At 36.3% G+C, this 103,825-nt stretch overlaps 9 protein-coding genes across 19 annotated transcripts; 6 read left to right on the top strand and 3 right to left on the bottom strand.

Moving 5' to 3' along the window:
- The first annotated feature begins 1,308 nt into the window (after positions 1 to 1,308).
- zp3d.2 (zona pellucida glycoprotein 3d tandem duplicate 2) lies at positions 1,309 to 10,741 on the top strand. Its single transcript, XM_059568370.1, has 8 exons — positions 1,309 to 1,948; positions 6,913 to 7,028; positions 7,485 to 7,588; positions 7,665 to 7,839; positions 9,407 to 9,518; positions 9,620 to 9,708; positions 9,784 to 9,857; positions 10,088 to 10,741. Exons 1-8 carry the CDS (start codon positions 1,421 to 1,423, stop codon positions 10,327 to 10,329), a joined length of 1,440 nt encoding a protein of 479 aa, XP_059424353.1. The 5' UTR covers positions 1,309 to 1,420; the 3' UTR covers positions 10,330 to 10,741.
- LOC132158791 (retroviral integration site protein Fli-1 homolog) lies at positions 10,734 to 22,668 on the bottom strand. Of its 3 annotated transcripts, none has more exons than XM_059568367.1 (10): positions 22,476 to 22,668; positions 16,262 to 16,467; positions 15,840 to 16,009; positions 14,374 to 14,577; positions 14,075 to 14,146; positions 12,941 to 13,009; positions 12,795 to 12,857; positions 12,635 to 12,682; positions 11,764 to 11,847; positions 10,734 to 11,625 (listed from the first exon to the last, which is right to left on the bottom strand). In XM_059568367.1, the coding sequence occupies exons 1-10, from the start codon at positions 22,491 to 22,493 to the stop codon at positions 11,102 to 11,104; spliced, it is 1,458 nt and encodes a 485-aa protein (XP_059424350.1). In that variant the 5' UTR covers positions 22,494 to 22,668; the 3' UTR covers positions 10,734 to 11,101. The 3 variants fall into 3 exon arrangements, with proteins under 3 accessions (XP_059424350.1, XP_059424352.1, XP_059424351.1); XM_059568369.1 differs by lacking the exon at positions 22,476 to 22,668 and adding an exon at positions 22,227 to 22,361; XM_059568368.1 differs by lacking the exon at positions 11,764 to 11,847 and having other exon boundaries at positions 22,476 to 22,666.
- Positions 22,669 to 24,758: 2,090 nt separating this feature from the next.
- Positions 24,759 to 27,990, top strand: LOC132158803 (protein c-ets-2-A-like). Of its 4 annotated transcripts, none has more exons than XM_059568386.1 (8): positions 24,759 to 25,046; positions 25,296 to 25,379; positions 26,043 to 26,120; positions 26,235 to 26,309; positions 26,411 to 26,608; positions 26,768 to 27,007; positions 27,117 to 27,235; positions 27,386 to 27,990. In XM_059568386.1, the coding sequence occupies exons 2-8, from the start codon at positions 25,298 to 25,300 to the stop codon at positions 27,659 to 27,661; spliced, it is 1,068 nt and encodes a 355-aa protein (XP_059424369.1). In that variant the 5' UTR covers positions 24,759 to 25,046; positions 25,296 to 25,297; the 3' UTR covers positions 27,662 to 27,990. The 4 variants fall into 4 exon arrangements, with proteins under 4 accessions (XP_059424369.1, XP_059424368.1, XP_059424367.1 ...); XM_059568385.1 differs by having other exon boundaries at positions 24,762 to 25,046; positions 26,220 to 26,309; XM_059568384.1 differs by having other exon boundaries at positions 24,762 to 25,046; positions 26,010 to 26,120.
- A 9,147-nt stretch (positions 27,991 to 37,137) lies between these two features.
- On the top strand, positions 37,138 to 39,990 carry LOC132158800 (caspase a-like). Its single transcript, XM_059568379.1, has 7 exons — positions 37,138 to 37,473; positions 38,152 to 38,312; positions 38,445 to 38,621; positions 38,708 to 38,945; positions 39,071 to 39,187; positions 39,426 to 39,535; positions 39,650 to 39,990. The coding sequence occupies exons 1-7, from the start codon at positions 37,203 to 37,205 to the stop codon at positions 39,755 to 39,757; spliced, it is 1,182 nt and encodes a 393-aa protein (XP_059424362.1). The 5' UTR covers positions 37,138 to 37,202; the 3' UTR covers positions 39,758 to 39,990.
- A 927-nt stretch (positions 39,991 to 40,917) lies between these two features.
- On the top strand, positions 40,918 to 43,184 carry LOC132158815 (apoptosis-associated speck-like protein containing a CARD). 2 transcript variants are annotated; one of them, XM_059568402.1, is made up of 3 exons: positions 40,918 to 41,285; positions 42,471 to 42,539; positions 42,682 to 43,184. In XM_059568402.1, the coding sequence occupies exons 1-3, from the start codon at positions 41,015 to 41,017 to the stop codon at positions 42,939 to 42,941; spliced, it is 600 nt and encodes a 199-aa protein (XP_059424385.1). In that variant the 5' UTR covers positions 40,918 to 41,014; the 3' UTR covers positions 42,942 to 43,184. The 2 variants fall into 2 exon arrangements, with proteins under 2 accessions (XP_059424385.1, XP_059424384.1); XM_059568401.1 differs by having other exon boundaries at positions 42,468 to 42,539.
- A 1,871-nt stretch (positions 43,185 to 45,055) lies between these two features.
- Positions 45,056 to 67,703, bottom strand: LOC132158819 (sodium channel subunit beta-1-like). Of its 2 annotated transcripts, none has more exons than XM_059568406.1 (5): positions 67,584 to 67,703; positions 46,201 to 46,367; positions 45,860 to 46,056; positions 45,581 to 45,640; positions 45,056 to 45,461 (listed from the first exon to the last, which is right to left on the bottom strand). In XM_059568406.1, exons 1-5 carry the CDS (start codon positions 67,603 to 67,605, stop codon positions 45,416 to 45,418), a joined length of 492 nt encoding a protein of 163 aa, XP_059424389.1. In that variant the 5' UTR covers positions 67,606 to 67,703; the 3' UTR covers positions 45,056 to 45,415. The 2 variants fall into 2 exon arrangements, with proteins under 2 accessions (XP_059424389.1, XP_059424388.1); XM_059568405.1 differs by lacking the exon at positions 67,584 to 67,703 and adding an exon at positions 52,004 to 52,210.
- LOC132158778 (protein Aster-A-like) lies at positions 54,014 to 83,817 on the top strand. 4 transcript variants are annotated; one of them, XM_059568342.1, is made up of 21 exons: positions 54,014 to 54,139; positions 54,452 to 54,574; positions 58,365 to 59,390; positions 70,937 to 71,135; positions 71,977 to 71,997; positions 72,095 to 72,179; positions 72,301 to 72,404; positions 73,059 to 73,154; positions 73,287 to 73,367; positions 74,182 to 74,300; positions 75,005 to 75,266; positions 76,075 to 76,237; positions 76,395 to 76,538; positions 77,099 to 77,220; positions 78,545 to 78,687; positions 78,775 to 78,878; positions 78,954 to 79,184; positions 79,771 to 79,861; positions 80,490 to 80,597; positions 80,676 to 80,796; positions 82,118 to 83,817. In XM_059568342.1, the coding sequence occupies exons 3-21, from the start codon at positions 58,972 to 58,974 to the stop codon at positions 82,211 to 82,213; spliced, it is 2,709 nt and encodes a 902-aa protein (XP_059424325.1). In that variant the 5' UTR covers positions 54,014 to 54,139; positions 54,452 to 54,574; positions 58,365 to 58,971; the 3' UTR covers positions 82,214 to 83,817. The 4 variants fall into 4 exon arrangements, with proteins under 4 accessions (XP_059424325.1, XP_059424326.1, XP_059424327.1 ...); XM_059568343.1 differs by lacking the exons at positions 54,014 to 54,139; positions 54,452 to 54,574; positions 58,365 to 59,390 and adding an exon at positions 55,591 to 55,879; XM_059568344.1 differs by lacking the exons at positions 54,014 to 54,139; positions 54,452 to 54,574; positions 58,365 to 59,390 and adding an exon at positions 67,388 to 67,503.
- Positions 83,818 to 85,068: 1,251 nt separating this feature from the next.
- LOC132158816 (sodium channel subunit beta-1-like) lies at positions 85,069 to 91,789 on the bottom strand. The gene is made up of 5 exons (XM_059568403.1): positions 91,738 to 91,789; positions 89,624 to 89,790; positions 88,004 to 88,241; positions 85,884 to 86,022; positions 85,069 to 85,099 (listed from the first exon to the last, which is right to left on the bottom strand). The coding sequence occupies exons 1-5, from the start codon at positions 91,787 to 91,789 to the stop codon at positions 85,069 to 85,071; spliced, it is 627 nt and encodes a 208-aa protein (XP_059424386.1).
- Positions 91,790 to 97,248: 5,459 nt separating this feature from the next.
- Positions 97,249 to 102,315, top strand: LOC132158797 (26S proteasome regulatory subunit 6B-like). Its single transcript, XM_059568375.1, has 11 exons — positions 97,249 to 97,361; positions 98,011 to 98,103; positions 98,241 to 98,427; positions 99,035 to 99,181; positions 99,298 to 99,407; positions 99,483 to 99,576; positions 99,736 to 99,903; positions 100,284 to 100,360; positions 101,163 to 101,331; positions 101,791 to 101,846; positions 101,946 to 102,315. Exons 1-11 carry the CDS (start codon positions 97,326 to 97,328, stop codon positions 102,057 to 102,059), a joined length of 1,251 nt encoding a protein of 416 aa, XP_059424358.1. The 5' UTR covers positions 97,249 to 97,325; the 3' UTR covers positions 102,060 to 102,315.
- The last annotated feature ends 1,510 nt before the right edge of the window (positions 102,316 to 103,825 follow it).

Below are 103,825 nucleotides of genomic sequence, written 5' to 3'. Positions count from 1 at the left end.
CATCACCAGAGTAAATTTGAGGAGCATTAAATCCATTCTTTATTAAATAAAGTGTAACAGATTTTGGTAACCTCAAGGCTATGATGCCTTGTCGGATTCCGCAACTCTGCTGTATGTTTCCATGTGTTCGCAGCAGACCAAAGTGCTCTAGATTATGAGAAAACTAAGATTAGACATCACCAGAATGAATATGGCTACTGTTAATGCCAACAAATCTTAATAGCAACTACATTTAATTGGTGTATTTATATATTGGTGCATAAATATTCAGAAATGTAAAACACAAACAGAAAAAAATACTGATTTAAAATAATGATATACCCTGCCATAGAGCTTGGGAAGCTAAAAACATTCTGTCTCGCAAAAGGCGTCTTCTTGCACGAATTTACTGAAGCACTAAAAAGATATCTTAATCAATGTATTATATGTATGAAAAATTGAAAAATTGTTTCAAAATTTATTTATGTTTTAAAATGTTTGTTGTTAACCCAATAAATAAACAACTTTACGTCACCGATTTCCGTCACCGATCACGTCTTGGCTGTGTTCAAATTCAGGGTCTGCATCCTCCTTAGGATCCTTCCTACCCGGTTGAAGGAGGAGGGGTCCTCCGACGACCACGAAACCTGGAAGTCGGTGTTTGTGAATTTGGACAGCCTACCCTTCTTTCAGTTCCCTCCCTTACCCGTTGCTCATATCCTGTCGCCTAGCAACCGTGACAGCGCTAAGCAAGAAGCGGGAAAATGGACAAACAGTTATTCTCCTCATTTTAAATCTTTTTGAAGGAATAAAGCAATTAAATAAATCAAATACTTTCTTTGCTCGTTGTCGGAGAGTTTTTTTTATATCAGACTACAAGACAGTCATATCCAGGTAAGCCATTATAGCCTATTTTCATTTATGTTTTAAAACAAAATGCCTAACTAGACAACCACTGAAAAAAAATATTTTTTTGAAAAGCCAGTTTTTAAAAAACGTACTCCTCTCCCACTCCGCTACCGCTCGCTTCGTCCGCCATTACGCTCTGCCGAAAAGAATTATGGGATAGGTAGGACGGGAAAGGATCCACCACATCCATCCTTCCAATTCGGGGAAAAGGAGGACGTATTTGTGGGCCGCATTTGAAGGATCCTACGAATTTGGACAGCCTTCGTCGCGGCGCTGTGACGTAACATCCTTCAAATGAGTACTCCGAAGGATGCAGACCCTGCATTTGGACACAGCCTTTAAAGTAAAATGCGCTGAATCTGTTTTGAGGCCTGCTCGAAAGAACCGATTCGTGGAAATGAATCAGTCTGCCATCACTACTAGTGAAACAGGGGAGTGAGGCGACAGGTGCATTAATTAGCCATTCAGCTCTGAAATATGTCATGGTTACCAACACTGTTTGAGTAAAATAGCGACTAATACCATTTCTTTGATGCAGTTTAAAGATATGAAGCTCTATTTCCCAGTAATATTTACTTTACTGGTCTTGTCCTCCACATATGTGTACCCCGCACGATCTGCGTCAAAGCACGCGAGCAATTCGACCTCGGCACTGGACGAAATATTTGGAGTAGATTTCGACGGATCTGCTGTCGAGAGTCTCGACTCGCCATATTTACAACTTCCCGTTTTCCAGCATTCAAGAACCCCCCTTTTGGACAAAAAGCAGTTCTCTCCGATGCATGGAACAGGTCGTGAACAACTGCCCGAGGAGACGAAACAAGTCCTCGTCCCGCGCACCGCGGTAACGTTACCGGAGGCCTCCCGCCGCCGCGGGCGAACACAAGGAGTAAACGTCGTTTGTCAAATGAAGAAAATGATCGTTAAAGTTCACAAACACATTTTAGGCATCGGCGGCCTTCATTCAGAGTTAAAACTGGGAACATGCGACATCAGCAAGACTACAAAATACTATCATGTGTTTATTTACGACATGGACAAGTGTGGAAGTAAGAAAAAGGTGTGCTTGGCTTATATATATTTTTTTCTTTAGTTGTCTTTTTCCCCCCCTTCTCCATCTTAAATAACAAAGTACAGTAAACTGTAAGTAGCATAACGCACCACGTTAAATAATAAGAACTATAATTTGGATACGTACATTCAGAATGTAGCTAATGTCTGTTATCTATTACTTTTTAATTTGTATAATTTCAAACAGTACGTTCACAATAAGTTTTTGCAAACATTTTATAATTTACAGCAAAACAATAAAAATATGCATGCTGTGTATATATATATATATGTATGTATATATATGTGTGTATATATATATATATATATATATATATATATATATGTGTGTGTGTGTGTGTATGTGTGTGTATATATATATATATATATATATGTATGTATGTGTACAGTCGTGGCCAAAAGTTTTGAGAATTACATAAATATTAGTTTTCAAAAAGTTTGCTGCTAAACTGCTTTTAGATCTTTGTTTCAGTTGTTTCTGTGATGTACTGAAATATAATTACAAGCACTTCATACGTTTCAAAGGCTTTTATAGACAATTACATGACATTTATGCAAAGAGTAAGTATTTGCAGTGTTGGCCCTTCTTTTTCAGGACCTCTGCAATTCGACTGGGCATGCAAAATTTCAACATTCTGGTCCCCGAGCCACTTAGTTATCACTTTTGCCTTATGGCACGGTGCTCCATCGTGCTGGAAAATGCATTGTTCTTCACCAAACTGTTGTTGGATTGTTGGAAGAAGTTGCTGTTGGAGGGTGTTTTGGTACCATTCTTTATTCATGGCTGTGTTTTTGGGCAGAATTGTGAGTGAGCCCACTCCCTTGGATGAGAAGCAACCCCACACATGAATGGTGTCAGGATGCTTTACTGTTGGCATGACACAGGACTGATGGTAGCGCTCACCTTTTCTTCTCCGGACAAGCCTTTTTCCAGATGCCACAAACAATCGGAAAGGGGCTTCATCGGAGAATATGACTTTGCCCCAGTCCTCAGCAGTCCATTCACTATACTTTCTGCAGAAGATCAATCTGTCCCTGATGTTTTCTTTGGAGAGAAGTGGCTTCTTTGCTGCCCTTCTTGACACCAGGCCATCTTCCAAAAGTCTTGGCCTCACTGTGCGTGCAGATGCGCTCACACCTGCCTGCTGCCATTCCTGAGCAAGCTCTGCACTGGTGGCACTCCGATCCCGCAGCTGAATCCTCTTTAGGAGACGATCCTGGCGCTTGCTGGACTTTCTTGGACGCCCTGAAGCCTTCTTTACAAGAATTGAACCTCTTTCCTTGAAGTTCTTGATGATCCTATAAATTGTTGATTTAGGTGCAATCTTAGTAGCCACTATATCCTTGCCTGTGAAGCCATTTTTATGCAACGCAATGATGGCTGCACGCGTTTCTTTGCAGGTCACCATGGTTAACAATGGAAGAACAATGATTTTAAAGCATCACCCTCCTTTTAACATGTCAAGTCTGCCATTCTAACCAAATCAGCCTGACATAATGATCTCCAGCCTTGTGCTCGTCAACATTCTCACCTGAGTTAACAAGAAGATTACTGAAATGATCTCAGCAGGTCCTTTATTGACGGCAATGAAATGCAGTGCAAAGGTTTTTTTGGGATTAAGTTAATTTTCATGGCAAAGAAGGACTATGCAATTCATCTGATCACTCTTCATAACATTCTGGAGTATATGCAAATTGCTATTATAAAAACTTAAGCAGCAACTTTTCCAATTTCCAATATTTATGTAATTCTCAAAACTTTTGGCCACGACTGTATATGTGTATATATATATATATATATATATACGTGTGTATGTATATGTGTATATATATATATGTATATGTATATGTACAGTCATGGCCAAAAGTTTTGAGAATTACATAAATATTAGTTTTCAAAAGGTTTGCTGCTAAACTGCTTTTAGATCTTTGTTTCAGTTGTTTCTGTGATGTACTAAAAAATATATTTACAAGCACTTCATACGTTTCAAAGGCTTTTATCGACAATTACATGACATTTATGCCAAGAGTCAGTATTTGCAGTGTTGGCCCTTCTTTTTCAGGACCTCTGTAGGGATGGGATGGTATGAAAATTTAATATCATGATTATAGTGACTAAAATTATCACGATTATCAATATTATCACGGTTTTGTTGAAACGAGATGAAAGTGTTCAAAAATAGTTGATGCTCACACTGAAAACATTTCAGCAAGTTTTATATTTAATAATCAACAAACAACTAATAAAACAAGCAACTCTATGCACTTAATTTAAAGAAAGATTAAATTCTGTGGCATTTCCTTCCTTACAATGAAAAGTGTAGAAGCATAGAAAAGCATAGAAAAGTCACTGACTTTCGCCATTCCTTCTCGACAAAAAAACATTGTGCGCTGCGCTTGCGTCAGACTGTTGCTGGGTGGACATGATTTAATAGCGATTTATTAAAACCGCGATAATCAAACACGGTTTTAATGATAATTCATTTTTAAACGATATCACTAACCTTCAGCACATTTTATCACGGTTATCAATAAAACCGGTTATCGTCCCATTCCTAGACCTCTGCAATTCGACTGGGCATGCTCTCAATCAACTTCTGGGCCCAATCCTGACTGATAGCAACCCATTCTTTCATAATCACTTCTTGGAGTTTGTCAGAATTAGTGGGTTTTTGTTTGTCCACCCGCCTCTTGAGGATTGACCACAAGTTCTCAATGGGATTAAGATCTGGGGAGTTTCCAGGCCATGGACCCAAAATTTCAACATTCTGGTCCCCGAACCACTTAGTTATCACTTTTGCCTTATGGCACGGTGCTCCATCGTGCTGAAAAATGCATTGTTCTTCACCAAACTGTTGTTGGATTGTTGGAAGAAGTTGCTGTTGGAGGGTGTTTTGGTACCATTCTTTATTCATGGCTGTGTTTTTGGGCAGAATTGTGAGTGAGCCCACTCCCTTGGATGAGAAGCAACCCCACACATGAATGGTGTCAGGATGCTTTACTGTTGGCATGACACAGGACTGATGGTAGCGCTAACCTTTTCTTCTCCGGACAAGCCTTTTTCCAGATGCCCCAAACAATCATAAAGGGGCTTCATCGGAGAATATGACTTTGCCCCAGTCCTCAGCAGTCCATTCACTATACTTTCTGCAGAAGATCAATCTGTCCCTGATGTTTTTTTTGGAGAGAAGTGGCTTCTTTGCTGCCCTTCTTGACACCAGGCCATCTTCCAAAAGTCTTGGCCTCACTGTGTGTACAGATGCGCTCACACCTGCCTGCTGCCATTCCTGAGCAAGCTCTGCACTGGTGGCACTCCGATCCCGCAGCTGAATCCTCTTTAGGAGACGATCCTGGCGCTTGCTGGACTTTCTTGGACGCCCTGAAGCCTTCTTTACAAGAATTGAACCTCTTTCCTTGAAGTTCTTGATGATCCTATAAATTGTTGATTTAGGTGCAATCTTAGTAGCCACTATATCCTTGCCTGTGAAGCCATTTTTATGCAACGCAATGATGGCTGCACGCGTTTCTTTGCAGGTCACCATGGTTAACAATGGAAGAACAATGATTTCAAGCATCACCCTCCTTTTAACATGTCAAGTCTGCCATTCTAACCCAATCAGCCTGACATAATGATCTCCAGCCTTGTGCTCGCCAACATTCTCACCTGAGTTAACAAGAAGATTACTGAAATGATCTCAGCAGGTCCTTTATTGACGGCAATGAAATGCAGTGCAAAGGTTTTTTTGGGATTAAGTTCATTTTCATGGCAAAGAAGGACTATGCAATTCATCTGATCACTCTTCATAACATTCTGGAGTATATGCAAATTGCTATTATAAAAACTTAAGCAGCAACTTTTCCAATTTCCAATATTTATGTAATTCTCAAAAATTTTGGCCACGACTGTATATATGTATGTATGTATGTATGTGTATATATATGTATGTATATATATGTTTTTTATGTGTATGTATGTGTATATGTATGTATATATGTGTATATATATATGTATAAATGTGTATATATATGTATGTATATATATGTTTTTTATGTGTATGTATGTGTATATGTATGTATGTATATATATATGTATAAATGTGTATATATATGTATATGTATATGTATGTATATGTATATGTATGTATATGTATATGTATATATATGTATATGTATGTATATGTGTATATGTATGTATATGTGTATATGTATGTGTATGTATATGTGTATATGTATGTATATGTGTATATGTATGTATATGTGTATATGTATGTATATGTGTATATATATGTGTATATATATGTGTATATATATGTGTATATATATATATATATGTGTGTGTGTATATATGTATATGTGTATATATATGTGTGTATGTATATATATATATATGTATATGTATGTGTGTGTGTGTATATGAAGACTTCAGATGCAAAAGTGCCATCTGAAATTTTCATCTAAAATTAGGATTTTTATCAAGCTCTTATGCTTAGGTTGAGTCATTTTACTTTAATGGCAATGTGCAGGTCCTTTTCCAGGCTATTAAAGTGAAATAACTGAACTTAAATATAGGAGCCTGATAAAAATCCTAATTTTAGATGAAGATTTCAGATGGCACTTAGAGGCTTTTGCATCTGAACTCTTCATATATATATATATATATATATGTATATGTGTGTGTGTGTATGTATGTGTGTGTGTGCATGTGTGTGTATATATATCAAAGGTGTCCTAAAACTGGAACAATACCAGTTCTCGTCTTAGGACAACTTTAATTAACTTTTTTGATCCACTTTCATTGTTGACTAGTATAGATGGAATGTTATGATAAAAATGTAAAAGGAAGGAGACTCATGATAGCGCCAAGGCGCAGAAAATCATTTTGCTCCATTCAACTCAGGGCTTCACTTTATAAACTTTGCTGTGAAATTATCTTTTGTCTTTTTTTGAATGCAGTTAATAAACAATAGAGTAACATATTCCAACATACTGCGCTACTCTCCAGTGACGGACCTGGGGCCAATCCGCCGTGCCATGCCTTTCTCACTACCTGTTGAGTGTCACTTTAACAGGTAAATCTGTGTCTTTCGATGTGTATATCCATATGTGGTGATTGTACTGCAAAAAAGGGCTTATCTTACTTAGTGTTTTTGTTTCTAGTCAAAATGTCAAAAAATTCTTAAATTAATATGCGTTTACTAGCTTTTCGGAAAATTGTAAAAGTGCATTTTGCTTAAAACTATCTGCCAGTGGGGTAAGTAAAATATTCTAAAAACCCCACTGGCAGACTGGACTTAATTTAGTTTATTTCCCCCTGGAAACGACTAAATATATGCCATTTTGCTTATTTAGTAAATGCATCTTGATTTAAGAATTTATATTTTGACTAGAAACAAGACAAAAATACTAAGATAAACTCTGTATGTGAATGTGTTCCACTTGCGGGACCTTTCGGTTTCAACTTTGTGTGCCTGTTAATCGCTGATTTACTTTTTTTAACCATCTAACCCGTTTTTTTTTTTCTCCAGATATCATTACTCGTACAAAATTGGCTACATACCACAAATCAGATATCAGAACTACTTCAAACCCCTGAGAACTGTGGACAGTGTTGTACTCACACCCCGTGATGGTAAACAAGGTTTGACTAATAAGATGAGTACTCTTTGCCATATCAGTCAATGAATCATCATCATCTGGTCTTTTAGAGCTGTGGAGACGGTTATCGCCCACCGAAGAGTATACCATTGGTCACCCCATGTACTTCCAGGCAGACGGACCCCCTCTTGCAGAGGACGAGAGGCTGTTTGTGGATTCCTGTTATGTGACTATCAGCAGTTCTCATTTGTCCATGCCAAGATTTACAGTCATTGAAAACTACGGGTAACACTTTGTATATTAAGCCCTTATTGTGCCTACTTGTGTAAATGATAGTTTATAAATTTTTAGCAAGTAAAATGCCTTATGGTATAATTGTGAATGTTTAGTTTTAATTAATAATCATTTAATTTAATAATAATAATAATAATAATAAGTTTTACACCACTTAATCGCTATTGTATTGTATTGTATTGTGTGTTACTCCCACAATATAAGCTCCAAAGATTAATTATATGCCAAAGCATTGAAATATCATCTTAAGACCTGTTATTGGAGAGATGATCTCACATAGCCAGACCTTCAGAACCACCTCTGTGTGCGGGACGTCTGAGACTATTGGAGATATATAGCTTTTATGTTTTTTAGGGGGGCTGATTTTAATGTTGTTAATATTTTTCAAGTGAACGCTCAATACATTCTTTAGGTAGTATTTACAATAATAATAGACTGTAATACATTAACATTAACTAATCGAACCTTATTGTAAAGTGTTACAATTACTTGTTAATAAAATGTGTGTGTATATATATATTTGTATGTTCACAGAAACACAGAAAAGCGAGTAAGTGTGCATGATTTGGCGTGGCAGCCAATACAAATAATAACCGTTTCCTTACCTAAATCCTGTGTTTGGACCAGATCAGTTGCAGAGTCACATGCTTCTGAAATTATCTTTTTCTATATAGTATAGTAGTTGGCTTTCTCTGTGTCATACATGGCTGTCAAGCATGAAGTTTTATTTAAATTCTGAATATAACATTGTAGGCTATACAGCATGCAAAGACTGCTCCCTTTAAATTAATTAAAAACTCACTCATTCATCACGATCTAACAAAGTAAAAAAAAAAAAAAAATTATAAATAAAAATACAATGAACATGACTACATGATGAAACTTTTAAATGATTTTTAGAGCCCAGCACTGGACAAAAAATGGTGACTGGAGCAGTGATTGCGTGGATTCCAAAAGAAGAAGATACACTGGATTGTTTGCCAAATCTATTTCGTTACGCTATTATTAAGAAGAAAACCGAGGTTGTGAGCTGCTTTTCCATCTAAATGAAAGCAGATTCAACAGCAGGCAGTTGTATGAGTAAGACCCCTGAGTAAAAACGCAGGGCAGAACAATAAGATATAATATATGCTAAACTCAAGTCCGACCATTCACCTCGGTCTGAAGGGGCATGTCCGAGGGGGGGGCCAAGCCCCCCTGGAGCCGGGCCTGTATTTATTTGTATTATGTAGGTAGTCTGCTATACTGTTACAAAGATTTTTTTGACTTACATTACAAGCTATCAAAATGTTATTTTACTCTTTGGCCATATAAATAACAGCAGCTGCACTTACACTTTTTTTTCCTTCAAGTATGTGCTGTATATTTTCCTATATTGTACTATATGAGCCATATAAACCTAATTTAACATACAATGTTCATGCAAACTTTTTTGTATTTGGTTTTTATATTTTGTCTAAATATAAAATAAACTGTTACATTGTGGGGGTGGGGTACTTTTCTAATTATCATTTATTATTTCATGCCAGGCTTTACATGTGTGCTATTTTTATTTCAGGTGCATGACTGATAGCAAGAGCAGTAGGTGGTCCAAATTCATCCAAAGTGGACTAAGAAATGTTTTGCGGTTCTCCTTGGATGCTTTTCTGTTTCATGGGATGCTGGGAGAGGTGAAATAATGAGCTATAATGGCATGCTGATGATTTTTGATGAAAGATTGACTTATCAGTTGAGTCAATTTATTGGGGTTGCCTGTTCATTTTATTCTCAGCATCTTTACATGCATTGTGAAATATCCGTCGGAAGTTTCAAAACAACATCAAGTGCAAAGTCCTGCACTTACAACCAGTCAACAGAACGGTATATTGAATCTTGTGTGTGCTGTGAGTGCAATTTTCAGAACTGAACTAGTACTAATTTGGATCATTTCCTCAGATGGGAAGAGTTATACGGTTCAAATGATGCATGCTTCTGCTGTGACTCCACATGTCTGTCTTCTGACCTGTCTGGTAAGAAATGTCAAGTGATTTTAGGACAATTTAAGGCAGGGTATGTTGTTGTTGGAATATACTGTATATCTTTTCATAGCACTGCATTGAGAGTAAATGCAATATTGCTTGTTTAGCTGTCAGGAAAGTCTTGCCACATCATGGAGGTTTTATTAGATGTAAGTGAACCTGTTCTCTGACTTCTGAATCTCAGATTTACGTCAAGCCATATTTTATGAATTCATTTACAGTGTCCAGTAAGGTCATCACCAGTGAGCCCTGGATCATGGAGTCTGATTTGGAGATGGTCGAGAAAGAGCAAACATCTCCATTCATGACAGAAGAGGTGGGAACAGGCTTTGTTGATGTAATAACCACACAGACAGCTGAGATTGGACCTCGTCATTTTGTGCCGGACCCGGCTGTGGTGGAGGAAGTCGACAAATTTGTGGAGCCACGCAGAATATTTGAGGAGGTATTTGGATTGGACTAAACAAAAAGGATTTAAAAAAAGACATTTTATGATTTAGTGTTTTCAGTTAAATTGCAATTGATCTGTTAATAAATACATGATGCACACTTTTGAAGTTAGCTTTTTTCCCTTTACCTCTAGCTTTTTGCAGTGTCATTGTTTTGATAATGTATCACTAATATGATGTGAGACCATTGTCCATTGGGAATTGCTACTGTAAATAGATAAATAAATAACAAAGCATCCCAAAACTACACTACACTGCAAAACACAATGGTTTTTAGTAGTGAAAAGAGGTTATTTTATGTTCTCCAAACTAAAGAAAGAAAATGGTTGAGCACAAACATTTTGAAAAGGATATTCTTTGTAGTGAATGGATGGTTGGTATTGTCAATTCAAAGACAATAATAAAATTCACAGGTGCATTAAGTGAGCTACGTGTTTTATTGGTTTGAAATATAATGTTACATTTAGGGGAGTGAAGTTATTTGATAAAAAAAAGACTGTACAAAGCACATGCTTATAAAGGAATATTACATTTTAAAACAGAGATACGTATGCATGCTTTTGGGGAATGTCAGACCAGTCTTTTCAATACCTTGTATGAAACATGCAAGGCCTATTTACAATTTAGCCCAGAAGTCGTACAGCTTTGTTTTGATGTGCATGCATTGAGATAGAGAACTGTTTGGAATTGCTACAAATGATTTACATTGGATGAGGATTCCTGAAAAGTTGATGTTTTGTTATACTCTGTCTCATATGAAATCCAGGGCTTTATAATTAGACAGTTTTAGTAATAAGAGTTCAAATGCGAGTGAGTGCTGGGATGTCGTGGCATGGGTGAGCTGGGATACACCACTCCTGTTGCAGAGTTCCAGTAGGTGGTTGGAGGCCCAAAGAAATTCCCTGTTGAAACGGGCATAGGGGTTGAATGAGTGCCCATGAAGTTCATTTTTGGCTGGTGGCTGTGGTAGCTTTGCACATATGGCCCTTCAGGCTGGAATTTGAGCACGCCCCCTTCAGGAGGATGGTTTTGGTGAGCTTGGGAGATGCCCTGGAAATCGAATTTGTATGCATAGCGTTTTCCATGCACCTTGGTCATGATGTTCTTGTCATAGTAGTAGCGGAGGGCCCGGCTGAGCTTGTCATAGTTCATGTTAGGCTTGCTCTTTCGCTCGCCCCAGCGCTTGGCCACCTCGTCAGGGTCGGTCATCTTGAATTCTCCGTTAGTGCCCTCCCAGGTGATGATGGCGGCATTGTTGCTGTCAGACAGCAGCTCTAACAAGAACTGCCACAGCTGGATCTGACCAGAGCCTGTGTGAAAATAAAAAGTGTTAAGAGATTTTCAGCAGCGCCCGGAAGGGCTTTTTAGGGCATGTTGTTTTTTCCAAATGTGACCTTTTTAATGTATGTTGTACACAGAAACAGAATGTGGGTCGGTCAGACACCTACCCACAGTCCTGTCAGTGCTGGTGACGGGCAGGTTGTTAGAATTGTGTTTGGTCGGTCGGATCTTGGTGTGGATTGGTTTCGTTTCTGTGTAAAGAAGGTCGGGCAAACGTCATGCTAATGGTCATACTAATCATGTGTTTTTTTTCACAGGCCTTTAAATCTTAATATTAAAAAAAGTAAACTAAAGTTTGGGGTCAGTAAGATTTTCTTTATTTTTTTATGTTTTTAAAGTTTCTTATGCACACCAAGGCTGTATTTGTTTGTTTCAAAAATACAATAAAAACCGTAACATTTTTAAATATTACAACTTATAATATTGGTTTTCTACTGAAATGCATCTTACAGTGTAATTTTAGTTCTGTGACGGCAAAGCTGTATTTTCAGCAGCCATTACTCCAGATTTCAGTTACATGATCCTTCAGAAATTGATGATTTGGTGCATATTATTATTTGGTGCATATTATTTTACAGTATATATTGTGGAAACTGTAAAGCAATAGATTTCTTATTTTCCCAAATGTTAGTTTTACCGTCACGTTTGGTCTTTTAATGTCTTTGTTTAACTGACCCCAAACTTTTTAAAGATAAATGTATGCATGTTATTAAAAAAATTAATTGTAATAAAAATATAATTTTGTTCAGTTTTATGCACGTTTAATTTGTCCATATTATATTAACAACAGTTATTCAGTTATCATACAACTGATATAACTGAACACGTGTATATGGTCTATTCTCATTTATTAATCGGGTATAAAAGGGCAAAACTTTGTGCCCTGTCTGTGCATCCAAAGATTACATACCCTAAAAAGGCCACATTTGTTGTTAATTTGACAGTGATGCTTATACAGTTTTCTATTTAATCACTTACCTGGATTTGCAAGACGGCTGCTGATGGGACCTAATGCTTGGTAGGGGTCTGCAAAGATGGAAATTTAAAATACTGATTAGATATTTTGAGGTGTAGTTTAACAAAAAGATAACTAAAATCAGTTTCATAGAGTATTCAATTTAAAGGTGCACTTGTCGACCTTGTGGAAGTCTTGGTGGAGGCTCTGTAATTCTGGTGTTGTGCTGATGTTCGATTGGAGAACCTGTGATATTAAAAAAAAAAAATTTTTTTCATATTTATGCAATATAATTATGTAACATGATGTTTTTGTGAATGTAGAGCAACCTTTTGGGACAGCTGGTAAGGCGCTTGACGACCAACTGTTCCTTCTGCCGATCTCCTCAAAGCTGTTTTCTGTGCCGAGGCAAAGTCAGATAGGAGCAGTTTACAAAAGGGAGATTTTACAGGAAAGGATGGCTTTATAGAGTAAGGAGAAGTGCAGCCGCAGAAGGAAGGAAGCCCTGCATTAAAGATCCCTTAGGAGAAACGCAGGGCAGAACAAAGCCAGCAGCAAAATTGTAAGAAGGCCTGAAGATGGCACACAATTCCTCAGGGTGATTGTCCTTTTGTTCTAACTGATTCTCTTTACCACAGAATAGTCAATTGTATCCTAACCTGAGCTCTACACCCCTTACTTCCTGTCCTGATGCAGCTGTTTCCTGTCTGAAAGTGCAACGATTCAAAAACCTTGCAACACTTGGGGCAAAATTCATTGAAGAAACAAACTATATATATAATATTTTTTTTCAATGGCTATTTAATGGGAGATTTAAAAGGATAGTTTACCTAAAAAAAAATATATTCTGTCATTTACTCACCCTCAAGTTGTTTCAAACCTGTATGAGTTTCTTTTTCTGTTGAATACAAAATATATTTTTAAGAATGTTGGTTACCAAACAGTTGCCGGTATCCATTGACTTCCTTTGTATTTTTCCATGCTACAGAAGTTAAGGGCTTCTGGCAACTGTTTGGTTACCAGCATTCTTCCAAATATCTTTTGTATTTAACAGAAGAAAGAAACTCATACAGTTTTGAAACAACTTGAGGGTGAGTAAATGACAGAATAATTTTTTTTGTAAATTTTTTTTATTTTAATGACTTGAATATCATCTTTTAGGTTGAACTACCCCTTTAAGAAAATTTTAGTATAGCTAAAAATAACCTTATGACTTATCATAGGGCTGTAACCACATTATGATACAATAAGTGTTTAGTACATGTCATTTGCATTGGATAAAATAAGAAGATGATTGGGCACAAAATTGCTTTTAGTTCACTGGAATAACTTTAGGATCATTAGTTAGAAGAAACATCTCATTTTGGGGCACTAATATAAAATGTGGTGTACATTCGGACAGAGGTTTCAAATTCAGCTCATCCAATTTTTTTTTAAAAATAGAAGTAAAATGTTTGACTTACCAGCTTTAACCTGTAGTCTAGGCTGTGGTTGTGTATTGGTAGGGGTTGCAGGGTAGGAAAAAGTGGGGCTACCTGAGAAAACAATAGTAAAGAAAATAAGCCCTCTTAATTTACTGTATTTATATTTACTGTATACTTAATTTACATTTAAATATGCACAAACTTTTCCACAATGTACAAGCAATGCATTTAGAAGTTTAAATGATTGAAGTCGTTTTATAGATTTTCTTATGTTTTCTTGACCAAATTAACAATTATTAATGGATTATTTATATGGAATTATGGGCAAAGTTCCTTACTCTCCCGGAGGTAGTTTAGATGAGAGAGCAGGATGTCTGTGTTGTATGCGGTAGTGAGACGCATCATGTCCTCTTTGGTCATTTTGCAGAGTGCTTTTCCATCCAGAGTATGGAAGAGGGACACGTCCACATCGGAAAGGCCATATTCCTTTATTGCCCACTCTACCCACTGCCGCACATGATCTTGTGTCCATACTTCTGGGTCTAAAACAGGACAGAAGTAAGGATAAAATGAGGAACAAGTGCTTCAGCTGTGACAGTACTTATCAGAGTTCAAACATGAGGTAAAAAAGTCAGTGCACTCTCTGTTACTGCTCTTAATCTCTGTAAGTTAGGGCTGATACATCTTTTTGTTCTTCAGTAAGGGTTTTAGGCCAAGGGGTCATGGTTTGGCTGATGTGGATGCATGTTATTGTTTCTTCATTCATTGATATTTGAATAGATATGTAAGTGTGTGATATATCATATTCTTGAGCATTGCCTGGTTTATTTTGAGAGGATTTTTATCTGCCTTTTTGACGTCACAGTTCAGCTGCCTTTGAGATTAATCGGAATGCTATCGGAAATGCTTCTCTACATATTACAGTTCTCCTCCTATAAGCCATCATACTCTCGTATTTGTCCTTGAAATATGACGCCATATCCGAGAATTATGAGCATTATAATTGTTTGGGCCGGGTGACTCATGAGGAGGTATCCCATACACTCACTGTCGCACAATGCATGGTGCAACTCCACCGCTCTGCTCTTTTAATAATGTTATGACGACCTTCAAAACACCTCACTGAAGATAACTCAACTTCCTAATTGGTTTGGGAGAAAAAGTGATTATCTCTGTTGGAATCTGTGCAATCATCTGTAGTTTACTTGGGTTACTGGGATCTACCAGAAGGAATCACATTAGTGCTTTAGTTCTTTAACACTACTTGTATTTCAAACTAGCCTTTTTTTTTACCACAAAGCACAAGTTCCTAAATGATGCAAGAGCCTGTGGCCACTGCATAATTACCACATATCTTTGTTTAGACATCGATACATCCTCTAGTTTTAGAAATTGGTCAACTGCAGACTAAATCTGTCAGGTACTTAAATGCTTCCCTTTTTATGAATATATTACAGTCAACAGGTGTTAAGTATCATCTGTATACTGTTGTTTATTTATTCATATTTTGAATTGGCTTTTAATTTTATATTTTTAGTTTAGTACTTGTATTGCAAAGGCAACATTTTTAGTTGCAAAGGCAACATTTTTAGTTGCAAAGACTAATGGTTTTAATTTTAATCATTTTAATGTTTTAGGCTTAACAAAAACAGTCAACATGAAATCAAAATTCATGTATTTACTCTCAATTTAGATTTAATGCCTCTGTGCTGAATAAACTGAGTAATTATACAACTAGTAGACCAAGTAGTAATACAACTTCTCTGTATAAATGACAGTAAAACACTTTCACAATAGATCTCACCCGCTGGTACAATGACCCTCTTCTCCTCTGTGGTGCTGCTGGGTGGGCTGGCATTCTGCGGGCTGCTCCGTGGCTCTGGGTAAGAGGCCTGGTAGGCCAATGGTCCCCCATCACTGTTACTCATGTGTCGGGTCCTTTTAGTCACACTGCAGTCCACTGGGGACTCACGGCTGTAGCATTCATGAGAGAAAATAAGAAACGGAGAGCTAAAATGTTTTGGTTCTAAATGCTCACCGTTATGATATTGAAATAGTATAACTCAAAATTCAGATTCCTCCTGGAAGTGCATATGGATGGATTTGATCAGTGATTGATCATTGAAACGTTTCCTCATGGGACCATTAATACCAATAAAGAACCTTTACTTTAAGGGTTTATAAATGGAGACTTGGATCTTCTGACATCAAAGTTTGTTGGCCCACCTGTTTCCGTTGATGTGTTCTGCTCTCTTCGCGGGGTTCTGTGTGGCCGATCCGGTCCAGTCTGGCTCAGTGGGTTCTACGCTCTCTTCAGAACCCTGTCTGAACACTGCAGGTGATGTGATCTCTCCCTTCATGTGCATGGCCTGGTGACCACTGAAGGGCGACTCGAATATGGACTGGTTTTCACTCACCACCGATAGAGCTTCCTGTGAAGTATAGAACACACACTGGTTATGTAAACAAAACACTTAAAGTCCTTGATTTAGCTGAACAACAAGCCATAGCGTAAGAATAGAAATAACACTTGAGCATTTTGTCAGTAATTCCAGAACAGGGATGTTACGGGTTTCAGCTACTATCGCAATACCATGACTTTCTAATCAGCAACTGATGTCAAAAGAATTGATTTGGGGTACAAACTTAAGGTTTATCTGGACAATAAAAAAAAACTCTAGGGAGGAACTACGATCTACAAAATAAAGGTTCTTTATTGGTGTCTGTTGTTCCATAAAGAAACTTTAACACCATGGAACCTCTGCATTTTACAAAAGTTATTGATGGTGTAAAGAGGTTTTTTAGGTTTTTAGAATTTTCTTTTTATTATGAAAATATGGTTCTTTTAAGAAGATTCTGTGTAGAACCAAAAATGTTTCTTCTATGGCATCACTGCAAAAACCCCATTTTGGAACCTTTATTTTTAAGAGAGTTGACAGAAATTACCATTAATTCAGTCTTTTGACTCAAAAGCTATGTTGGCTAGAGTCCAAAACCTTATAAAATTAGTACTAAAATTACTTATATGCTCTCTTACTGTTCAGCTACAGGGGGTATTAATTTTGAAACTGAAAAATACGTTTATCGGAATAGTTTAGGTCGTTTAACTCCCAGGTAGATATGACTTGGCACAAGAGTCAAATTAGAAATTGAGACATCTGTGCATATTCTTCCTGTGTTTAGTGTTGGTAGTCTGCTCTTGAGCACTCTGCTCTTTATGTGTCCATTTGAAACTTCAAAAAGACGCTTTAAACATTCAAATGTATGTAAGTGTTTGTGCATGAATAAATGTTTGTGTTATAGCTGAATTCAGGGAGCTTGTTTAGAGGGTTTTAGTATTGTCTTTAGAGCTGAAATACGTCAGCACTGAGCTTTTTCGGTGGCTCACAGGAAATCTGGCCCCCATGTGCAGTGAAACCTTTTGGCATGGGGCATGAGATAGGAAACAGAGGAGTGGTAGAAATGTGGGTTTAAGCATTTAAAGCTGAAAAACAAATTTGTTCTGAATGATGTTGAGGGTCACCAAACAGGGAGGAGGCAGCATTGTAGGGTGCATTCACCTGATCTGAAGTCTTGCGCATTTGTAACAAGAATCTGTTTCGGTGTTTCATTTAAGTGACTGGCATTTACTGATAAAATTGCTTTTTGGCGATGAAGGTTTAAAGGATTTTATATCATGCATATTTCAGATCAAGACTACCAGGAAAGAATGTTCTCTTATGGCTCAAACAAACACCAGCTACTTTGGGTTTTGTTGTCCATTCAGAATTAAGAAACCCTGAATTTTAATTGAACTAGCAGAATAAAAATTTAAATTGTAAGGAAGTAGAATTACAGTGACGTCAAATTCAAAGAAATTCATATGACCAATTTTTAACCAGAAAAGCTAAGCTAAGATGAATGTTGGCATCTTTGTTTGAAAGTTTATAAAGCTTTGCAGTTATATAGGGCTTGCAAATGGATGAATTTGTTGTTGCAGTGTGAATTGCCAAACCCGAGTGACAAGTCAATATTACTGGTTTCTCTTAAAATATCTAATAATTCACTGCTGTGATTCCTATTGAACTAGCTGTGAATAGCACTAGCTATCTCTCACACACCATTAAAAAGGCCATGAAAACTTTTAGCTCTCGTAGAGAAGTGAAAGCAAGCAAAGCTAGGCCAAGCTGACAACGCAAACAGTTTTCACCGCCTAGTTTATGTGCATTTGAAAGCCCTAACTTGTGGCACAGATGAGGCTGAACTTGATGCTGCTCTGTGTAGGAGAGATGACATGCACTAAGATTGCATTGCATTGTCCAACACCATTTGAACACTCACTTACTTAAAACCATTCATTTTGATCAGTATACAAAAAGCAAATGTGTTAGTTGGATAAATGATGTATTCTGCATCTTCTCTTTTACAGCAAGCTAAACTGCAGCCAGTGAAACAGTTGGTATTTCATTCTGCAGTTAAAATTATTTTGCACCTATGCACCTTTTAAACCACAACCCAACACACATAGTACTGCTCTCTCTCCTCCAAAGTGATGAACATAAACATACTCTACCCTGGCCACAACTGACTTCCTGTTCGATGAGTTTCATATCGGTCTTTGTTGCTTGAGAAACCAAATGCAATATTTTAGCAAACATAAACTGCACGCTGTGTGCAAAATGTCGACTCGAGGTCAGTAAGATTAATGTGCATCTCACATCAAAAACAACACGCAGAGATGCACATAAACACAGTCATGCTATTGTTGTGCCGTCCTTGGCGCCGCTGGGTGCCTGTGACATGCGTGCAGTGTTTTCAAGTCAATTGCAACAGACCTCCATTTGGTCTTGTGAAAGAAATTCTCAGAACTTGTGGTAGAGCAACGCTGCACAGGAAAAAAACCTAGGTGCTTTTAGGTTTCAGAGGTTTTGCACAAAAACTAATCACACAGTTTATCACCCTCAAAAGGCGGAGTTCACTGCAAATTTATTCTGTGATAATCCAACAGATTTACTAGATTACCACTAGTAAATCTAGAAATAAGACTTTTTTTTTTTTTTAAAGGTGTACAGGTTTGAATCTGATGCATGCTAGTACAGGAAGCACTGAAAAGCAATGTGGTCAATCTTTGTTAATGAAATCAGGTTATGAAATGTCCCTTTGCGTATTATCATAATGGGACACTGGGTAATATGGGAGACACGGACTGATCTGTTTATTTCTTTCTCAGTCACAATTGGCTTTATCATATTCTAGTTGGTTTGCTGCTGTGAAGTCTAATTTGTTGGTCTGAAGTACTAGAGTGAAAATCACAGTAAAATGCGGAATTCAGACATGCAAAAAAATACTGTTACTGCATAAATACTATGCACACCATGTAGCCATGATTGACAATGATTTAATTTATTTTTCATCATTTTAAATATAACGAATAGGACCTAATTGTGCAATTCCTTAGCTACATTAACTTAGTATTATTATCCATAAATTATTTATAAAATGTTTGCTATTTGCCATATAAACCCATTAAATAACTATATAAAAATATCATCATTAAGGCACATTATTAGGGAAGACGGGGTTATTATAATTGTACATTTAGCACTAAATTATTATAAAATAACTTGCATAAATGTAAAATATCAGTTAATAGATATGGAAACTTCATATTTGTATTATTTTAAAGACTGATAAATGATGGCAATTTATGAAGAGTTTAAATGTAAAATAAGAAAATAATTCGTAAAGGTGGACAAATATATAGTACTCCTATTACATGATCGAAATGACTACTAAAAAATTGTACAAAAAAATTCCTTTTTAGTTTGGTTTTAAAACCACCATTTTTATATTTTCTGTTTTTTCCTCTAATGTTCTTTTTCTCATTTACCAGGATGCAAACCAACCCCTCAACCTGGGGATGGTGAACACAACTTCAGTTATGAACGAAAGTTAGAAAATATTTTTACGTTTATGTTTTGTAATGTCTGTTTTTAACCCAAGAGTTTTCCCTCTCTCTCCACACGGTTGAGTGATTCCGCTGCTTGTTTCGATAATCAAGAAAGAATTATAAATGTGCCAACCAGATAATGTGCAATTTTTCGTTTTGTTTTTTAGCTCATGGAGTCTGATAAAACTGCAGTCACTGCATTCTAAGAAACAAAAATAGGCCTACAGCTTTGATACTTAACCGCAGGAACCGTCACGACTGAGGAAATAAAGGTATATTTTTCGTTTGTTCGTTTAACTACTCATAGTCTATATTGCTAAATTATTCGTTAATACCCAATTTTACCAATATAATAAAAATAAATTAGAAATAATAGTGATTTACCACATTTTTATATTAATAAGCAGGCTATTTCTAATTTCATTTAATCATGTTGATTTTTAAAGAGAGCCTATATTAAAAGCTTTAACGCAGGAGAATTTGCTTAATGAATCATATTCGAGCTAGAATTTTCACAGTTATGATGTTAGTCATGTTCAGTTTGCGAGAGTGAAGGAAAGCAGAAGTTGACGTTAAGGCATGCTGATTTTGCAAAGAGACACGCAGCTGCGCTCTGAGCTGCAACAACACTTTGTGGTTTTCACAAGTTTTAATCAGCAACATCTTGCAAGTGTAGATGGGTGCTTCAGTGAGGAGAACCTGCATTAACAAGACGCCGCAGTGCGTTCCAATTCGCTTTAGTTTACTGTCCGGCTAATTTAATTGAAATGTAGAACAATGGATTGGCATCGCACATCTATCGAATCAATTTTGTTTTGTCAGTCTTTGTTGCCTTTTTTTCGAGGAGGGACTGCGGAAGTGTGTGCGGAAAGTCTGAGGTTTGAGACAGGAAGCCTGCTCAGCTCTGATAACGACACCTGACAAGCGCCCAGCACTTTGCTATAAATTATTCCTTAAAGAACTAAATCAGGCATGGAATAATTACAGACACGAAACACAGGAATGCAACAGGCTACCCGTCTGCTCTAGTTTACGGGGGGGGGGGGGGGGGGTGTATAGGGATCAGTGCGTGAAAGGACAAGATGAACCAACACAGTTTCTGCAGAATGAACAATAAGAAACAACACCAATGCGTCACCTTCAAAGCTCTTCACCAAATATAGTGAGCAATTAGAATAGGCCTATAGCCTATTTGATAAATATTATTTTTACATGTTTAAGACCATGTCTATTTAAAAAATATATAGTTATTTCAAAATATGGATACTTTATTTTAAGGTGTCCTTGTTACAGTGTAATTACTCATTTGGACAATACTAGCCTATTTTGTCCCTTTCTATATGGTTAGGATTAGGGTTTGGCTTAGAGTTACTTGCATGTAATTATACATAATTTATTGTTGTTGTTGTTGTTGTTGTTGTTATAGCTAATAGTGAGTAGCCTACATGTGCAACAAGGACACCTTAAAATAAAGTGTCAGCTCAAATATTTATGTAAATGATACAAACATAAAACAGCAACTAGCAAACAGTAAGCAGTTGACGAAAGTAGCCTATTTAATTATAATCGAAATTAATTTCAGCAGGCAGATAATGACTGGGATTTCAAAATCATTTTATGATTAGCCCCTGTGTTGGTTTGTTTGTTCGGTTTGTTTTGTTTTGAATTAATGTAGCTACAGTTTTAGCTCCCTAAATTAAACGAGGTTCTAGAATAATTAACTTAGCTAATCTTCATAATAATAATCAACATTATGTAGCTTTACTGGAAATTTTTCAGCACGAACAAAACACTTAGCCACAATCTATTAATAAATATATTAACTGTTGCTTGCCATGACGTTACCATCCAAATAAAACAAAAAAATTAGCATATGCTTTTTATCACAGTTGATATGCATTAATATAGCCTGTTAGTTCTTGCAAAGTGCCATGTCAGATTTAACCAATCGAAAGAATGCAAGAACAAAAAATACTAGACGTTTTCGTTTTGGGATTTTTAAAGTCTCCACAGTCTACCTTGTTGTTGGCGCCATAAAGCCACCTGCCTCGAGAGCGCCCCGCCATAATTGTGCCATATGTGAAATTCGGTACATTGTTTTCCAGTTTGCATTTGCGTGAGTTTTCCTCGTTCTTAAGATGGTAAGTAGAAAGTACGTTAGTTACATGTACTTGGCTTACGTGACTTGGATGATATGCCATTTTGCGTCCTAGAACTGTTAAAAAAAATTTAAAACAAAAGTAAAGACAAATTTGTGCATACCCTTTCTCGCGCGTTGTGGACACCATTTCGTTTTTATCTCAGTCTAAATGTTGTAGTGGTTTCTTGTTATTAAAGAGCCGACATTCAACCACGAACGGGAAGGAAGAGGAAATTTTGTACAAGAAGGAAAGAGTGGGGACCTGCATCACCGCCTTGCCTCTCTCACCAGTAGTCGCACTAACCGTGTGGGTGTTTGCGCACTCGCTACTCATTTTCAGAACAAGACAATAAACCAGATCAAACGCCTACCTTAATAGTACAGTCCATTGCAGATTTCTGTGGAGTTCATGAAGAAAATACTTTGGTAAACTTAAGCTATGTAAACCCAGGTGCTTTGATAACCCAGCTGAAACTCATCGACTTGTGCACAGGCGCATTCAGTCATCGGCGTAAACCATACTATTTTCGCTTAGACCATAACCGGATGGCAACGGTTTTTTTTCTTTTGAGCTCTCCTTTCTAAAATTGGGAAGTGAAGTCACACAAAATCATCTAGCTCTGTTCCTTATTGGTGAACTCTTATTGCACTAACTCCTCGGAATATTTGTGAAACCAAAACCTCCTGTTTAAAATTATCTGATTATAATGAGATTCTGCAGTCAGTTACAAAGTAATGTAATGAATCTATTCACATCTTACCTCTTTCCATTTAAGAACAATATAGAACGGTTTTATTTTTTGTCTTTATTAGCCGTGACAGTCTATCTGCAACCTTAATTTGTAATCTACGTGTGATCATTTTAACCTAAATCTTTGTTTTTAATCCCTTAGGTTATTGCACCTATGTTTTTTTATTTTTTTTTACCTTTTTCATTTCTTTTTGATAAGCATAAGAACATAACAGGCATTAATACATATTTGTTATTTACCTTGATTATAGATAGACATTTTACCTTATCTTCAAACATAAAAAAACATGCAGGAAATGGCGCCTTAAGTTAGATTTCTCCAACCACAAGCTAACACTGTATCAGCATCCTACATCATCAGCTGCATAAAAGCTCTTCAAAACTCTCGGAACTGAAGAGAATCCGTTGCGTTATGCACATAGCCTATAGTTTTGTGCTTCTTTAATTAAGAATAAAAGCAAATGATTCATATTTGTCCAGTCAGTAAACATTACTTAATAGTTTAATCGTTTAATTAATTATTCTGAAACCGTATTTTTGTAATACGAAGAGATGTTAGTGTTTAAATATTTTTATACTACAAAAAGTATTTTTAACATTTCTTTTGGAGACGGGGCGTGCGTCTGTAGAGGTGCCATGGGAATTTGACACTGATTGTATCCTCTTCATCAATCACGACTCAAGCCTTGCACGATTTGGCAACTTTTCCAGATGTATTTTTTCTGCGCGCCGGAGGAAAATGGCCTGAGGTGTTTGTTTATACAAGACTCTTGGGTTGGTCTTATCTATCCAAAGCACTCACGCCGTGATTTCAGGCCTCCTCGACTCGGAATTTAACAGGCCATTGTTCTCTTGAATGGCTTTTAAAGATACGAACTCCTCAATAAAGTCAAAGTTGCTGGTACAAATTGATCTCATTTCTAAATTCCAGTTAGAACATTTCTCCTCTCGTCACTTTTGTAGGCATGTTTAGATCGGTAAGTGATATATAGACCCCAACAAATTAGCATCAACTGTTTTACAGTCATTTATTAATGTAACATCAGATATGGACTTAATGCAGATGTAGCTTGTAATTTATATTCTTACGTAGCCAATTTCATTTCGTTCTATAAAAAATAAAATAAAAATAATAATAATAAAAAGTTAGGCTACACGCAAGCCAAAATGAAAATATTGTTGTAGGCTAGTCTACATTCCTATTTTATAAGCTTACAAAATATGTCCGGTAACATCATCATTATTATAATGTTAGTAATTGTTTTATTAGCCTTATTAGGACTAGCCAATTGGTTTGCTTTTAAAAGTTATTAAGAGATTGGAACACTTTAGAATTTTTTTAGTTATAGACCTCATTCAGGGTAGATTTTTAATTTATGAATCAAATTGTAATTTTTTTTTACTGATTGTCAAATGTCACATTTTGATCACGTTTCAAAGAGTTGCTTGTCTCTAAATGTTGTTTTGGATATGTTTCAATGTTATTTCCAGAGTTTCTTGTCACCAAGAAGCTAAATTATCGACACATTCAGAGCGCTAAAAGTAAAGGTTCCAAATAAGAATTTTCACATTGATGCCATAGAAGAGCCGCTTGGGTCAACCAAAAAATCGTTTAGTCAACCGTTATTAAAGAAAAAAATTTTTTTAGTGTGAAGATCATTTAAATTAGGCTATCTAAAGAACCGATTTTCAAATATGCTTTCGCGCATTAGAAACGTTCCATTGATATTAAAGGTTCCTAATTGAACATAGATTCGAATAACATTTATTTTTGAAAGTAACCAGTAGGCCCAATTGAACGGACTGAACGGAATTGAACATAGACCTATCGTTATGTTTAAGCCTTTTTAATCTTATATCTAATCAAAACATTTAGGTCAAACGCTCTCGTGCTCGAGAAAAAAAAAATCTGAAGGGACGTCTGTCAAACCTGTCTAGTGATGTTTTTCTACTCCCCATCGACACCTTTTCTATGAATGGAAGGGTAACAAATCTGTGGTCGTGACTCCTGTCTGACGTCACGAGGAGTTAAAGGAGGGAACCGCAGTCACGACGCATTCCTTCACGAGACGCGCGGACACACCCCATCGCGCACGGCCTCTTTATAACGGTCCTGAGTCCAGCAGAAACAGTCAACAGAGCTGGAAGGCAGAGATTGAAGCTGTAGCAAAAGGACTTTGAGAACTTTAAGGTAAGGTTTTCTATTCAATAAGATTTTAATCTGTCATTTTCGAGCTAAGATTTATAATCAGTGTTTGAATCACTGGCTGCCATTGAAAATAATAGACTGTTTACACACATGGAAATGTTTAATAAATTATACTACAAGGTGTGAGAATTAGTTTTTAATGGAATAATTAGGCCAATGCACAAAAACTAACTCAGTGAAATAATATTTTGTATTAGGGTAATTATCTAAATTATGCTGTTTTTCCTTCAGATATGGAAATGTATCAAGCTGGATTTTACACAGAAGACTTCAGAACTCAGGAGGTTCCTGGTGGATTTGACTTCAGCTCATATGGTAAAATCTTATTTCAGCATGTTTTTCTCCAAACAGAAATCTTCAGTTGTCTCTCACTCTCAGTATGTAAATGATAACATCAAAGTCCACATTTGCAATGATCACATTTAGTTTGCCCTCAAGGGTAAAACCTGTCAGATTTTGTGGGATTTAGTATTTCTCCGGCTTTGTTTCCTGAATGTCCGTGCAAAACATTTCCGTTGTCCTTGAGCTGCAAAGCCAGCATTGCAACACCCCTGTCAAAACCATAAAAATCAGACCTTGACATCTTGTTTGTGTGCACTAATTCAAAGCTCATCAGGAAAAGGGGATGTCAGGATATGCTTGCTCTGAGATTTAGGAATGTCCCAACCAGGGATGTTGAAAAAAAGGGGTGGTCTGGCTAAAGACTTGGTTTTTTTTATTCTGCTCCCTCCCTCTCTTCCTAATCCTTTCCTCCAGACTTCCTCCTCAAACAGATTTAGCACTCCCTCTCCTACCCACTTCTTCACCACTCTGTCACAGCCCCTTTTCCAGCACAGTTCAGACTAGGTGTAGAAAACTTTATGGCAGGTCCCATCCATTGTTCATTCTAGAATACAGTTTCTCTTGGCTCTCTTTCATTTGACATCTTTGATAATGTACCTTCAGACTGCAGTGGTGAAGACCTGTCCTTTTTATTAGACAGCAAAGGACCTGGCCAACAGCAGTATCCAGAAACATTTTCAGAGTCCCAGAAGGAGCATTTGCACAGTTCTAAAGGTAACCATCTCATGATGTACATATTCCTATTTATTATATTAAATCACAATGCAGACAAGTACTTTTAATGATTACAAAAAAATGGTGTGTTTTTAATAGATCATACTCTTGCAGTCAACTCCACTGACTCTGGACTCTTTAATCTGGATTCCTTTCCTGAGTTTAGCTGTTGGGCATCCTATACTAACAGTAAGTGTCAATAACAACACTCAATTTTTTTCCTTTCTTCTTAAAATGTTAGAAATCCTGTTTTATTTGACATTTCCTCATGCGATGCAATTTCTCCAAAGTTCCAGAAGGAATGGTAGCAGACAGGCAGCAGGTTGCCTTTCAGGAGACAAATCAAACCTACCAGAACCTTGTTCCTCTATGCACTCCAGCACAAAGCAGTCCATTCAGCCCAGGGATGGACACCAGCAGCCATTACCAACCTGGGAAAGGTCCAAATCACAGAGGAGCATCCGGTACCGTCAGTCTGGACCATCTGGGTAGGCATTTTAATAGAGACACATAGGCTTGTGAAAAATATGCATGCATGTAGTTTTTTTATTATTATTTGATTTATTCTTCTTAAATTGTAGCATATGTAATTTTTTAATTCTTTAATATTTTTAATATTGTCAATATTAACTCGTGTCTTTGTGTAGGTGATACTGAGAGAACATATGTCTTGTATGAGGCAGAGCAGCAGAACAGACCTTCATATTGGTCTGATTATCCCTCACCCAGTTACTGCACTTCCATGCTTGGACAGCCAGCATCATCTTCATCACCTCCACTTACGAAATCCTCTGAGCAGTTCTGTCCCCGTGTGGCCAAAAGGCGTAATGCACCATCTCAAAGATCAGACAGAGAGGGGGAAATGACACCCATGTCTGCCTATCCAGGTGAGGCATTGTTATAGGGGCTATTAAAGTATAATTACTTATCAGAACAGAGAGTGAGAATAATTTGTTCTTTTCGAGATGTATAATTTAAAATTGTTTTTGCATATAGGATCCGGACCCATCCAGCTTTGGCAGTTTCTTCTAGAACTTCTGCTAGATTCTGCTTGCCACACGTTTATTAGCTGGACTGGAGATGGCTGGGAGTTTAAAATGTCAGATCCTGCAGAGGTAAGATTCATAGTTCAACTAAAACCCAAAAAAACATTGTATGCAAAAGGCCATTTGTTATCTTCACATCTGGCATTTTCACATTTTCTCTGTTGTTCTGAGAATGTCTTGTTGGTTGAAGTTACTTACCGTTTCCCTTGTATCCTCCAGGTGGCAAAGCGGTGGGGCCAGTGTAAGAACAAGCCAAAGATGAACTATGAGAAGTTGAGTCGTGGCCTGCGCTACTACTACCACAAAAACATAATTCACAAAACGGCGGGAAAGCGTTACGTCTACCGCTTTGTTTGTGACGTCCAAGGAATGCTTGGAAAAACAGCACACGAGGTTTTTACAAGTCTAAACATCTCACCATCAAATGGCGCATCTCCACAATCTGTAGTAAACACAGCCAGATCAGAGGAAACCACAGACTCCTGGGCAAATTAGAGAAGAATGTTTTCAAATGCCCCTAATTATCTGAATGAACTGTAAAACATCAGAAGTCATTCCCTGGAAATATTAAGGACAGAGAAAAGACTGAAGTTCTATTCAAATATATGTACTTTAAACTGATTTTGACTTCTGAATAAGTTGAATTTCAACAATGGAGCTGAAATCGGCCATCAAATGCAGTTAAGGTGCCTTTAGAAAACATTGTTAGCTACCTCTTTTGATACTGATACTTTTTTTTAAATGTAAACTTATGTTTTGACATGTTTTGTGTATATGTTTTGTGCATTCTTGTAAATAAATTATGGATACACCTTTTTACAAAATTTTGTCAAATTTATTTATACAGTTATTTCAGATGGGTTAAATGTTTAAGCGTTTGCTACCCTGAGATCCACTGTTGGGCAGTAAAATTACTTAGTAACACGTTAGAGTAATATTATAACTTTTTTTTTAGTAACGGAATAATTTTTTTTTTTAATTACAAGCCGAGGCCTGTACGTTACTGCTGCGTTACATTGCTGACAGAATGCAGTGTTTTATAATCTAGAGCAGTGGTTCCCAACCTTTTTCAACTCGCGGCCCACACAACCAAACACAAATGTTTGCGCGGCCCAAAAATTAAACTGACCCCGCTATTGTTGGGTTAATAACCTAGTACTCAGAAGCTAGATTGTTAACTGTCTTTATTGAATGAACTGGCAATGAACATGAAATAATCGGGCTGGCATAACATCATTTCATATATATATATGTGTGTGTGTACATTTTTACATTTTATTCATTTAGCTGACGCTTTTATCCAAAGCGACTTACAATTGCTATATATGTCAGAGGTCGCACGCCTCTGGAGCAACTAGGGGTTAAGTGTCTTGCTCAGGGACACAATGGTGTCTCACAGTGGATTAGAACCCGGGTCTCTCACGCCAAAGGCATGTCTCTTATCCACTGCGCCAACACCACCCATTATATATATATATATATATATATATATATATATATATATATATATATATATATATATATATATATATATATATATATATATATATATATATATATATATATATATATATATATATATATATATATATATATATATATATATATATATATAATGAAATGATGTTATGTTATGACTTAGACATTTTTACATATATTAACAATATTATTATTTCTTTTAATAGTAATTGGCAGCCCACTTGCAATACCATCGCAGCCCTCAGGTTGAAAACCACTGATTTAGAGGTTGTAAAAAGGATGTAGCACATGCACTGTAGAGTCAAGAGCCAGTGGATAATGCACTGCAGGAACTTTACCCAGGAACTAGGGACTTTGGTCTGGTACTAGGTGTGTTTCCATCGCAGGAACCAGGAACTAAATAAAGTTCCGGGTAAAGGAATGCCCCTCAGAAAGTCCCTGCTGGTGAGGTAGTACTTTTTCAAAGTTCCGGAACTTTCGGGGGCGGGACTTGGGCACTAAACTTCCTGATTGGTTGAGTTCACGCAGCATTGGTTATATAAATGTAATGAATTATTATTATTATTATTATCTCTTACCAAAGTTGGTAGTTCCGGTTTTTAATTGGCACTGCCTGCCAAGTTTGCAGCACTTTATCAATAGTCCTCCTAGTCCATTTTTTTAATGGTGGAATTCGGCCAAATCAACAATTAAAAAATCGCCTCTCCCTATTGGTTGGCTGTGGTCATGTGAGACATCTACCAAGTCTGTTTCCTGCTGATGTCAGCATTTGGAAATCACCCAAAGTTCACAGGGTTCGATTAGTTCACAGGTGCAATACACAGGTTATTTTAGTACATCCTCTTCAATCCTCTTTAACTCTACCAGTACTGCCCACTGGGAGGGCCTTTATACATCCAACCCTCAATAAGACATCAAGTATTTAGGAATAACTCAGCATATTAATCAGTATATTGATTACTTTCATAGTCATGCATAATATTATAGAAAGATAATACCATATTCAGTAATATAACATAGAATAACACAATTGTATTGATTAATACCATAGAATAATACAATACGAGTGGGTAGACACACATACACAGTGCGCAATGCAGAGGAATAATGACCATGGGACTTCGCAAAATAGAATTAACTAAATATCTCAAATAAATTGTTATTCATCTATTGCACAAAAGCAATATGAACTAATATAAAATATAAACGATTAACAGGAGCAATCCTATGCAGAGTTTCTATAACACGTGTTTGCAGCGTTGAGCAATGCAGTGCTGAAATTTTGCATGCTCACAAATCCTCTCATCATAACACACGAATTGTAGACACTATGAAAGATTTGTTATGCATATATTTATTGTGTTATAACCAGCATCAAGAGGGGTCACTCGCAGTCCGTCCCGGTGAATTAATATTTTTTTGCTGTTTACGTTAATAACGTGTTTTAAGGCCTTCTCATCCAGCACCGCCTACTCCATCTGGTTGGCTCAAACTTGGAGATTAGGGCTAATGTGGCGGATTTTTCAAATCTAAACACGTCAACTTCATCTTTTTTAAAACATAAGTTATGCGTTTATTTAATTTACGTAATCTGAAATGTGAAATGTGGCTATTAAAACGTTAACAGCATATAATTGTCAATCTGTTTTGTTTGTGTTGCGACATGATTGTGGTAATACTGATTAGTTTGTGATTTTCTTCTTCACTTGGAAAATAAACTGACAGTTTGTACCAGTTGTAGCCTATGTGTGTGCGCTTGCACTGTATTTGTTGTGGTTGTTTTTATGCCTTGTTTTTGCAAGTTATTGTTGCTAATTGCGTGCCCCCGTTAGGTATGGTCTGGCACTGGTGTTGTGCCCAATTTCGACCCCCTGCCGAATTATTACCCCACTTGTTCAAGTCGCTACCTGATTGCCTAATCCTAACCCCTGCCCCACACCCACTCCTAAACCTACCAATACTAGGGGGGTAATAATTTGGCAGGGGATCGAAATTGGGCACAACACCGGCTTTGGTTATAACAGAGATTTGTGAGATTGCGATGAACTGTCTATGTCTTTTAGAGATTATCAATGCAACCATAGGCCGAGGGTTAACCAACTCCAGGGTAAGGCTAAAAGCAGCCAAATGTATTAAACCTCATAAACCCATCTGTTTAGGCAAGAACCAGACATGGGTGTCATGTAGGCTATAAAAAAAAAAAGTTTAATGGGACTGAATTTGTATTTAACGTGATTACAGTTGAATAAAAATGTTGATTAAAACCCCTTAACTGTCACTCACATTTTTGAACATAGACTTTGTAGTGCACGTTCCAAACAAAAATTTGTATAATTAATGAATGAAAACATTTTGTAACATGATATTGATGTACCATTTACATGGCAATGCAATGTCTGATTTTAATGGGTTTTAAAGGATGAATTTTGGGATTTTAAGTTTTCATTTGATAAATAATTTCTGATGATTTCTAAAATGTGATAGAGAAAAAGGCAACAAAGAAACTTTTTTTTAACAAAGGTTAGAACTCTTGTTATAATGTAGATTTTTGAGGGTGCACTCTTGTCATAAATTAATCTTACTTTTTCCTACCTAATTTTTAACAAAAAACATTGGTAAAATATATATTTGGGAGTCTTAGATCTTTCCAACGATATATAGTTGCAAAGTATAGGGAAGTCGTGGCCTAGTGGTTAGAGAGTTTGACTCCTAACCCTTGGGTTGTGTACTATATATATGGTATATCCCTTGAAAAGTTGTGTGAACACACATTAACTGAGCACTAACAGCACTAATATGCAGTGACAGAACACACTTTAATGTCGTATACAGCAAAACACAAGTGGCTTCTCCTTACATTGTAATCTGTTTTTTCATGAGAAGTACCTGATGCATGAACTGGAATGTGTTTTTCATAGATTTAGGGTAGTTGAGATGCTGTGTGTATGCAAGTCCATACAGAATGCTCATAGCTTTTGGCAAGTCATCAGTATTGTCCATCACAACTTCTCCTTCAGTGATGGTCTTCAATGAGGCTGGATTGAGATGGAGAGAAGATGAGAGCCTTCATGCTCAATTAGGAGAATTCCAATGCCATCAGTAATCGTCATCAGAGTCCTAACAACATTAGAGCACAATCATGAAATTTCTCATTACATAACCATCAATAATAATGTTAAGCAATTTGTTACGAACTATCAATTAATGGTGAAAAGATTGTTTTTATGTTCTTTTAGATATTCTGAGAGAAAACAGAGGTTACTTTCAAAGAATACTTTGTAGAAATCTGTAGGTTTGTGGCCAAGGACGATAGAAAGTCGTCTGAGCACCAGAGACATCAGTTGGCTCTTTAGTCTGTTAGGGAGTAAAATGAGTCACTGATGAAAAAAATGAAAGAAATGATCACAAGAAAGCAGAACCAATCAAGCACAATTTTGATTGCATTACACAAAAAAATTGTAAATGTTTTATGATTCATTTTCAGTACTCAAGCTGTTGAAAACTATGCAATGCAAGTGGATATGGACCAACCTTGATTTGTTGTGAAAGCTGTCAACAGCTGCCCATCTCTCTCTCTTCTAGACTGAAATATCTCAGACTATATCGGTCAATGATTTGATGCTTGAGATTCTTGCACACAATCCTGTAACATTAATTAGAACTCCATGAACACCTAAAACAAATAAAAAGTGTTAACGTTACATTTAAAGACTAACTGAAACTTTCAGCATAAACATTTAGCCTGTACGCAAAACCCTTTAAGCTCAATAACTCCGTTGCAGTTACTATAAATACTAGACACGATAATATATCAAAAAGACAAGCTAGCTTAGCTTTAAATACAAATTTAATAATAGTTATTAAAAGTTATTAAGATTGATGTGGTTTGGAATTGGTAAAATGTGCTTGGAAAAAAAAATCATCTGAAGGTATTATTTATTAACCTTAGTAAATGCATTAATTAACATGAACTAACTTTTCACAGAAAAACATTCTTGATTGTTTGGATTAACCCTTTCATTGTTAAATCCCTTAAAACCAGACTGCCAGAGGGTTACTGTAAAAGCATTTGCCCACTGGGCACAGTTTTCTTGATGCCACCAGGGTGGCATTTGATTGATGGCCTGGGCCCACCATTTTTTTTTTTGTTTATCCAGGGCTTTTTGGGGGCTCAAAAAAAGTGCTCAAAAACTCTTGAAAATTGGCACACATGTTTGATTCTGCTGCCATTAGGATGCCACAGAGGCTGGGATCTGGACATGGCACAGGGGCTCTATCAGTAAACTTAATTTACAGTCATGGCCAAAAATATCGATACCCTTAGTAAATATGATAAAAGAAGGCTGTGAAAATGTATCTGCATTGTTAAACCTTCTGATCTTTTATTTAAAAAATGCACAAAAATCTAACCTTTCATTGGATAATAAAAATTTTAAATGGGCGGAAATATCATTATGAAATAAATGTTTTTTTCTAATATACATTGGCCACAATTAACAGCACCGTTTAATTCAATGCTTTTTGAAACCTCCATTTGCCAGTTTAACAGCTCTGAGTTTTCTCCTATAATGTCTGATGAGGTTAGAGAACACCTGATAAGAGATCAGAGACCATTCCTTCATCCAGAATCTCTCCAGATCCTTCAGATTCCCAGCTTCTCCTCTTCAGTTCACCCAACTCACTTTCTGTATGGTTCAGGTCAGAGGACTGGAATGGCCATAGCAGAAGCTTGTTTTTGTGCCCAGTGACCCAGTGACCCGTGTTTGGATTATTGTACAGTTGGAAGATCCAAACATGGCCCATTATAAAATGTCCAACAGAGTCATTCCCTTTTTTATTTTAATTTTAATCTGTTGGTATTTAATAGAATCGAAGATGCCATGTATCTAAACAAGATGTCCAGGACCTCCAGCAGAAATATAGGCCCACAACATTAAAAATACAGCAGTATATTTCATTGAACACATGGGGTGCTTTTTATCCCTTTGTGCACCAAACCCATCTTGAGTGTTTGCTGCTAAAAATCTCATTTTTTGTTTCATCTGACCATAGAAGCCAGTCCTGTTGTTTCTGATAACTGAAAATGCTGGGGATTGTTTTTGGATGAGCTAACCATCCCAAACAACATGTGTTGATGTAGGTGCTGTTTGAAATTTTTATTTTTATAAGTTTTCTGACCCCCAGACTCAACTATTTTCTGCAATTCTCCAGCTGTGATCCTTTGGCCACTCAAACTCTCCTCCTCACCGTGCATTAGGACGATAAAGACAAATCCTCTTCCAGGCAGTTTCGTAACATTTTATGTTGATTGGAACCCCTTAATTATTGCCCTGACGGTGGAAATGGGAATATACATAACTGTATATTTTACACTTGCACATATTCATATGAAACTCGGTACACGTATAGATCTCAATCCCATAGCTAAATAACTATTGCCCTGCATGTCATAACCTTCCCCAGCCTTACAAATACTCCACTTATGAATGCAGCACTCTTTGCTGGCATTCTGCTATGCCATGCACGCTGCAGCCGCATGCTTAAGTTAAAAATAACAGTGTTCTGTGAATGTTGATGCTTTAATAACAAATATTTATCGGGAGTGTGTATACTGGAATTTCATACATTTCAAGGAGACAAAAGTAAAGTAACTAATGTAACTAAGTAATTACTTTTGAGATAAGGTAATCAGAACAGTAATGTGATTACTTTTAAAAGTAATCAGTAATTTGATAACATTTTCTGAGTAACCTGCCAAACACTGCTGAGATCCAGATCCCGGCTATATGGATCGTCTTTCACCAACAGGTGGAGTGTGCATGAGTATTTATGATTATCGACTTGTTTATAGCTCAGGAAAAACTAAACAAACATGCAGACACACTGTCCTGTATTTATCAAGCACTGAGTACACTGATAAAAATTATTTTGTGGTGAAGTAAATACAACATAAAAACAAATGTAATTTCTTAAATAATTAAGTTCAGGTAAGAATTAAAAAAAATCTATTTTACTAATCAGTTTAAGCTTGCAGAATTTAAAGTTTGAAATTATAAGCATATTATACTTTATGAATTGTTTGTTATGTTTACAAGGATTCTTTAAGTAAATATCAGTCCTGATCGAGTTTTTCCCCATCATGCAATGGGGCATGAATAATTAAAAAGGTTCAAATTTTCACTGTTTTTAGTTGTATTTACTCAAACACTATCCATTATTTGTTACCGTCATTATGTATGGTGTACCAAGTATTGAGGTCTTTGTGTTCATTTGGGTAATAATTAAATTGAATGGATAGCTTTCTCAATTTCAAAAACGCCAAAAACGGATGTTTACTCTTGGAGACCGGTCTTGCCAAGCTTCTTTGGAAGAATGAACACAGAACGCACCCTTATGAATATTGAGATGTGTTGCATTCTTGCCTAACCGACCGTATAATCACAGCAGAAGCAGCGGCCAAAAACGAGTTTATAGTTTAGATTCTTCAGTATACCAGCCGCATTGTCTTCTGGGATTTCTAACGTCTCGAATCTCTCAAGTCTGCACTTGATCAATCTCCGCTATCAAGAACACATCCGGGAACTTTCATTTCGTCCTCTGTACTTGCATTCTTGAGAACTGAACTTCAACGGTTATGACGTAAAGCGAGAACACAAAGACACAAGAACACATATTAAGTGAAATACCTAATAATTCTCCTCAAAAGATAACAAGCTGTCTACTTGCATACAAGTATGCAAATGAACCAAATACTTTAATAGCGTGGTTGGTTTCCAGTGCTATGTTGAGTAAATTATATAGGGTGAATTGCCCTAATGTGGGACATTTTTTGCATTTCAGATTTCTGTGATATATTGCGATGTGTAACCAAAACATTAAATCCACAACTAATACCATTTTGTAACCCAGAGTTTTACTGGCATTCATGTATTTATGGGGGAGCTATAAACATGAAACCTTAAGTGTCCCACATTAGGCAGTGTCCCACTTTAGGACAATTCACCCCAAACTGTAGGTTATGTACTTGAGGATTGCGCATTTAACAAAGTAGCTAGATAGATATTACTCATCAAACTCTTAACTGGCCATGTTAAATTTACTCAATTCCCTTGCTAAATTTAGGCTTAGTTAGAGTTTTTTACAATTGCTAAACGACAGTGAGCACAACTGGAGTCACATGTGCAACATGTGGACCAAACTCTAGTTCGTTTTTCATTGCTTGAACACAGTTTTCAAAACTCTACACACTTATCCCACGACTTTAACCACAACCTGCATAACACTGTGGATTTACAGCACTTTGTTCAAATGCTAACATACTGCTGTTAAAAATTTGAAGCACACATTCAAAACAGAAGAGATTTCAAACACTGCTGATTGCAATTTCAGAATTAGCCCCTCAATTATGTGTTTGAATTACAGTATGTACTTTTAGTATGTACCTTTTTTTCTCATTACTGTAATTCTGTAAATTACTACAGACTATTGAAGCAAACTGCTCATTTTCATTTACCTTAAAGAATTATGTTCTAAAAATGTAAATAAATCATGTGAAAGAATGTCACTCTTTTCTTTGAAGAAAATATTACTTCGTATGAAGTCACTGACATAGTTCAAACTGTAAAGATGAAAAGTGAGTATTTTCTGTATTGGTGTTTGATGCTAGTGTTTTTCCTCTCAGTGTGTTCTGAGTGACAGTGTGTGTTATCTCAATGAGGGTTGTGTGTAATGTTTGGCTGCTCTGAGCCTGTTTTGAGCCATGTGTTAAGAGTTGTGTTGCTTGGAATGAGTTTTGCAGGTGATGTGAACTGTTTAGCTCAGGTGACTGTTGGTAGTGCAGACTGTAGTTAGAGTTTTGCACATGTAGCTAGCTCCAGTTCAGTTGTGACCACTGTCGTTTAGCAGTCGAAAAAAAACTGTAAGTAGAATTTTTTAAATTTTACTTAAAATGTATATGTGTGCAAAAACTTGTAAAAAATAACAATATAAGTAAATCTACTCATTGTCTTTTTCAGTAGCCGTGATCAGCTCCGGTGTCTGTGTCGGATACGGATTATGATTATGATTTCAAGATACAGCATGGCTTAATTGGTTATAACGGGAGTATTTTTAAAGAGCATATAATAATCACTCTAGACTGAAGTCAGTCATGATATTCTTTGGTAATGTAAATATTCTATGCTCATAAGTAGGCTAACTCTTCCTCTCCTGAAAGGTTTGCGCACGTGTCTGTCTCCTAAACAACACCATCACAAGCTCCTACTGGCAGCACCTAAAACCATCTCGAGCTGTCTTAAAATAACTGGGAGAGTTAGAGTGATTCTTAGCTTTAAGAAATTTCATAACTTGCTTGTATAAGTTTGAAAATAGGAGCAAATTTAATAAATTCTCAGCACTTAAGACTAAAATGGCACTTTGAGAAGCTTGATAAATATGGGCTCAGGAAGAAGGAAGCAAACATGCGCGCGACACATCTGAGATCACGGGGCGTATGCATCTATAAGCCTCTGAAATCCTGAAAACAGCCACTGGATGCGAACGAAACGTCTGAGCAATCATGGCGAAGAGCACTAAGGATCATCTGGAGGATGCTTTTAATGATCTAGGGAAGGATGAGTTAAAGAGGTTTAAAAACAAACTGTGCGATCGAAAGAAAGGAGAGGGCATCCGAAAAGCTCAAGTTGAAAAAGTTTGCGACGCTATAGATCTTGCCGATTTAATGGTGCGCATTTTTACATCGACTCGTGCAGTTCCTGTAGCAATTGAAATTTTAGAGGCTGTTGGCTGTAATGAACAAGCAGTGGAGCTCAAAGAGAACGCAGGGCAAGGTGAGTAAACTACAGGAAAAGATGACAAATACGAAACTGAATGTAGAAGGAAGACTGTCTGTTGCTGATCGTTTATATGTTGGATATAGTAATGCAACATTTTTATTTTATTTAGGCTATTAGTAAAACGTCTGGGTTTACATCATTATACCGCCCACAAGACTTTCAGTCACTTTAATTGCTGTTCTTTGCACATCTGTGTCGTCGCTGATGTCATTTACAGTTAAAACACATTTCGCACTGCAAGGTTATAAACAGAAGTAGACATGTAGGGAATTATCTAGTTTAGATAGTAAATATGTCTGAAACGTAAATATGTGTAGTAGCCTATAATAGTAATAACCTGCTAAATCTTCTAAAATCACACCACGATATAGGGCCAAAATCGTGTCGTGTAGAAGAAGCATAGTTAGCTAACTTTCGAGTCGGATTTAACGCATTTGAACTGTGGTTCAGTCAGATTCATTCAAAAACAACTTCGTTTCATTTATTTAAACGCGGTTAAATTGCAATAGCACATTTTTAAAAAAAAAAAAGGTATTGTTGAGTTCCTACAAAAGTTTCACCAATAACTGATATGGAGACTTGTAGTCTCGGGTTTCAGGTTGGAGTGTCAAAACATATTATATATCAAAACGGGATCACTGGTATGCTCATGACCTGTGTTGTGTTTTCTAGATCCACCTGTGGCTCAGTCACGTCAGGATGTTGTAGACCATGGGGCAGGGCAGGGTCCGAAGGTTGAGCTCCCTCTGGCAGATGATTGGCATAAACAACTGCATGTTGTTTTATGCAGCCAAGAATTTAAAAACAAAATTATAAAAGAAAAAGGACAGGAGGCAAGTATTCGTCAAATTTCAAGCATTCACCATTTTTGTTCATATAAATTAACATTAATGGTCTTTCTAATGTATTAATGTTGCTCTGCTATTGAACTGGTTTCTGCATTGTCTCTTGGTTGTTTTTCTTAGATTTACCAAGTAAAAGAAAAGAAGATAAGAAAGCGCCTCGCCCTGCTAATCAACAACATAGACTTTGACGAGAAGGCTATGACAAGAAGAGGGTCAGACACGGATGAAAATAACATGGAATGGCTGTTAAAGGAACTGGATTATCAAATTGTCAAGCACAAAAACCTCTCCGCAAAGGTGGAGAAAAGTTTTCAGATGATGCATACAGCTTTTTATTGAAAACCTTGTCTTGATTGTTTTAATTGAGTTTATTTGATTGGCAGGACATGGAGAAAGCAGTCAAGGATTTTGCTCGACGTGAAGAGCATGCACATTCAGACAGCACCTTTGTGGTTATAATGTCCCACGGCAAAAGGGATGCCATATTGGGTGTCCATTATTCATCATCCAATCCCTCTGATACCTTCCCGGTTGATAATATCTACCGCTGTCTGAACAGTGAGAATTGTCCAGGTCTGCGAGATAAACCAAAGGTTATTCTTATCCAAGCCTGCAGGGGAGGTACAAAAAAAATTTAATAGTTTTTTTCTATTTGAGCTCTCAAGACATAAAATCTACACTCATATGTGATTGTAAAAAGTCCTGCTGAAGAAGTCTGACACATTCTTATCCAAATATGTACTCAGGGGAGAGTGGACGCTTGTGGGCCAGTGACGGCGAGCCTGATGAGCCAGTGAAAATAGAGGGCGATGACTTTGTGCACAAAGAGAAAGACTTCATTTCTTTGATGTCCTGCACCCCAGGTAAAAAATTCTATATTTGTCTGTGCATTCAGACTAGATTATTTTATATAAAATAATTTGTAAGCATCCAAACTTTATTAGTTGAAGATGAATTAAAAAAAAAAAATCTTGCACATTCCACTTATTTGTAAAAAAGTTTCACCAAAACATATTTTCCAAAGTAGCAATTTCAATTTCAGTTTCATTATTGTTTAAAAGATTAAAAGCACCTAATACCACTGTTGAAATTTCTCTGCAGACACCAAATCTTACAGGCATGTTGAGAATGGAACATTTTATGTCCAGAACCTAGTGGATGTGTTGATGAAACATGCCCATGAGGAGCACATTGAGGAATTGTTCAGAAAGGTAAATTAGACCCTGCTGCAAGAGCAATCTGTGTGACTTATGTTTCTTTCAAAATATCAGAAGTATTTTGCATAAACTTTAGGACTGGTTTCTTGTCACTTATGTTCTCTTTAGGTTCTTCAGCGCTTTGAAAGCACAGATATGATGGGGTCCTACAGGCAAATGGCATGTAAAGACAGAGCGTCGCTGCCAAAATTATTCTACCTGTTTCCCGGACTCTGATGTTCAAGCTGCACATGTTTTTGACTCCTCATCTATGAATTAAATAAATCCCCATTTCACTTTGAAGCTCTAATGTAGCCTGAACGGTTTGAAAAAAGTTATTTGAGGAGAAAAAAAAAGTTATTGTAATTTTTAGTGATTGTTTTCAAATTAATTGATGGTTTAGATGTCTTTCCTCTGCCAAAAAACCCCCCCTCTTCAGATACATAAAATTCCTGTCTTGTCCAAACATATTTCTTCTGTTGTGTGTTATATAAAACCCGATCATAAAATGCCACTGGCGTAAATTACAACACGCCCTATAAAAATTTGAATATAACGTGTTGATCGACATAAGGGGTAGTGGCTAATTTTTTTCTCTTTTTTTTTAAAGCTACAGCTGTAAAGAAGTATATATGCATTGGATAATAATATTAATGAGAGTACAGGTGCACTTTCGTAAGAAAACATTTTTCATTAGATATTACAGTACCTTGAAAACCTACAACCAGTTTTCTTACAGGGCACCATCTTGCAAAAAATAAAAATTGCGCTCTGTGAAGTGTTTGACTGACTCAGGATTAAGGAAGTAAAACTGCCTCATTTTTCCAACTAACAGTGTGTGAAACCAGCAACCATTTCAGGAGATCACGTGAGCACCATAGAACTGTACAAGAATAATCTATAAGGATGTCTATGTGCATTTAATTTTCATTGTTTCATTACATCATATCTCTGGGTTTGTTTGTTCATTTATTAGTTCTTTTTTTTTTTTGGATCATTAGAACTCTGGGAAAGATGCAGGTGCCTCCTGTGTTCTTGCAAAGTATTGTGACTTTCTCTGAGGTAGCCGACAAATACAAGATGAGTCAGGAGTGCTATTGATGACATAATTTAAATTAACATTGACTGCAAGCATAAAGATAATTTCTATACTAGTGAAGTCACACAATTAAATAAAACATAGAAGCTACACATTATAAAAAAAACAGCATGCAAAGTAATGCATGCACTGAATTAATAAACTAGTTAAAACATACCTCCAAAACAAAAAAACATGGGTTGTGTATCTAATTCTTTATACAGAAGCAAATAACTACAAATTAGCCTAGACTTTCTTGTACACTATTTACAAGGAAGTGGTCTATATAGGGCGGAAAATGTTTAGAGCAAGTCTAAAGACACGCCTAGGCCTAACTGCACTCATAGGAGCTGGGGTTGGCAAGAGTACATCCTCAGTACATCCTTGTCGAAGAGGCACGACACTTTTAAAGAACTATGGCGAAATCTATTAAGGATCACCTGCAAGATATTTTTGATGATCTTGGGGCGGGAGATCAAAGAAAGTTTAAAAGCAAATTGTGCGACCGGAAGACAGAGCCGCGCATTCGACGAGCTACAGTCGAAAAGGTTGAAGATTCTATAGATCTCGCCGGTTTGATGGTGACCACTTTTACGGAGTCTGGTGCTGTTCCTGTAACAATGGAGATTTTAAAGGCTATTGGTTGTAATGAACAAGCAGAGGAGCTCAGCACTATCACAGGAAAATGTAAGGAAACTATTTAAATTACTAAACTATTCTTAAATAATTCAAATACAAAATTAAATAGGTAAATGTTTTCTGTCGCTCTTGGGAATGGTTTTTAGCTGGTTTATTTTTTGCATTTAAAAAGATTGACGTTTTAATGATTACAAATAGTTTCACTTTCTGCAGAGTTGCCAACTTGTAGCTTTTTTTTTTTTTTTGGATGGGTATTTCAATCTCGATTCAATATCAATTCCTGTGTATGTACTAAATTTAAAGGAGATCGAAATTATTTTGGCTGAATCCAGTCGAATTATTCTTTTAACAACATTTAAAATTGGTTAAAATTAAGTAGGCTATTTGCTTGCATTCATTTTGTGTAATTATGCAAGTATCATTTACAAAGGATGTAGGCCTAAGTTATTAACTATTTTAATTTCTAGTGTTTAATTTTGTCTAAATATTTATTCAAATGAAGAATTTTAAAAAAAGCAAGTGTGACCTGCAATATTCTAGATACATTTAGTAAAGAGCCATACAGACCTAGTGGGAAAATCATGGCATTACAAATAATAATAAATAAAAATCTCTAGTTTGCCTCTTTGCACTGGAATTTAAAATTTTCTCTATTTTTTTCCTTTTCTATTTCAACCTTAAATACTATACTAATTGTAATAGTATATATATTTTCAAGTCATTAATGGATCATAATTATTGCACAAATAGTATTTATGAATATGAAATAAATATTATTAAACTAAAATATACAGCATTTATTTAATTGGGAAAAAAAGTTAAGCTGTATGGTCACATTATAAGTATACAATTCCTGACGGTTAAGAAAACTATATTAGCTAAATGTTACCTCTCCATCACTCTACAAAATAAAATAATACTATAAATGTCATCGAAGTAATAATCAATGCATAATATGCTGTAATGTTCATCAAAAATTGCTACAAATAATACCAGTATAATAAAGCTGTCGTCTATCCTAGTTAATGTATTGTTAACGCTGGTGTGTTTGGAGCTCTATGAATCACGTGACCTCGTGTCGACGCCGGCGACATCAAAGTTTGTCGCAACTCTGTTTTTCATGGCTCTGGCTTTAACGATAACTATATATATAGTTTTCTGTGTACGTGTTTGAATGTGCAACCTAAATATTTAATGTAAAGGAATCATCAACTTAATCTTGTTTTTCAGCAGCTCCATATGTTCCTCCAACAGCGCCAAACGTTCCTGGACCAGCCACAGGCCCAAGCGCTCCATCTACTGGTGAGTAAATGTAACAGCATAGTTTCAAATCACTTCACTGTTTGGTAGAGCTTTCATTTAAAACCCAATAAAAAGATCACAATACATTAGTACTTATTATCCTCACAATCAAACCACATGCTTGTTTCAATCTCTTTCATAGAGCACTTCATCGATAAGAATCGGACGAAGCTGATAAGCAGAGTGCATAACGTAGACTGCATCCTAGATGAACTTCTTCAGATCAAAATCATCACAGAAGAGGATAACGAAACCATCCAAGCTGAGAAAACCTCACAAATCAAGATGAGAAAATTATTAATGGGCCCGATTAAATCTGCTGGCACTAAAGGGAAAGATGCCTTATACAGTGCTCTCAAGGATATTGAGCCTCGCTTGATAGAAGACCTGGAGAGTCAGTGAAAAGCCATTTAAATGTTTCTAATTGCTTGTTTAATTGGTTTACAGGACACATGACAAAATCAAGAAACTTCCATTTTTTTTATAACAGGGAACAAATGTTGTTTAAACATTTTAACTTGCCATCATTTGAATGTTGTTTCCCCTACCTTTTTTCTTCCAAAAGGACAAACTGTGACAAAATCAGGTGCATCCAAAATCTTGCTTGCTAACTGAAGATAATAAACACTTCCAGTATCTTGAAAAGCTGGTCTTTGTCAACTTATCTTTTTAATCACCAGTCAATAAAAAAGCAAATCAAGAAACCAGAAGTTTTTTTTTCTTTTCTGTAAACCATTTTAGTTTCTCAAGACTGATGTAGTTCCCAGTTAAAGGGATAGTTCCCCCAAAAATAAAAATTCTGTAATTACTTACCCTCATGTTGTTCCAAACCTGTAACACCTCAGAACACAACTTAATTTGAGAGCTTTCTGACCCTGCATAGACAGCAATGTAACTGAAAGGTTCCCAGACTCAGAAACGTAGCAAGGACATTGTTAAAATAGTCCATGTGACATCAGTGGCTCAACCGTAATTTCAAAAATATCTTAATTTGTGTTCTGAAGATGAACGAAGGTTCTACAGGTTTGGAACGACATGAGGGTGAGTAATTAATTAATTAGTGAGTATAATTCACTAGAAATAGAGGTTTATACTGGCTATCCTTCTTACCCAAAAATGAAAATTGACTCCCCTCTAGTCATCAAGGATGTAGATGAATTTGTTTATTCATTAAATCAGATTTCGAGAAATTTAGCTCACCAATGGATCCTCTGGGGTGTATGGCTGCCTTTGAAATGAGAGCCCATACAGCTGAAAAAAATAAATAAATAAATCACAATAATCAACATACCTTGATGTTTAATACATCATTGGGAAATTTTCACATTTAAACCGGTGCTGCTGGCTAAAATACAAGTCTTCCATCCATAATATTCTTCCTCCAGTAAAAAAAGCTGTCTCATCTGAATCATCCATCCATCCATCTTCTGCCGCTTATCCGGGGCCGGGTCGCGGGGGCAGCAGTCTAAGCAGAGAACCCCAGACTTCCCTCTCCCTAGACACTTCCTCCAGCTCTTCTGGGGGGACACCGAGGCGTTCCCAGGCCAGCCGGGAGACATAGTCTCCCCAGCGTGTCCTAGGTCTTCCCCGGGGTCTCCGCCCAGTGGGACGCGCCCGGAACACCTTCCCGGGAAGGCGTCCAGGAGGCATCCGGAACAGATGCCCGAGCCACCTCAGCTGACCCCTCTCGATGTGGAGGAGCAGCGGCTCTACTCTGAGCTCCTCCCGGGTGACTGAGCTTCTCACCCTATCTCTAAGGGATCGCCCAGCCACCCTGTGGAGAAAGCTCATTTCGGCCGCCTGTATCCGGGATCTTGTCCTTTCGGTCATGACCCAAAGCTCATGACCATAGGTGAGAGTAGGAACGTAGATTGACTGGTAAATCGAGAGCTTCGCCTTGCGGCTCAGCTCTTTCTTGACCACGACAGACCGGTACATCGACCGCATTACTGCAGAAGCTGCACCGATCCGTCTGTCAATCTCCCGTTCCATCCTTCCCTCACTCGTGAACAAGACCCCAAGATACTTAAACTCCTCCACTTGAGGCAGGAACTCTCCACCAACCTGAAGTGGGCAAGCCACCCTTTTCCGACTGAGGACCATGGCCTCGGATTTGGATGTGCTGATTCTCATCCCAGCCGCTTCACAGTCGGCTGCAAACCGTCCCAGTGCATGCTGAAGGTCCTGGCTTGATGAAGCCAACACGACAACATCATCCGCAAAGAGCAGAGACGAAAGTGCATCTGAATCAGGAGAGAAATATGCAAAGATTGAGCACCGTTTACAAGTGAAACGGTCCAAAAGAGTTGGTGTATTTTGATGTGAGTGGGCAACAGGGAATGGACTTTTATTATAGTGTTATTATGGACTCGTATTTTGACCGGAAGCGACAGTTTAAACCATTGATCCTAAAATCTGTCTCGTGAGATGCACTTTCCTGCAGAGTTTAGCTCCAACCCTAATCAAGAAAGGAAAGTGCGTCAGGAAAGTGCATCTCACGAGAAGTCTTATTTAAAGTCTTAATGATGTACTTGTTTTTTTTTTTTTACATACTTACAGATTTCACTTAACAAGATGTTAATTGATGGACTGGAGTCTTGTGTACTATTAGGATGTTTTTATCTCAATCTGACGGCACCCAATAACTGCAGAGGATCCATTGGTAAACAAGTGATGCAATGCAAAATTTCGCCAAATCTTTTTTAATTAATAAAAAAATTAATCTATTTATCTTTGATAGCCTGAGAGTATGTTTTCAGCAAATTAATTTTTTTTAATGAATTATTCGTATAAGATGCATCCAATATATCAGCAATAATTAAATAATCCTAGGCCCTATTCACTGAAAATAATAAGCCTACTAACCAAAACTGTAGTTATTCCAAATAAATGCCATCACAAGGGTCTTTAAACTCAACGTGCCTGTAGAAACAAAAGATTAAAACAGGACGTTGAATCAAAAAGGTATAAAGTAACGTTTAGTATGTTGTGTGAATCAAACTACACAAAAGTGAGATTTGTCCAAAGAAAGTGAGCCTTACTTGCTTTGAGAGCGTGCAGCTTTTCTGGCTTCCCGAGCTTCGTTCTCAGCGTAGATCTTCCTATAGCAGTAAATCAGCACTCCAATCATCCACAGCTGCAGAACTGCGATCAACACGTACATCATGATCTCAGAAATCACAGCCGTCAGCTCAGGGTTTGCTTGGGGAGTAACAAATTCAGATATTCAGATTACATGATGGAATGCAAATGTATCACTTGTAAAAGGGTCTTAAAATGGATCTCACCTTTTTCCAGAACTGTGAGTTCCACTTCTTTACTTATGTTCCTCATTCAGAGGAAGGTACAGTGTACAGTGGAAGGTACAGAGGTAAGTCCCAGTGTCATTATATGTGACATTGTGAATAAAGATGGAACCAGTTTGCACATCCTTTGTACCCATAGTTCCTTTCCACTCTAATCTTCCCTCAAAGTCTTCATGAAGAATGGTGGGGTTATTGTATTCATACTGAAAAATCTGAGAGGGATAGAGATATTACTAGAATGAAATCAGTCTTTAAAAACTTTTTCAACAATTACAAGCGTGAAAAGTCATATATGCATCAAGCTGACCAAACAACTTGACAACATGCTTTCAGATCCAAAGAATCACTCTACTAACATGGATAAACTCCTCAGACCCAGCTGCTTTGTAGTGCCAATCAGCAACAGCACAACCAGGCACTTCCTCTCTTCTTTTGCAAGAAATGCAACCCAACAGAAAGCCTTTGCCGGCCACAGCTTCTGTCATGGAGTCTACTTCAGCACATCCAGTTTGGCCATGTGGCACTACAATTACACACATGGATGTACAAAATGTTTAACAAGAAAGAAAAAGATGAGAGATTATTATAATTCATTTGCATTAAGTAATGAACTGGTATGGCAGTGGGTCCCTTTTTGTAACTGTACAGTAGTTTGGGGACCAACAGTGTTCGGGTAGTTACTCAAAACATCTTCTCATTTACTTCTGTAAATTGTAATGAGATTACTTTACTAGTTACTGCATTTGAAAAGTAACTTCACTACTTATTACTTTACTTTAATTTTTTTAGGGCCCTGTAAAATCCGTTTTATTTTTTCCCAAATTCCTTTTTTTCCATTTTAATTTTTCTGGATTCCATTTTTTTCTGTTTATTTTTTTCTCTTTTAATGGTTAAATTTAATTGTATTAATCAAATACTTGTCTTTAAATTAAACCGGACTCTTATCTTGACGTGTTAACGTGACTACCTTTAAAGTTCCGTGTATGTGATGTGAAGCTAGTTTTACTCAAATCAAACGGTCAAATGCTCATTAAATGAACGCAGCATGACTCTCAGTGCAGTTCTGGAGGGGGGAAAATATTTCATAAGGGTATTTTAAGAAATAATTGAATAAATTAAGTTGTTTTTATGCATGTAAATATGTCAATGACTTGCTCAAGTGCATGAAAACCAGCTATGTATGTATTAGACCCGGAAATAAAGTCTCTCTCTCTCTCTCTCTCTACTGTATAAAAAGTACATTTTATATTATTATGTAAAGTATAATATTATACACTATAAAATAGTATTGTATTATAGTTATTATATTCAAGTTGTCTGTCTGGAACGCAGCATTAGGTTAACGTCAATAAACGACCGTGTACTACAATTACGAGCCATTCTATAAGGTGACATTTCAGCCAGGGATGTCACAGAATGTCAAGCATTATACACAGAATGTCAAGCATTATACCAGTTTTTTTTTTTTTTTTTTTTTTAGATCTTTGTAGACAGGTTATTGCTTAATTGGCTTAATATGCTATTCATGTGTAAAGCAATAAAACAGAAAGAAAAAAAGGAATACAGATGTTCTGTAATCTATATTGCACATGGTATTGTATATTTTACTATATTGTTTACATATTTTAAATAGTTTTTTGTGTATGTTGTTTTGTATGTGAATGGCACACAGTAATGGATACTTTCACATTCACACTCTACTTTATTCTAGTCCACATTTCAGGAAGGAAATAAAAAAAATCACTCAAACCACACATTTGCAGATACTGTATGTATTGAACTCAAATGACAAACATGTCACAGTAAGGAGACCTTAAATTAGTGGAACAATAAGATGCAATAAACAGTTAGTGTTCATTCACATTTATGCTTTTCCTTTTAGGCTTGTTTTTTTTCAAAAGCAGCAGATTATTCATACAGAGTTAACGTGTATATATATCTCAGCATTTTAAGCTACTTGAAACTGCCAAAAGTGTTTCTGCGACGTTGATTTCCATCTATGAATTGCTGAGCAATCATCTCCCTATTTATACTGTCCAGTTTGTCACTGTGGATGTGACACACAGCAACATTGTTAAGACGAGACTGTGTCATTGTGCTTCGGAGCCAGGTTTTTAATCTTCGCAGACAGCTGAAGCTTCTTTCAGCCTCTGCTGAAGAAACAGGGCAAACAAGGAGCAACCTCACAAGTGTTTCCACTTGGTCAAAGAGTTGGCGGACTTCTGGCAACATATTCCGAAGAGTGTTTGCAGCCTCAGTAGTTGACTGATAATCGTACTTGGACCTGAACATTGCTAATTGCACCCTTAGTGAAGCGCAGTGCAATTCTGGATATTGTTCCAACAGACCAGCATCAGACTCTCCTGTCAACAGTACCTTTTCAATTGAACTGATCGTGAGCAGCCCCTCTTGCTCAAATCTTTCTTGAAACTGCATATTGACAACATCCAAGACCTTGAAAAACTCTGTCCTGAAGTAGTCTGCTGAGGAACTAGGTACATGTGCTGAACCCTGACCAGACAGGCGTTTCGGAGGCTTTCGAGCGCGGGGCATTTCTATTGGAGACAGATTTAGGGAGTTACACATTTCTGTTGCTTTGTTGTATACTCTTTGGAATGAATCCTCTGTTCTTTTTTCTGCAATTGTGTCCTTCACACAGTTGACAGCAGCTAGCATTCCATCTACTGTCTGAGTGCGGCTCTGAAGAGAAGCATTGAGACACTCCAGCTCTTCTGTCACTTCTAAGGCAAGTAAAAGGCCAAGCAAAACATTGCATTTTTGAAATCTATCAAACAAACCATTTGCCCTGCACGCTGACTCTGAATGACCACACGCCATTTCCTCTAGAGCAAGTAACATCGGCTGATACTGGTTTAGAACAGCACGAATTGCACAGGTGCGCACTGTCCACCTTGTAGGACACAAAGGTCTGATGGCTTTGACAGATCCACTCTCTGACTTTGAAATATCCTGGAAAATTGACTTAATTTTCACAGATTGGCCAAACAAAACTCCCACTTCATGAACCCACTGCAAAGAGTCACGGTTAACAGAAGATGCTGTACACGCATGCTGTGTAATTAAATTTACACAGTGTGGACCACAGTGGACATATAGTGCAAGTGGCTGACTCTCTTTGATGATGGCCTGTGCCCCTGAATACTTTCCTGCCATGTCGCAGCACCATCATAAGCCTGTCCTCTCAGCCCAGAGATGGATAAGTTAAGACGAAGCAATACATCCTTCAGAACCTTTGCCAGGTTATCTCCTGTTGTCACAGACACTTCATACAGGCCAACAAATTCCTCATGGACTATTAGATCGTGATCAACATATCTAAGACAGACTGATTCCTGTTCCTTTCCTGATATGTCTTGGGTACCATCCATGATGACACAAAACTGCAAGTTAGGAAGTGAATTGATGTTTTGTGCAATTCCACGAATTATAGAATTACTGAATAGATTGAGGATTTCATTTTGAATTTGTGGACAAGTATAATCAGTTTTGAGAGACAACCATTTGCTTAGGCTGGGGTCATCTTCTGACTTGTATTTTAAAAGCTGATTAAAGTTTCCCTCATCATCATCATGGCCTCTAAAAGATAAACCTTGTCTTGCCAGAAACTGCACAGCACTGATTATCTTTAATAGGCATTTCCTTGCCTCCTCCTGCTGGGATGCCCTTACATTGGACAGCTGAACATCTACTGGTCTTGATTCATAGATGTGTGTTGTTATGGCTGTCTTGTGACATTCTGATCCAGCATGTAATGTAAATCTCTCTCTGGCCTTCTTCCAGGTTTTAAAGCCAGAGCTGATAAAGGTGGTTTCTGTATTTTTGACAAGTTGAGACGTTTTGTTTTTAAAGGCCTTGTGGCAGTAGAAGCACAAAGCTCCCTCAATACCAGGCTCAAAATGGAGCCATGCAAAATCGTGGTACCACTGAGCTTGAAATTTTAAAGTTTTGTCCCGAAGCACCTGACCCACAATAGTCTTGGGATCTGGTTGGTGAGGTTTTAATACAGGTACTGAAGACCCACCTCCTTCTACAACTGTCAACATGTCTGATGCCCTCTGCCCTGTCTATAAAAAAGTACAAATTAGTCTGATTTATGTCTCCAAATCTAAGCCAAATCCAAAGACTCAATTTTATAGTTATAACTTGTCACAAAATGTGTAGTTACTTTGTTTTGCCTATGCAAGACAGTGTAGACAACATAAAACACATAATGAATGTGTATTTGAAAAAAAGAAAAAAAAAATTCTGAACTTATTCCAGTCATTTGTTTTCCCTCACCTCTGAGGCCTTCTTGAAACTTTCTGCTTCATTCCCTCTCAACTCTAAAGTAACTTCTGGCTCTGTCTATTGACAATAAAGAAGTGTTTGAAATATGCAGAGACATGGAATTGTGACATACATAAGAAATTATGTACACTGCTGAACAATAACCAATAATTTGAATCCTAAATTATGTTTCCTATATTTCCTAATGGTAATTTTATGATTGGTCTATATATGGTACTTCAAACACCTGTTGTAGATTTTATACAATAAAAAAATGCAATAGCAGGTGTTTTTAAAAGCCAGTCTATCACTTTTCACCTGTGAAGTTTCTTTTTGTTGTGTGTCATCCTCTTTCTGACCTGACAACCCTAGGCTCCCTGTTTCTTGATCAATCTTGACAACAGAGAAGAAAAAGAAATAAAAATTAAATTAGCGCAATAATATTAATGAACCCTATAAATGAAGACCTAAATCAGAACATTAATGCATACAATTGCATACTGCATTTATATTGAATGGTAACACTTTACAATAAGGTTTCATTAGTTAATCTATCTGTCTGTCTGTCTGTCTGTCTGTCTGTCTGTCTGTCTGTCTGTCTATCTATCTATCTATCTATCTATCTATCTATCTATCTATCTATCTATCTATCTGTTTCACTTAACCAAAACTGTCTTTCATATTGAAAACATGCAAACTTAATGCTTTTAAAACTTCTTCAGACTTTCTGGTTAGGCTTTTTAAAGAAAACTTAAAGTTTGTCTACAAACTTTTTTAATCTAATTGTAAAGTGTTACCTTATTATATGGTAAACATCATGTACACATGTTACAACGCTGCATGATTCAAGCAAATAAATAAGATAATGGCTGTTAGCCTAATGCATGAAAATCCAAATTCAGCATTAACAATCACAATCTTTATTATAATTTGAAGGGCTTTGATAACATATCTGTGAAAATAAAAGACATTACGAATAAAAAAGATCAAAATAAGCTGCACGTTTGTGCAGTAACGTTAGTGAAAATCTTCAATTTATTTAAGGTTCTTCAATCTTCAATTATTCATAAAGAAAATTAGGCGAAGTTATTCATCAATGACAATGAGCAACCCAATTCGGATACCATATGACAACTTACGGTGCTTGACTTTTTCGCGAAAAAAGAGTGAATAGTTTTTTGCCGTTTTGAATTCATTTCGACCTTCGACGATGGATTCAGTGCGGGTGCGAGCATGGGCGTGTGGTGATGCACGAGCGCGAGTGACTGATTACCATGGCAACGTGAAAGTCACGTGTAGATAGATAGACGATCTTTTCTCTTTGAATTTTAAATCTGTATGTATAACTACACATTGTCTTGCGAAAACCTCACCATGTCGTGAACATTTCCCCTATGAAAAAGTGCGGGGGACAAATTTACATTTTCTAAAAAGTGGGGGGGACACGTCCCCCGCGTAATCTACGCCTATGATTTCAGCACTTGTCAAACGGACAGCGACCCCTCTAATCAGCACTTAAAGCACAGCTACGTGATTGTTGGGAAACGCACGTGAAACAATAACGAACGATCGTAAAATTACTCGTAGAAAACGCTCTTAAGCGCTAAGATCAATTATTATCGGGAAACCCGGCCCAGAACTTTACACACAGGCAAACACGGCTTGTGTAACGCAGGAAAGCGCGTTCCTATAGTCTAAAGTAGTGTAGTTACCAATATTATTAGGGTAATGCGTTACTTTACTTCGTTACCCAAAAAAGTAATAAAGTTACTGTAATCCGTTACTTTGTAACTCGTTACCCCCATTTACTATAATGTCCTCGAAATCATTTTATCTTCTTAAATAATTTCACATTGTCGTGTTATAACTTACCTTGGATATAAAAGATGCAGAGAGTCAAAAGTGAAATAATTCCCAGTGCCATCTACACAGTTCATACCGATGCATGAAAAACAAAAAACAAAAAAAAAACGCTTCCTCGAAATATCTTTTAGTTTCTCTTATCACAGTTTCATAAATATTACTGGGCCATATCAGTGTCAGTTCTTATTTTAAATCTAAAACACATTGCATTTGCGCTCTTCAATCCTCCAGCGTTCACTGATTTAAAGGAATGCGTTAAAAGTTTTAAAATAATATCACGTCACTTAAACATATCGTGTCTTGCCGCAGAGTTTGACGTTAAGGAGAGCTATAGACTTTGTGAATCCTTGTGCTTGCAACTCAACACGCAATTTGAGAAGTCAGATTCAGAGGAGCGGCATCCAGATGCTGTAATATCGCCTAATAATCACGTGGCATGCCTTTTAACATATTCCCTATTATATACATTTTAGTTCTTCTACTAGAAATAATCCAATAGTAGCCTTTATGTAATTCCTTCAATTCCAGTCTATTCAATTCCTTGCTAATCGATATTCCAACACTGACAGTAGGTTAACTTTATTAATGAATTACATGTATCCCTATTGAATTCTATGGAGAGCTGTGTTCAGGTATCAAAAAATAACTTTAGATTACAATAGTCCAATTAGACCTATTTAATTTTTACAACATTTAGTAGATACCTGTTAATGAAATGCAACTAAGGCCTAGTAACATCTCATTAACAGGTATCTACTAAATGTTCTATTTACTTATAATGACTACTCAGAAAGACTGCTTTATAGTCTGGTCAAGTTAAGAACGCTTTTTAACTACTGGAATAGTAAGCCCTAGAAAATAGTACTAAATATTCTGTAGTAGCCAACTATCTACTGAATAGTTACAGGTAAAAAATTATAATAATAAAATAAAAAATAGATACATAATTTAGTATTGATTTAAAAATAATAGGTCTACTATTGTAACCGTTATTTCATCGTTGAAATGGCTTGCCATATAAAATGAACACAGGCCTGCTTTTCTAATGTCAAATTACTCAGAAATAATCTTTATATTTTTAGTTTGATTTAAGGAATGAACACGATACATTACAAATTTACTAGTTGTAGTAGTATGTTGTAGTACATACTTACAACAGCTTGTGTTTAAAATAAGGAAAGGAGCTCTGCTCACATTTATTAAGAATAAGTGTCAATATTCTGTAAAAATGTGAATAGTTTTTTATAATTATGCAATATACAGAACACAAAAGAGAGTTGACATGCAAAATAGTTCTGCTTGAATTTCCACAGAATTTTACTGACAAATGAGCTTAGAGTAAGTTTCAATGGCAGGTGCCTTTTCGAAGGTGTTAAAGTCTGTTCTATAGAGGACACCTGCACAAATATACAAGCTGCAGTATTTGATTATGTTGATAATGATTTTGTTTTTACAGTATAATACATATTGTGCATATTTGCCAACACCTCACAATGTGTGACATCACTGAAGATGAAGTCTTATTAAATAAAAGTCAAAATGTCTAAACCAAAGTATTACTTTACAATTGTGGTAGTTTTGAAATGTGCACCACTTTGAAGTTTATTTGCTAAAATGTGTTTATGTGGTGAAACAGCTTTATTTTGCTATGGTTTATCACTGAGCTTCTCTGTTTTCTTTTCAAGGCACTGGCATTCAGTGTCAGTTTACTTATTCTTGAGCACAAGGACATTTCATTGAAGAGCAAGGTTAGCAAAAGATCTTAAATAATTACTAATAGATAAAAAAAACACACATCAAATGCTTAATATATAGGCAAAATCACATTTAGGATTTTTTTTTCCAAACAATTGTCCTTCAGATCATGTAGCCTACGTGTGTTAAGGTAAAGTGTTTACACTGACGTCATGTCAGATTGCGTCAGGGGTTTACTGAGTAGCTGATAAACTCGGAGTGAAGGTTGTTTTTCTGGTCCCCCAAACGTCAGACCACAAAGCTGGTGAACTTTTATATTTAGCACCGCTCAAGTTTACAGATGCCCATTCAGAGCCAGCAGACATACAGTAACACAACTCATGAAATCAGATGAGTCACTGGCACTAGAGAGAGAACACCTGCTGAACCCTGTCAGAATCGAATTAAGTGGTGAGTCAAGGTTGCTTCATATTTTGTAATAAACTAAATGGTCTGTTTACGGTCTGTTACATAGCATAGTCTATAGTAAATAATCTATAGTCTAATGCTAATGATAACATATACATAACGGTTAATATTTAACTTTCAGCTTGGTGGTTTGCTGTAAATCTTAGAAAAAGTTCAAGTATGCATTTTAGAAGAATCTTTTGCTTTTATACAATTTAGAATTAAATATAATCAGGAAAGACTAAGAGAGGAATGGTCAAGAAGTCGCCTCAGTAAGCCTTATATTCATATAAAGTGTCTGTGTTTTTTCTTTAGGCCTCTGAAAGCAAGGTGACCCTATTCTTGGAGAGAAACGGGCAAGAAATTATCAATTCCTAACACATCTCACATTGCTTGATAGAATAATGGTTATTAAAAGCGTTGAAACACGCATTCAAGGTAAGCAGGTATCCAATACCTACGCACACTTCACACTTTTAGGATTTCTATCATTAACCAATCTAAATGTTTTAAACCGTCATTGTTGGACTCCCATATTATTAAAGTATTCCTCCTCTATTTTGGGTTTAGGTTAAACGCGCTACTCTTAATGTCCTGAAGAGGACGCAGTAATCAAATACATCTAGACTTGGGAAATTTAGTGATGTAGAAATAAATTTGAGGATTAAATGAATTTATAGGATAGTAATGTCTAACAGTCTAGGGTATAATAATTTAAGCCTATACATATTTATTGGATTTTTGATGACTTGTCATGCTTTATTATTGCTTGGTAATGTGAACTCATTAGATATTCTATATATGCACTATTTATTTATTTCTGTAACTTTAAGCACTTTGTTGGAACTTTAAGATTAATTATTTGTGTACAGACGACAAAAACACCCGTCATTTGTTGTATGCTAACGCTGAAGTGGCTTTTGATGGATTCTCGCTCGACTGTACCATACAGTAAACCTGGCGGGGGTGTAAATAATTCATTATAATTTCCATTATTATTTTTTTCTGCGCTTTGAGGTGCATTTTAATATAAGCGGCGTATTTGTTTTTTTTCCTCATGTGTGTTCAGTCTTCAATTACTTATTCATCAAAGTGTCACTGTATTTGTCTTGGAGTTTGAATCTACCCTGTCAACTTTTTGCCCGTCGCATTGGAAACGGAGCTCTATCTTACTATCTCTTCGCGTAGCATTTAAACGTAGGAAACGCACACTTATAATATAATAGCTACATAATTTAATGAAGTATATTTATAAAGAACAAACTATGACTAGTGCTAGTCCAGTGACTAGGATCTCTGAACGGTGGAAAGGCAATATCACGGATGGGAAAAAGTAAACAGATGACCGTTTTCTCTCCCACCGGTATCATTAGCATGCTAGCCAACTAGCTTCTAGTATTCACCTCAACTGTCTAAATCCTACTGTCTATGGTCTGAATACAGTAACTCACAGCTGACGTCTGACATGGTTTATTTACTAAAGTGTGATTTGACATTTACGCATTTTCTCGCGTATGTAGACTCGAAATAGTTATACATTAATAAATAATTGGAAAACAGTGGCTACATTTAAAAACTGGCGACGAAAGCTACTTTTTTTTTGGTTAGCTTGCCGGCTAAATTTGGGGTGCTGATGTGTTCCTGCGAGAAAGTGGATTTTAGCATCACTCCTCGTACTGTCGCCCGTCTGGTGTATGAGGCCGAACAGGAAAAAAACAATGGGGTTAATTCGTCCAACGCCAGGTAGGAATTACTATTATTATTATCATTTTATTTTTTCTTAATATTAAATTAGACTTTTGTTAAGTTAATAAAGTATCCGTCATTGATGTCCTTCATTCAACTGAAGTATGATTTGATCATAAAAAGTTTTTTTTAATACTTCTTGTAAGTGAAAGCGTTAATAGCCCTAGTTTGATTTGCTCAAACAAAACCAAGACATGATTTAGCTTGTTCAAACAAGAAAGTAAATAAAGTGGAAGATCCTGTGCCTGCCTTTGATAAATGGCTACCAGTCTTGTTCTGAAGCCTAGTGAGCAAATAGTTCAGGAGGTTTTCATAGAAATTTATGCCAAACAAATCAGGAAGTTCTGCACAATTTCTCAACAGTTTAAAAGGTCAGGATTGAAGACTGCTGATTTAGCTCTGTTTGTCTATGCCTTGGTGTGATAAAGAGTGTGTTAGTACCGTTTTGGGTCATGCTCTTTCATTTGTATTTTTGAAAGTGGTTCTTTCTTTTGCTTGATTCTTATGGTAATGTATTTGAGTTCAGGAAGGCATCTTAGAAGGTGGAGCTTGAGTGTTGTGGTGGTTGATTTCTCTCAGCATGGCTCACCAACTTGTGGTAACACTGACAGGAAAAAACTGTGCTTAGTTGTGGGACCCTTATCTTCTTTAGTAAACACTACACAATGTGCACAAATGTTACAAGGTAAAACATGCAAAGCTGATAGTCAGGTGAGAAAAGAAAATAGGTTTTCTATTTACATGTGCCTTTCCATTGTTTTTAAAATCCAGTAATACATAAAAAAAAATAAAGCAGCTTGTCAAAATTCATTGGGTATTTCATTATGTTTTCTCTTAGATTGAGCTGTTAATGTTTTACTCACGTTAAATAAAATGCAGTAATTTTAAGTTAACCAGTTAGCAATTTAATTAAGTAGTTAGCTTCTATTCTCATCACAATATCTAGAGGTGTTTCTTTCAAGTGATGGCTGCATTTTACTGTAATCATGCAACGGTTACTCAACCCATACATTGATAAGAGCTTTAAACATTACTTAAGTGCAGGTTGTTGTTGTATGATTTTATTTGTGTTGCTCTGAATCTGCTTTGTCAGTCATGATCTCATTTAGAGGAGTAATACCATAAGAATATGGGAGGATATCATCCAACAAGACTTTTCATTTAGTAGCAAACTTTGTTTTCTTTTACATTGTTTCTTATAAATGTTTTTATAATTATGTGGAAATGTATTAGGGGTGCAACCCTATGACCACTGAAAGTTTGGGGTAAGAAAGAATAAAATAATAACAATAATAATATTTTTTTAAAGAGTTAGTTCACCCAAAAGTGAAAATTGTCATTACTTGCTCACCCTCATGTCGTTCCAAACCTGTTAGACCTTCTATCATCTACAGAACACAAATTAAGATATTTTTGATTCATCCTGTGAGTTCTCTTACTCTGACCCTCCCATAGACAGCACGTGTCCTTACACGATCAAGGTCCAGAAATGTTGCAAGGACATCAGTAAAATAATATGACATCAGGGGTTCAAACGTAATTTTACGAAGCTATGAGAAAAAAATACTTTATTCAAAAATTCATCTCCACCGTGTGGCACAGCTGACACAGCATATGATGTTTACGTTCAGTAGATACTCTCCAAAATGGTGCTTGCGTGATGCCATGGAGACGAATTGTTGAATAAAGTTGTTTAGTTTTTTTCTTTTGCGCACAAAAAGTATTCTCGTAGCTTCAATATTGTCATTGTGATTGACATTTATATTTTGAATAAATTATGTTCTTTTGAACTTTGTTCATCAAAGAATCAGAGTTTTTTTCAAACATAAGAAGCAGCTCAACAGCTTCAACTGTAATGTTTTTGGGTTAATAACGATAAATGTAAATTATATAGTATTTTTGATAAAGCAATATTGCAGCCTTGGTGAGCATAAGAATCTTCTTTCAAAAGCATCCAAAAATCTTGCTGACCTCAAACTTTTGAATGTTAGTGTTCATATACAGCAGGGGTGGTGAACATCGTTCCTGGAGAGCTGCAGCCCTGCAGAGTTTTGCTTCAACCCTAATCAAACACACCTGAACAAGCTAATCAAGATCTGAAGGGTAACTAGAAAGCTACAGGCAGGTGAGTTTTAAATAGGATTAAAGCAAAACCCTGCAGGGATGCGGCGCTCCAGGACCGACCCCTGATTTACAGTATGAGTTGTAATTTACGTTTCCTAAATGTATATGCATGCATGAATTTAGTTTTAAATCATTTAATCTCTTCCACATCTGGCCCTTTTTGTTCAAATAAAACTGTTACTGACTGTTAAAATAAGTGTTAAATGATGGCAATACTGTATGCTCATCCCTGAAAAACCATAATATTACAACTGATCTGTAAAAATATGTTTTGGTTAGAATATAAAGGAGCTCAAGTAAAAAATTTTTTCTGTGGCTTGAATAAGTTAAAAACAAATAGAGTTTTTCCCCTCCTCAGCAACATGATTTTATCATACCTTGATGTGCGAATCGCGATGACGAGGTGGATTGCAAAACTGCATTTTTTGTGAACTGTGCTTCTACAAGAAAAGGGGGCAGAGGCATTTTTTTGAAGGACGCCTTTAGTAGCAACAGAAAACAGGAAGAAGATGGATTTGACATTTGCAAGCAAATTCAACTGCTCAAATGCAGGGTTTTTCTTTCCTCTAAAAATTACCTGAAAAAGAGACGGCTGCACACTTTTATGTAAATTGTATTTCAGTGATGGCTCCACCCCATTTTTGAGTTCCTGCTGCAGGAGTTTATGCCGTATATATACTGTACAGCTGTGAAGGAACCTGAACTGCTGACGTCTTTCTTCAGAACAGTGAGTTGTAATGAATGCAGACTTTTCCAAATGTCATCAGATTGTATTGCCATAATGGAACATTTATTCTGGGCTCTAGTGGAATTTCCAGACTACATGTAGAAGACTAGAGAGTAGGAAATATCTGGCATTTCTCAATGAATGATTGTGCATGATGAAACTTGTCCTCGGTGAAACTGTCAGCCATAGACAATCCTGATGCAGAAAGTTTAGATAATATGTGAAAGTCTGTAGAATAATGGCTGTGACACCACCTCCTGAAATCACCATAGCTGAGCCCATTTCCATTCCAATCCTGAATGTTCTCCCACCGTCATCCGACACGGAGTCGTGGTCCTGTTCCCCAAGCCCACGGCCCCACCGGTACCACTCTCGCAGCCGAAACCAGGAGAAGAGAAGGGCCAAAGGGCCTGAAGAGGACAAATCAAAGAAGCGTTGGGATAAAGGGCAAGGGAAACAAGAAAGGAGCAAAAGCCCATCACATGCATCTCCATCACCTCCAATGGTTTCTAATGTTGAAGAGGAAGAGCAGAGCACCCCCCCTGTGCTTCTCCTACCCCCATCCCGCTCATGGTCACGGAGCTCCTCGCTAAACAGGCTCTCTCGCTGGTCTATCCGTAGCCTTCTCAGCAAGGACTCGGATTGTGACAGCAGCAGGTCAGTGTGTTCCCCCTCTTGCTTGTGCAGTCTGCAGCACTTCCTTGTGCTGCGTTATTTTTATTTAATTTTTTTTAAAGAGCATCCATGCTAGAGGCTCAGAGGTATATTCCTGCAGGTGCAGATGCAATGAGAAGAGGTGGAGAAACTCTGGTTAGGCATGAGATGTTTTTGGTTTTAAGACCTATGCTTGTTAGCATCATCTTACCCATAGATAAAGTTATTGTCTTATTTTTCTTCATTGGCATGTCGTGTGTTTTTATTTTTATTTTTTAATTAAAAATAGAATTTTGTTTCTTGTTTTATTTTTCACTTCCCTTCAGAGTTAAATTGAGAATGTGTTCAGAGTGCAGTGCAGTTAAGCTCTATCAACAGTATTTGTCATTTACCACAGGAAATAGGTTTGACTTGTTCCTTAGTTGAATTTATATAGATGGCAAGAAACATGGTAACAGTAAAACACACACAGTGCGAGTAAAGCTGTTATTCTTTAAGTATGAATTATTATACCGTAATATAATTAAGTGTTTAAAAATATATACTTGTATATATATTCTGAGACTTGTAAATGTATACTTGAACACACACACACACACACACACATACATATGTGTGACCTTGGACCACAAAACTGTAAGTCATAAGTAGCCCGGACATGTGTAGCAATAGCCAACAATACATTGTATGGGACAAAATTATAGATTTTTCTTTTGTCAAAAATCATTAGGATATTAAAGGGTGAGTTCAACGAAAAATTTTAATTAGCCTGTGATTTACTCACCCTTGAGGCATCCTAGGTGTATATTACTTTTTTCCTTCAGATGAATCCAATCAGAGTTATATTAAAAATTGTCCTGGCTCTTCTAAGCTCTATCATTGCAGTGGGTGGTGTTCAAAAGATGTCTAATATTTGGCACACTCTCTCTCGTTTACTGTCATTGTTAACAGTTCTGTGTAATACCGACATAAGTCTGTCTAATAATCAGCTAGAACTGTTAAACAAAGGAATTAATGTATACAAAAAAGTATTATAATGATTGCTATTATTATTAGGAATATAAAGGCAAACATTATAATACGTTCTCGTTTGCCTTCAGCATTAAGCAAATATGCATTTATATAATTTAAACAAATATTTGAATGACTGATGAACATTTATTTTCACAAACCTTGCAAACTTAGTCTAACCAGCTGTGAGATTTTGTGAAGTGTGCAGTTGTATCCAGCATGTTTGCATGTTCTCGGTGTGACAGTCGGTCTGGTTGAATTAAATGCTTTAAACTTTAAAGCTGTGAGTTCAAATTATGCTGCGCTTTATGAATTTCCCAACTGTCGTATTCATGTCATTTTCTCTGTGTGCTGTATGTAAACCTGGCTTTATTTGAAAAATATGATTCCTGATGCACACAAACTTCCCAGAATAAGGAAAGCCCTTTTGGTTACAATGTTTACTTGCTTTTTAGTTATATTTTTATTAAATATTTATTTATTTGTGGAAAATAATTTGTCATCTAAAGGATACGTATGTTTATTTTACACACTTATTTTTTAACCCATTGTCAAATTATTTCTTATTTCTTATTCCTGCTTTATATCGGCTATTGGACACCCCAAAACCAATATCGGTCGACCACTAGTTACGAATTAGATGTACAAACTGAGGATTTGGAAGAAAATAGGATTTCGATACAGGGCTTCCGCATATGAAAGATAGTGAAAAGTGTTTATTAAGTTTGAAATATGGATATTTTTCTTACAAAAATACAAGGAATCGCTAAAGAAGGCCTTTATTCACGCCCCAGAGCTGTGTGAGGGACGTTTTATGGATGCACATTCGTGTTTTGGACTGTAACAGAAGCACCCACCCACTGCAATGATAACGCTTGGAATAGCCAGGACAATTTTTAATAACTCCAATTGGATTCGTCTGAAAGAAGAAAGTCATATACACCTAGGATGCCTCAAGGGTGAGTAAATCACAGGCTAATTTTAATTTTTGGGTAAACTAACCCATTTAGTAAAGATCATGTTCCATGAAGATATTTAGAAAATTTTCTTTTAAAAAAAATTATTTTTGACTTGCAATATGCATTGCTAAGAGCTTAATTTGGACATGTGTAATAGGATTTATTTTATATTACATAAAGATAAAACCACCAGTGATGCCACAGATTCAATCATTAGATCCAGAACATTATTAAAGGGTTAATTCGCCCAAATGGCAAAATTATGTCATTAACCCCTTTGCGTTCAAGCATCGCAGACGGCCCCAGTTTATTAATGTTTCACTTTCATAGCACGTTAAACATCACTCTCTTACTTGATCTGAACAAACTGTGCATCAATTGAAAGTTTAAAGACTCTAGCTTCGATATTTGACCAATGTTTTGATAAAACATTGTTGCAGTGACAGTTATTTAGTAATTTATGTCAGGAGTGCAAAATAATAAATCCGTATTATGCCACATTTTGAATAGAAATTCACCACTCATTCATATTCAGTCACGTCAGCAGCGGTTTATTTGTGTTCACATAGACTCACTGAACAGCGTCAATAAGGATTTATAGACCAAAGATGCATATCCGCTGAGATATATTGATATATTTACTGATGTTTACTTCATATTTCTTCAGACAGAATCATAATTTCTATTCATTTTCCACTGATTTATGCGAAATGATGATAAATAGCCTCTCCCAGCGCTGTGTCTGCGTATTTGCTTCCATGTAGAGCTTAGATCGGGCCCAACAAATCAATCAACCGACCCTACCCGAGCCCGAGCGCCAGATTTTATTTTTATTTTTACCGCAGATGCTGCTGTGCTGTAGATCATTTAGGCTACGGGGGAGCTGCGCAGTTTTATATTATATATATATATATATATATGCGTGCCGCATTTAATGCACGAGACAAAGCCAACACATATGTTGTCACTCCCCACGACTAGTTTAAAATGTTTCCATACCTCCGATTTTCCTCCAAACTTGCTCAAAGTTAATTCTCCTGTTTTAATTTTTTTCTTTGATTCTTCAAGCTCCATGTTGCACTTATTCTACTGAATAGTACAGCACGCACAGCAGGTGTGATGCGTCACGCATGCGAGACTGCGAGTGGACGAGACGCTGCGCATGACACGTGACGTGCTTTATCAAGGCCCCGACCTGACCCGGCCCGAGGACGGTGGCAGGAAATATCGGCCCGGCGCGGGCCGGGTCCAGCCCGAGCTCGGGCTTGGGCAGAGAATCTAAGCTCTACTTCCATTTACTCGAGCTGTGACCCAGACAGACTCTGATTGGACCTTCGGCTTGTCAATCTAACAGTCCCAAAACCGGACAGCGTCAGATCGTGTCACATGGTTCGTGAACACTTCCTGCTTCATATCTGCTCACAACAACACTGATATACCTCTGTACACACGAAATATCCAAATAATAAAGCCGCGATTACGATAGAAAAGCTTGGTATGAGATTTTCTTGAGATCTGGGGCATTTTTATAAAAAATATAAAAAATGTACATCGGAAATGCTAACTTGTGCAGCGATTAAAAATACTACAAATAGCATATTTTTACAATAGTAAACGACCAAATTCCACCCGTGATCACAAAAGGATGTTATTACAAACACTCGATCGGGGTTCAAAGTGTTTTTTGAGTAAAAGTGTACTAATAATTTAATAAATTGTCTGATGTAGCTTGATGCTAACGTTAGCTCTAATGCTACTAATAGCAGGTGCATTTATTCTTCATAATGCATTTCTGTCACAATAATTCACGTAAGGTCGTAAGAAAATGTTTTGTTGTATTTTTATAGTAAGACTTTTGATAAATAAGGGGTAAATGCATACTGAGACTGAAGTGAGATTGCTGCTTTGTTGCTTTGCAAACATTGAAATACCACAAAAAAAGGCTGATAAAGGTGGAATAAAAACAAAAGAATAATGATAAAAGAATAATGCTGATAATGTGTCATACCTGGCGGAGGTGTGAAAGACTCGTTTGGTGAGAACAACAGAACCATGAATCTGTGAGTTTTCAAAGCCAAACACACATTCAGAGCACACCGGAGTGTTTCGATGTGAGATCTTACAGAGATGACAAGTGCCATAAATCAATCAGATTAGCCTTCTCTAAAAAAAACACATGACATGGCCTTAGAAAATATTTCATAAAATGCAGTTTTACAGATTCGATTATGAAATTTCTAATGAAGTTATAAAGACTTGTTGCTTTAGCTACACTGTATTTCTAAACTCATATCTTACATCAACAATTTTTTAAATACATTTAAAAAATTTGTTTTTAATATTTTTATTTTTGTTTTTATGTTTGAGCTTATATATCTCTCTTATCATAACAGTCTGAGTAATTCTGATTCCTGAACAGTAAACTTTGAAGTGTAAGCTTTGTGAACAAATGTTGATTATGTATCTAGTATCTATAAACCTTTTTATTTTGGGTATGTCATTTCTGTCTCCATGCCAAAAAATGGGGGGTGACTGGTATGGGGTTAATAACTTACCCTCATGTTGTTCCAAACCCGTAAGACCTCCGTTCATCTTCGGAACACAGTTTAAGATATTTTAGATTTAGTCCGAGAGCTCTCAGTCCCTCCATTGAAGCTGTGTGTACGGTATACTGTCCATGTCCAGAAAGGTAAGAAAACCTTCATCAAAGTAGTCCATGTGACATCAGAGGGTCAGTTAGAAACATCGCCAATAATGCCATTACGTCGAGTGCAAAAGAACCGATGAACCGTTTTCTTCAACCGGTTTATTGAATCGAAATGTCCGAAAGAAGTACTGGTGATCCGAAAACCGATGCAACCGGTTCTTGTCTCGTGAACGAGTCAGTCTATTGTTCGTTATCTGGCTTGGTGTTCATCTTCAGTTCTTTCTTCACAGCAGTTCCGTCAGTGTACTGTTATATTGGTTTATTTTAACTCAGAAGGAGTGTCAGCCACATTAAAAAAGTTAACAGCTTAAGTCGTTTGTGGATTAATGCGTATTGGAGACACGAACCGTTTAAAAAGATTCAGTTCGATTTGGTGAACTGGTTCAAAAAGATCCGGTTACATCGAATGATTCGTTCGCGAACTGGATATCACAAACTGCTTTGTTTTGAACTCTCTCACAACAGACACGGAAGAGAAGACAATGCTGAATAAAGGCGTAGTTTTTGCTATTTTTGGACCAAAATGTATTTTCGATGCTTCAAAAAATTCTAACTGACCCTCTGATGTCACATGGACTACTTTGATGATGTTTTTCTTACCTTTCTGGACATGGACAGTATACCGTACACACAGCTTCAATGGAGGGACTGAGAGCTCTTGGACTAAATCTAAAATATCTTAAACTGCGTTCCAAAGATAAACGGAGGTCTTACGGGTTTAGAACAACATGAGGGTAAGTTATTTATGACATAATTTTGCTATTTGGGTGAACTATCCCTTTAACATGATCAAGAGCATTCTTTCAATGCAAATGAAAATGCAAGTGTTCCCTAGTAAACTGAAATCATCCAGTCTACATTAGAAATATGGCCTGTAATAGTTCCATACATGCATATAAATGCTGTGCTTTATAGCTTGTTATAATTACAGTGAATATGTCTAGAAATATTTACAGGGACCAAATTAAACGGAGTCTTGAAAACACTGTAATTAGGTGAGGTTTACAGAGTCCTTTTCATTGGGTAACAGGAAAGATGATAAAGTGACAAAAGAGAGACCACAGAGGATGAGCGCTCTTGGCAGTGGAGAGATGGAGGCGGGTCTGTATCTGAGCTGGCTGACTCTCGCACACATGACATCACTATTACCCATTGGGAGTGTTCTGCCTTTTCTGGTGATGTCACTGCTGCCCAATCAGAAGCCGCTGGTTTGATGCTGCAGTGAAGACTGTCAGCCAGTGAAAAGACTAGCTTAGGGAGCGAAAGGTGTTTTATGCACGCCACATGAACAGCTGTGCCCTTGTCCTTCTCATCAACCAACTGGTTTCATTGACCTAGTTCTTTCTGTTTTGTTGCTCAGCCATTTCGAAAACTAGCACTGAATTGGAGCTTATTCTGACGTTTTACAAGGTTCTGGAAATTGTTTAGCAAATGCTTCATTATTTATAAGCTTACTACCTCAAACCATGCAATTAGGTAGCAGCTCTGAACACAATCTCTGTTAGTCTGAAAATAAACAAAATGCATTTTTATGGCTATGACTTATCACCCTTGAAATGGTTCAGACATGCATGAATGAGTATTACAGTATGAATCTGATGAATCCATCCTTCCTTTATTTGTAGACAGATCTGTGTAATCTAAAGTTCAAGCCGTAAAGCCTGTTTATTGCTGACTTGCATTAATTGTTTTTGCTGACTGTAGAATGGGACTTGTTTGTTTAGCAGCATCTGTAGGTTGTTTATCTTTCCAAAATCAATGCAACAGATGCTGTGCAAACTTGCATGTCAGGAATTTGCATTGTGATTTGTATTGTGAATAACATTAACTATATTAAAATTATTTAATTTTTTCTAACACCTAATGTAGCATGAAAAGAGAAGATTATAATTGATTTAAGCCTTTGCCTGTAGTTCACCCTGTTTACATCAGTTGCTTCTTAAGTCTGAAGATTTCATTTGTCTAAGCCTCTTTGGGGTGCTTTGGCCTTTTTGACCATGATGTACATGTGGTCCTATGTGCCATATGTCCATATATAAACTTGAGATCCTTTTAGGTGACTTGATTAGTGCTGGATTTCTCAGATCACACACATTGTAAGCTCTGCTCCCTACAGATACATGTTATTGCAGAAATAGATTGACTTGCTTTGAGCTTCAAAACCTCTATCCTAGTGGATTATTGCACAGGAAGAGCATTTTCTGTGTTTAATCAATGCCACTTAAAACTCAGAAGTGAAAGGTAGAGTGACATTGATCGCCCCATTTCCTGAGGTTTACTAAACACTTGTCGTACATAATTGACTTGTGTCTGTAATGTACCATATTAAAGTGCCCGTATTATGCCATTTCCAGTATTGCTTTCATGCAGTGTGTAATGTAGGTGTATGAGAATGTAAACGATCTGCAAAGTTGTAAAAATGAAAGTGCACAATAAAGTTATTGTCATTTTGCATAATGCGCACCTATGTTCTACGCAACCTGTACGTTTGATAAATAATAGATGTTTATATTTTCTATAGAGCATTCAAAATACAGAACTATTGAAGGTGTAAAATTTCCGACACTGCTGTACCCCGTAGACCAATCACAACAGACTAAGCCATCTGACCAATCAGAGCAGAGCAGGCTCACGGAAAGGAGGGGTTTAGAGAGACTGAATCTTTGAGCTGCTTCAAACGAATCATTTGAGAATCGCTGGAAAATTAGGTGAAAATTAAATTAGTGGTCGACCGATATTCAAATTTCTTAAATATGAATAAAAAATAATAATAATTATATCGACTTCATATCAGCTGTCGGCCCCCCTGCTTTCCAAGGCATCAGCTGTCAAAAAAACAGTATTGGTCGACAACTATATTAAATGCATATTTAGAGAAAATGAAAGCGTTTTTTGACCTTGCATGCATGTTATCCTATTGTAGGAGATTCCCAAAACAATATTAGGAACCGAAAAATTGCATAAAAGGGGTACTTTAAGTTGCATCTAAATATATATTGTACCAGGTCAAAATTGCTTTATTACATTCAGAAATTCAGAAATCATATAAAATTTTAGTTCCCCTCACTCCTCAACAAATCCTTTTAAATTAATTGAAACTACAATACACCGCTTAAGTCGTAGCACATTTCAGATGATTGAAAGAGACGATTTATTTTTCATAAAATATGGTATTGTGTTTTCAATCTGACTGCCTAATCTCATTGCCTAAACCCCCCTTTTAATTATTAATAAAGATACTACCTAAAATTGCTACCTTTACGTGTATTTATTTATTTATTTTTAATTATTGCCAAAATGGCTGTGTATGATTTTGAAATCTATATTTGTGTATCTATATGTCTTGGCCTCCGGTCATCCTTCTTACTGAGATTATGGCAGCCTCTGAAAGGAAAACAGATTATGGAGATGGCCGGACCTTTGAGGATTATTATGCACTGTAAGGTCTATGCAAACTGGGACTGGGAAGCCAGGTTTCCAGTTTTTGATTGATTCCCTTAATTTGAACAACTTTCTTACCAGCTCCAGGCGTCCAGTTCATCAGCAAAGCATTTCAGTCAAGTTTTACTGACTCAAGTGCTTTCACATCAACTCCAAGCATAATCCCCTTTGGTCTGGCTCTGGTGTGTGGTGGTAAAGAGAGGGCCACTGCCTCAAACGTTGTTGATTGCCTTCTCCACACAGTACATCCTCTTTTCTCCTCCCCCTCCCTCTCTTACCCAGTGTTTAGGTTGCTTCAGGATAGCCGGAGCTCGCATGGTGGATACCGCTGTGGTCGTTGCGTTTTACAGGGGGTCCGGTACCTCTTTTGGGATGGGGATGTTGAACGATCGCGTTCTTTTTGACTAGAACGGGCTGCGGATAAACAGAGGACGCAGTGTCTCTGATGCATTCGGCTAGTTAATCTGAATGTAACGTCTGTTGTGTCGGCGCAGTGCCATATTGAGAGGCTACTGTAAAATAAACGTGGGAATCACGCATTGAACTGAGAAAACACCCAATGACATGTTCGAGTAAGTAGCAAATGAGTCAGTTGTTTTATGCAATGCATGTATAATGTTGTTTCTGCAAAAGCGTATGGTAATGTTGTTCAACCGTTCACTTTTATCATATGTCGTTGCATCACAGTGCAGTAATAGGTTGTTAAGGTGTTAACACGCATGCAACTGCGATTGCATCCCTAAACCGCACTGATGACATCGACATTCTGTGAGTGTGGTCTATCCCGGTGTGCACAAATGCACGTTCAGCATTGAGGATTAGATTGGCGCTTGCTGTAGTTTTACATTGTGCTAGTTCTGCATGCAAATCAAATCTTCGTTATGCCTTTATTTGATTTAAATAACAAAAATGCATGCACTTTTTCCACATTTGCATTGGTTTACGCAGTGAAGATATCAGCGGCATTAGTATTTTTTGGTTTCAGCATTAGACCGTGCGTTCATTCTGTTGACATTTGCTGTAGCGATCTCCGATTCGAATCTTTTGAATGAATCGATCGAACCGGTTCATCAAGTCGGACCGAACGATTCGTCTACCTGTTTAATTTAATAGTCTTTAGCGGTTCTCGAGTAAACAACTCAGTTTTATTGAGTTGAGAACACATGTCCGATTCGTGATGTGTCTAGAATCGCTGAGTGAGTTGATGGAGTAAAGCGAGGATTAAAATAATGTAGCCTACCAACATTGATTTATTAACAAATGTAATGTTCTGATGAAATTGAATCAATCTGATTTATTATTTGATTGAATGACAGTTTTATCAACATGCGAAAGAAACAAAGTGGCTGTCAATAAATAACGTTTGCGATGTTCGTCATGACGCAAAAGAATCACTGAATCGTTTTTTGAATCGGTTCATCTGAACGTAAGAACAAGTTCACTGAAATTGGGTTTTCCATCAGTAATAATTTGCTTTAAAATGAGTCTTGCTGTTAAAAAATGTTCTTAAACCTTAGTATAGAATGCCAAATGGCATGTATTCTGGTTGTTGTTAGGATATTTTTGGGATGGCATGCTGTTTTACTGCTCTTTTGCTTTTGTTAGGATCTGTGTGACTGGTTTTGCTGACATATAAAATAATTTTACACCTGCTCATTCCTTTTGGTTGCTTAGATTTCATATTTGAAGCCACTAGACCAAAAAGTGAGAAATGTGTTTTCATGATCCTGCTGTGTTACCTTGGAGACTCTGAAACCACCCCCCCTCCATTCCCTCCATTACCAAAACAACGTGAGACTGGGATCCAAGCAGTTATGAACAGGCAGAGGCCAAAGTTGTTAAAGATAAAGTACAGTAATCAATAAGACCTTATAGAAGATTTGATAAAGAGTAGTGGAAGAGAAGTTCAATTAAATTGATAGATTATTTATCTATCAAGAGGTATCTTTTGCTATACATTTCTGTGACACAATATTTATCTTGATCAAATTTTTCAATTTGTCATTTCAAAATTTTACATTCGGTCCCTCCCTAGTTTGGATATTTGGTTACCTCCTTGCAAACTGCTGCAGTATTTTTTTTAGTAAGGGTCTGTTGTTACACCATTGTCTTCTGTGACTCTTCATCTTCTCATCTTGCAGCAGGTGTGTCTAATCGATGTCCTGAAGTGTGACTGTCTGTAACGTATTTGTATGGTGTTTTGCAGGATAGTTTCAGACCTTTCTTGCACTGAACATTCAGTTCAAACTGACTGATCTCATCCACCCAAATGCATTACATACAGGAAAACTTGTGGTAAATAAAATAAGAATATTTTTTTAAGGTATTTCAAATGTAATCCTGACATTAGTTGATTTCCATTAACGTTGTAGCCTTTGATGGTTTCCAGTCTCTGTTGTGTAGTAGCAAATGGTACTGGGTGATTTATTAAAGATGTGCAATATTTACAATTGAATGCTTATTTGACCACGATCATATTCCCTAAATGTTAAATCATTTGTTTTGTAATCATTTCTTGTTTTGAGGCTCTCTTTTAAAGACGGAAAACAGTTTTCATATAGGCCTATTTTTGTAAAATATTTGTAGGTAAGCATTGCTGTTTATTAGTGTATATTGTTATATTGATGCATGTGAATGGAAATGATTTGATTAATCATTATTTTTCCTGGTATTTATTGGCCATTTCCTGTAAAATATAACTTGATTATTTTTAAATACTGCATTTGATCTTAAACATTGTGAATCCACATGACGACATGGAAAAATCACCAGAGTCATTTCATACAAAATATTTAGATATATATTTATCTGTTTTTGCTGTATCATCCAACCATAGTAAGAACAACTGGTATTAAGGATTGATTTCACATGCCTTAAAGCCACTATTAGCACTTCCTTTGACTAAACAGGTCTCATATGTCTGGCATTTAAACGTCTCATCAGACTGATCAAATGTGGGTGAACAGATAAGGCTTTGTGTTTGTGTACAGAAGCCTCTATCTGTGTTGTCACCTTTTTGACTGGAACAGGAATGGAATGCTACTATGGGAACTATTGTTTTTCATATAAATATGTTCTTTATCCTTGGGCTTCGACCTGAACATAAACTATAGGACCCATCCAGGACGTTATTTCGGTTTGTTTTTAGGTGTGCTAGCTGAAATTCTTCAGTATATCAGCTTGATTGTGTTTTCAAATATCTTGGAGTCTAGAGGCGGTCCTTAACTTGCATACTGTGTGTTGTAAACCAGAATCAGTTATTTGTTATCAATACATGCTGTTTGGTAAATAGTGGATAAACCTGGTCCTTTTTGTCGTTTCCTTGTGCATGATCCAGTTGCCCTTTAAGAGCGGTTGGAACACAGTCCTGAAATACCAGATGACTGTCTGTCTGTTTCTCTTCCCTGACCTTACTTCTCCTCCGCCTGCAGTACAGCCAGTAATTCTCCACGCAGTACTCCCGGCAGCTCGCCCTACCTGCGCCGCCGTGTACTGGGAGGCAGAGCCAGTGAAGGGGAGACAGGCGGGGACAGAAGCGCTGGGGGTTCAGAGAGCCCCCTGCTTCCTACTCCCTCCTCATCCACCTCCTCCTACCCGCTCTCGGCCCGACACTTCAGCCGCAATGCCAAGGTAAGCCATGTTCTCAGGCCGGTGAGATTGGTTGATGGTCGTCACACATCCAGATGTCTGAATATCATCTCAATGTCTGATATGACGAGCGCTTGCTCTTCCACCCACATACTGAGCATTGTATTGCTGTATTCTAAAGGAATAAGACAGGAGGAATGCTAGTGTTGCAAACATTTATTAAGAAATTGTTCTGAAAGATAATATGGTGCAATATTGGGAAATAGTATTAGAATTAAAGAAACATTTCTATTTAAATATATATTTAAATTGATTATTTATTCCTGAATATTAAGAAATATTAAGCAGCACAGCTGTTTCCAGCATTGGTTATAATGGAAATGTTTCTTTAAAAGCAATATTAGAATGATTTTTGAAGGATCATGTGACATTGAAGACAGGAGTTTTTGTTTTCAGCTTTATAATATGTTTCAATAGAAATGTTATTTTATAAATTATTTATTAGTTTTTTTTTTTCATGAATTGTAATAATATTTAACAATATTATAATTATGTTCTGTATTTTAAACCATTAAATGCAGCCTTGGTGAGCATAAGATACTTTTCTCAGAAACACAAAAAAACACAACATCTGAATTTTGACCAGTAGTGTACGTCAGGCATTGATTGGCCATGAAATCTGCATTACATATACTGCAAGTTTGTAGTCAAAGTCCTGAAATCAGGCAGCATTTGCTGGTTAAAACATCTATTAATTATTTAATTAATGGAATAAAATGCAGTGATGAATTATGCTTAATAAGGCCAAGAATGTGTGTTAAGAAAGTAAGTAGTTGACATGTTTATGTAGTACATTCATTTTGTGTTCTCTTCTTCGTTTCAGAAAATGCAGAGCTGGTATAATGTAAGTATTCCGGGGTCTTGGGAAGTTCACACCTCAGTGTTTTAGCTTTTGACTACAGTGCAGTTTTATTCCACTCACACCTATCTCTGATGTACAGGTTCTCAGCCCTACATACAAACAGAGGAATGAAGACTTTCGTAAACTCTTTAAAAAGCTTCCTGATACAGAGCGTCTCATAGTGGGTGAGCGTCACTACTTCATGAGTAAAGCCAATGAATAATGAGTGGTCTTATTTTAAGTTTAGCACCATGTGATGATCACATGGCTTCTGGTTGTGTTCATTATATGTTGTTTTTTATCTAGACTACTCATGTGCACTGCAGAGAGACATTCTGCTCCAGGGCCGCCTCTACCTGTCGGAGAACTGGCTCTGCTTCTATAGTAATATCTTTCGATGGGAGACTACGGTAATTACTGAAAAAATTTGGGTTTTGCTGCAACAACTCATCAATAATGATCAATAAGGACAATAATCAACAATGAATTTCCTAATTAGTTAGTAGGTGTATTAGTATACTGCAGGTGCATGTAATTGAATAATTTTTTGCACAAAGTGTAGCATACATTACATGCTATTTTTCAAAAGGTTTTGTTTTTTGAAAGTCTCCTAAGCTCACTAAGGCATTTATTTGTTCTAAAAATACAGTAAAAACAGTAATATAGTGAAATATTATTACAGTTTGATGTTATTACTTCTATTTTAAAATATAATTTATTTCTGTGAATTTTCAGCAGCCATTACTCAAAAATCATTCTAATATGCCGATTGGCTGTATAAGAAATGTTTTTATTATCATCAATGTTGAAAACATTACTTTTATTTAAATCTTTTTCAGGATTCTTTGATTAAAAGATTAAAAAAACAAAATGTTTTTGAAATAGAAATTGGAACAAATGATTTAAAAGATGTCTCTTTTGATCAGTTTAATACACCCATTGCTGAATTAAAGTATTAATTTATTACTGACCGAAAACATTATTATGGTAGTCTTAATGTTAATTTGTTTATTTGTGCAATATTTTGTTTAGTCCATTATTTATAAATCTCTATATATCACCAGATAACCATACTGCTGAAAGATGTGACCAGTCTGACCAAGGAGAAGACGGCCAAGCTCATCCCCAACGCCATCCAAATTAGCACTGAACACGAGAAGGTACCGCACTGCAGATATCGGATATGCTTGCTAAAATTACCATTAATGGATTTCTTTTGTTAGCTGCATTATGAACCTCCTAAGACAATAAATACTCTGCCTTGGATTAAAATCCGGTCTTGCATTCGTCAGCACTTCTTTACATCATTTGGGGCGAGGGATCGCAGCTTCATGATGATCTTCAGACTATGGCAGAATGCACTGATGGATAAGGTGAGAATCGCACTATTGACAGTGCACTTTATATCTTTATAAAAGACACAACCATCTGAAGTCTCCTGTCAGAATCAGTGTTGTGTATTTGTTGGTGTGTAGACAAATTAATCTGGCAGACAAACAAGATCACTTGGCGATTGTCCATGATAATTAGCACTTGGCAAGATGCAGGTGGTGACTACAGATGCATTGCAATGCACAGATACAGCATCTTCTGTAAGCCTGTCTGTTAGAACTGAACTCTAATATAAAGCTGCTACGTTTGCTACTTTTTTTTTCTTGTGGTTTTAATAAAAAATATTATTTCAGTTTGCACTGCAGGGCCTTGGTTAAAACGCTAAACAGAGTCAGTGGGAATTTTGTCCATCTGCAATTAAAATAACTAATAAAAAAATCTTGTCGTTTTTATAGAAGAATAATTATCTAAAAATACAGCAAAAATCTAAATATATTTTACAGTTAAACATTGTAATTTTTTATTTATTTATTGTTTTTTTTCACCGTATATACATTAGAATAAGGGACTTACTGTTAGCCATTTTTTACTGTAGAATTTTTAGTGTTTTACAGTTAAAATTAAAATATGTATTTTTTTTTTTACAGTGTACTATTTCAATCAATTTTGTGTTATGCATTTTCTTACCCTATTATGCTAATAACTAACAGCCTTAACAAACTGATTGATGTCATAAAATGCTACTTTCAAGTTTTTAATGCTGTGTCATTACCTCACAGAAGTGGAGTTAAAGCAGTCTTTAGTCTGGAAGTGCCCCACACTGAGGTTTCTGTTTTTTCTGTTTCTCCTTCACAGACTCTGTCTCCTAAAGAGCTTTGGCACATCGTTCACCAGTGTTACGGCACTGAGCTGGGGCTCACTAGTGAAGATGATGACTACGTCTCCCCTACTGCTGAACATATGAACGGCCTGCTGTGAGTCCACACTGAGAGGAATCTGTTTATGAGATTTATAAAATGTACCTTAGAACACAAGGACAGACAGAAAGTTACTGTGCACCTGAATCTATTTTCTGTTTCATTTTTAGGTTCTAGCTTAAATAGGCCATATTATATAGACTACTAGAATATAATTTTTTTTAAAGATATATTTTGTTAAATACTTACCTAAGAACACAAGGAGAGACAGAAGGTGTATATACATTGTACCCTGTACTTATCCATCTATCTATATTCATTTTATTTTTAGTTCAAGAAGGCCATATTATAAGCATTACATTTCAAATATTTCAACTTGCTTATATGTTTTATTTAAATTTGCCTTAGAACACAAGGACATACAGAAGGTGTTGTTTTTTTATTTTTAGCTTTTGGTTAAAAATGTCCACATTATTTACATTACTAGAATTTACATATTTATAACATTTACCAAAAGGACAGACAGATCTATATTTTATTCAGTTTGTGTTAGTACACAAGGGAACAACAAATGTTGCGAAAGCTGAATGTGTACCTCTATCTATCTATTTTATTTTAATTTTTAGATCAAAAAGGCCATAATATATAACGTTCATTTTAATACATTTTTTTTATATGTAAAGGCTTATATAAGTTTCTTTGCTTACTGCATTAGACTATGACAACCCTGACACTTACATCTATCTGTTTGTGTCTTGTAGGCCAGGCCATGAGCCGGTCTCTGTCACTGACCTGTTGGATCTGGGTTCATTGCCGGTGGCTCCGGTGGCCTCCTCTCCACCCTCATCTGCCTCGGTTCTTCCCTGCGCTTTAGGATCTTCACCTCCGTCCTTCTCTTCCACTTCCTGCCAGCCTGTGGAGGTGCCATCTACCCGGGCCAGCATCGAACCTGAGCCCAGTCCACCCAGCTCCCAAAGCTCATTGCCACCCTCTACAAACACTGGAGCTGCCCCGTCCTCAACCGTAAGCAGCAACTAACTGTGAAATAAGTCGTTATGCTCAATGAACATTACAATGGAAGATTTCAAAAAGGTTGCAAAACCCATGATAAACTGGGATTCATTGGGTTATTGTCTGATATAAAATATTTTAGAAATATGCTGCATGTGTACTCTGCATGAGTAATACTTGCTTGCAAGTCATATAGATGATTGCACTGAAAATTATTATTTTAAGTCACTTCATCAATCTGATTACTAATGATTAATGTCTTAATGATTTATTAGTGAATGTTTTTAAATAATAATCATGATTTAGTAAATAATCATAATCAAACTAAAGCATTATCAGAGCAAATATTTCCACTACTGGTCATGTATTTTAGGCTTTTACAAGTTTTAAATGGCATTATGTACTTTTTATTGTGATGTATCATCGTTTTTTATTTATTTATGTACTACTATAGTATTTATTGATATTTTATAATAGCATTTTATTTTTTTTAAATATGTGAATAGCTTTTATTTTACTTTATATTTTAATTGTCATGCTAGTTTAAGTTTTAGTAATAATTTTATGTGATTTAGTTTTTTATTTGTGTATTAGTTAATAGTTTTCAAATATTTCTATTTAGCTTGAATTTTTCAGCTTTAGTAATTTTAGTAATTCAACTTGAAACATTTTGTTTCAGTCATGCTATAGCAACATGTCAAAGTTATTTTTTTTTTTTTCATTTAATTTATATAAATTTTTCAGCTATATTTCAATTAATGAAAACAATTTAGACTCTTTGATGATAACACTGGTTTAAGAGTGTTTATTCTTTTTATAGATTATGGAAGAAGACGGGGACAGCCAGTCAGAATCGCTCAATCAGTCACTTCAGTCTCTTCCCACTGTCCCACACAGTCTGGGAAACCTCTCGTCACTGGATATCACCAATGATGAAGAGCTCCCAACTGACCCCAGCAATTCCTCTGACACTCAGGAAGAGAGTGAGGGCTTGTATATCCTCCTTGTTTCTCACAGCAAACTGCAACCTTACTTTCTCAGATTAAAACTGAAAGATTTGAAAGCAATCTTTCTTTACAGTAGGTAAATATGTGTCAAATAGCTATATCCTTGATAAGGAGTTATGTTTAATCTCCACAGGTGAGGTGGAGTCCTTCTGTAATGATCTCAGAGGGCGGTTGCATATCAACACAGTTGTTCGCATGAGCGTGGACAAGCTCCATGACCTTCTGTTCTCAGACACTCACTTCATACAGCACCTCTTCTCACAGCGTCACTTCACCGGTCAGTGAAGCTACTCCTACATTGTTGAATTTTACATTTTCTTCTGGTTCCCTTCAACATACTTATTAAAATACTGCCCCTAGTGGACCGGAGTTCTGCGTTGCTGACTGTTCTATGCATGGCTGGTTTCTGCTGTGTTGTTATTTCCTTTTCCTTTAGCTTTCAGATCTAACATGTTCCTCTTTCCCCTCCCTTTTGCTCTCACATGCTGTGTGTCCTATAGGCGGCCTTTGGGCAGATAATGAGAACTTGACTATTTGGTTTCGCTGTGTTCTTTAGCATAAAATGCCATAGCCTCATTCTTTTTTTTCTTGGTAACTTTATCTGCTTTGTACAGCAAATAATGTTGAAGATATTCATGGTAGATCAAGCAATGGTAGCCTGGATGGCACAGTGTGAGAAGTGTTTTTTTTTCTGGTGCTGAGCTCTTTGTCTCTGTTGTCTGCATGGATAATTGCCCCCTTCCCTGTGCCCCTGCAAGTGCTCTGACTGTAATCATCCCCATCCTCTAACTGTGCTTTTCGTCTTTCTGCTCTCTCTCTCTCGTGCGACTGGTTCAGATCTCTCTGTGCACGAGTGGCAGCAGGACAGCAGCAATGGGAACAGCAGTAGAGTTTTGAGTTACACCATCGCCATCAACAACCCACTGGGCCCAAAAACTGCTCCTGTGGTGGAAACACAGGTGGGTCCGCACAGATCTTTTCCTTTGTTTTTATCTGAGCTGTTCCTCAATCACCTTCATTCTTATTAAAATGATAGTTCACTGAAAAATTTGAATTTTGTCATTGTTTACGCACCATCATGTTGTTCTAAACCTGTCCATTTTTTATTTTTGGAAGACAGAAAGGAAGGAAGAATTTATTTATTTTTAAATAATAAATAAACAGTTTTTGTGTCTCACTGTAGTAAGTTAGTTATATAGGTTTGGAATGATGTGCTGTGAGTAAATGGTGACAATTTTCATTTTTAGGTGAGCTGTCCTCTCTGATAACACATAATAAATGCATCACATTTAAAAAGAACTTAGCCACAAAAATTTGTAAGTAAAATGTTATCCCTGATCCTTCATATATATTATGCATACGTATAATTGCAATTTAAAATGACATTTTTAAAGAGATACAGGTTTGCTGTGTTTGTTTGTAGAACTTCACAATGTGTTCAAAAATTAATTATATATCAGTATGACTAGATATAGTAATTATATAATTAATTAATTATTATTAATTAATAAAACAAAATAAGAAATATTACTACTTTTTTAAACCAATTGTATAATTTCTTTTAAGTGACATATTTTCTGTTCATGTTAGGAGAGCTGTACAGTTCATCCAAAAATTTTATTGTATATCAATTCGACTATAAAATGTTGTTGTTATATTATTATTATTATTATATTTAATTACTTATTATTATTATTATTGATAAGTAAACAAAACAAGAAATTACTAATGTAATACTATTTCATTAAAAAATATATATAAGAAAAATTATATTATAATAATTATTATTATTGTTTAATGTAACAGCACAACTGGAGAATGGCTGATTTAATTTCTTGTTTTTCATACATTAAACCACAAATTCTTTTAATATAGTGAAAAACAGCAGAGAGCCCTAAAATCTTCTCTTTTTTTCTCTTTTTTAAATTAAATCGCAGCCTTTGTGATTTGATAATCACACTAAGCCATATTGTGCTTTCATTTTTTTTTTTTTTATTAAACATTCAGCACTAGTTAATATTAGTTAATGTTAACCTATTTACACGGTTTACGTATAACTAGAAGTTCATCCACCTAGAACAGCAGTTCCACCACTAAAATGACAGTTTATCCACCTATACAGCTCAAATAACATTCCCAAATGCTAGAGACTTCCTTAATAGGTGCATTAATGTAAACAATTTGTTTTTATAAATTATAAATGAATGTTAGAATGTAGCACATGCTGTCAACAAAGCTTGTACTGAACCCAGAACTGTGTATTTTTTTTATCATACTGTCCAGACTCTCCACAAGAGCAGCACCCGGGGGGAGTGTTACGTGGTGGATTCGGAGGTCATAACCTCAGGCATTCCCTACCAGGACTACTTCTACACTGTACACAGATACTGCCTCACCTCTGTCAACAAGCACAAGAGCCGCCTCAGGTAGAACTTCCTGACCATTGTTATTCACGTATTGTTGTGCTTCAAACGCAAACACAGCTGAGGGAGCCATTGTGTGCGTGTCTGCAGGGTCTCGTCTGATATCTGCTACAGGAAGCAGCCGTGGAGTCTTGTGAAAGCTCTGATAGAGAAGAACACTTGGAGTGGCATTGAAGAGTATTACAGACACATGGGTGAGTAGGTTTTGGTCTCAGTGCAAACCTTGACTGTGACATTGGTGCTAAAAACGATCCCATGTTCCTGGTCAGAGATGGAGGTGTGTACGCTGGAAACGCTGTTACAGTCGGACGTTTCTGTAGTGAGCCCCGGGGACGTGCCTTCCGCGGACTCCGCCAAGACTCCCCCTGGCCTGCGCAGACGCAAACGCAACTGTCCCAGACGAGCAGGAGAGCGGGAGAGAGAACGGGACGGAGCGGGAGGAGGAGGCGGGGAGCGGGGCGACCGAGGAATTGGAGATGAGCGCGAAAGGAGGGAAGCTGGTGAGTCAGTTGATGCAGGGGAGCACCAGAGCTGAATTTCATCATGTCTGATTTAAACTACCATGTGGAATGTGTTGACATCTAGTGGTGGAATGCGAAATTGCTTTGACTGGACTAATCAGGGATGTGGTTTTTCCATTTTATGCAGATTTCAGTCATTTCGGACCTTAGTAGACCTTGGAAGTATGACCCACGTGAATTACATAAATATGAGGAAAACAAAAAGAAAGAAATTAAGACAGCCATCAGTTTAAGCAGTGCAATTTTACTGTTGCTTTGTAAAATAAACTATATTAAAAGCTCATTTTTATTTTACAGTACAGTATGCAATAGTAATATATCTTTGATTTGTAAAAAATAATATAATTAAAAAAATTAACTTAACTAATATTTAATTATATATATATATATATATAATATATATATATATATAATATATATAATATAAACTAATATTTCATTTAATAAAAATATAACAATATATAAAACTACTAATAATAATTACACCATGCTTTTACTGGAATAAACAGATATGTGAATTATTTCTTTCTTTCTTTCTTTTTTTGTCCTTGTCCTGTTTTTTCAGGTGCTCAGTATGTGAAATTAGGGATGAGGTGGCGTGGAGCCGGCAACAACAACAATAGCATCTCCACCATCCTGCTCATCGTGAGCTTCATGTGAGTGTTTTCACCTTTGGCAGTCTGTAAATAATACTCTTTGTGCATTTGTAATATCAGCATTAACACAAGCAAGATGAACTAATCTCATTGAGACCGCCAGATCGTCATCAATAGAGTGGTGGCTTCTTTTTCTGCACGTTACACTCTGCTCCAATTTCTGAAGAGCAGAGCATACCATAATGAGTGCCTCATTGGACAACACTTTTGATAACGTTTATCATTTTTTAAGGGCAATGTGAATTAATCATTTTAAGAAAATTGCAATCTTTTACTGGTCCTCATGACATTTTAGACCTTTTGTACATTTTTTTTCTGTGTAACACAAAAGGACAAGTTTAGCAGAATTTCCAAGCTGTGTTTTTCAATACTTAAGACCCCGTTTAAATAACACCAACATGGTGGAGTGTCTCTTCTTCTGTTGCTCCCTTCTTTTGTGTACTAATATGTCTCCTTGCTGATCCTCTCTCTCTCTCATCTTGATTTCCTCGCTTCATCCTGCATGTAGGATCTGTGTCAGGTAGAGCTTCTGTCTGTGCTTCAAGAAAAACGCGCACACACTTGTTCACCATTGATATTGCACCATCAAGTATAGAAGGCTATATTGAAATCTCTGTTCTTCCTCCAGTCTGGTCGTTCTGGTGGCTCTGAACATGATGCTCTTCTACAAACTCTGGGCGCTCGAGCGGGCCGCACACACACTGGAGACCTGGCACTCGTACTCTTTAACTGACAGGTATATGGTCAAAAGGGTGTGGCTGTACACACACGATTCTGATTCTGATTCCTGATTCTGTACTGTTTCTCTGTGCAGTCCTCTGCCGCAGACAGCAGGAGAGTGGGCGCAGGTCCTGCAGCTCCAGAGGCAGTTCCACCAGGCCCAGATGAACAAATGGCAGCAGATCCTACAATCTTCTGTCACACTTCTGGATCAGGTGTGTTCCTGAGCTGAACTTAAGATGTCTCCATCAAGCAGTCGAAAATCTGTATTTGCTGAAAACAAGATAGAAGTAATAACTGTCTGTCAATAAGTCTGTGAATATTTAGTCATTTTGTGAAATTGTGTCCATTTTGATTTGGAAGTCCACACTTTTTCTATAATTCTGTATTGAATCAGAACAATGTGACTAGAAAACATGACCAGAATAGATCAGATGACCAGCAACACTTGGTAATGTTTCTCAGTATTAGGTACTCTTTTACACGTTAAAGTCAACACAAAATTGATTTTGTGGTGCATTTAGTAAGGGATAATGTTGGTTATTATTGGTCATGCTTTACATTTATCCCCCTTTTTACATGTCTACTTAACAAATATGTAAATAAGTGACTATGATATATTGATTTAAGTTGAAATTGTATTGTTTTAAACAACGGAGAGTGTCGAAGTGATGAGAAGCATCAAACTAGCACAGTTTTTCAATCGGTTATACAAATATTTGCCTGGAGAATGCTGCGATTTGACCAATCAGAATAAAGCATTCCAGAGTAACATGTGACAGTTTTAGCGTATTTGCAAATGAAACCCAATATTAAGCAGGAAATAATGGAGGGAGTGATTTGAGCTAATATTGCATGAAGTAAAAGACATTTCAGAGGTAAAAAAAAAAGGATTCTTTTGTTTTTGGAACAATAAATTGAGTCACAATGAAAACAATTGAGGATTCTTTGACAGAAATCTCTTCTGCCCAACAAAGTTGAATTTTCTATATATATATATATACATTTTCTATATATATATATATACACTTAAATACTTTATTTTTAATTTCAAGAAGAATGCAGATATATTTGAATTATTTATTGAACTCTAAAAATCCAATTTCTTGTAAGACATTATAATATGCTTTATTTTATTTCAGAATTTCATGTAATTTAATCGTCTTCCAACATTTGGATTATTGTTTTTATGCTTGTAACAGAGAGAAAGATATTCCATTTTGATTGGATTTTCTAAAAACAATCTCTAGGTCCTGCTGAAAAAGCATAAACCACACTAAGCTGATTTGCTGGACTTCTAAACTTGTTTAAGATGGTTTTCTAGTCTGGCCAAGCTGGATTTCACCAGTTTTTCTCCCTGAAAAGTGCAAAAAAAAAAAAAAAGGAAAAAAGGCTTAGATTTAGAATATTTGCTCTCATATCTTTCAGCATGGGTTTTCTTTATGATAAATCTTGTGCAAATAAGACCAGACAAATTTATCATGAAAACAAAAAAGGCTAGTTTGATTTCGTATTGTTGTGTCCTCTCTCTTGTAGATGAAACAGTCTCTGGAGAAGCTCCACAGAGGAATGATCCCACCTGAGGTGCAGCAGGAGTCTGAATCGGAACCAGAAACTCTGACGGATCAGTGAGAGCGTACGGTAACCCCTTCAACCTACCGTGACATTACATAGCCATCCACGAGGGGCCAAATCACGGTGCTCAACTCAGTGACATTAATGTTGGGATTGATGCGAGTATCTTCTAGCTCACCCTTGTGTCTCAGCAGCAGCTACAGGACTCTATACTAGCTGTATAAAACACATTCAACTCTTTTATCAATCATAAAACCGTGAACTCTGGGTCTGAAGCAATAATAACACATGTACGGGAGTGTCTGTGACTTACAGCTGTGCTGCATCTTGAGCCGTTTGGTCTGTACTGAATTTCATCGTGGACCTTTCAATAAAGAGTTTGGGAGAGATGCACTAAAGATTTTAAAGAGGGAAATGTCTGAAATCAACCTCCGACTGTCATTTCACGAATGTTATTTTTATTTCGTCATGGAAGAGAAATTTCAGTTTTCTCTTAAGTTACTGTACTGATTTCAGAACTGTTACTGAAACTCATTTAAAGTGTGTCAGACCATTGCAGTATTTATTTAATAGACTTGAATTACAGTCTAACGTCATTGTGTTTCTGCTCAAACAAGGACCAGTGTAGAAATGGGTGGAACGAGTGGTATGAATATGAATTGCCATTTTAGCAATAATCATGTGGAAAAATTGTAACAATTAAAAATTAATCTGTAAGAAAGAATGTAAAAAGTCAAACTTTTACTTAGGATAGAGTACCAGAGTGAAGAATGTTTAACAAATTTTAACCATTTCTTCCTTCTCCCTAATGTTTAAGTTGTTATTTTTGAGTGAAAGGAGCTGGTTTGTGTAGTTGAGGTGTCGAGAAACTTGTCGAGTTTCACTGGAATCAAACTTGAACTGTTCAGGGTTACTATTAGCTTGAGCAGCTGATGTGCACACAGATCTTCTCAGAACTTCAGTCGTTCCTCAGGCTGGACGTTTGGGACCAACCAGAACTCAAGAACTTCTTTTTTCTTTTTCTTTTTTGCAGTGTGGCATTTTTATGACAATTAATCACCCCGCATCATATTTATTTAATTTTTATTCAATAATTTTTTGTCTATGACTCTCACTACACTAATGCAATAATGAAAACCATCCTGTCCTGTGCAGACTATTATTTTACATTAAAATGAGCAATGCAAAACCATAAAACAAATTCTTTCAAATACTGTATAAATAATTTATTAATTATCCTCAGTAATGGGAATTGAAATAAAACCAATGTCACAATTTAAAAAAAAAAAGGATAGATTTTAATGTGAAGTATTGATGTGCATGTTCTTGGTGAGATTCACCAAGAGGCTACGAGTTGGATTTTTTTTTTTTGTCCTTTTGTTTCTTTATTTTCATTTGGACTGTCTGTTACTGATGTCCCCTGTCCAGCCATTTCATTTCTGGCTCTGTATTTGTGATCTCTCGCTCCTCTGAGTGTGTTATCAGAGTGTGTCTGTCTGCGGGCGCTGCTGTGCAAAGCCCTTGCTCTGAGTGATGAAAGTGTGTGCTATTTATTCGGGTCAGGAAGGGAGAGAGTGAAGGTGGCATGTATTGTATAGAAACAATTGTAAAGATGACTTGTGACGGTCACAAATGTATAATAAAAAAAGTCAAAACTGTAAGATTGTGTTTTTATTACTGAGCAGTGGGGAAGTTGGTATGATTTTGATTTTGTATGCTCATTTATTATCTGTTGTTGGTGTTAATTTTTTATTAATGTTGAAAACGACTAGTTTTTGCTACTTAATATCTTTGTGGAAACCATGATCGTTTTTTAAAGGATTCTTTGAACTGTATATCCAATGAACTAGAAATAGAAATCTGTACTGTCGCTTTTGACCAGTTTAATTTGTTTAATAAAAGTATACTCTCTTTTTTAGTACATTTTACTTACCCCAAACTTTTGAATGGTAAGTGTATGATTTCCACAAAAAAGTTAGGCAGCAAAAATGTTGTCACACTGAAACAGAAATGTTCCTTGAGTAGTAAATCAGCATATTTGAATGATTTATGCTCCTTGAAATTATAATAATATTTCACAATATTTCAGTTTTTTACTCTATGATGGACCCGTAATCTCACATGTAGGTCAAAAGGGAGAAGATTCAGAAAAACACATCAGCTGTATTTTTAAATGTATTTTATTATATAATTTTAACATTTTCACTTCAAAATGAAATGCACCCTGGAATTGTTGAGGCTGTGGAGTCATTGTGTTGAAACTTTACAGAGGTGCAGACGTTATGTCAGATATTCTGTGACATCTAAGAGTTGGTAGGACATCCATCATCTAGGTTTAGTTATAACAGCACTGACAGCAGCTGTGGAGATTGGCTCAGTCCAGGATGAAACGGATCCGGTGTTACAACTGTGTTAGTGTTCATGACGGTAATTCATAAAAGCTTATTTAAAATCATGCAGTAAAACTCTCCAATTTAACAACCACCGAATGAAAGATATAAAAAGTAAGAAAACCAGAACTGGGAAGTTTCGTTCATGCATAAAGGCAGTGAGACTTTGGGAGTGTTGTGCTTCCCTCTGTAGTCACTAGAAATTGGCTACTATAGAGGGAGAGGAAAGACAGGAAGATTCTTGCTGCATTTGGGAATGAAAACGAGGCATAAACATCGTTCCTGTACGAGTCATGTTCAGTGTTCCAGATTCATGCTTGAACCAGTGAATGCATCATTAATTTGTTAACCTTGAAGTTCTCAAACAAAACACTTCCTTTTGTTGTAATGTGTGACTGTGTGTTTCCGATGGTTTAGAATGTCGGTTCTGTCACAGTCGTACACACAAGGGTCAAAACAGCAGCCCTGCGGTTTCACAGAGAGACAGTGAGGGTGACGGAGGAGGCCATGATTGATGGAGCGTCAAGCTTTTGGCTTGAGACTTTTTTTGGACCTGAAATAAGACAAAAGGCAGATTGTTTAACAGGCTTGGAATGCAAAAACCATCACCATTACATTTAACTAACCCACCTGTGTTATTCTGCCACCTCTACACCTGCACAATTATCTTTGTTCTCCGAGTTTATAGCTAAATATTCCACCCATAGAGAATGGAAGGAGGGAAAGAAAAGTTAATGAAGAAAGGTGAAGGTTTTGAGAACAGCATCTTGTAGAAAAATGGAGAAATATAGTTTAGAAGGAAGAAAAGCAGTGAAAACTAAAGGCGAAATTAGAATTTTTTTTTGTTTTTTGAAACCTGCTTTCCACTTCACAAGATGATAACAGATGCATTATGGATGGAATGATGGATTATTGTGATGTTTTTATCAGCTGTTTGGACTCTCATTCTGACGGCACCCATTCACTGGAGGATCCATTGGTGAGCAAGTGATGTAATGCTACATTTCTCAGATTCTACAGCTACATCTTGGATGGCCCGATTTTAAAAATAATGATACTAAAGAATCTTTTTTCCATTAAATAATCTTTTGTGGAATTTAAAGGTTCCATGGATTGTACAGAGTGTACATGCTAATGCACTCCAATAAGATTGCAAACATTTGATTTTACCGTGAAATGAAACAAAATGAAATAGTTTTTCATGTCTGTTTATGGTGGTATGGTCAGTATGTTTAATCCCAAATTTCCTGTTTTAATAGTATATCCCTAAGGGTTCAGAAAGAAAGAGCAAACAAAGAAAGTCTGAGGAAAATGGAAACTGAAGACATGCAACTCACACGCTCGCTCTCGGTATTTTTTCAGCTGCTGCGATCGTCCTGTAACAGTAGACCATCTCCACCAACAGCCATAACTGCAAGACGATGAGGGACACGTACATTATGATCTCAGAAAAGATGGATGCCATTCCTCTTGTAGCTGAAGTGAGTGAGAAAAAAAAATTTGAATTTAGTTCTGAAATCTTTATTAGGCTCTTTTATAAATTTCACACTATCATATAGTCCAAAATCCCTTATCAAACTACTAGCAAATATGACATGTTGTCAGCAGAAGCATCAAAGCAGACATGTGACTGCTCAGATTCCTTAGAAGTAGATTTTGAGTGCAACAGAAAATTACAAGCTGCTCATTTGGGTGTTTATTATGCATTGTATTAATGGTGGAAAGTGTTTGTCCAAAATACTCTGCACATACTTCCCCCTAAAACACAAAATAAGACATCAATGCTTGCTTTGTGATGACTGGCTACTAAACTCAGTCTAAAATTGTTAATTAGAGTGGGATTTGATCCTTTGGAAGCCTGTTTTAAACTCAAAAATAGAAAAGGTACTTGGGAGATAAAGTCCATGTTGTGATACAAAATTTTTATAAGAAAAAAAAGTCACAATTAAAATAAAAATTGTATTTGTATTTGTGTGAACAGGCTTCAGTTAGAACCTGTTCTCCTTGCACTACCAGTTTTAGTTATATACTAATATAGTATATATTTTTTTAAATTTAGTTTCAATTTTAGTTGTTATTATTATTCATTTTTATATTTCTGTTTAACTTCAAGTTATATTTCAGTTTTTGTTGTTTTAGTTCTTATTTCAGGTAGTTGCCAAAGTTAATTTTGTTAAAAGTTTCCATCTAATACTGATTAAAATGTTGACAAAATGTTATACATTTAATCTGTTTTAATTAACAATAACAACACCGTTGACTATTTGACTAATGGTACATGGTTTATACATAATTTTCTTTAATAATTTGTAATTTACTATTTGTTTATTTTGTTTTCCTACAAAATGCTTAATCTTTTTAGCATAGTTATAAAACTTACATACATTTTTTCCATATACAACACACTGGGATGTTTGGAGCAGTTTAAGTACTTACAAAAAAAGTATAATAATGTTGTTATATCAATCCACTATAAAAAAAAAAAAAACTGATAAGGATTGGTGAGTCAAGGACCCCAATGATGATGAAAGCCTTGATGCTCCTGCTGCTGTGACAACACTTTGCTTTCAGGGCCTTGTGAAGGCAATGACAGTGTCCTTGTTTTTGACGTTTCTATTCAGGTTTGACTCATCTATCTTTACGGACACACCGTTGAGTTCCTTTCAAGGCTGAATTGTAAATATTGTCAGGCTAATGATGTTGTCACCTCCTTACTTTGATTGTATCTGTTTGTATTTGTGTCATCTCGTGTAAATCTCCTTATTCCCACTGTCTGTTTTAAAGAGATACTCTACCCTAAAATAAAAATGTTGTCATGTTGTTCCCATGTCATTCCAAACCCATAAAAGCTTTGTTAATCTTCGGAACACAATTAAGAAATTTTTGATGAAAACCGGGAGGCTTGTGACTGTCCCATAGACTGCCAAGTAAATTACATGAGAATACTTTTTGTATGCGAAGACAACAAAAATAACGACTTTATTCAACAGTTTGTCTCCTCTGTGTCTCTTTACATCACTGTAGCACCAGGTTTTCATTCAAATCAAAGCGTAAACACAGAAAGAAAACTTATCCTTGTGTCACGGCTGACACAGAAAAGTGTACACTGGTGCTACAGTGATGTGGAGAGACACCGAAGAGACAAACTGTTGAATAAAATCGTTATTTTTGTTTTCTTCGCGTACAAAAAGTATTCTCGTCACTTCATAATGTTACAGCTGAACCACTGAAGGCAGATGGACTATTCTGAAGATGTCTTTCATACTTTTCTGGACCTTGACAGTGTAATTTACTTGGCACTCTATAGACAGTCACAAGCCTCTTGGTTTTCATCCAAAATATCTCAAATTGTGTTCTGAAGATGAACAAAGCTTTTACGTGTTTGGAACAACTAGGGGGTAAGTGATTAATGACAAAATTTTCAATTTGGGGTGGAGTATCCCTTTAATGAACATACCTTTGCCTACTACATTGATGTTGATAAACTTGGTAGCGTCGGTGCGGTACTTGTATTTGGGGAAGACAAGGGTGCGGTCGAAGAAACATCGATAGGTGCCGGTGTCGTTGAAGGTGACGTTAAGTATGAAAATTGAGCCGTCCTGCACATCATTGGTTTTTTTACTGCCATTCCAGGCCAGGCGGTCATCGAAGCGGTCATCCACTATGTAGCCTGACATATTTGCATAACTGTAGATCTAATTGTAAGAAAGAAGAGCTCTTATTAGCTTTTGAGACTGCTGTGAAGGACACAGCACTCATTCAGCACCCAAAACAGCCATTTTTAAATTCTCCAGTATTTTGTGTCTCTTAAAATAGCTGGTGTAAATACACAAGGTCTGTATTTTGCTCTACACTGTCCCCTGTCTACAAAAGAGATGGGAAATTCGGCCATCATTTTGTCGTTCCAAACCTGTATGAGTTTCTTTCCTCTATGAAATACAAAAGAAGATATTTTGAATGTTGGTAACCAAACCGTATGGAACAAATATTCTATCAAAGTCAAAGGCTACCGTTTCGTCAACTGTTTGGTTACCAACATTCTTCAAAATATCTTCTTTTGTGTTCAACAGAATAAAGAAACTCACACAGGTTTGGAACAATGGTGTGTAAATGATGACAGAATTTACATTTTGGATAAACTATCCCTTTGATAGTCATGGAAAAGCTGTAAATGTAATGTCATGGACTATAAATTAGTCAAATCAGTTTTATAATTCCACAAATATTTACAAAAATAACAGAAAGTAATATTTAATTATATATGTAATTTTAAAGAAGAAAGACTGAAATAGTATTTTCTTGTAAAATGTTGTCCAGTAATCTTTGTTTTATCTGCGTGAATAATTTTACAGAGTATAAGAGTGTAACAATCAAAAGTGATAATATAGTTTCGTTGGACACTAGTCCATATAATTGAGTACATTTATTATATTTATACTTTATTACATTTAATTATATATTAAATGGTGTTATAAATCCGTATCCAGTATTCTGTAGAGGCCATAGAAAAAGGTTCAAATGTGCAGAAACTGTGAGAACTGCAGGACATAAAATTAGCTTTGTATCACTTTTAATATGCCAGTAATTTCACATTTTTAATGAAATTGTAAATATTAAATATCACAAAATATTATAAAGTATATATAATAAATACCTCACGCTATGTAATGTATATGCTGCCTCTCACAAATGACTATGGCATGACATTGAAAATGCTTGTGTGTTGGCACTGTACTTTTCTGGTTGTTGTAATGGCAAAGGGATTAATCTGCCTTCCTTGTAAAATGTCGGCAGATTCCGCTCAGCAATGTTCGTTTTGAAAATGTTGTGCTGTAATTCACTTCTGACCACAAAGACAGTCATAGCAAATGCATGATCCTGTTTTATATCTGCTTTAAGGTTTGTTTTTTTACCATGGAAATAATTAAGATGCATTGATTGCATGTACTCTAACTCTTGGACTAAAAAAAGATTTGAACAAGCAACTGCACATTCATTTAGGAAATGCATCATGTGCAGCTTGACTTCAGTAATGTGAAGTCAAGCTGTAATGCCTGGTCTTTGATCACATACTCACGTGTACAAATTCACTCTCGCCTTTGGCCATGAACCACCAGTCCACTGTGGCAAAGGCTGGTACTTCCCCTCTCATCTTGCAAGAGATACAGGCCAATTTGAAGCCTTTCCCCATCACTGCCTCCGTGTCGGAATCCACTTCCACACACACCCCATGGCAGAGCCAAGCTACAGGAAGAAGAAAACATTCAGTGACAGAAACACACAACTGCTTGAAATTATAAAGCACTCTAATAATGATGCCCACTTTTAGAACTGACAGGCATTACTGCATCAAAATCTACTTTATTTATTTTTTTGCATGCGTTCACATTTTTTGGAATTATGCATACTGGATTTTTAGTTCAAGGCGTTTTCAAAGAGTGTTTTCATGCAATTTTATTTCCACTCATGAAAACTGATTGTGCATTAAAATAGTCAGAATTATCTGTGATCGCAGAGCACAGTATTTGCTTTTTTTTTTTTTTTTTTTTTTTTTTTGAGGGGAAATAAAATGTTAGCGGTGAGCTGTGATCCTTTTTTCAAGTTATTAATCTATTTTCATATATAGGTGCAACAAGTCTCTATATGTGCCAGGAAGTCACAAAAATTCCTGTCTACACTTATGTCAATGTCTGCAGTGGCAGGGTCATTATATAACACTTTTTACAGAGATTACATTATGCAATTTATTCCAGAGAAGAATTCACAATGGCCGCTAAATCCCAGTATTGAATTATACATTGAAGAGTTGAATAAGGCGCTTTTAACTGCATGCATTTTTGTACGGAAATGTGCAAATGCTTTTACTCAAAGCAACTTGTATTGCATTCAAGAAAACATTTAATCAGTCCAAACATTTCCTGGGAATTGAACCTATGACCTTGGTAATGTTTGCTCTACTGTGATGCAATGAGACATACAAAGATAGAGAAGAAAAACCCTTTTGAGAGCTTATTCAGGCTTGAAAACAAGCAGCAGAGGAAAACGTTTCCATGCCACCCAGCATTCTCAGTATAGCAGTGGCATCTACCGTCTGGCCTCATGGGAAATGGCAAAGATCTGTGACAAACACTGAGCTCCAGGGTGGAGACATTTCATAGAAACAAGGGCTCTTTGACACATCACCAAATATATGATATCAAGTTGGCCAGTATTTTTGTCACTTTGGTCTAACAGTCATCTTCTTGTATCCACAGGTTCTCAGCTCCATCCACTCCAGTCTTTAATCTAATCTCTTCAATAAATCCACAATGAGTAATTCTGTTGGAGCCTCACTGGTGAAGGATAAAATGGCAAATGGCAGTGATATTTCTACAGGCGACCAGATCTAAAGACAAAGCCTGTTCTTTTTGAGCTCTAACAAACTTCCACACACGCACATTCAGACACACCTTCTCTCACATGCACTTCAATTTTCCACAGTGCCAGACCCATGCGTGCACAAAACCTGCGTCTCTGCTTTCTGAGCCAGCATGACAGTGTTGAATGACAGTCAGAATACAAAGACTCGCTCCTCATTGGTTTGCCTGTCTCTAGGCCTCTGTTTTTAACCTCTGTTAAATGATAAATAGCTATCTTCTTTCTACCCCCAGCCTTTCTAAACTGTTCATATAGGTCTGTCTGCTAATCCCTAATATATATATAATTGATTATATACTAGATGTGGGTATAGGTATATATATATATATATATATATATATATATATATATATATATATATATATATATATATATATATATATATATATAAATGTAAATAGAAATCTGAAATTATAAATATGTTTGTAAAAAATATAAAAATATAATGTGTGTGTATATGTACACATTTTAAATTAGTTTATAATTTTAGTATATATATTTGTTTATATCTATCTATCTCTGTGTGCGTGTGCGTTTATTATAGTGTATGTTCTATCTATCTATCTATCTATCTATCTATCTATCTATCTATCTAAACAAAACACTTTAAAAATCAAAACACATTACAGCAGCAGATACAATTTATCTTTAGAGTTGATTTCTGCTTTACAGGTACCTGCAGCTTTGTCATGGCCTGATTGACACAGACAGAGATAAAGGCTGTGAGGCTTGAAATGTGTCTCAAATGTTCCACGGTGCACTTAAGACACTCACCGTGTGTTAAACACAACAGCACAGGGACCCACAGAAGCCGCAGTGCAGACATCTTCATAGATGATAGGTGTTGCTTTCGGAGTTGTATCTCTTGTCTTTCACACACATAAACACGCATACAAAACATAGGCTCAAATTCAAGAACAGGAGGTCTTGGCCAGTAGTCCACAGCAAGACAGGTGCTCTGCAAAGAAAGTATGTTTTTATGGATCTGTGAACAGATAGATGAGCTTGACAGTACAGAAAACACGGAGATGATGCTGGGCTTCACTTTTAGTTGAGACTCTGATGATGTTTCCTCCTGTCCTTCTAGTCTGGAGGGAGATGAGTGTTGTGATGAGGATCGAGGGAGTATCAGAGATGTGAAGCCCTCTGTGCAAGTGATCGGTTTAAGAAGTCCAGGCACAGAGTATTCAGTTACTCCACCAAAGAAAAAAGAGCTGAGATGCCAGACTCAAGTTTCAGTCGGTAACTATTCTTCTTGACCTATTTGTATACTAGCAAGTACTTTCTTAATAATGAATATGAATACACGTTTTGTTAGTAAAATACTTTGATTAGGATCTAATCTGATTTATAAAATATATATAATGATATATTCACTAAAGGTGTTTGTTTTTGTTTTGTTTTTTGACAGTGGAAGAGGTTTGGTTTGTGATTAGTTTAGAATGAGAACTTCATGCAGGTATTGGGAAGACAAGTTACATTAAGGATTTTGTGCATTTGTTACAGCGCCACTTCCGGTGGCATCCCCAAAATGATGATGCAAACTTCCCACACTTTTTTATTATTGTTACTATTATTATTATTATACATTTTTATGTAGCAGCTGCCTTTGACTCCTGTAAAGAACTATGGCAGCTGCTACATAAAAATTTATAATAATAATAATAACAATAGTTCCAGAGTTCCAATAATAGCGAGACCTCCAATAATAGTCGTTTCTGGCCAAGGGCGTAGATTTGGTTTGAACATTGGGGGGGGGGTTGAACGTTGTATGCTGCCCGTTATTTTTTTCAAAAAAAAATTTTTTATGTGTATTGTTATTGGATAATTTATTTCTTCCTATCTATCTATCTATCTATCTATCTGGCAACATGCTTTAACTGATTATAAATTCAACATATACAAATATGAAAGAGACAATTTTTACATTCCACCTTAATGCATTTTAATTTTTTTCTAAAGGGAAACACATCTTTAAAACATTAAAGGCATTAATGTATAGCCTAACTTTACAAAGCTGCTGTTTTTCTATACTGTTTCCTATTTTATTTTATTTTATTGATTGAATGGCATCTTCTTCACCTGATCACCTGATCACATGCTCCTCCTCTCCCTCTGCTGACTTTTCTACCCTGCAGCTATATTTACCTCGAATCTGTTATAAAAACATGTTAAGAGATTATACACCTCATAACGTTATGAAATTTGTGTATAATCATCATTCATAAAATTCTAACATAGTAGAGATTATCAAAAGAAAGAAATTAAGTATTGAAACCGCCAGTAGGCGGCAGTGTTTCACTGTTTTAATGAGTTAGCCACTTAAATCGTTAATTCATCCAATTCGTTCAAAAGTCAGATTCATTTAGTAAGAAAACAAACACCGATGTGAATACTTTTGTCGTTGATAATTACAGACACTATTGAAAAATATACTAGCAAAACAGACAGCTGCTTTGGTAACTTGTTATACTGATAGTTATAGCTAAATACATTGCAATAGATTAGCTAGCTAAAATATATGTGGTGTGTACTAACTATTACACAATATTATCATACCTCATTCTCAGTACATGCTTTATTTTTTTGCATCCCTCTCTGACCAGCAGTTAAATATAGTCCGCTGTGCAGCGCTTCTCTTCATTTTTGACGTGCTCTGACTTGCTCTCCCATTCAAACACCACTCGCTTGTTTTGGTGAAAGTGCGACTCATTGGTTGGGCGTTACCAATCGGTTCAATGGAGGGGGAGTATTTTTTGTCGGATTTATTATGACATACTCATATTTGATTAGGAACAAAATTATTTTTACAAAATAAATGAATTCTATTTTTTCATATTATATTTTTCATTTGATCTACTGTGATTTTCATGTTGAAATATTGGGGGGGTTGTAACTGATGGATTTGAATATTGGGGGGGGTTACCTCCCCCCCATCCCCCCCATAAACTACGCCCCTGTTTCTGGCAAGTTGCAACGGTATTTCTTGCCGTTTGATCGGTAAAAACTACAGTGTATTCTATATCCTTGTAACCTTACTGTTGTCACATTTCCCTGGTTAAATAAACATTAAATAAAAAGGTCAAAAACATTATTTTGTATTTTTCACTATGTAATAATGTTTATCAAAATGAATAAATCTTATCTTAGTTTTTACGTATTTTTACACTATTAACTAACTATTAACTTTTGCCTGTATTAATTAGCCTACTGTTCTGGTATAGGGTAAGATGTAGAATATGTTCATGCATAATAAGGTATTAGTATGTGCTTTATGAGTAGCCTACTAATAAACAGTACTATAGTAATATGCAAGCAATTATAGTTAAAAACTAAAGTGTTCAATTAAATAAATATCTGTGTGCGCACGCCTGTGTTCGTATCTACAGTATATACTGTACAAGAATAATGTTAGGGTTTTATAACGTCCCTTTTTAAAACTATATTACTATGCTTAATAAAACAGACACATTAACCAATATTCCAGGCTGTGAAGTCCGATTCTAGAAATTATTATTTAAAGCAACACTTGTATTTTTTCTGTGTTCAAAATTAGCAAAAAAGAAAAAAAAATTATAATGAGCGAGTGCATCATAAATTAATATACCAAACTGCCTTTGTCTTATCCCAAATAACTATGGTACATTTATAATAAGTGATTATTTTTGGACTATATTGTAGCCTGTTCGGGTCGTCACCGCTGCGGAGTACTAACTCATACCTGCGTGAATCGCAATAGACAAACTTGGTGAAGTAGCTCTGGTTAGAATGTTCTTCCGCGGGATGCGTGCAGATCTATTTATTTACCGCTAGAGCACCAAAATTTAAACCGGATTTGTGAATTAGACCCGATTCATTAAGTTTTGACATGACAACGAATGACTCATTCACGAATTGAACAGCACAAAAATAAATCAAAGACCATGAATGCAGAGAGATAAGCAAGAAGGAAGAGAACAGTTTTAGTGACTGAAATTTCACCTGTTTTTTAAAAAAAGCTGTCGTATGACACTTTTATTGTGTCATTTTGGTGATTGACAGTCTCAGTCCTCGTTAACTTTGTTTAAAAGAGTGGTTAGGAGATTCTTCAAAAATGCACATATTGTTTCAAGGTTGAAGTATAGATTTTGAACGACATGAGGGTGAGTAAATAAATCATTTTGGGCTGAACTAGTCCTTTGAAGTTAATTGTAATATTATTTCTCACCTCTAGGGGGAATTACATATTCATTTATGAGATGAGCCAAAATTATAGATGAATTACACTGTAAAAGAGCATTAAAATGTCTTGTCTTTAATTTCTTAATTTCTACACTGCAGATATAGAGTAAAAAACATTTAGTTTATGTGAACTGTTCTTCCTGTTTAATACTTTACGTCTGCGTTACATTTTTGTTTGTTACGAATCTGCAAAACGCCACGGAAGTGATTTTGTGCCGTTTTAATTTTATTTTACTTTACGAGGTTAACATATTATTAACTGTTAACATGACAAAAAATAATTGTTGTGAACTAAAATATATGAGCATTGCATGATTTAAAAAAATGCTTATAGATCTGTAGCAGCAAATATAAAGAACTCAACGGATCGACATTCTATTCTGACGATGACATCACAATAGCATTACACTTTACAAGGAATCCTGGTGAAAAGAGCTTCACTTGGTATCCGACTGTTGTGATTCCTGCTTACTTATTACTCGTTCAAGCCAGTTTTGTTGTTGTTGATATAATCTTCACTCCAACATTTCAACATGTACAGAGTGAGAAATACTCTCAAGAGCCAAGCCCTGCCATGCCTAGTAGGCAAACAGATTTTTAGCAGCTCTTCTGCACCTCCTTTTTTGCCTGAGACTGGACAAAAGAAGACATGGACAGGTGAAAGTCTTCCAGGACGTCGCGGGCCAAGACCTACCTATTTAATGGATGTGGCAGAGCGCAATGTCACAGAATCTTCACGTATGTCTAATCTGAAATGTAATGATCACTTTTCCTTATCCTCGTTTCCCAGTTTTGTGAGGGTGGACAAACATGCGTTTCTACATATACGCCATGTTGCTGTGTCCACAAACAAGCCTGTTCTTGAACCAACCCACTGTCCTGTCAAACCTCTTTCTGGACAGAGCAAGTCCAATGGACATTTCTTCTTTTCAAAAGCTGAAGAGAAGACATCGGTTTCAGGAAAAAGACCTCCAGGGGTCCTCCGAGGGTCCAGACCTGCTAACCATTTAATGGTCATGGCAACGAGAAACATCTGTGAACCATTATGTGAGTCTGATTTGAAAACTAGCGCTCCCCTCTCCTTACCCCTGCTGCCCAGTTTTCCAAGTCGACCAGTGAGGGTGGACAAACGTACGTCTCTGTTTGGACATCGTGTTGATGTGTCCACGAAAATACCTGTTCTGGAACCAAGCCGTGTTCCTGTGAAGGCTCTTGCTGACCCGCAGAAAAGATTCAGTGTTGTCGAGGCAAGAAATCTCACGTCTTTTCAGGGTATGCTTTGAAGATGAGGAGATTAAGAAGAGGGCTCAGCCACCAAAAGTATTACTCTCTTTGGTCAGAAGGTTTGACAAGATACTAGACATCATGCTTGAACCCTTTTTACAACTGAGACGCTGCCTTTGAATTTATAAAGCATCCACACACAAAGACAAGATGATGAAAAAGACAGAAAAAAATATTTTAAAAAATTGTACATCAAAAAAGCTCTTTGTGCATCAAGTGAATGTTCCTTTTTCATTCACTGAAATATTGTTTGTGCATTGAAAATTGCATATTGCCATTACATATTCTATAACCTTGGTAAATCTAAATAATATTCTGTATCAAAAGGCAAGAGATTGAATATGACACATGAGTTATACAGTATACAAGTTATGTTTACACTTATTTATAAAGAGGATATTAGTGAGGAATTTAACTTAACGTCTTTTTTTGTTGTTGTTGTGCCATGTCTGTATTCCCAAGTTACAACTGTGACATGAAAAGATGCTATTTTTATACAAATAAACAGTTAAATAAAACCATTACTACATCTGTGTTCTGATGTTGTTTGTATAAAATATTACAAGTTCTTATTGAATCTGATGTCAGTTACAGTAGGTGATTTATCAATAAATGCAATAAAACAATCAAAAACATCCGTTCCTTAAATTAATATACTTTCATTGCCTTTTCAACCAGAAGAAAATATGTATTTAGGTCAAAACATAGGCTATATATTGACCCAATAAACATAGGCAACATTTATTTGTTAATATATATTTGTTATATATATAACTGTGTAAAATTAAGTAGATGAAACAGTGGACTTTAGGACCCGGTGATATTCTGCGTCATGACGTCATCAGCTACAAGCAAACATGGAGGACGGCGGAGTTCTGGTTGAGAGACCTCAGGTGAGGTGTTAAGTTGTGATTTTAAATGTTTTACAAACAGAGGGGTGGCGTACACATCGTTATTGTCTTTAAAATGTTCTAGTCTATAAAAGCAAAACATATATAGAGCAAGAACACTAGTCTAAAGCTTACAATAAACAGTGAAAAGATGCCGGTTCATTCATCTTGCTGCAAATGCTCGGTCATGCCATTCTCTGACAGCGGTTAACGTTAGCATGTGTTTAACGAAAATAACAGACGAGTAGCGATCACTGCGAATATGTAGAGTTTAAAACTTCATTATTAATCATATTAGAATTGTATATGACCTTTTGGAGCAAATTTCTAAACATATTCACAACATTAATCAGTTATGCTATCGCTTAGCCATGTAGCACTCAGTTTATCATCTGTCTTTTGTTTAAATAACATTTTTCTTTAGGTTTTTTTGTCTTTTTTTTCTTTCTTTTTTTTACAGAAGTTAAGTAGCTTTATAGAACTGTAGTTCAAATCTGAATGTGTAAATATATATTTGTAATTATAATTAATGTAGATTGTGTATTTTAATAATATTAGTTTTATTATGACGTTCTTGGCATGGCTAGAGTTAATGTGCGTTCAATAAATACGGTCTTGCATCTACATATTTGTGATCTTTTTTTCTTTTCAGGAGGATATTCCGACCCTGCTAAATTTAAGGCCTCAGACCGGCTTGTCTTTCTTGGCACCTGAAGATCTGGCGGATCTTTACAGCAGATATAAGGTTTGTATGTTTGTTTTTTTGTATTTTTATTTAATTTTTAATGTGTGTGATTGGCATCTTGCCAGTTTATCACAGTATTGAGCACTGAATATTGACTCTACCACACTTGTTGACACGTAATCACTTCCACACTGCAGAAGTTGCAGCAGGAGCTGGAGTTTCTGGAGGTGCAGGAGGAGTACATTAAAGATGAACAGAAGAATCTGAAAAAGGAGTTTCTTCATGCCCAAGAGGAGGTGAAGAGGATACAGAGCATCCCTCTGGTTATTGGGCAGTTCCTGGAAGCAGTCGACCAGAATACTGCTATTGTGGGCTCAACCACAGGTAAGAGGTCTGATCAGTAGGGTTTCAGCGGGTCTTAATTCACCTTTTCTTAAATTAAGCTCTAGACAGACCGTAAATCTGAGCAGAAATTCCCACATTCATGAAGCCATGCCATTAAATGTTGCATATAATGGCATGGCTTCATTAAATGACTTGGGGGAGTCATGACCTAACGGTTAGAGATTCAGACTCGTAATCCAAAGGTTGCGAGTTCGAGTCTTGGGCAGACAGGAATTGTAGGTGGGGGGAGTGAAGTGAACGTTGAAGATTGAACAAAATTATGTCTTTGCTTAAAACGAGAGGTCAGTGAGGTGTAAAAACTTGTTTTCCCTTTGAATTAAGTTGATTTTTCTGACACCATTGGATTGGATTTTTTCTTGTTTTAATCATAAACTGATTTATGTTTACAGAATTATCAATCTATTCATATTTTCAAAACCGTTAAATATAACGTGTAATATAGTTTCAAATGTATACTCTATGCACGCACTGTTAAGTTTCTTTGCATAAAATCATGCTCGAAGCTTAAATGTGCATTTGAAATTTAAAAATGTTTATTAGTTAAAACTACAATGTCAATAATACTGTGTGCTTTTGATTCCTTCAGGCTCCAATTACTATGTTCGGATTTTGAGCACAATTGACAGAGAGCTGCTGAAGCCTAATGCTTCTGTTGCTCTGCACAAGCACAGCAATGCTTTGGTGGACGTTCTGCCTCCCGAAGCTGACAGCAGCATCATGATGCTCACTTCAGGTATTCTTTGTTTATCCTGCATTAGGGATTTAGATTGCACCTTATTTCTGAAAAAAACTCTTGCACCAGCTTTATTGCTGTCACTTTTAATGTGTTTCCTCTATATTTGACCCCAGATCAGAAGCCAGATGTGATGTACGCAGACATCGGAGGAATGGACATCCAGAAACAAGAAGTGAGGGAGGCTGTGGAGCTGCCCCTCACACATTTTGAGCTCTATAAACAGGTGAGTGTGTGCATGCAAATGCCTGTGGTGTGTAGCAGTCTTGGTTGTCCACTCACATTCTGTTTCTGTTCTCAGATTGGTATTGACCCACCCAGAGGAGTGCTCATGTATGGCCCGCCTGGCTGTGGAAAGACTATGCTGGCAAAAGCTGTGGCTCATCATACCACAGGTATGGCTCATAGAGGCCTTTCAGCCATCATGCCCAAATTTGATTTACCGTATTATTGAGCTTTAAAGCTAATTTCTGAACACAGACAGAAATAAATGACTAGATCATAAGCATGTGGTTATATTACAACTTTTCTAATTGTAATTTAACGTTCTACAGCGGCCTTTATTCGTGTGGTGGGATCTGAGTTTGTGCAGAAGTATCTCGGAGAGGGTCCACGCATGGTGCGAGATGTCTTTCGACTGGCTAAAGAGAATGCCCCGGCCATTATCTTTATTGATGAGATTGATGCGATTGCTACCAAGCGTTTTGATGCACAGACTGGAGGTATGCATCCCTGTGTGTGTGTGTGTGTGTGTGTGTGTGTGTTGGATAGCTGAGGGATCTTTTAACACTAAAGACTGGACTGAAAATTTGGCTTTTCAATTTAAGGAATAAATTACATTTTTAAATGAAAAATTATTTTAAGCTGTAATTATATTTCACAATATCACTGTTTGATCAAATAATGCTGCCTTGTTGAGTATGAGACTTCTTACAAAAACATTAAATTACTGACTCCAAACCGTTGAAAGGTGTTTACAAATTGCACAAAAAAAAAAAAATTTCATCATTCAGTCATCGTGCTTCATTTCATGAAGTTCTGAAGGAGACCATTTTTGTTTTAATGAGTTTTGTTTGCTCATTTTTCTGTTTTCTGTTTGTAGCTGATAGAGAAGTGCAAAGAATCCTGCTTGAGCTGCTCAATCAAATGGATGGATTTGACCAGAATGTGAACGTTAAGGTTAGAACATTTTTTTTTTTTGGAAAAAAGACATGGAAAATAACATAAAAATAATTAGGGAAAATAACCCCCCCCCCCATCCAAAACTTCAATTACACCGGTAAAGAAGTTATTATACAAAGGCTAAGACAGACATAACCACATAATTTCCAAATACAAACGCGTAACACACATTCACATATCAGTCAGCAGAGTGAGAGGTATTTAACATTGTCTGTGCAAATATTTTCTTTTTTCATCTTTTCTTATGGAGAGGGAATTGTATTGAACCCTATGTTTAAGAAGTTTATGATGTAGTGTCTTAATAAGCCTTTTCCTCGGCAAGCTTGATTTATATTTCTATTAAATTTAACGCCAACTTAAGTTCATTCGTTTTTTGAGCATATAAAAACAAATTATCTGACCTTGGATATTTGACTCAAATGCTTCCCACCTTACAGTGGCTAACATTTCATTTTTATTCTCTTTCAAAAAATCTGTATTCCAGTGAATTTTATAAAATCCGGATCATGTAACCATTTCGAGTGCAGGTGCCAGTGTCAAGTTTCCTTCATATCACTTAATGACTGAAAATTTGTAAAAATAAACAAGATGCTTCTCTTAGTACTGGCATTTTGAACTCACCAGCACTTTAACTTCTTAACACAAAAACTGAGGATTCAGCACTGTTGCTGCCATGTTTGATCCCCTTGGTTATTATTTATTTTTCTTTTTTTTTATGACTTTGTTGCACTTCTACTTCTGTTCTGCTTTAAAACCATTTCATTCATTGTTAATGAGCTGTTTCTTTTTTCAACGACAGGTTATCATGGCCACCAACAGGGCTGACACACTGGATCCAGCTTTGCTGCGCCCAGGTAGACTGGACCGTAAGATTGAGTTTCCTCTTCCTGACCGGCGACAGAAACGCCTGGTGTTCTCCACCATCACCAGCAAGATGAACCTCTCGGAGGAGGTTGACCTGGAGGATTGTATCCTGACCCGACATGAATTTTCTCATTATGATTACAATAATTCATTTGGAAGTCACTTGCGAGGAGGAAAGTGCAAGGCATTAATCACTGAGGAATTAACAGTATTAACACCCAGAAAAAAAAATCGAGTATATCATGAACAATTTTGTCTGTTCAGCACCAATGCATTAAATGAATAAAAAGTAACAGTCAAGACTTATATGATTTTGGTGTCAAATCTTGAAAAAAAAAAAAGAATTTCAAATCAGCCTTTTTAGAATATTCAGATTTAACATTACAAGAATAATTTATTTGTAAAAGTATTTCATACACAGTATGAAGTAAATGCAGCTTTGTTGAACATAAGATACTTTCAAAAGCATATTTTTAATGTACAGACTCTTGATTTAGAAGACCGTTGTACCAGACTTTCAAAACCAAATAAACTTTACACAATTGTCCTTAACTCAAATGCAGATGTTGCCAGGCCTGACAAGATCTCTGGTGCAGATATCAACTCCATTTGCCAGGAGGTGAGTTAGAACAGACAGCATGTATTTATTTGTGATCCAAATTTCTGCAAACATATGTTTTTCTGTTATGATTAATCCTGTTACTTTTTTTGTCTACAGGCTGGTATGCTGGCTGTGCGTGAAAACCGTTACATTGTACTGGCTAAGGACTTTGAGAAGGCTTACAAGACTGTTATCAAGAAAGATGAGCAGGAACACGAGTTCTACAAATAGAATACACCTCGACTAGATATCGGCATTAGCTTTTACCCTGTTTGTTTCAGTCTTTATTTGTACGTACAGTGTAATATTGAGGACATAAATCTTCAGGGTTTACGCTGCTTGTACTGGGACTTTGAGCTCACAGGATTGTTTCAGATTCACATTAAATCAAAAATGGATGCAAAAACAAACATGTACATCAGGTGAGCTTTTTATGTATTCTGTTTATTGACTTCTCAAAGAACCATTAAAATGTTTTCCATAATGACTATGTAAAGATGTTTTTGATAACAACCCTAATGTATGCTGGGAGATTATAGTTTCTGTGTGTTTCTGCAAAGAAATGAACAGGATGCTGTGATTTAACAACTAAACAGATTTCAGCCTGCAGGTACTGGTGCTTATTTTTTAAAAGGTAATTGTTGATAAGAGTGAGACAGATGTAAAATACGTACATCTGTTGAGGCTTTTTGACCTTTTAATGACCCAGAGTATTCAAAAGTTTTTTTTATTTCTGAAATTTGGTCTGTTCAATTCACTCTGTAGGAGCAAATAAAACCTTTCCATACAGTTTAGAATACATAATTGTTTGGGATACAACATTCTGTCTGAAGTGAAAATTATTATAACTTTTCAGCACTCATTTACATAAAAAAACTATAATAAAAAGTTCAAAATTCCATATAAAAAGTTCTGGAATTGTAGATTGATGAACAGTTAGTCAAATCATAAAGTTCAATAAAAATAAAAAAAACACTTGATATAAAACTTTTTTTGTTTTGTTTTGTTTATTTGTTTTGTTTTCGCTTTGTGTCCTAATTTGTTTTGTGAAATTATAGCTGCCTACATTTCCACAACCTGGATTTAAAGAGCTATAGGTTTTTTTCGAAAGGAAAATGTTAAAGATAACAAAGGATTTAGAAGGATCAATGAATTGCACATAATGCTATTTTGTAAATATTAAGCAATCATGTAATCATTCTAAAACAATACAATAATTGTACATATTAAAAAAAATGTAATAGAGTTACTACCCAGCCAAACCAAACCAAACCTCTTTGATGAAGACTTTAACTTTCATTTGTTTTGGTTCACAAGCATTTCAGTCTCCATTTGTATTACTGACTTTCACCACAAGATGGAGTTTGGTGATAAATCAAATGTGCCGAGACCCTCCGAGTGTTGTGCATTGCATGTCATTTATCAGTGTCCATAGTAGTAGCCGGGTTTCCATCCAAAGATGCGAATTTAACTTATGCTTCAAATTGGAATATCGCACAAAACATTTGCGAACAAGCACCATTTCCATCCAACGAGTCAGAGAACAAAATCGTCTATAGCTACCTTGTGTCTCAGCATACATGTAAACTAATTGACCCTCCATTTTCTTGTAAATTCAGGATTTAGATGGGCATTTAGGTGTATTTTAGTAAATACAATTTAAAAATAATTATCTCAATCAGTTATTTAGAGTTAATGTCCTTTAGGCTCTGTCCTGAGCAGCTTTATTTATTGTATGCTGTCATTTTCTGCCTTATGCCTTATTTTGACTGACAGGAATGGTATTGAATGATCTATAAATGATTGTATAGATAAATGATTATCTACAGTTCATCAACTATATGATGATGTTCTGAAGTCCTCTATATTAATTTGCTGATATCATTTTGTCAGACTAATGTTTACTGGTATTTAAAAATGTTTCCACCAATCATCCTGAGGGGACTACAGAAGTTTAAAGATTCTGTTTTGTCTATAAACATAAAAGATTTACAGGA

Source organism: Carassius carassius, chromosome 15 (assembly GCF_963082965.1).
Source record: "Carassius carassius chromosome 15, fCarCar2.1, whole genome shotgun sequence".
Classification (NCBI taxonomy): domain Eukaryota; kingdom Metazoa; phylum Chordata; class Actinopteri; order Cypriniformes; family Cyprinidae; genus Carassius; species Carassius carassius.
This window is presented reverse-complemented; position numbering and strand designations above follow the sequence as displayed.

Bases quoted from the DNA above. Each gene is read 5' to 3' on its own strand.
- zp3d.2 (XM_059568370.1), top strand. From the start codon at position 1,421: ATGCAGTTTAAAGATATGAAGCTCTATTTCCCAGTAATATTTACTTTA. The intron at 9,519-9,619 runs GTGAAATAATGA...TTTTATTCTCAG, and splicing joins TTCATGGGATGCTGGGAGAG to CATCTTTACATGCATTGTGA. The intron at 9,709-9,783 runs GTATATTGAATC...TCATTTCCTCAG, and splicing joins TACAACCAGTCAACAGAACG to ATGGGAAGAGTTATACGGTT.
- LOC132158791 (XM_059568367.1), bottom strand. The intron at 14,147-14,373 runs GTAAGGAACTTT...TTGTTTTCTCAG, and splicing joins TCTAAACTACCTCCGGGAGA to GTAGCCCCACTTTTTCCTAC. The intron at 12,858-12,940 runs GTTGCTCTACAT...TTAATATCACAG, and splicing joins CTTACCAGCTGTCCCAAAAG to GTTCTCCAATCGAACATCAG.
- LOC132158803 (XM_059568383.1), top strand. From the start codon at position 25,298: ATGGAAATGTATCAAGCTGGATTTTACACAGAAGACTTCAGAACTCAG. The intron at 26,609-26,767 runs GTAGGCATTTTA...GTCTTTGTGTAG, and splicing joins CGTCAGTCTGGACCATCTGG to GTGATACTGAGAGAACATAT. The intron at 27,236-27,385 runs GTAAGATTCATA...TGTATCCTCCAG, and splicing joins AAATGTCAGATCCTGCAGAG to GTGGCAAAGCGGTGGGGCCA.
- LOC132158800 (XM_059568379.1), top strand. From the start codon at position 37,203: ATGGCGAAGAGCACTAAGGATCATCTGGAGGATGCTTTTAATGATCTA. The intron at 38,313-38,444 runs GCAAGTATTCGT...TGTTTTTCTTAG, and splicing joins TAAAAGAAAAAGGACAGGAG to ATTTACCAAGTAAAAGAAAA. The intron at 39,188-39,425 runs GTAAAAAATTCT...ATTTCTCTGCAG, and splicing joins TTTGATGTCCTGCACCCCAG to ACACCAAATCTTACAGGCAT.
- LOC132158815 (XM_059568401.1), top strand. From the start codon at position 41,015: ATGGCGAAATCTATTAAGGATCACCTGCAAGATATTTTTGATGATCTT. The intron at 41,286-42,467 runs GTAAGGAAACTA...CTTGTTTTTCAG, and splicing joins CAGCACTATCACAGGAAAAT to CAGCTCCATATGTTCCTCCA. The intron at 42,540-42,681 runs GTGAGTAAATGT...TCTCTTTCATAG, and splicing joins CCCAAGCGCTCCATCTACTG to AGCACTTCATCGATAAGAAT.
- LOC132158819 (XM_059568405.1), bottom strand. From the start codon at position 52,055: ATGGCACTGGGAATTATTTCACTTTTGACTCTCTGCATCTTTTATATC. The intron at 46,368-52,003 runs GTAAGTTATAAC...GTGTAATTGTAG, and splicing joins CTGCATCTTTTATATCCAAG to TGCCACATGGCCAAACTGGA. The intron at 45,641-45,859 runs GTAAAGAAGTGG...TTACTGCTATAG, and splicing joins CCTCTGAATGAGGAACATAA to GAAGATCTACGCTGAGAACG.
- LOC132158778 (XM_059568342.1), top strand. From the start codon at position 58,972: ATGGCTGTGACACCACCTCCTGAAATCACCATAGCTGAGCCCATTTCC. The intron at 73,368-74,181 runs GTGAGAATCGCA...TCTCCTTCACAG, and splicing joins AGAATGCACTGATGGATAAG to ACTCTGTCTCCTAAAGAGCT. The intron at 76,238-76,394 runs GTGAGGGCTTGT...TAATCTCCACAG, and splicing joins CTCTGACACTCAGGAAGAGA to GTGAGGTGGAGTCCTTCTGT.
- LOC132158816 (XM_059568403.1), bottom strand. From the start codon at position 91,789: ATGTCTGCACTGCGGCTTCTGTGGGTCCCTGTGCTGTTGTGTTTAACA. The intron at 88,242-89,623 runs GTGAGTATGTGA...TCTTACAATTAG, and splicing joins GCGAGAGTGAATTTGTACAC to ATCTACAGTTATGCAAATAT. The intron at 86,023-88,003 runs GTATGTTCATTA...CACTCACTTCAG, and splicing joins CATCAATGTAGTAGGCAAAG to CTACAAGAGGAATGGCATCC.
- LOC132158797 (XM_059568375.1), top strand. From the start codon at position 97,326: ATGGAGGACGGCGGAGTTCTGGTTGAGAGACCTCAG. The intron at 98,104-98,240 runs GTTTGTATGTTT...TCCACACTGCAG, and splicing joins ATCTTTACAGCAGATATAAG to AAGTTGCAGCAGGAGCTGGA. The intron at 100,361-101,162 runs GTTAGAACATTT...TTTCAACGACAG, and splicing joins ACCAGAATGTGAACGTTAAG to GTTATCATGGCCACCAACAG.